Source organism: Myripristis murdjan, chromosome 13 (genome assembly GCF_902150065.1).
Source record: "Myripristis murdjan chromosome 13, fMyrMur1.1, whole genome shotgun sequence".
In the NCBI taxonomy this organism is placed as follows: Eukaryota; Metazoa; Chordata; class Actinopteri; order Holocentriformes; family Holocentridae; genus Myripristis; species Myripristis murdjan.
The window spans coordinates 30,064,110-30,203,591 of record NC_043992.1 but is presented as its reverse complement, the minus strand read 5'-3'; the positions used below and the strand labels follow the sequence as shown (position 1 = coordinate 30,203,591).

General features: G+C 40.5%; 18 protein-coding genes and 1 pseudogene across 26 annotated transcripts; 17 read left to right on the top strand and 2 right to left on the bottom strand.

Moving 5' to 3' along the window:
* The first annotated feature begins 1,473 nt into the window (after positions 1–1,473).
* otol1b (otolin 1b) lies at positions 1,474–4,356 on the top strand. The gene is given in 6 exon segments (XM_030066384.1): positions 1,474–1,502; positions 2,329–2,713; positions 2,715–2,742; positions 2,885–2,974; positions 3,285–3,356; positions 3,458–4,356. Coding segments are annotated over 6 exon segments (1,503 nt in total).
* An 841-nt stretch (positions 4,357–5,197) lies between these two features.
* On the bottom strand, positions 5,198–8,005 carry LOC115370171 (high affinity immunoglobulin gamma Fc receptor I-like). 2 transcript variants are annotated; one of them, XM_030067068.1, is made up of 6 exons: positions 7,691–8,005; positions 7,544–7,579; positions 6,910–7,197; positions 6,411–6,683; positions 5,943–6,218; positions 5,198–5,763 (listed from the first exon to the last, which is right to left on the bottom strand). In XM_030067068.1, exons 1-6 carry the CDS (start codon positions 7,713–7,715, stop codon positions 5,459–5,461), a joined length of 1,203 nt encoding a protein of 400 aa, XP_029922928.1. In that variant the 5' UTR covers positions 7,716–8,005; the 3' UTR covers positions 5,198–5,458. The 2 variants fall into 2 exon arrangements, with proteins under 2 accessions (XP_029922928.1, XP_029922930.1); XM_030067070.1 differs by having other exon boundaries at positions 5,621–5,843.
* A 1,240-nt stretch (positions 8,006–9,245) lies between these two features.
* On the bottom strand, positions 9,246–18,566 carry rabgef1l (RAB guanine nucleotide exchange factor (GEF) 1, like). 3 transcript variants are annotated; one of them, XR_003929222.1, is made up of 10 exons: positions 18,432–18,566; positions 17,477–17,679; positions 17,138–17,310; positions 16,377–16,558; positions 16,070–16,151; positions 15,305–15,437; positions 15,094–15,185; positions 14,689–14,945; positions 10,842–12,491; positions 9,246–10,374 (listed from the first exon to the last, which is right to left on the bottom strand). XR_003929222.1 is itself a non-coding variant. In XM_030066940.1 (9 exons), exons 2-9 carry the CDS (start codon positions 17,653–17,655, stop codon positions 12,063–12,065), a joined length of 1,527 nt encoding a protein of 508 aa, XP_029922800.1. In that variant the 5' UTR covers positions 17,656–17,679; positions 18,432–18,566; the 3' UTR covers positions 9,246–12,062. The 3 variants fall into 3 exon arrangements, 2 of the variants coding, with proteins under 2 accessions (XP_029922800.1, XP_029922801.1); XM_030066940.1 differs by having other exon boundaries at positions 9,246–12,491; XM_030066941.1 differs by having other exon boundaries at positions 9,246–12,491; positions 17,477–17,682; positions 18,432–18,564.
* Positions 17,538–22,947, top strand: LOC115370109 (caspase-1-A-like). The gene is made up of 4 exons (XM_030066958.1): positions 17,538–17,670; positions 19,640–19,725; positions 21,337–21,615; positions 21,769–22,947. Exons 1-4 carry the CDS (start codon positions 17,627–17,629, stop codon positions 21,801–21,803), a joined length of 444 nt encoding a protein of 147 aa, XP_029922818.1. The 5' UTR covers positions 17,538–17,626; the 3' UTR covers positions 21,804–22,947.
* A 3,351-nt stretch (positions 22,948–26,298) lies between these two features.
* Positions 26,299–28,851, top strand: LOC115369715 (caspase-1-like). The gene is made up of 7 exons (XM_030066383.1): positions 26,299–26,413; positions 26,559–26,644; positions 27,000–27,191; positions 27,287–27,524; positions 27,713–27,871; positions 28,008–28,117; positions 28,309–28,851. The coding sequence occupies exons 1-7, from the start codon at positions 26,299–26,301 to the stop codon at positions 28,411–28,413; spliced, it is 1,005 nt and encodes a 334-aa protein (XP_029922243.1). The 3' UTR covers positions 28,414–28,851.
* Positions 28,852–43,997: 15,146 nt separating this feature from the next.
* Positions 43,998–51,058, top strand: LOC115370100 (caspase-1-like). 2 transcript variants are annotated; one of them, XM_030066942.1, is made up of 12 exons: positions 43,998–44,054; positions 46,699–46,823; positions 46,931–47,040; positions 47,190–47,317; positions 47,607–47,810; positions 48,320–48,598; positions 48,744–48,829; positions 49,186–49,377; positions 49,473–49,719; positions 49,908–50,066; positions 50,203–50,312; positions 50,504–51,058. In XM_030066942.1, the coding sequence occupies exons 5-12, from the start codon at positions 47,804–47,806 to the stop codon at positions 50,606–50,608; spliced, it is 1,185 nt and encodes a 394-aa protein (XP_029922802.1). In that variant the 5' UTR covers positions 43,998–44,054; positions 46,699–46,823; positions 46,931–47,040; positions 47,190–47,317; positions 47,607–47,803; the 3' UTR covers positions 50,609–51,058. The 2 variants fall into 2 exon arrangements, with proteins under 2 accessions (XP_029922802.1, XP_029922803.1); XM_030066943.1 differs by lacking the exon at positions 47,190–47,317.
* A 6,002-nt stretch (positions 51,059–57,060) lies between these two features.
* On the top strand, positions 57,061–59,648 carry LOC115370114 (caspase-1-A-like). The gene is made up of 3 exons (XM_030066963.1): positions 57,061–57,206; positions 58,625–58,903; positions 59,057–59,648. The coding sequence occupies exons 1-3, from the start codon at positions 57,200–57,202 to the stop codon at positions 59,089–59,091; spliced, it is 321 nt and encodes a 106-aa protein (XP_029922823.1). The 5' UTR covers positions 57,061–57,199; the 3' UTR covers positions 59,092–59,648.
* A 1,351-nt stretch (positions 59,649–60,999) lies between these two features.
* On the top strand, positions 61,000–65,503 carry LOC115370105 (caspase-1-like). 2 transcript variants are annotated; one of them, XM_030066953.1, is made up of 8 exons: positions 61,000–61,091; positions 62,796–63,080; positions 63,226–63,311; positions 63,666–63,857; positions 63,965–64,199; positions 64,382–64,534; positions 64,671–64,780; positions 64,972–65,503. In XM_030066953.1, the coding sequence occupies exons 1-8, from the start codon at positions 61,085–61,087 to the stop codon at positions 65,074–65,076; spliced, it is 1,173 nt and encodes a 390-aa protein (XP_029922813.1). In that variant the 5' UTR covers positions 61,000–61,084; the 3' UTR covers positions 65,077–65,503. The 2 variants fall into 2 exon arrangements, with proteins under 2 accessions (XP_029922813.1, XP_029922812.1); XM_030066952.1 differs by having other exon boundaries at positions 63,953–64,199.
* A 3,228-nt stretch (positions 65,504–68,731) lies between these two features.
* Positions 68,732–70,353, top strand: LOC115370110 (caspase-1-like). The gene is made up of 3 exons (XM_030066959.1): positions 68,732–68,809; positions 69,323–69,601; positions 69,755–70,353. The coding sequence occupies exons 1-3, from the start codon at positions 68,803–68,805 to the stop codon at positions 69,787–69,789; spliced, it is 321 nt and encodes a 106-aa protein (XP_029922819.1). The 5' UTR covers positions 68,732–68,802; the 3' UTR covers positions 69,790–70,353.
* Positions 70,354–72,306: 1,953 nt separating this feature from the next.
* On the top strand, positions 72,307–76,823 carry LOC115370102 (caspase-1-like). The gene is made up of 8 exons (XM_030066949.1): positions 72,307–72,410; positions 74,117–74,401; positions 74,547–74,632; positions 74,988–75,179; positions 75,275–75,521; positions 75,704–75,856; positions 75,993–76,102; positions 76,294–76,823. Exons 1-8 carry the CDS (start codon positions 72,404–72,406, stop codon positions 76,396–76,398), a joined length of 1,185 nt encoding a protein of 394 aa, XP_029922809.1. The 5' UTR covers positions 72,307–72,403; the 3' UTR covers positions 76,399–76,823.
* A 3,199-nt stretch (positions 76,824–80,022) lies between these two features.
* Positions 80,023–81,256, top strand: LOC115370112 (caspase-1-like). Its single transcript, XM_030066961.1, has 3 exons — positions 80,023–80,100; positions 80,613–80,891; positions 81,045–81,256. The coding sequence occupies exons 1-3, from the start codon at positions 80,094–80,096 to the stop codon at positions 81,077–81,079; spliced, it is 321 nt and encodes a 106-aa protein (XP_029922821.1). The 5' UTR covers positions 80,023–80,093; the 3' UTR covers positions 81,080–81,256.
* Positions 81,257–83,596: 2,340 nt separating this feature from the next.
* On the top strand, positions 83,597–87,061 carry LOC115369713 (caspase-1-like; annotated as a pseudogene).
* Positions 87,062–91,285: 4,224 nt separating this feature from the next.
* On the top strand, positions 91,286–96,749 carry LOC115369712 (caspase-1-A-like). The gene is made up of 3 exons (XM_030066382.1): positions 91,286–91,363; positions 91,873–92,150; positions 96,663–96,749. The coding sequence occupies exons 1-3, from the start codon at positions 91,357–91,359 to the stop codon at positions 96,747–96,749; spliced, it is 372 nt and encodes a 123-aa protein (XP_029922242.1). The 5' UTR covers positions 91,286–91,356.
* Positions 96,726–99,368, top strand: LOC115370107 (caspase-1-like). Its single transcript, XM_030066954.1, has 7 exons — positions 96,726–96,946; positions 97,092–97,177; positions 97,532–97,723; positions 97,819–98,065; positions 98,247–98,399; positions 98,536–98,645; positions 98,837–99,368. The coding sequence occupies exons 1-7, from the start codon at positions 96,832–96,834 to the stop codon at positions 98,939–98,941; spliced, it is 1,008 nt and encodes a 335-aa protein (XP_029922814.1). The 5' UTR covers positions 96,726–96,831; the 3' UTR covers positions 98,942–99,368.
* Positions 99,369–102,537: 3,169 nt separating this feature from the next.
* LOC115370111 (caspase-1-like) lies at positions 102,538–104,798 on the top strand. The gene is made up of 3 exons (XM_030066960.1): positions 102,538–102,625; positions 103,138–103,416; positions 103,570–104,798. Exons 1-3 carry the CDS (start codon positions 102,619–102,621, stop codon positions 103,602–103,604), a joined length of 321 nt encoding a protein of 106 aa, XP_029922820.1. The 5' UTR covers positions 102,538–102,618; the 3' UTR covers positions 103,605–104,798.
* Positions 104,799–106,121: 1,323 nt separating this feature from the next.
* On the top strand, positions 106,122–110,639 carry LOC115370103 (caspase-1-like). Its single transcript, XM_030066950.1, has 8 exons — positions 106,122–106,225; positions 107,931–108,215; positions 108,361–108,446; positions 108,802–108,993; positions 109,089–109,335; positions 109,518–109,670; positions 109,807–109,916; positions 110,108–110,639. The coding sequence occupies exons 1-8, from the start codon at positions 106,219–106,221 to the stop codon at positions 110,210–110,212; spliced, it is 1,185 nt and encodes a 394-aa protein (XP_029922810.1). The 5' UTR covers positions 106,122–106,218; the 3' UTR covers positions 110,213–110,639.
* A 3,218-nt stretch (positions 110,640–113,857) lies between these two features.
* On the top strand, positions 113,858–116,108 carry LOC115370113 (caspase-1-like). The gene is made up of 3 exons (XM_030066962.1): positions 113,858–113,935; positions 114,449–114,727; positions 114,881–116,108. The coding sequence occupies exons 1-3, from the start codon at positions 113,929–113,931 to the stop codon at positions 114,913–114,915; spliced, it is 321 nt and encodes a 106-aa protein (XP_029922822.1). The 5' UTR covers positions 113,858–113,928; the 3' UTR covers positions 114,916–116,108.
* Positions 116,109–117,507: 1,399 nt separating this feature from the next.
* Positions 117,508–121,946, top strand: LOC115370104 (caspase-1-like). The gene is made up of 8 exons (XM_030066951.1): positions 117,508–117,533; positions 119,238–119,522; positions 119,668–119,753; positions 120,109–120,300; positions 120,396–120,642; positions 120,825–120,977; positions 121,114–121,223; positions 121,415–121,946. Exons 1-8 carry the CDS (start codon positions 117,527–117,529, stop codon positions 121,517–121,519), a joined length of 1,185 nt encoding a protein of 394 aa, XP_029922811.1. The 5' UTR covers positions 117,508–117,526; the 3' UTR covers positions 121,520–121,946.
* A 7,489-nt stretch (positions 121,947–129,435) lies between these two features.
* Positions 129,436–137,065, top strand: LOC115370101 (caspase-1-like). Of its 4 annotated transcripts, XM_030066946.1 has the most exons (12): positions 129,436–129,492; positions 132,611–132,735; positions 132,843–132,952; positions 133,102–133,229; positions 133,518–133,721; positions 134,232–134,516; positions 134,662–134,747; positions 135,104–135,295; positions 135,391–135,637; positions 135,826–135,978; positions 136,115–136,224; positions 136,416–137,065. In XM_030066946.1, the coding sequence occupies exons 5-12, from the start codon at positions 133,715–133,717 to the stop codon at positions 136,518–136,520; spliced, it is 1,185 nt and encodes a 394-aa protein (XP_029922806.1). In that variant the 5' UTR covers positions 129,436–129,492; positions 132,611–132,735; positions 132,843–132,952; positions 133,102–133,229; positions 133,518–133,714; the 3' UTR covers positions 136,521–137,065. The 4 variants fall into 4 exon arrangements, with proteins under 4 accessions (XP_029922806.1, XP_029922807.1, XP_029922804.1 ...); XM_030066947.1 differs by lacking the exon at positions 133,102–133,229; XM_030066944.1 differs by having other exon boundaries at positions 132,843–133,229.
* Positions 137,066–139,482: the final 2,417 nt, after the last annotated feature.

The following is a 139,482-nucleotide window of genomic DNA, read 5'->3' as shown; positions in this document are numbered from 1 at the left end:
AGGTCAGGCACAGGGAACCCCAGAGGAACTCCACTCTCTCTCTCTCAGGACTTAGCGGGATATCTTAGCTCTCTATCTCTATTTGTCCTTCATGGAAGCTGTGTGCAAGGGGCAAGTCAGGGACACTTCAACTTGAGCTGCAGGGAAGGAGGGAGAAGGTAAGTGAAGGCGAGGAGATAACGTGGAAGGAAAGGTTATGGAAAAGTGTGGATGGTTCAAATAAGGAAAATGGAAAAAATGAGCATGAATAATGCTGTCATTATCTTGTATATCTGTCATATTTCTAAATATCAACACACTGTTCTCCCTTGTTTCGTAACCAACCCCAGCTGTCTCCTCATCCCTCCATCCCACCCTCACCTCTCTCTGTTTCCCCTTTTCATTTCCCAGCTTCCTGCTCATTCATAGCTGGTCACAGATCCCTCTGAGGACCTGAGGTCTTTGACAACTGAGGCATGTCGTCTGGTGAAAGCACTGCTGAAAACATGCTTTCCTCACTGGCAAGCCACAGTTTTGACTTGACAACCACCAGACAGTCACTCTTCTATCAAAGCCTGCTGCTTATCCCTGCTGAATGAATCATTGTCCTGCCACACATGCAGCTTGAATCATAGTTCGAAAATGTAACTTTGCCTGCTGTCTCTCATGTGGCTCATGTGTAGAAGGTTGGTCACAGTGGTCAGGCAAGCGTTTCAGCTGCACTGAAGTGAAGATAGATAAGCTGGTTTCTTCGACAACCAGCTCAGGTTAGCAATTGTTGAGTGAGAGATTATCAGTGCTCTTTAGGCTAAAGCTTTCTCCTGGATGTTCACCAAGTAGCTTGTAATGATAGAGCTCCTTGCTGCGCTCCAGTTTACAGTTCCAGTTAAAATGAAGAAGTTTCAAATGAACTCTTTGATAAGTTCACAAGAGCGTGTTTCCGGTGAGTTGCAGATTTCAGCCCCTATAGTCTTTATCATGTAATCTTCCATACTGCACTCCATTAAAAAAATCTGCAAAGTGCATAACTACAGCTCCGTCCACTTGTAGTTATGCACAGAATTAAAATTACAATAGAAAAATGGCTGTTGTTGTGCCCTTGCCTCTACAACCCTCTTAGCTTGGCTTCAGTCCCACCGTAAGAGCAGGGTAGGGTAGCAGGTTGGATTTTGGAGGAATGCCTCCCATATCGGGTGACCCGTTGCCCCACAGCCTTTGCTCCTCGCCCAGTCCATACTGAGGGAGTCCTCCCTGGCGGGCACTGTATCCCGTGTCCACAAAAAGCACCTTTCTACACAACAGGGGTACAGAGAACGGGCCACAGCACAGTGGTTCTGCTTGGGTCGGCTCCAGCCTGCCTTAGTTGGATTTCAGACCTCCCCCTGCGCTTCCAGCAAACACCCTCATTGGTGGGGATGCTCTTTTGCCCAAACCTCCCTATGAGATATCAGGGGAGACCTGGAGCTCCCGATGCTGTTTCCAAGGCACTGCGTGATGGAGAGGAGGATGAATGACAAGACCACGTATGCATAACAAGGTAATGCCTAAAGGTTGTTGACAGTCTATTTATGCTCAGAAGGTGTTATGATAGCGTGAACAGGTAAAGACACTCACACTGCAAGTTTATGTGTAATGACTGGCATAGACTAATATGAAGAGGAAATAGCGGCTCAGTGGTACTCAGTCATGTGCCAGTGTGACCCAAGAGTCTCCAGGTTTTGCAATCAGGCAAATAAGCTTGCAGGCTGTATTTGGTTGAATGAAAACTTGCAGACTGGCAACAACTAATGTGGTTCAAAAAAGATTTACAAGATAGGGAAAAGACAGAGAAAAATCAGAGGGAAGAGATGAAAGACAGTGTGGACAGAAGAAATGTTTATTCAGTACCAATATCATGTGAGCGGGGGTAAATTACTGAAGTAGACTGATCTGTTACCTAGTATAATAATAATATAAATACATATATATATAGAATATGATTTATTTGGACTGGCCAGTGTTAATAGTCACATTAGTATCAATTTTGTACAACTTAGTATCAACTTCACCCTAACTGACACTAAGTTGACACCAAGTTAAAGTCCAACTGACAGTTTATTGCTCTTAAGTTTAGTATTTACACAAGTATCTACACTGACTCACTTTGAAACTCGTCTGATACAAAAGTTTATACTAAGTTGAATATTAGCGTACACAGTCCAAATAGTGTGACTAACAGCTGAGCAGCTAATCATACATGCTGTTTCTCTCAGTCAGACCCTAAAGAGTCTAAAGTATGAAGGAAAATGACATTAGTACATAGATGACATGCATAAATGTGTGTTGTGTAAAACTCTTCCGTTCTGTCAGATCCCAGTCAGCCATGAGGATTACCTCCTGTCAAGTCGACTCTTTTTGCTGTTGTAGCTGTGGTAGCCCTCACTGTGGTGTCACTACTCTGAAGCGAAAACCACACCGAAAACCCAAGTACCAGTACAGCAAGAAGCCGGTCCCTCAGGTCACCGCTCACAGCCCTCTGACCACCAAGGCTCTGAAGGCAGCGGACAGCGGCAGCCCTGTGGAGCCCTACCCACTGGCCACCACAGAGAGGACCACCTACCCAAGTCACATCTTCCCCGAGTACAACACCGAGAGCACCGGGCCTCCTGGTGCTGGCCATGAGAACTACACCCTGGATTATAACGAGTGTTACTTCAACTTCTGTGAGTGCTGTCCACCTGAGAGAGGCCCCCGGGGGCCCAAAGGGAGACAGAGGACTGCCAGGTATAAAAATTACTAAATAATAATTAATATAGAGTGAAAGAAAAAAAAAAAAAAAAACAGGTTCAGTTCTATTGATCAATTTAAGTGGTTAAATTGTTTGTTGTTTTTTGGACATTTTAAACCAATCTTTGTTCTCATCTAGGAGCACCAGGTGAAAAAGGCGAGCCAGGACCCAGCGGTTTTCCTGGACTGCATGGTCTGAGGGGTGCTATGGGGTTTAAAGGAGACAAAGGTAAATGCAATATGATGACATTCATTTTAAACACTGATGATTATAATGATAGCTTTCAAGACACAGATTGCTGAAAGCCAAACTTTACTAATATTCATCTATTAGAGGACTTGTGCAATGTAAATTTGCACAACATTATTCCATATTATTATTGTTGTTGTTATTATTATTATTACTGTTATTATTTTTATTATTATCATTAGTCATAATACTAGTAGCAGTACCTCTAGTGTCAGAATTACTATCAGCAGTCATGGTAGTATTAGTGGCTTTCTTGATTCTCAGTTGTCGTTTTATCAAATATGATTAGGAGAAAAAGGTGACCGAGGAAATATTGGCTTGGCTGGGACAACAGGAATTCCAGGGAAACCAGGAGAGAAAGGTACAGAGACGCTGTCATGTGTTCAGGTGATTGTTTTATTCTTCTTTGCCATACTGCAGCCAGACTTCAGCTATCCTGACACAAGGTGCCTCACTCTGCAGGTGACACTGGCTCCAAAGGTGAGAAAGGTGAAATAGGACCACGTGGTGCCAAAGGTCATTGTGGGGAGAAAGGTGAACGTGGCCAGAATGGGAGCATTGGTGGGAAAGGAGAACCAGGAAAGGAGGGGCCAGCTGGACCACCGGGACTGGCTGGAGCACAGGGTCTAAAAGGAGACAAGGGGGATAAAGGGGAGTGTGGCACATTGGGAGAGAGAGGACAAAAAGGTGAGCGAGGGGACATTGGGCCTCCTGGTGTACCAGGAGGAATGGGCCCTCCTGGATTGAATGGCAAGAATGGTCTCCCAGGTCCTACAGGCCCTCCAGGAGATCCAGGGCATCCGGGAGCACAAGGTGAGCCAGGGGTCAGAGGGCCACAGGGACCACAGGGGATAAGGGGGATGTCCGGGCCAAAAGGGGACAGAGGTTATCCTGGGATGAGAGGGGAGAGGGGTATTCGCGGGATCAAAGGGGCCAGGGGAGCAGGGGTCCCACAGAAACGCTCTGCCTTCAGTGTAGGCATCTCTCCCAGCAAATCGTTCCCTCCCTCTGGCTTCCCCATCCGCTTCGACAAGGTCTTCTACAACGAGGAGAACCACTTCAACATCTCTGCCAACTGCTTCACATGCGTTCATGCTGGGGTTTATGTCTTCTCCTTCCACATCACTGTGCGCAATCGGCCACTGCGTGCCACCCTGGTGGTGAACGGGTCGCGGCGTGTAAGGACGCGGGACTCCCTTTACGGCCAAGACATCGACCAGGCATCCTCTCTGGTGGTGCTGCGGCTGGCGGTGGGCGACCAGGTGTGGCTGGAGACTCTGAGAGACTGGAATGGAGCTTATGCCAGCAGTGAGGATGACAGCATCTTTTCTGGATTCTTGCTGTACTCGGACAAAGTCTGACATTCAGCTATATTGTCGAGGTCATCTTCATCCATCGTACTGTCCCAGCTTGACCATGTCAACGATAAGGCCGAACACTGATGGTGCCAAACTGTTCTCACTACTCCTGAACTTTCCCTCAACTTCTGTGCTCTGCATTTCATTGTAACTAGTCCGAGAATTCACGGACTGGCAATGCCTAGATCAGAGGAACCGTGTTTATTGTAGGTTCACTTTACTATATTCTTATTTTACCTATCACTTCCTTTAGACCTGTCGTTAGCCTACAGCACAACCTTCTTACCCAAGGACTACTGAATGTATACTTCTTCCAACCGTTAACACTGAAGTATTGATTGATACAGTCGAAACTCACTTTAGTACTCACTCCATTAATGCAGTAGTCTTTCTGTTGTAATTTTGACTCTAAGCCATTCCTTCCCTTTCTCATTGCACATTGTTCCTGTTTATCTTCTAACCACACTGCTGTATGTTGTTCTCCCATTTCTCTCCCACACTGACCACTGTTTCTTCCTTTCCAAATATACTATCACTGATGCCATATCTGTATTTATCTGAAGAAGTAGTAGAAATACAGAGATAGGCTATATGATATATACATGTCTTACAACATATGTAGAGAATATCACTGTGAGCAATTTCTGTACAAATATTCTTACAGTAAATCTGGCAGGACGTGTATTAAGACCTTGCCCTTCTGCAATGTTAAATGATGCAAAGCACTGGAGTAATGTAATATCCATTGTGTCATATTAACCTCAATAATTTTAATTTGTAAGCAGTATTGCTGTGTTATAGGGTTGTTAGGAGAGACACAAATAAAACTGAGTAGTACATATAATAAGTCATGAAATACTTTATTTGCTTTAAACAAAACTGTATTAGGCATGATTTCAAATACTACTAAATGCATTAATATTCTACAATAAAGTACATAAAGTTGACACTTGGTAAGCTGTAAAATATGAATACTGCAGATCACACAAGTTATGATTCTCTGTCATAAAGCCTGTAATGGTAGCACAATGGCTTGAACAATTAAAAACCAAGTATGTTAAGATATGGAATTTGCTCATTATTATCTTAAATGTACAATAACTGGTCACTGGATGACATCAAAATCATCCAGGGAATCAGGAAAGTCCCCAGACATATCAATAAGCTTTGGTAGGGCAGTTTGGTTCTTGGGCTGAACTGTCGTGTGAGATTCTGCCACTGGTTGCACAGACGTCCGTGGGGCATGTGTGGTCGGAGGGTAGGTAGGAGCTTTGACAGGCTGCTGGGAAGTGGCCCAGGCTGTTGTGGACCCAATTGCAGGCGGTGGTGTGAGGGAAGGGGGTGTGGCTGCAGGACCTAAAGGCCTTGGGGCTCGGGGCTGAGGAATTGGGTGAAGTATCCTCTTTGTTTCTACCAGATCAGAGACAACTTGACATCAGATCTTTGCATGACTCCTGTACCACCATTTCTTTAATTATTACGACCCAGTCCTAAACACAGATTCAAAGTCAAAAATAATCAAAGATTAGGATTCAAATTTAAAGCAGGACATTTTCTGAAAAACTTCAGCAGGTCATTGTGTTAAGTACCTTTCACTTGTCCAAAGTCTTTGCTCTCACTCCACTTCACCAGGCCCAACACGGACACCTTGGCCTTACAACGATACCGGCCTGGGTTTGGAGGGACCACTACATATTTCTCAGAGGATGCCATGGTGAGCCGCTCGTCATCCTTGTAGAAGTAGACGTCTACTGGAGGAGCAGGAACATGGGCGTTGTACTGGAAATGGCAGATGAGCCTCATCAAATTGGCCGGAACCAGAGGATCCCTTGGCACCACCTCCAAAACTGGCTGTGTTAGAACCTCTGTGATGAGGCCACAGAAGAGGAAACATTACTGGAATAATGATAGAATAACAATACAACAGAGAGAATAATAGTGCAAACCCAATGTCCCGCACTGCATACTGAAAATTTGTTAGGATGACAGAGAAAAATCTGATGTGTACTCAGGCACACAACTTTTTAGTGACAATCAAAGCCAGCACACGAGCTCACCTAAGACAATGACATCAGCGGGCACCGAGATTACAGAGTGCGAACGTCTTCGTACATCCCAGGTCGCCCTGCAAGAATACGTTCCCCAATCCTTGACGGTGATGTTGGTCAGGTGGAAATGTGGGCTGGGGCCTTTCTGTCTCATAACTTCAACACCATCTCTGTACAGCAGCAATTCTCGAAGTTTAGGGTTGTCACGGACACGGCAAGTCAGACTCATGGTCTCTCCAACCAGGACAGGATGAGATGGGACCTGAAGGATAGCCCATCCCCCTGGGCAAATGGAGATGAAAGAAGAGACCTACGTCAAAATGTCATTCTGTGGTCATTGTCATATTGACAGTGATAAAATAGAGCAATGCTACTATACAGCTCAGGCTTACAATCAGGAGCAGCACAGGCAGAAACTCAGAGAATGAAGAGCAGGAATGCCTGATAGGGCAACCAAAGGAGGTCAGTACAGACGTTAAAGATGTTAAAATGTTAAGTCAGAGCTTACCATCCACATCTATCTCCATGGGGATGCTTTGGAGGGTATGAATGAGTCCTATGAGCGTGTCCCTCACCCCCTGGCAGTAATACTTCCCACTGTGTTTCACCTTCATGTTCCACAGGACGAGCTCGTCCCCCTGGAAGATCTTCTCACGTCCCCTGAACCACAGGTGCGTCCAGGTGGACCTGTCGTCCTCAGGCACGCTGCATCTCAGACGGACCGTTTCCCCGGAGAATATCCTGGAAGCCCCCTGCACCTGCTCTATCACAGCTTGGTACGGGGCCACAGAGGGAACTGCAGGAACATAATGTATGTCTGTTCTGTTTTGGGTTTTTTCCAGAGAGGGCTGTCCCAGAAAAATGTCCAAACCACTTAATATGCAACAATTTTAAATACTGATTCTGTCAGACTGCTTACATTACAACATCATTCATTGCTTATGTAAACTCACTCAAATCAACTTCCCACTTTTTTTTTTTTTTTTAAGCACACAACGCTTAAATGCCATCTGTTCATTAGCAACATGAATTAATGTAACAATATTAATGTCATATATGTAAAAAGCTTAACGCTATGTCATATGAGATTGTCTTTTAAATACTTTATATTTACAGTATGATTAAGAATAGTTGTTACATACCCGCTGATATAACAAGATGCGGTATTGTTGAAACAACTGAAAGAGGAAATATTAAAAAGATAAAATGAAATCATGGCGGTCAAGACTATTATAACAAACAGAAAGTGAAATTTGTGAAATAATGACAGTGAGCGGAGAGAGACTCACCAAGGAGGAAAAGGAGTGTGTCCATTTTGATCGTTCTGTTTTTGTGGACTGGGGTGTGAGTTTTATATTCCTGATAAGAAGGGAAGTGAAAATGACGGTTTCTCACAGTTCTTACAGGATATCCCCTTATCCTTAAATAACTAGCTTTGTTTCATTTCTGGGATAGTCCTAATGTGAACTACATCCGTTTTGTTTTGTTTTGTTTTTAATTAAGGCTGTTATTCATTGTGAATAAATGCAGTTTTATAGAATTTGATGATGAAGACAAAAGACTAGGGAGTGCTACTATACAGGGGAGCAGCTTGATTTGTCTTCCTGTTTGATGTTTATTCTTTTAATAAATCATTTTACTCTGCTCTTGATTTGTTTGGATTTCATCTTAATAAATTGACTGTGTTTGATTCAAGCTAATACTGATAATACCCAGCCCTGGCCGGCTTGGAGGGGGCTTTCCTCTCTGTGATCCCTCCCAAGATTTCTTGCATTTTTTCCCCTTTTTTTCCAGCTTCTTCAATTGTTTGGGACTTTTTTTGTTCTTGACCGTGGTGAGAGTTCAGATCAGGGGGTGTCATTTTTGATCACAAATAATTTTCTTGTTTTTTTTTTTTTACAAAGCAAATCTTTTCTCTATCTTAAATATGTTTTATGATAAAAAAAAAAAAATCGGGAAAAAATTGCGATAAGTAAGGCTAAGTAATATCATATCATAAATGTGACATAAGAAAATATATAACAAAACAGCCTGCTCACATTTTTTTTTTTTAATGTTAAATATTTCATTTCCACAGGCCCATTTCAGCTATACCTCTAGATTGCAATTCTGGATGACCATTTTATAACCACTGAAAATGTAAAAGGAAGTAAGATTATCAGGAAGTTAATGTTATTCTGAGAAATGAGGGGAAAATGCTGGTTACCACATCCTACTTAGAAGTTAGTCAGAGAAAGAAATACATTCACACACACCCACCAAAATACATGCTCGGGCAAAAGGTTGGAGCAAATTCCAAAACAGAGAAACAACTGACATGATATAGAGAAAATAAACAGGGCAGATGTATGAGCCTCTATAGTGAAGCATGGACTGGAGTCGAGGGCATTTTGGTATTGCTCAAGTAAGAACTGTGACTTCTTCAGTGTGACTTGATGAGCAAGTTTCATTTGCTCCAGCTGCCTCAGTAATCCTTACTCACGACATTTTAACATATCAGCAAAATTTAGAAACATGTTTCATTTCTTCATGAAACCACAAGTGGCAAAGTATTGGCTGAGCTGTAGTGACTCATTTATTTTAAGAGCCCAGAGACTGTGTTCAAAATGTAACAATGTGGGCACATTACCACTGGAAAGATACCGAAAGAAAATGCTGTTTTATAATATTAATAATAATATTATCCTGTCTTAATATGTCTCTATCATCTTTTATGGCAACTGTACAGTCTGAAACAAATATGATCTGTTGTTCACACGTTCTGTTTTCATCTTACTTTGTAAAACTTACTCTACAGTCACGTTAAAGCATGCGATGAAGAGAAACTACAGGGAAAAAAACCCATGTGTTTTGAGTTTTTAATTATTTATCAACACAAGCCCATGGATGCTAATAAAACAACACTGCCCCAATAAGTTACATTTAAATAAAAGACAGCATTGAGTTACTTACTCCCTTGTGATACAATAACCAACCTATAAGGTTACAAAGATGTTTCTTTTACTTCCAAGATACCTGATAAATGTATTCTGCATACAATGAAATATGCAGTTATTCAATCTATTATTGTTCAAACTTGTAATCAAAAGCCTTTTGAAAAACAAAAACAGCAGATGTATACCGACTCAAATGTTGCAAATGTAAATGAAAAAGATCAACGTCTAGTGTTTAGCAACAACAAAACTTTAGTTCAAAAGTATGGAGGAAAAAAAAAAAAACACAAGACATGTGCCCATCACCCATTTCTCAGAAATACCAAACTTCCAAACGTGTCACTTCCAAACATGTTTACAAGAGGATTGCCCAAGACACAGACACAGCTGAAAACGGTCTCTATTGGTGACAATCCACAACACTGTTTTCACCAAAGATTTCCATAGTTTGCAACCTACTCAACATTATCACTGCTTTAGTGACGGCACATTTTTCCTTCATTAAATACACATCTGCATTAAGATCACTTAAATCAAGCTAAAGAAAAGTGCTGCACTTAAATTAGTTTAAATCAAACGGGTAATACTGATTCTTTTGCACTGATTCAGCAGTAGACTTTAGGAATGATTTCATATCCAGAGATTAAGGAGAACAGCATTATCTTTGTCTTCTAACCCACTCACCCAACACACCTGACAAAGCAAAAAGCAAAATGATAATTCTTCTGTAAATAGATTATGTGGTGGACCTATGACATGCTCCTGATAAATAAAAACACCGAAAATGAGATTTCAACCAATTATTATCGAATCGTCTGAATTAATGTAACGTGTCTTTAAGACATCTATGTTCTGCATACAATGTTCTTTGACATAAACAGTACTGTAAATATTACAGAATAATGTCTCCTACTGCATCCAGAAGAATTCATACCTGACACTCCATAGAAAAATAAAATCACCTCTGTACATACAGCTTATGACTGGAGTGACAAGTCTGGCAGGAAGAGAGGCTACAGTATTTACACACAAGTGCAGGGCTGTACCCAACTTAAATATTTCCAGAGTCGGCCTTTCGATATGAACTGACTTCGACGAATCTTTGCCCCCCTCCCACATCACCCTCTGATGGAGTGTGCCATGAGGCTGCTTTCACCAGCACTGGACAGAGGTCCTCATTTGCCCTCCACCAGCTCAGTGGGCTTTTGTTTGGTACTGTAGGTACTGTCTCGATTTTACGCACTTGCATGTAAAATATTGTCATGTTGATTATGGGCAGAGTTGCTTCGGTACTGTCCTCTGCCTTTCTCCATTTTATTCAATTAATGGTGCATCTACCAGTTCTAAAGGATATAAAACCTAATAATTTTCCGTTTCCAATTGCAGTACATTTCCAGTGCATTTTTAAGGGAATGCGTCTTGTTTTACCGTCAGTGCTCCATAACTACCTAAAAAACAAAACAAGACTCTTCGGGTTTATGACTGGTGATTCAGGGGGCAGCCCTACTCTCTGCTGTAATAAAATTAACAAATGGACATGTCCATGCAAGTTATCCCACATGCACATACAAACGCAATTATCATGACCTGCACCCAAAACAACCAAACACACACACACACACGCACACAAACACACACACATTCTGTTGCACTACTGAAATTTCCCACACTATGTAGGACAGTGGAATAGTTACTAGAGTTCAAATCACTAGCATGAACTGTAGGGTTATTTCCTCAAGGTTTACAAGAATTCAGGTTGCTTCATCTCCTTCACCCAAAATGTATCTTACGTTGCTGAAAAGTCCTAGAATAGAAAAAAAATGGACAAGTTGCTAAACTCTTCTCCTTCATTTTTTTTTTTTTTTTTTTTTTTTTTAAATCAGTCGATACCAAGCATTTTTCACTACTGCCCTAAACAGGGTTGACTCACATTTCCTCAAAAATGTAGGGTTATTAGACTTCTTGGAGGAGATGCTTCTTAAAAGTAGGGCATTTTGCAATTCACATTTAGCCCTGTGACATTTGAAATAATGTTTTTAGTGAGTATTTTGAGATTTTTTGCGATCTTTTTCTTCATTAAAAATGAAACTGTGTGTTTATATTAAACCAAATGGGAAGATGTGTATGGAAACTGTATTTTTAAAACAGCATTTTATATGATTTTTAAACTGTGGTGCTTTGAATTATATAATATCTTATATCTATTTTGTAGATTTTGTAGAGAACCAAGCCAAATCACTGAACACTGTCTGTGTAAATCATATGACTAATTAACCTGTGTATTTAAGGAAAGGTGAATCAATCAACCCTGTGCAGCACCCTGCTGGAGACAGCAGTCGGAAACATTTGGTGTTGACTAATTAAAAAAATGGAGGGCTGAGTGAGTTGCCCATTTGTTCTTTCATGAACTTTGCTCTGCAAGTCTGCCCCTCACGTGTGCGCAATTTTCTATATTAAATACTTGATAAGTCCTAAATGACACAAATATGTTTAAAATTGCATCCTGACATTTATACCAACAGTATAAATGAGAGAGCAACGACAAAGGAGAATAAGGACTGAGGTACTCAAGATGCCACACTGTGTGACCAACACAAATGTCTGGAGTGGAACTGAGACCCATGTCAGAGGGCTGCTGTATGTGCATATGGACAGGAAGCTTGAACAACAGGGGAAAGGGAGAGGAGGAGTAAAGCATCCAGAGGGTTTTAGGTCTAAGATCTTCATATCACCCAGCAAACACCTGTGGTTGGAGTGGCGGTGGCAGAAGGTCATTTTCAACATTATCAGAGTCAATTGCTGACGCTGCTGCAGGCGTCCCAGTAGCCGCGGCCGTGGAGGAGGTTTGTGTCTCCAGTGGAAATCTCTGCAGAACATCCTGCACCTTGTGTTCCACTCCGTCCGTCCAGTCGATCAGGTCGCTCTCCAGCTGGCGAGCTTCCTCCATGACCCGCTCCTGCCGCACCCCCAGGCCTGTGAGCAGGTCCAGCCGTTTGTGGACCTGGTTGAGGGCTGCACTGCCCGAGGAGGACGAGGAAGCTCCGGAGGCCTGGGACCTCTGGGGGGACGCCTGGCCGGACATGTAGAGCTCAAAGTCTTCGGAGCTCAGGTTCAGAGACTGGGCATCAAGCTTCTCTATGAAGGCCACCGCGCAGCACTGCAGAGAGGAAGTGAGGGGGCTCATTAAAGGAAACTTACACCCTAAGATGACAATACACTGGAACACATCATCAGTCTGTTATTTTGTGATGACATGTTGTGATTTACCTCCTGAAGGATATACTGATCTCCTTTAAACTTTTAAAGACACTTAATTTTAAAACACCCTCCTTCTGTTCTCCTCCAACTGTTTTGATTAACTATGTCATTTAGTATGTATCCAGGTTTTACTGTTCCTGCCTGACTTTAAATCTCCCTGTTTTTGTCTGTAAATTTTTTGTGTCTGTGCCTGTTTCTCTGACATTTTTGTCTATTGTACTTGGCTCTACTGTATTCTGTGATCTCTACATCTTTTGTAAACTAGAAGAGCCAGGCCTGTGTTCGCCAGACCCCGTCCCTAGAGATTTCTATAAAGATCGAATTAACAACTAATTAAAACTACCAAATTTTCATACAAGGTCTATGCATGTGCCAAATGACAAGACCTTAAACATGATTTAGAACTTATTTTGTCTAAATCAATTAATAAATTGAATAGGGCTGTAACAGTGCGCAAAATTCACAGTTTGGTTCGATATGATACAGAGGTGTCACGGTTCAGTTCATTTTTGATACAGCAAAAAAGTATAAATTCCAGATAAATTCCTTTGATTTTTTAAAAATGTACTTGGCTCTACTGTGTTCTGTGATCTCTACATCATTTGTAAACTATAATCATTTTGTAAACTATCCATCATTGTTCAAACTAAATATAGTTTGAACAATGATGGAGGTATACCTGTCCCATATTGTGAGGTGTCTTCTTAGCAGTATGTAAAACAAAAACACTAACAGCTCCTTATTAAAACTAACATCATAAAGTATGATCTACTTGATGATGATGATGATAACTGTGGCAGTGACTTCCCATTCAATGGTAAGGTAACAGTTAGTTAGCTTTGTGGAGCCCTTGACATCCAGTTGTCTGCAGTCAGAGCAACAGCAGCCACTTCAGACAACTCATTCTCTATTTGGGCTTTCGTTTGTTTTGTTTTTTGGTACAAAACAAGAATTATGGTCTGGCTGAAATGGGCTGGTGAAGGAACAGTGTACTGAGGCTCAATGACACTAAGCATGATGTGACAGCCTGCGTTTTCCACTACAGAGTAGGCTCTCAAATCCACAGCTATAAATGTACGTTGCACTATAAATGTGCCCTGTTTGAGTCAGTCGGGAATGGCTGCGCCTGCAGGAATGCTGCGGTGATAGTTTGCAGCATGTGTGTTGGTCCATGTTTTTGTTTCGTTCCACCTGTTGACACACTGGGCTGATGTCAGTGTAAATGAGCTGTCCCGTTTGGAGGATTTTCTGTCTCTGCTATGGTAATGGAATTACTGACCATATTATAACAAGTTAGCTTAGCTTAGTGTGCCTCTCAGCGTGCCTCACTGGAGTTGCACTGTGGTGTTTTTCTCTGGGGATGGGAGGGGCAAAAAGCACGCTGCCTGTTACGTCGTGTTGGCTGCCATGTTGAGCACAATGGCTGAGTTCTCTGTGTACATCCATGTACTGACAACATTATTTTGGTTGGTGATGTGTACCAAACCAAAAGCCTCATACCAAATGGTTCAATATGAATACGTGTATTGTTACACCCCTGATATTGAATCATCTGCAGACGTCCTAGCAGGGTTTTCAGTGACAGGCCGGTAAGGTAACCATGTACACTTCATTGTTCAGTCACAACAATTACAGAATAGATTCAAGAGTTACTGTGCAGCATTTCCCCTGTATTCATTTAGCAGTGGTGCAGCACAACAGCAGGGAAATTACCACCACTGCAAGAGTAACTGTGAAATCAAAATAAACACTGCAATTGTGTCTTACTATTACATAAAACTAAAAAAGTACAATCCTGTGTTTTACAAGTAATGATTACATTATGATAACATTTTTAGTACTTGAACCTCAACTTGAATTGTAACTTAGTTGGCAGATATGGGACAAATGTAGAATTAGTACACAGGCAGATTGTGAACTCTGACTGAAATCAAATTATGAGAAAAAATCAAGAGTAATGAAACTTGGAGAGAACAGTGGGTGAGGGGTTTAAAAATTTGGAGCTTCCCAGGAAAATTAGGAGGGTTGGCAAAACGGCACGTACACACACTCAAGTTATGACACATTTGCATGTGTGTACACACTCACTGCCTCACCAGGTTAGTGAAGTAGTATCCATCCTCTCCAGTCATGAGCCTGCTGGGGTTGCAGAAGCGAGTGATGTACTGGATATTGGACTGCAGTCGTGGAGGGTTTGCCTTCAGCACAATGTAGATGAGTGTGGGGAGGAAGTCGTCCGCAGATGCCGCCTCTCTCTTGGTGGCCTTGATGGCATTGAAGATGTGTTTGCTGCAGCGTGTGATGCATGCCAACTTGTCTTTGGGCACACGCTTTGAGTCCATCTCAATCACATCTGGGATGCAGAGATTTGAGCGGTTAGATACACTCTGACTTTGCAAATCATGTGTTGGATCTCTCTATGCTCAGGATAATTAGCACTAGGGGATGTTCTTTCTTTGATTTATTTATTTATTTTTTTAATTATTTAGTATGAAACCCACCTGTGATGGCTTTGACAACACTATCAGAAACCTCAGGGATCTCCTCATCCACAGGAACGCACAACATCTCAATGGTGACCCAGTGTAAGGCCCTGTAGGGGCACACAGTTAGGATTAGTTTAATGAACTTTCAGATGCAATCCATTTACTTGCAATAGATTTGAGTACTTGAAAATGCAGCCTGCAATATCATAAACTCTGATGTGTGTACCTGATTCTCTTTTGAATGGCCAGGTCTTTCTTCTCATCATCTGTGGTCTCGGGACAAAAGACTTCCTCATAGAGACGAGTCATCATGTATTTCTCTACTTCATCCATAACACACTCTACACGGTCCATCGAACCTACAGTCAACACATGCACACAAACACACATACATACAGGGGGCAAATGCATTACACACTGTATTTTACGGATGTCACAAGAATCAACAATTTAGTACAAAATAAATACCACAACAACTGGTGTCTGGTGCATGCACATGGTTAGATGTATTAGAAATAGCTGGAGGAGATTAGAGAACTTTATTAATCCCCAAAGGGGGAAACTCATGTGCCACCAAATCAGTGCGTACACATTTGGTGGCAAAACTGAGAGAGAGGTGGTGAAATTTTCCATAATAAAACTGGCAGTCATGCCCACTCTGCTTGTCTGCTCATCTGTCTGATTTGCAGTAAACACAGTGATGACATATCCCACTACAATTTAACTGGCCAGTGTGACAAACTGGCTTGCAGTACCCCCTCACACTTCAAGAGCAATGACAAATATTTAATCATTTCACTACTTATTGTCAAATAAACTACACTAAAACTTTAAATATGTCAGAAATTGGTCTGAACATCCCAGACTGCATCGAAACATCAAGATGTGCTGATCTTCTCAGACTATGTGAGCAATGACACACTGTTTACACTCCAATCTTAACTATTTGTCTGGGAATGTCTGGGACTCTTGCCTAAGAGGAAAGCAGTACCTTTGAATTGGGTCTGGAGGCGCTCTGAGAGGCTCTGGTAAAAGTCCTGGGCACATTCTGACAGCTCATCAGGACCTTGGTCCTGGAGAGAAGGGATAAAAATCAAGTCCAATTTAGTTAAACCCCTCCAGCTAAAAGTATTGTTATGATAAATGTGTTAATTAGCGGAAAATACGCCAGTCTTCTATCTCATATACAACACTTTACTGTCTATCAATATACAAGAATAAATAAGAACACTTGTATCCTACAAAAGCAGCTGACCCACAAACACATCAGGTATTATGGGTAAACCTCTGTAGCTCACCTTCTTGTAGGCCATGCTCTCCGTGAAGGCGCGGCACTGTTTGAAGATCTCCCTGCCATGCTTCAGAGGTTTGAGAAAGTCAATGAACTCTCGTGTGGCACGGTCGGTGTCCACAGTGGGCCGGTTCGCTGAGGAGCTGGAGCTAGGACTGGGAGTGGACTGACTCTCAAAGGGACCAGAATCTGGAAGAAGACAGTTGATGATACTGTGTTAATTATAAGTTAACACATCCAGAATTTTCTCTAGCCATGTCCCTGTCAAATAAGTACGGGTAGCTATTATCTGCACTGGTATCTATCACTTCGGTTAGACAGAAATTTGTGTGGGTTGTCAAGTCACAAAAGTAAAAATGTGGATGAAATGAAAGCACATCATAAAGGCAAAGGACAAAGTAAATCACTGGGACTATTTCATATTAAAGCTGTGGTGAAGTTTTTTTCTCTTAATAATAAAGTGGACCCTCATAACTACTTCTGCAAAAACAAACACCAAGAAAATCTTCCAGACAATATTTCAATAATATGCATTAAGCCAAAAGACGAAAAAAAAAAAAAAAAAAAAAAAAGAGCAGGAAATGGCAGTTGATAGTAACACATTTACCTCTAAATCCAAGGTTAGTAACACCCTAAATTAACTGTGCCACCACAATATGCATTATCAGATCTTGGGGTGGGGGCAAACAAATCCAATTTCATAAAACGATGTCAATACTGGATCACTGCTAGTAATTCTTTCACCTCTGACACCCAAATAGTATGTACCTCTTTTGGGTGGTGTCTTTGTGGAAGGAGAAAAAAACTTTGTGACTGTATTGACTTTGCTGGACTTCTCCTTGTTTTTTCTGTCCTCAAACTTGCTCAAGGGTGTAGCGGTGGGTTGTGGCTGTGCCTTCTGGTGTCTGCTTGCATACGCTTCTTCTTCCTCTCTCTGCAGCCTGGGAGAGAATGACCGTAAGACTATTATGACATACCCTTACCGCATGACCAATGGAGGGACAGACAATGACAAGCAATATAGAGAGAACAAAAGAAACAGTACGGACCATAGTCATACAAAGATCAGCACAGAAGATTATGATAGAGACACCGACAGGGACAAACCTCTCTGCAAGTGCCCAGTCTTCTTGTATCTGTTTCTGTCGGTCTCGCTGATTTTCCTCTCGCCAGCATTTTGAGCACAAGCCCTTCCAGGCTGTGTTGCCATAAAAACCACAGCCTTTCTTGCACAGCAGTTCAGACTGGTCCAGATGGATGCCACGGCGCTCCAACCGGTGGCTCATCGTCCCTCTCTCAAGGTAGGAATACTGCTGAGAAAATCACAAGACCAGGGTTGGAAAAGTAAAAATGACAAATGCCAGAAACACGTTGATTAAAGGGAGATCAATCGGCGTTTTCATATGCACCAATAAACACATTTCTGCAGTGAACCCACGTCTAGATGCTATTTAATATTAAATCTACCAGACTTTCTTAACGTTATCATCAGTCAACAGAGGTGCGGCAGTTTGGCTGGGCTACATGTCCTTCGGGACCTAATTTAGCTTACTACTTGAAGGTTACAACGTGTTTACATAAACCAAACAGCAAATCTAACGCCAGTGTCAGCTCCTTCAGTGTGTGGCTATTCCCAATGATGTGTTGGGGCTGACACATTTGGTCAAAGTCCACGATTTCTGGGCAGCTCAAGCGCAGTCTCCAGCTCTGACCTAACGATTTAGCAGACGTTAGCTAACACTGGCTAACAGCTGCCGCTAGCTAACCGTGATGGACAGACAGTGCAACGACTTCATAAATAACTCTCTCATGTAAAAAGCTGGCGTCTGCTTTACTCCCCACCATATCGACATTATGGTGGCTAATGTTGTTATGGGTATGCCAGGCTGGAGTTGCTGGTCCATCCCGAACAACCCCAGCGGACCAGTTAGCATAGCGTTAGCTCCCAGCGGCTCGGTTTAGCTACGTTAGCTAGCTGCGTGACGCTACCTAGCCAACCTAAGTAGATGGTCGTGTTGGTGAGAAGTGTCTGTGTTAGCTATTTCAATTCTACTTCACATACAATCTCATTCGCAACGTCAACGGGCCGTCGGGTAATGTTATCTTCGCTCCAGCTTCAGTGTCCGTGCTTGATGTTTATGTTAGCTTCGTTTCACAGCCATTTTGTTTTTCCTGTGTTGTTCTTCTTCCAGTACATTGGGGGCGCCTCGCAAATCAAATGAAGGGCTTTGTCGCCACCTGGCGGTCGAAATATCACCAGTCATAAAGTGTGGCGTTTCTTTTGTGTGTGTGTGTGTGTGTGTGTGTGTGTGTGTGTGTGTGTGTTCAAGATTCAAGATTCGAGATACTTTATTGTCAATTCTGCAGTAATGTGCCAGACATATAGAGAATCATAAAAAAAAGTTTCACTCTGACCTTATCCACGGTGCAAACAGTACAAAAAGTTAAGTATAAAAAACACAATTAAATAGTGCAAAATGAAAAAAAAATGCTTTAAAGAGCAATACAAAAAGCAATATAGAAACAATATTAAATAATAGGATGCAACAAAGCCTGCAGATGAAGTATAGGCGTTGCTGGGCTTTCCTTGCCAGTGATGTTGTGTTGGTCTTCCAGGAGAGATCCTCACAGATGTGCACCCCCAAGAATCTGGTGCTGCTCACCCTTTCTGCTGCAACACCGTTGATGGTCAGTGGGGGAGATTGTGTGTGACCTCTCCTGAAATCAAGAATAATCTCCTTGGTCTTACTCACATTCAGGAGGAGATTGTTCTCTCTGCACCAGATGGCAAGCTGGCTGACCTCCATCCTGTAGTTGGTCTCATCGTAATTTGAGATGAGACCCATCACAGTTGTGTCGTCCGCAAACTTCACTATGTGGTTGGTCCTGAATGCTGGTTTGCAGTCATGGGTCAGCAAGGTGAAGAGCAGGGGGCTCAGCACGCATCCCTGTGGGGCCCCTGTGCTGAGTGTGATGGTGCTTGAGGTGTTGTTGCCGACTCGTGCTGCTTGTGGCCTCTAACTGAGAAAGTCCAGCAACCAATTACACAGGGAGGTGTTGAGCCCCAGCCGGTCTAGTTTGATGATGAGCATTGTGGGATGATGGTGTTGAATGCTGAACAAATCGTGCAAAGAAGTTGTTTAAGTTGCTCAGCAAAGAGATGTCACTGGCACAGGTCTGTGGCAGAGATTTGTAGTCTGTGATGAGTGCGGTGTGTGTGTGTGTGTGTGTGTGTATTGCAGTTGTCTGACCCAACTGCTCTGTGCTCAGGGAGCGAGAGCGACATGAGAAAGAGCGGGATGAATGGGAACGACAGTATGGACGGCAGAGCCACTCACCCTCCTCATCCAAATATGGTAAGAGTCGAGAGTTGAGCAGAGAGATGTCACTGGCACAGGTCTGTGGCAGAGATTTGTAGTCTGTGATGAGTGTGGTGTGTGTGTTTGTGTGTGTGTGTGTGTGTTTTGCAGCCCAGTCTTCTATGTCAGGGTAATATAATAGCAGTCCTGTAATGTTTATATATACATAGCCAAGATAAACCTATAAATTGCTATGGTTTTTGTATTTCGTCCTTCTAAAACAAAGCTTGGTACGGTGTCCATCAGTAAACACTGGCACGTTTGGAAAAGATGAGCCATGAAGCTGAAGACAGAAGTCTGCAAATGAAATGACATAATAAAATAAAATAAAATAACATAACATAAAATAAAATGAAATAAAATAAAATGAAATAAAATAAAATAAAATAAAATAAAATAAAGCCACGTTGTGCTAATGCGATGGGTTTCATTGGGCTTAGCTTTGTGGACTGAGCTGTCCAGTAATCAGCAGCAGTGGTGACTCATGAAAGAAAGCTTATCACGTTAGACTGCGGGTTTTTCAAGAAGTTTAGTCATTTCCTCTGGAGGATACATGGAGTCAAGATCACACTGTGATCATTTAGCATTTGTGTACAGTAGCTTTGCGGTGCACACGTTATCTTATGAATAATTTTTAGGACAAGTTGAACGGCGATGATGAAACCTTGGGTCATGTTCTGTGTATGGCAGGCCACCCCCAGGCCCGGTTTAACAGATACGGACTGACCGTGACGTCGACATACTTGTGTGCGTGTCAGCATTATTTATTTATTTATTTACTTGCAATAAGGTAAACACAATATACACTCGCGACCTGTCTTATATGTATCAGTAACACCATGTGTCGCTAATGTGTAACAAATCAAGTTATCAAATTTCATATCAAGTTTTCTCCACAGAGTAACTCTTAATTTTGCACTCGCTCGGTTTAACTGCATATTTCCGGAAAACGGGTTTACTCCCGCCCATTTAAGTGTAACGTATGCCATGTACTTACACACACACACACACACACACACACACACACACACACACAGGAAAGTAGCCTAGTGATCGTGCGACAATCTGCGATACACTTGTGAAGAATGGCAGGTAAGACCTAAATTATTTAATTACATATGCAGCAATTTAAGTTCTTTTTACAGCAAACTCCGAGGCAAACACTTTGATAACTAAACGCTTAAAACAAAAACACACACACGCGCACGCACACATACACATACACACAACTGCAAGGCGTGTTGGTTTCATTTTGTCAGTGTTGGGTCGTTTCCATAAACCAAAGGCAAATCAAATCACAATTATTCACAAAAAATTGATAGTTTCTTCTTCTTTTTATGTGAAGCCAACTTAGTCACCTCACAGAAGTGAACACTTGAGATTAAATGACCAACTTTGAAATGCTATAGCCTACATTGTCCAGTTCAGTGAACATAATACATCATAAAATGAAGACACTGTATTTTTTAATGTCTTATTCACCTGTTATGCTTTTCAAGAGCTGTAGTGGAGGGAAGGCCTTTGAGATGTGATCATTACAAGCACTGAAGAGTGATCTCATTATAGTCGTCTCATTTGTATTTATGCCTCATCTTTTTCTCTCTGTAGCTCAGCGGCTTTTCAATGTCAGGCGTCAGTTTGTGGATGGTGTGACAGCCCCAGTTATAAAGGATCTCCTGAATGACCTTTTAGCCGATGGAGTCTTGAATGAAAGAGAGCGAGACTCTGTGTTGGAGGAGAGGCGTGCCAGAGCAGACCAGGCAGAATGTCTGATAGACATGGTGAGGAAGAAAGGAGACGAAGCCAGTCAAAAGCTGATCGATCACCTGAAGACCAGAGACTCTAAACTTCACCCTGTTCTGTTTCCATCCGCTGACCAAGAGGCTGGTGAGTTCACATCCTCCAGTAAAGCTGGTCAGGCCTTTATTGTTTGTTAGTGCATAACTTTGACGTGCTAATACTCACAGAGTGCTGCACAAATGGCCATGTGTACACTGACCTGCCGTCAGCAGCACTGACCCTCTGCTTTACTTTCTCCAGCTGCTGCAGAGCTCCAGTTCCCGAACCTCAAATGAGCAGAATCGTCTTCATTAAATTACATGGAAATAGAGAACCTGAAGAAGTATGGAGGTCCCCCCTAATCAAACGATTCTAAAAGTCAAAATACATAACAGATTCCTGATATCTGAATTAATCGGGAGGTCTCCTTACCTCCTAACCCAATCCCTGGAAGAAGAGATTAAATTGAAATATATCTGCTGGTTTGTACATAAAAAAAAAAAAATTTGACTTGGCCTGTGAGACAACCTTAATGAAATAAGAGACACAATGGCAACATGTACAATTGTATAAGAGACACACTGACAATATGTATAATTGTGTAATACTTTATCAGCATTTTGATGATTCTTGTGAACACTGCCTGGAAGCTAGATACAGTGCCCATCGGTAATCACTGGCCCCGTGGAAAAGATGAGCCATGAAGCTGCAGAGAAGTTTTCAAATTAAATGACCTTTTTATAATTTGTATTATTATTATTATTTGCACAATTTCACCACTATTCCTAGCCTTATTAATTGGGGTCCAGTGCATGAAAGTCTATCCCATGGCTCAGACAAGCTCTGAATGTCATGTGATGTAACTATGATCGCAGAATTATCCTGGTATAGCTGTACACCATACTGAAGCTCACTGAACTGCTAACTCAGATTGATAAAATAAGCTATCCTTGTGTCTTATGTTTATTGATGTGATTTGTTTTCTGAACGTCTGAGCCAGAGCTGACAGCCTTCCCATTTGCCTGCTGTTGCTCAGATCGCTGTTATTTGTTATTTGGTAATGTTCCACTTATTGCGCCTTTTGGCAAAATGCAGGCTTCAGGTACCATCAAACAGTTTACAGATTTATTTGTTGAAGGGTCACTCTGAACTGTGATGTTTTGTACTGTACATTCAAACAATTAACATATTTTGTCAAAAATGTTTACAGCTGTTGGTGTCCTTATCAAAAACTAATTCACTTACAGAATTGTACATTTTAAGTTCCTGTATGTAACTTGTGTATCTGCCAATGTCAAATAAGGTTGAACTAGCATTGAAGGCCAAAATTTAAAGTCAAAATGAACGTGATATCTTTGACAGAATTTCCCAGATAAACATGATACCAAGGTAATGTTAACAATGTTTAAAAAAAAAACAAACAAAAAAAAACAAAAAAAACAAACATGAAGTACTTGGCAAGCTATTTTAATGAAATTCATTGTCATTTTCCCCTGAAATAATATTCCAAATTAAATTTGTGATGTACTTCAAATAAACTTCTTCAATAGAATTTGCATGCCCTCTTGAAATTTGTTGATTTCCCTAAGTATTACACTACCATGATTACATAGCACAGCTGAACTAATGCTCCAAACTCTACAAACGCTGGCACCAACTATAGACTGTATAAAACATGCAGTCTGTGGTTGGAACTAGGTGCCCGCTTCGCTGCTAAAATAACACAAGGGACGATTCCTTATATTCTGGTAAAAGTCACCTTACATTTGCTAATGTTACTCTAACACTACCTAGCACTTTACTGCATCAACAGGTTTCAAAGCACTCTGAACCACTTAGTTACAGGGGCATTTTATTACACTTTGACAAGTTAACAAGCTACAATAGCTGTTTGTGGCATTGGAGATACTGGCTATATACTGTACATCCCCGCAAAGGTTACAACGGTTTTTATCAGGGATTGCCATCATATTCTCACCCAGCAGCTGTTCATTCATTTCCACGTGATAAGCAAACTGACTATTAACATATCACATTCATAAAGGCTCACACAAGGTTTCATGCTGCATTCCCTTCCTTTTCCTGATAGCTATGACGATTATGTTTGAGTTCATATAACGTCTACGTCTATGGGCCGTAACAGTCTAGAATAGTAGGGTGGAGTCATTTAAAAGAGACACTATGCTGCCATCTGGTATCACTTCCCTTTATTTATCAACCCATCCCAGGAATGTCTGGTGGTGCACAGATCCGTATGTTTACAAATGATGCTGATGTACTTATTCTCAAATGATCACATATTATGTATTTAGGGCTATGAGCCATAATACTGGCTAAAATGAAAATGAATACCCTAATGTGTCTCTCCATACACTGGACGACTCTAGGGAGCGGATGAATTCTTCACCAGAAAGCACTTCACCAGAGAATTGCTGATAAAAAACAAAACAAAACAAATAAACAAACAAACAACAACAACAAAAAAAGGGTGTAACATGTAGTGCTATCAAATGTCAGCATGTGGATCCAAAGTTTGAGACCACTCAGTTATGAATGGAAAGGGAGGCAGATTTTTTTTTGTTTTTTTTTGAATGAGTTCACCCCAAACACGACTAATACACAATTAGACAAGTAAATATTGACGAAAACAACAACAACAACAGCAACAACAACAAAATGGTCTGCTATTAGTTTACAGTCATATGAATGTTGAGTGGACGTGGTTATGGTTGAAAAGAGAAAAGTGAACAAGTAGGTGGGGCTCTGAACCCAACCGGACTTCTGGGCGAGCCGCGACCACAAGTTCCTCTTCCTATAAACGCAACTGCACTCACCGGGGACACTGTTCGCAGCGCTCATCACGCTTCAGAGTTTTTAAGAGACAATCCATTGCAAGGTTCAGTAAAAAAATGGCCGGTAAGTGCCTCTTTACAGTTGATATCTCTATATTTGACAATGTAACGCGAAGAAACCCGCTAGTAATATCTGTTTCCCAGTTGCGGTTCTAGACCAATTTTACTGGAGGGGCCTGGCTGGGTCCAGGGGTTTTGTCAGAGGGGCACATTCAACCTGGGGCAAAAAAGACAAAGATTCAAAATTATATCTGTTTTTTTCCCCCATAAAACTAATGATTACCCATTGTAACCAAACTGAATGGTTCAAAATATCACATTTGAGACACAAGTGTTAGAGACAGAAACAATGGAAACATCCTGTTTTTCAGTGTAACCTTAGTACAGACAAACTCCTCACTTAGTACAAACTCATCAACATCATCATCACATCTTCATTACACCACTGTCTTTTTATCATCTTCATCAATAAGTCATCATCATATTTTCACTCTAAAAGCTTATTGTTACCTTGTAACAATAAAATACTGTTCGTCGTAGTCGCTTCTTGCTTCTGACTGCCTCTCGTCGGGTGGTCGGTAACTTTTCGAGCTCGCTGTTTTCACCGTAGATCAACAAAACTGACCGTTTCCAGGTGCAACGCTCTGAAGCGGCTTTCACAGAGTGCGCGTACGGCGCAGACCTCGGCTGGCTCAGCCATTCATTGTGTAGCCTATGTGATTGCGGAGCTCAAGAGCGCACTGGTCTGCATTTATTTTTAGAAATCTAGATGATTGACATCATGAGATATGCACTATTGCAAAGACAATGCAGTATAGTCATACATTTATTATAAAATTCCTTGTGAAGTCACACACACAACAGGTAACAGGTGAAATCATATGAAATGAGAAAAAAATACAGCCTTCATTCATGTAACATAATTTATTTAGAAGCATTAGTTCAGCTAATCCATAAATTAAAAAATGTATTTGCCTGTTTACATGGTGCATCCGAAGCTGCTGTATTGTCCGCCAAAGAAAAATTGCACCAGAACGGAAAACTACTTCCTAACGTCTGTTTCAGTCACGTCACAATCAGCGCCACATACGTGCACGCTGTGCATGCGTGCGCCCTACTCTACACGCGTGTGCACGCTGCTCTGCGCCGTCATAGATGTATGTGCGCCATACCCAGAGCAGAGCGCGGCCCAAACCGCGCGCTGTGTGAAAGCCGCATCACAGTGTATAATCTTTGTTCGGAGGGGGGGGGCCACAGCGGGGTCCAGACTCAGAGTTACGGGGGCACTGGCCCCTGCTGGCCCCTCCCCAGAACCGCCAGTGCTGTTTCCGCTTTTCTTGCCCCATGGTCAAGTTCAGCTGTGGGACGAGCTTGTCTTCAGGGCTTTCTACCACAAAGCGTCTGCATATCCTCTCTTTTTCTGCCAGGAGGATTTGGATTTGAGGGTTAGGGTTAGAGAGCCTTTCTGGCAGAAAGCCCCGAAGGCAAACTTTGTAACAGGCGGTCATGTAAGTGTCAGTGTCTGTCAGAGAAAAGCAAAGAGCACAATGTCATGTGATCGACCATATACAAAATGAATATTTGGGGTTAAAAACGAAGTGTGCCTTTTTTAATAGATAATATTCTGTTCAGTTTAATGGGTATTATTTTCTTGTGGTGTTGGCTTAGTTGCCAAGTCTGCATTGGTCTGTCAAGGTGATTTAGAGAGGGTCCTGGAAGAGTAATCTAACTGGAGTCTTCTCATTTTTCTGTCTCATCTTTCTCTCCAGATCAGCAGCTTTTCAGGGCTCGCCGCATGCTTGTGGACAGGATCTCAACCCCTGTTATGGCGAATCTCTTGGATCACCTTTTGGATGATAGAATCTTAAATGAAAGAGAGAGAGACTGTGTATTTGAGGAGCACCTGGCCAGAGCAGACAGAGCATCATGCCTCATAGACATGGTGAGGAGGAAAGGGGCCAGGGCCAGTCAAGAGCTGATCACTAACCTGAAGAACTTCGACCCTTTTCTCTGCAATGACCTGTTTCCACCTGTTGGACAAGCTGAAGAGGCAGGTGGGTCGAGATCTTTCAGTGTCAAATGCCTTTACTGTGTGTTGGGAAAACGTGGTAACTTAAACACAGTCATTCCTGCTCAAATGGCCATATAGATACACTGACCTGAAATCACAGCAGTCACTTTCTGCTTTGTTTTTTCCAGCTGAAGAGCAGGATCCACCGATATCCCCTGTCCTCATCCTCTGTGATGAAAACTTCAAGACACACATCCAAAGAACTGATAAACTTGTAGGTCAACTGGAGACATCTGATATGGTTATAATCAAGTGCAAGATTTTCTGTCTTACTTTTACCTGTGGTATGGATAGTGTAATTAAGATAAAATACTCAGTTTTAGTACAAAAAGAAGCACTATGAAATTGGCTGTTCTCTTAGATCAAGCTCCATGTAACATCTTAAATGATATGTCTGTTATGTAATGCTTCCTGTGACGGGATATTTATGTTGGTTCACACACATGGGTCAAGGAAATACTGACAATTCGAATTTTTGAGTTTGAAACACATTTATTATAATGCAATGCTAGTTTTCATCCATGTTAATGCATGCTAAATTTCTGCCATTAAATAATTTGTTCTTTTAGGCTTACCCTGTGATGCCCAAGTCCAATAGGACGCGTGTGGCCCTGCTAATCAATGTTCGGAATTTTGTCAACAAGAAGTGGATAAGGGAAGGATCTGAGAAAGACGACGCTGCAATGGCGGCTCTGCTCACTGCTCTGGGATACAGAGTGGTGAGACCTGAAACTGGTGAACCCATGAAATACACTGGAGAGGTACTGTTTCAGAAACGAAACCAAAAAACAAACTAAAATATTAGTTGATAGAGTGAAACAGGCCCTGCTGTTTGACTGACTTTATGTTGTCACAGGACATTGACAAGGCTGTGAAGGACTTCGCTCAGCTTCCTGACCTGTCCCAGACAGACAGTGTCTTTGTGGTCATCATGTCTCATGGGGAAAAGGGGGCCGTCTATGGCAGCCGCGGGAAGGCAGTGAATCCCGACGACTTGTTCCCCATTGACAATATCTTTGAGTACTTGAATGCAAAGAACTGTCCTGCCCTGGAGGACAAACCAAAGGTCATCATCATCAACGCCTGCAGAGGAGGTGATTCTCTCATCTTTGTCATAGAGACCAACCCAGGAAAATGTCTGTCAAGATCTATGAAACTCATAGTCGTGTTCTTGTGTCAAATACATTCTACCAGTTGTTTTGTATAATTGAAGTTGGGCTTGTTGGTTTCAAGTGAGCAAGGCTGTCATGCACTATATTCAGGTTATGCCCTTTTGTTTCAGGAAATGACGGATCTACGGCTGCTGATAAAAGAGGTGGTGCCTCTGCTCCTGCACCCACACCAGGCTCACACAGGCCTGCTGATACAGATGCCTTGGAGGAAGATGACATCAAAGTACACATAGAGAAAGACTTCATCGCTTTTCTTTCCTGCACCCCAGGTCAGTTTATATGCAAAGAGGGTAAATGACATCTCAACAGTCAAGTTTTAAATATATAGAAGTTGCTAGATAACAGCCAAGACTTGTTACCTTGAACAATGAATATTTTTTCTCATTTCTGTCGTGTATCCTGCAGGAAATGTTTCCTGGAGGGATCCACTCTTTGGGTCTCCTTTCATCCGGTACCTTGTTGAGGTATTCAACACCTTTTCCCACAAGGATCACCTTGAGGAACTGTTCATAAAGGTAAGTTTTGTGACTGGAAGCTGTTCTGTTATTACGAGATTTTCCAGGGCGATATGATTTTGTGAAAAAATGCGACCACTTGAGTCATTGTTGAACAGTTGACAGCAGTACAACAGAACCAGCCATGACGGATGCTTTTCTTTGATTTCTAAGTCAAACTTAACCTTCATACACTCTCTTAATCCACACAGGTCATTAACCGCTTTGACCAAGGTCCCACTCCAGCCATAACACAGATGGCAGTCAAAGACAGATGCAGTTTATCAAAGCACTTCTACCTCTTCCCAGGCCTTTGAGACACCATGCACTAAGTAATATGGATTTCCTTTCCACAGTCCGCTCTATGCTCCTCTAACTCACTAATCCAGCAAACATTGCTAAAATGTGCTCCTTTTTGTCTTCCCGTGATATTGAATGAATAACGCTCAGTTTGCCTCAGCCGAGCTGCTGTAGACTGTTCATAGCAATTCCAAAATGCAAAAGCTGTGAGGTTATTTACTAAGCCTTCTCACCTTTCTTTAGTCACATCTGAAATCCAGAGGAGACTGTGCCCTTTTCATTTTAATGTTAATTTTTATATTGTCATATCTGCCCAGGGACTACAGGTGGAAATTAGCAACTGTTGCTATAGCCTGGCCCAAGACATCTTCTCATGTCCTACAATATTAATGTTTATTTGTGAATTGTCCCTGTTTCAAATAAATAAATTCCTATCCTATCCTATCCTTTCCTATCCTGTTAAACCCCCTACTACCTGAATTTATTTACAATTATCTAAAAAAAAAAATAATAATAAATTGTTTGTGTTTTTGCTTTCAAGCAGATGCTAAATTATTGGTGGTAGAGTGTTTCCAATACAGTTCTTGGTAAGTGTGAAATATGCATCAACAGGCATCAGTGGGATACATACACCACCTCGGCTGAGTCAATATCAGTATAGAGTGCCATTGAGACTTCCCAATGTCACACAAAAAAAGATGAGATTTTCCACTGAACTCCATATCCACTGTATAAAGTAGACCTTAAGCTGTTAGAAATGCATGTTGGTCAAGCTCCTGCACCTTTTATAAATTGACTGCAAGCATAGAAAGTACAAGCGAATTGCAAAATGTGTCCACCCTGTCATGGGACAATTTCTAAATAGAGTAAATATGTTCTAATCATATATTGATTACAAAATGTACATTTTCAGAAAGGTATTTGGTCCCTTGTTCAGGAATATATTTTAGTTTCTGGAAAACATCTCTCAAAAATACAGAAATTATGGAAAAATATGTTTGTATATGTAAAATCTGTGAAAGTTGTACTTTCTTTTCTGAATAAACTCTATAAATAAAGGTATCTGGTCAAACTTTGAAATAATACTGTTTGGCCCTAATCTCTTCAGAGCAAAATCACACAAAAGGTTTTGATAACTTGTGAAAATAATTATTTATTCACATAAAACATGAACATGACGGGGTGGACCTTGGCATGACAGGGTGGACAATAGTGAAGTGCCTCATATATATTTAAAGGAAATGGTTTTGTCAACAAATGTTTTTTGTCAAAACATGACTTTTTTCACCTACTGTATTTTGAATTGTGAACAGGTAGGCTACATTTGGAAATGACACTCAACAACAGCAAAAATAAATAAATAAAACCTTCAACTAGACGAAAAAACAAGATTGATATAAACAAAACAAAAACCCTTGGTCCCTAAATGTAGGCCTACCACAAAAAGTATAAACATAGGTATCCTTTCAAATGGTTTCTTTCTCTGCATATGTTTTGTCCTCCACTTGACTTCTGGAACACTGAAAAACTTATAAAACTGTTATAAAACTAGACTTGATGACGGGGTGGACAATGACAGGGAGGACGTTTCTGGCTGAAGTTTGCATTTAATGAGCACATGTTGGGCCATTAGCTAGCAACATGTATCAGTTAGGAAGGTGACTGTGTATACTTTAATAAACATATTTTGAATTTCTGAAAAGCATTTATATAGATTCATATTTTGCAATGACAGGGTGGACACATTAAGATTGAACACATTCAAGTTCAATCATAAAATGATGAAAATGTCAAAATATAAATGTTGATATGTACTCTCTCTGCAGGAGCTATTCTTCACTCCACTTGTAAAAGACAGAGCAGTGGTAGTGATGTCACTGATTACAGCAGGTGGTTTCTTATAGTGGCAGTAACCACCTAATGACGGGGTGGACAGCAAATCCAGGGACACATGCAAAACGTTTATAATTATTATGACATTAGACCATAAATGATCCAATTGACTCATCTTATTCAAGTACTTGATGAGAGCAACAAGAGCATGTAAAAGATTTGTACATTGTATATCATTTATCTACTTATTTCACTCAGTGAAGTTAGTAGAGAGGAGTTTGGGACATGGCAAAATCACATGCATCTAATCATAGAACTTTTTTTTTAATATGAAAAACACCCTTTTAAAGATGTATCTCTGTACCAATGTGTGTTTAAATGTTTGGCCATTTATAATAAACCCTCAGAGTTTTGTTATTTTGCAAATTTTTCATGAAAAGTGAGTGATTTCTGCCCGGGACACCAAATGGTACCCTATATTGATATTGACTCGGCTACATTAAGACTGGAAGTGGTTTGAGGCGAATTCGCGACAATAGTCTACAAGGGGTTAAGAGCCCCCAAAGTCCGGAACAGTCTTCTCTGACTGGTAGCATGGCAGCCTCAGTTTAAAGTTTCAGGCAGCATCTTACAACCTGTCTTTTTATCCCGGCTTTCCCTCCCATTTTATTGTTTTTTAACTCTCCATTGATATTATTGTTTTTACTTTAACTGATCTCTCTGTGTACTTTGACAAGTATCTGCCTCAAATGGTCTTAATGCTACTTGCCACCTGTTTTTCAACAAGGAAATGAGTAATGTTAACATAAATATGGCTATCATTTTGGTTTGTATTACGCCTGCTTGTGAGAGCTATATCCAATCCTTAGAGCAAAGGATTGAAATCTATCCAATGTATAGTGCCGCTCTGACTTGTGCTGTCAGACACATTTGAATGAACCAACCGCATAAGAGACAGCAACAACATATATAAGTGTGTAATGATTAATCATGCATTGTATATCATATTGTGTAGCTGTGATAGCAGAAGTGTGTAACTGCTGGAGCTGTTTTATCTGCAGTTTCAGGTTAAGACAAGCCATTCCTTACGATTGTTGGTGCTGATTGTTTTTGAGCTGATGAATAGTCTGTATGTATGTATTGTCATTCCTCATATCAATAAAACAGTTTTGCACTTTTTGGTAGTATTCACCAGGTCCGCTTTTTTTTTTTTTTTTTTTTTTGGCTAAAGACAATAGTGCATTGCGAGCCATAAAGGTAAAATACATAGACTTTGGCTTTGGTTAGTTTATAAGATTTAGATTTATACGGACGGAACCATTCTGTGTCAGAGCCATGAATTTATGGAGAGAAAAGCACCCAACTCTGTTGACTTTCAGACAAACTTTACTTGGAAAAAAAAACAAAAACAAAACAAAACAAACAAACACTCAAAGAAATCAAACATAATCATGTCATCACAATACAACACAAAGGCAACAAGTTGAGTAGGCAACATGGTAACATGGTTGTAGTTGGTGCATGTTTCATGTGTCGCCAGATACAGAAAAGTGATATGAGAGTCTTTTACAGGGCTACTTTGAGTCCATGCTGATGTTCTCCAGTGACTGATCAAGTGTATTGCTGAACAAACCAAACAATAGAATAGCATGATGGAGAGGATACATGTTTTTTAAAGCTTACCATTGAGTTTAAAGAAAACAAAATAAGAGTTTGTCACTTACAGACCAGCATCATCAAACCAACCAGTAAGAGTGACTACTCAAAGAAAAAGATACTACAAAAGATTATGTAAATAAACACATGTTCCAACAGATGTCTACAGATAACCGTGGCTTTGAAAACACTGCAGATTAGCGGCTGGTCACTTATACAACACAAAGTTGACATTACAACTGAATAAATGGCATATTTGGAAGTTGGAATGTGTTAGTATAGCGTTACATATCATTTAGTAACTGTCATTCAAGAATTCACTTTTGGAAACATCATATCTTTTGACAACACTCAACACTCAAACATTTTGCAGCACCACACATTTACAAAAAAGGAACTCATGCGAAAACACCTCTGGCCCTGTGCACTGTGTGTACATTGGCGCGCAGTGGGCATTCAGGCCAACGTCCCCCCAACAACAGAAGCAATAACAATTCCCAGCACCACGCAGCATATAATAATCATGATTTTCTTCTGCATGGCAAGAACAGAAAATAGTCATCCAAGGCAGCAGTTGTGCTACAGTGCTTACGACAAAGCAGCGTAAAAACAAAATGCAGTTTGGAGGAAGACGGTCCACAATTCCAGATTATTAAAATCCAGAATAAGAACCAGAATCTCTTCATCTCTGCATTTTGTTCATGTCATCCTAAAAACAAAGATACTGGAAACTGGTATACATTTTAACAATGGAACAGGGAAAGAGGAGGTCAGTGTGGAAGTCACATCCTCTGGAAAGCTGGCCCGCAGACAACCTTGACCAAACCGGTGAAGCCACTTAAGGCCTTGAACTGCGGGCTAAGAGGGACATGCAGCCTCTGGCTCTGTCTGGGGCTCTAAGCTATGTGGCCTGCGGGGATTTCCGAGGGTTCTAACTGAGTCCAGCTGCGAGGGAAATAATGAGGATGATCAAACATACTGCAATACAAACTCCTATCAGGATCATCTTCTGTACGGGGGACATGGGCAGGGAAAGAAAGAGAGCGTAGAGTTAGATAATGACTCTGAATGATGGAGTGAATGAATGGAAATGATATGAATGATTAGGAAAGAAAGAAAGAAAGAAAGAAAGAAAGAAAGAAAGAAAGAAAGAAAGAAGTCAAAAGGAAAGAAAAAGGTTACACAACTTATGATTATGAGATTGAGTTTGCTCAAGGTCAGCGGGGAAATACTGTGGCAGATGATATCCTTTCCATTCTAGTAAATTTGGATCAAGCAATGAGTGAAACTCTCACACCTTTGAGTGACAATATGAATATCAACCAAGAGGTGGCACACTTGGTTGTTGAATAAAGAGGGAAACGATCAAATGTTCAAAAAGGAGAACAGTCTCTAGAAAAGTCAGAGAAAAGTCTTTGGCCGCCTACTTCATCTGCGTAACCCTGTGAGTGGATTCTTCTTTATCAGCTCCAGTGTGTAGAGTGAAATAAGCTCACAAGAAACATGCTACACATGCACAATATAACGACAAGGAAGCATGCAGATGCAATAATGACAGTCACCATGTAGCTACCATATACGCATGCCATGCCACTCAATTTGTCTGTCACTTTCAAGCTGCATGCATTGGTTTGCACAGTCTGGATGTGTGACTCACCCTCCGGCTCTGGTATTTAACCGCCTTCTTAGTGTCTGATACTGCCCTCTCCACATAGTCTACTGAGTGCTCCACATTGTACTCTATGCGGTCTATCATTTCCCCCTAGAACAGGTTTGTTTACAGAGGATCGAGGCGGGGTACAGACAGAGGCAGGAAGAGGAAAGAACTATTTTGCTTGGGAAATTCAAAGGCCACGTTATTAATCATTTTGCAGATACAAATGGGAGATGGATAACTCTTGTAACGGAACTTGACCACTTTCAGTTCATTCTTGTAAATACCTATGCTTTCAACAATAAGCAATTGAATATAACTTTATTATCAACACTAGAAAACAAGATTGCCCAACTGTTATCAACTTTTCCTTCAGCTAAAGTTTTGTGGGGTGCGGACTTTAACAAAGTGATGGATGAAAGCATGTATAGATGGCCTCCCAGAGAGAAACAAATAAATCAATTAGAAAATGTATGCAACAGGATAAGTTTAATTGATATTTGGAGACACAGGAACTCAGTTAAAAAGGCATATACTTTGAGCAATAAAGATGGGTCTCTTCAATCACTGATAGATTAATTTCATCTGATATTGAAAACAAAGTGGATTCAGTCACAATAGAACCTACAGTTCTTACAGATCACAAAAGTGTAACCATCAGAATTAATATGGGGACAAGGAGACACATCTCTAATTCTTACAATTGGCTTGATAGTTCAATGTCTCTTGTATTATCCAATGTATTATATAGTTGAAGACAGCTTGATCGCTAAGCAGAGGACAGATAAAGCAGGAGCCAGATGTACTTTCTCTATCTTGTTAGCTAGGTCTACTGCATTAGATACACGCCCAGTCAACATTCACACACATAGCATCACACATTCCAGGAACAAGGCATGGACAGTGGTTGGCCTGTCCATGTCCGGGTAACTGGACAATTATACTCGGTTGCGTGTAAGTCCAACCTCTGTACGGGGCAGGCCCAGCCCAAGAAGATAAATGTGCATCATTTCCTAATATCAGGGCTCTTTTTTGACAGAGATCCTGCGAGAGCTCTGTCACTAGTCTATTTCCAATTAAAAAATGTGATCTACTAGAACTTGATAACATTCCTGTGAAAAACTCACTTACTTATTTAGGTGTTGTGATTGATAAAAATGTAAACAATCGTTGTAATCTTAATTATAATGCAATAATTCAACAAGTAAGCAAAAGGTTTAATATGTGGCTGATGAGGGACCTCTCACTGAATGGGAGAGTTCTTCTCTCTAAGGCTGAGGGTATATCAAGGTTGGTTTATGTATCCTTATCATTAGCAATGCCTCCTGCAATTTGCAAAAACTTAGATAAAATCCTGTTTAATTTTATTTGGAGAAATAAATGTCACTACTTAAAGAAAGGAATTCTATGTAACCCCAAGAGTAAAGGAGGAATGGAGGTACTGAGTTTTGAAACGCTGAATAATACTTTTAAAGTGAAATGGTTATCAAATGTGATCAAAGAGAATGACAACATCTGGAACACCTTCCCTAAACATGTATTTAATGGTGTTGGTGGGATTAAATTCTTACTGAAATGTAATTCTAAAATTGAAAAGTTGCCTATCAAACTATCCAACTCCCACAAACAAGCTCTACTCGCTTGTAAACTAATCTATAAACATAACTTTTCACCAACTGAGAGTATTCTGTACAAAAATAAGTCACTGTTTTATCAAAAATGGTTTGACCACAGTATTGTTTTAGTAAATCAACTTCTCAATAATGAAGGACAACTGCTGTGCTATGAAGAATTTCTCTCTAAGTTTCACCTACCAGTTTCACCAAAAGAGTAGGCTATTGTTTTTGATGCTGTACCAAGGGGCATACTGCACCTCCTTAGAGGCTCAGGAGTCTCCAACAAGGGCTCATTTACAGTTTTTTTAAATTGCTAAAACACATTTCACAAAACTTTCCTCCATTTTCCCAAAACTCTAAACACAACACACTTTTCTAAAGCTAAATACACAAAACCACACCTTCTCTTTTCAAAACTCAAACTTTCACACCAAAACAGCTGCTTAAAGCCTGCAAAAATTTAAACACTATACGCATCATTACACTCTATAACAAAACAACTGAAAACACAATGTTCAGTGTGTGAGAATGTTCTTTTTACGTTTTTTCACAACTGCCAAAGCACATTTTTAGAAACCTTACAGTATCTGTTCTCAAAATATATTACTGTAGGGTATCGGGCATTCATAGATGTGTGTGTTTCATATGGAACTATACCACACACACACACACCACAATCATCGTGCGGCATCATCAGCACTGTAAAGCAGTTTTCTATTACCGTATTCATCTGAATATAGGACGATATTTTTTCCATTGAAAATGCCCTGAAAAAACGCCCTTGTCTAATATTGGGGGTCTAAGCAAATACACATGTATTGTAGCCTACTTGCATAATTATGTAAACCAGTAGCTCGCCTGATGCCGCGATTACCGGCAAAAGGCCGCATTGCGCAGTCAATAATCAACCATGTTGTCTGTGTCATTGTCCGTTGTGCTGCTGCAGCCGCTTATGAACAAAAGTTGATTTATAATGAAAGGTATGGCAGTATGTATGTGCCGCTCACCCGTCAGATCCGGCAGACCTGACCAGGTGAGCGCAGCACCGGTCGGCATTGGGGCGGTGCCGTGCCCGTCCCGCCTGATGCCTACTGGTGCCGCTCCCGGCCCGCCTGATGCCGACCGGCTCACCTGATGCCAACTGGTGCCGCGGCCAGCTTTTTTATGCAAACAAGATTTTGTCCATATAAATAGTATTTTTCCAAAAAAGGTATTTGTGCAGCCATCGAGTCCAACCGGAATATCCTCTGTGAAAATGTTACAGTTTTTTTAAAATGCTAAAACACAAAACCCAATTCTCTAAACCAAATGACCAGTTCTCTAAACACATTTTATAAAACTAGCCTCCATTTGCCAAAACCATAAACACATTTCACATGAAGACACAATTCACAAAATGCAATCCTCTTTTTCTCATAAATCTAAACACATTTTGTCTTGCTAAAACACAAGTTGCAAAAAACTCTGCTCACATTCTCAAATTAAAGCTCATGTGATGCAAAATGCTTGCCACAGTCAGCAAAATTTGAACACAATGAACACACCTGGCTTCATTCATTAAACATAACAACTCAAAATTGAAGACACTTGTTGCAAATGATGTGACCACACCTATAAAAGCCAGTTCAGCGTGCACAGTTTGCTGAAGGTTCCAAACGTACACATGTACATGTACATGTACACAGTTCACAGTACAGTGGGTGCACATATTGTGTTGCTCAGTGGCCTACAGTGCTACTGTACAATACTGTGCTAGTGTATTGACTGTTGTTCTGAACACCTGAAAACACTTTCACATTTTCACAGAGGATATTCCGGTTGGACTCGATGGCTGCACAAATACCTTTTTTGGAAAAATACTATTTATATGGACAAAATCTTGTTTGCATAAAAAAGCCACCGGCCGCCATCAGGCGTGCTGGCCGCGGCACTGGTTGGCATCAGGCGGGCCGGGCACGGCACCGGCCTGATGCCGACCGGTGCCGCACTCACCCGGTCAGGTCTGCCGGATCTGACGGGTGAGCGGCGCACACATACTGCCATATATACCTTTCATTATAAATCAACTTTTGTTTGTAAGCAGCTGCAGCAGCACAACAGACAATGACACAGACAACATGATTGATTAGGTACTGCGCAATGCGGCCATTCGCCGGTAATCGCGGCATCAGGCGAGCCTACCCACTGGTTTACATAATTATGCAAGTAGGCTAACAATACATGTGTATTTGCTTAGACCCCCAATATTAGACAAGGGCGTTTTTTCAGGGCATTTTCAATGGAAAAAATATCGTCCTATATTCAGATGAATACGGTAATAGAAAACTGCTTTGCAGCGCTGATGATGCCGCACAATGATTGTGGTGTGTGTGTGTGGTATAGTTCCATAAATAATAATAATAATAAAAAAAAAAACATCACACCCTGAACATTGTGTTTTCAATGAGTATTGTTGTGTGTAATGGATTCTCTGTAGTGTTTGCATTGAGTTGTGATACAGTACAGTAGTGTACATACTGTATTTTCTGTAGATTTACATACTGTTCATATGAAACACACAAATCTATGAATGGCCAATACTCTACAGTAATATATTTTGAGAACAGATACTGTAAGGTTTCTAAAAATGTGCTTTGGCAGTTGTGAAAAAACGTAAAAAGAACATTCTCACCCACTGAACATTGTGTTTTCAGTTGTTTTGTTGTAGTGTGTAATGATGCGTATAGTGTTTAAATTTTTGCAGGCTTTAAGCAGCTGTTTTGGTGTGAAAGTTTGAGTTTTGAAAAGAGAAGGTGTGGTTTTGTGTATGTAGCTTTAGAAAAGTGTGCTGTGTTTAGACTTTTGGGAAAATGGAGGAAAGTTTTGTGAAATGTGTTTTAGCAATTTAAAAAAACTGTAAAGTGTTTTCAGGTGTTCAGAACAACAGTCAATACACTAGCGCAGTATTGCACAGTAGTACTGTAGGCCACTGAGCAACACAGTATGTGCACCCACTGTACTGTGAACTGTGTACATTTGGAACCTTCAGCAAACTGTGCACTCTGAACTGGCTTATATAGGTGTGGTCACATCATTTGCAACAAGTGTCTTCAATTTTGAGTTGTTATGTTTAATGAATGAAGCCAGGTGTGTTCGTTGTGTTCAAATTTTGCTGACTGTGGCAAGCATTTTGCATCACATGAGCTTTAATTTGAGAATTTGAGCAGAGTTTTTTGCAACTTGTGTTTTAGCAAGACAAAATGTGTTTAGATTTATGAGAAAAAGAGGATTGCATTTTGTGAATTGTGTCTTCATGTGAAATGTGTTTATGGTTTTGGCAAATGGAGGCTAGTTTTATAAAATGTGTTTAGAGAACTGGTCATTTGGTTTAGAGAATTGGGTTTTGTGTTTTAGCATTTTAAAAAAACTGTAACAGTTCCGTCTTCATTGATGGGGTAGATATCACAAAGAAACAATGCTCCAATAAATACATCAGGAACTGCCTACAAATGACAACTCTGCCACTCGGTCAATCCTTCTGGAACTCTTTATGTGGTGACATCAACTGGAGCAAAGTGTGGTTAGTTGGTGAAAGGTTTTGTATTGGTAACAAAATAAAAGAAGTGTCTTTCAAAATAATGCACATCATGAACATTTATCCAGCTAAAAAGACTCTGGAAAGACTTAAAATTGATATGGACTTTCTTTGTGTTTTTTGTGGACGAGAAAATGAAACAATACAGCACCTTTTCTATAAATGTATGTACTCTAAAATATTCTGGACTGACATTCAATACTTCATAAGAAGAACAACCGGACAAACGATCACGCTACAGGAAAAGGACTTTTTTTTTTTTTTAGCAGCTATACAAGTTGAAATGGGGGAACAGCCGTTATCGATCAGAAGACTGAAACTTATGCTAGCGTACTGGGTCAACCTTCAGGGGCATAGTACCTCACACCCTGCTAAAGCCATCCTGGAAGACTGTTGGGAACATAATGACACTAATTATATGAGTTTTGGATGGATAGGGAATATAAAAGGAGAACAAGCAGGTTTAGGTTGTATCCAATTCAGTCCAACAGTCCCATACTCACATACTCCCCCCTGGATATTTGTAAAGGCATCAGTAAACTTTGACACACAGCAACAACTGAAGAAAGGGAGCAAGCAGGTATCGGCTGGGAGGGTAGTTCAGAGATATCTGGAACAGCACTTCCCAGACAAAATAATGGCTTTCACTGATGGGTCAAAAGACCCTGATACTTGAGCTGCAGTCTTCATCCCCCACAAAATACATATCAAGAAAAGAACCACAGACCATTTATCATACAGTTGAGCTTACAGCTATTATATTGGCATTGGAATGGGTTGAAAGAAATAACCATAACAACATACTAATAGCATTAGATAGCTGGGCAGCACTTACAAGTATCAATACCCTGAAATCATGTAGGCAAGATCTCATACACAGTGTAAATACACAATACACAATGTACTTTACAGAATGCACAGGAGGGGTCTGAAGGTCTGTGTTAATTATGTTAGCTGGTTAAGAACAGACTGGGTGACTGTCTCTATGGGGTGTCGGTCAGGACACGGGAGGCAGGTCAGGTTTTCTTTTCCTTTCTTTATTAAACAACCTGGTGCATCCTTGGTAGGTGTGGTCTATAAGCGAATAAAGATATATGTCTTAATAATAACAGAAAATGATAATACAAAATAAGATAATAAAAATATTACTACTCATAATAATGACATCTGTAAAAGGATATAAATGTCCTACAGACAGGAAAACAAGGCTACAGGTCAACAGTCAGGCAAAGGAAACAGTGCAGTACACCTCAGAGCCTACAGGCGCACACAGGCACGATCACTTAGGTCACAGTGCCCCCTTGTGGCGACACACGTAGTATAAGTTCTACTCAATTAGGCAAGGTATTGCAACTACAAACAATTAAACTGTTATAATGCAGGGTGTATACACAGAATAACATATACATATGCTAGCAAGGTGAAAGGGTATTAGTCACTTGGCCACAACCAACTTAAAGCATTTACACTGCTCCGCCGACGGCATGACGCCATGGTGCGCTCTCAATAATTGAAGTGCGTGCGCAGTCACACAGCATTTCACAAAACAGTCTAATTGCATTCAAACAGATGTCGGTTATTATAGAATTCAGTAAACAATTACAAATAACTTAGAACGGCAGGGACTCACACCAAAGGAAATATGATGCAGAGTAGGCTACTAGGCTCCGTGTAGAAGCTTCTTAATCGGGTCCCCACTCGGGCGCTGTGCCACTCACCCTCTCTGAATAACACGTGTATGCATTTAATAATGTTGCAAAGTTATTGATAGATGGAAGGAAACATTGACTGAGGTTCGGACTGACTTAGGAATCTCTTGTACTGACACTGACCCTGTGACCCGGACTGGGACACACTTAGACACGGAGAGCGCTGACAATGACCACACTAGAGTTGAAACCGTACCAGAGACTGGACAGACACTTGACGACGAAGATGTCGAGGAAGACTCCGCTATGGAGACTAGGCTGTAGAACCAGGGTGGCGGTAACCATATTGGTGACACTAACATTGATTATCGTAGGGCCTATTCTGTGGTGGGAAATTCACACTTTCAAGTCCCACGCAACTAAGAAAAACTACACTGACCCTCAATTGGCCTTTCCTCCCACCACACCACGTCACCTAACAAAAAAGATCCAAAGAACATAAAAATCTAAAATATGGAGGAAAAAGTTTGAATTTAATGCAAACTAGCACCAGGAACCTGTTCAAAATTTGTGAAAGACATAGAAAAGGTTGGGCAGGGGAAAAGAAAGCTAAATGATAAATATGGCCTGCCCCAGGCTAGAGAATGGTTAACAGAAGCTAATAAAAAAAAGGGGGGGCCTGAAAGAAGAAGAAAACAGAAATCCTAGTTTTAGAAGACCAAATAAAGACCGACAGTGGTTAGTTACAGAGTCATAAAACTCTAAATTTATTTATGGATTTATGGATTTATTATTTTTGGTTTATTATATTTATTATTCAGCTTCAGCTTTGGAAAAAAGAGACAACAGCATCACTGACAAATAGATGAAGCATTAAAACAATGAAACATTAAAGCTGCAAGCAGCGTTGGACGGGCCCTCGCACCCGTGCCACCTCGTGCCCACTTGTGCCCAGTGGCTGTGGCAATAAGCACACACACACATACACACACACACACACACACACACACACATACACACACACACACACACACACACACACACACACACACACACACACAAACATACGCACATGCACGCACAGACACACACAGACACACACACACACATGCCCGCTCAGGCACACACACACACACACACACACACACACACAGAGAGTTCTGGCCATGTTGCTAGCGGTGCTCCTCCAGCAGATGGCGCCGTTAGCATGTCCTAGTGTGTGCTTGACATGACCTGTCATGACCTTTTGCACCGGGGGGTTCCGATTTTTGATTTTATCGAATTTTTCGCCACACCTGCTGTGTGTGTCGAATTTGGTGAGTTTTTGAGCATGTTTAGGGGGTCAAATTAAGCCTCAAAGAGACGTAATAATAATAAGTAAAAAAAAAAAAAAAAAAAAAAAAAATTTACAAAAACAATAGGGCTTCGCACTGGGACAGTGCTCGGGCCCTAATAAAGTAGGCTAGTGCAAAAGAGAAAAGCACAGCAAAATCACAAACCTACTGATTAAAATTGGCATTTATCAGCCCGAGAACCGGGGGTGAAAATCCCATTTCAATATTGGAGGGTGAGTTATTTTTAACACTTAAAAACACTGTTTTACATTCATAATTAGCATTGCTTACATTGTGGGTTCATTGAATCTTACTGTATTATAACACCCCAGAGAGATGATTCCTGTGGTCTCCCTCCCTGAGCCCGGGGAGGACGAGACTGAAGTGGACCAGGACGAAGACGACTACTACGACCAAGAAGAGCGTTTTTGTATCCCTGAACCCCATATAGACACATGATATACGCTAATGCTAATACATAACCATATACTCGCATACACATAGGGGCGTGAGACTTATAGGCTTTCATAGAAATGTTTACTGTTTTCCATAAACTGTGCAAGAAGAATTGCTGCTGATAGTTGCTAATAACACTTACACATAGCCAGCTTACACACATCCGCTGACATATAGGTTGCTAGGAAGGTAGGAACATATGCTTCTGCTTAAGATTTAAATTATGGGTTTTTGCTGTTGATAAAATAAGAGTATACCAAAAGGGGGCATTAAAACCTGATGTTTGATTGTGTTGCTTATTTAGGCTGGGAATCACTGGCAGTTTGGGGGGGCTGACCAGCTGGTTTTCCGCCTAAAGCGGTACCGCAATACAGAATAACATTCTGACCTAGTTTTGTTGACATAATAAAATTATGTCAAAAGGGGGATTGTTACAATTGGCCGTATAGTTCGATGTTTCTTGCATTATCCAATGTATTACATAGTTCAGGGCAGCTTGGCTGCTAAGCAGAGGATAGACACAGCAGGAGCCAGATGTACTTTCTCTATCTTGTTAGTTAGGTCTGTTGCATTAGATACACGCCCAGTCAACATCCACACACATAGCATAGCACATTCCAGAAACAAGGCATGGACAGTGGTTGGCCTGTCCATGTCCGGGTAACTGGCCAATTATTCTCGGTTGCGTTTAAGTCCAACCTATGTACGGGGCAGGCCCAGCCCAAGAACATAAATGCGTATCATTTCCTGATATCGGGGCTCATTCTGACTGAGATCCTGCGGGAGCTCTGTCACACTGAGACCAGCGCTGCCTTGCTTTATATGTGACCATAATAAATATTGCATCAGAAAATGGAAGACTGACTCCGGTCTGTTCTTGGGCTTTCAACAAAAGAATCGGGAGCTAACACGTCCACTCCCGACTGTGTAGGCAACTAACTGAGGAATTTTACCGACACAGGGAGGGCCTTGTGCTCTGTTTACTGCGATTGGTCTACAGTTGTGATGGAGTGCTCCCTGGCCAATAGGGCCAAACTACCAATTAACCATTAAATTAAGTGAAACATAGCCTATATTATATTCTGAGCACTATTTTGTACAGTCTGTTTTATTTGGGTTCCTGCTCATGTAGGACTAGAAGGAAATGAAGATGTGGATATTCTGGCCAAGCAGTCACTCAAATCACAAACAGTAAATATGGAAATTCCTTTAAGTAGGGCAGTGGGGAAAGTAATAATTAAGAAACATGTGGAAAAGGTGTGGCAGGAATATTGGGACATCCAAGACACAGGAAGACACCTCTATAATATACAGAAACAGGTTGGGTTGGGAAGAAGGATGGGCAGGAGCCGGAGGGAAGAGGCAATCATCACATGACTTAAGATAGGTCACACAGGACTAAATGACACACTTCACAGAATAGGTAAACACCCCGATGGTAAATGTGGTCACTGTGGTGTATTTGAATCGGTCCAGCATGTACTGTTGGAGTGTAGAGAAAAGGAGGAAAGGAGGGCACTGATAACAGCAGCAAAAAAGCCAACATATGCCTGAATATAGGGAATCTACTTGGGATAGAATCAAAGATATTCAGTCATCTCATTACATATTTAAAAGTTACAAGACTAATGGAGAGGATCTAGATCTAGTTTCCTTTTTTTTTTTTTTTTTTTTTTTTTTTTTTTGGTCTGTTAATCTACTGTAGCCTACCACTCTCCAGTCCAGTAGGTGGCGGTAATGCACCTTCAAGTCGGTTGCCAACCGCCAATAAAACCCATTGAAGAAGAAGAAGAAGAAGAAGAAGAAGAAGAAGAAGAAGAAGAAGAAAAAGAAAGTTGATGAGCGGCATTGATGGCGGTTGATGGGACGTCAGTCAAAATTCTGAAGTAAGTTTTACGGTGGTTTCTTAATGAGTCGCTGTTTAAAATCACTTTTGTGTTCAGACAGGAGATTGTTTTGTTGTTAAATTTTGCTACAAGCCACGAGTATCAAGCTTACTTTTAAAGGGGAACTAATCAAGTCCGGTCACTTTCCCGCTGTTTTGCTAACGTTAACCCTCCTCCGGTCAAGTGCATTCGTTTTCAACCCAGCCGTTGAGCCGTTGGTCGATAACGTTATGTTATACGAGTGTTATTACAATGTGTGTGTGGTTTTCAGCCGAGAGACGCAACAGGGAAGTAGTCCAGTCATTTTATGAAAAAACCTAGGACAAATTGCAAGAGAAGCAAACTCCACTGATTTTGTATCCTCAGTTTGTCCTGAGTGAGGAAAAAAAAGTCCCAAAAAATCCCATTGGTGGAAAGTTTTGAAAATCACCTATTTATGACCACACATTACCAAAAAACACTGTTTTTAACACACGAGGGAAAGGGATCAAAATTTTACTTTCAGATATCACTATAAAAATTCACAAGTTGATTACACACACAAAGACAAGAAAAAAAGTCAGTTACCAGTTCTTTGAATTATTCTGTTTACACATGCATATCACACATTATCTGATTTGATATGCGCTAATAAGGAATATGAGGACTAAATGCCAGAACAGATATTTAAACAGTGAATTAAAAGGTTACTATATTTAGAGTAACCTTTTAATTCACTGTTATATAGTAACCTTTTAATTCAAGGTTATTATATATATAGTAACCTTTTAATTTACTGTTTAAATGTCTCTTCTGGCATTTATTCCTTATATTCCTTATTAGCACATATCAAATCAGATAATGTGTGATATGCATGTGAAAACAGAATAATTCAAAGAACTTGTAATAGACTTTTTTTCTTGTCTTTGTATGTGTAATCATCTTGTGAATTTTTATAGTGATATCTGAAAGTAAAATTTTGAACCCCTTTCCCTGTGTGTTAAAAACAGTGTTTTTTGGTAATGTGTGGTCATAAATAGGTGATTTTCAAAACTTTCCACCAATGGGATTTCTTGGGACTTTTTTTTCCCTCACTCAGGACAAACTGAGGATACAAAATCAGTTGAGTTTGCTTCTCTTGCAATTTGTCCTAGGTCGACCCCAATTTTGGCCTAAAATTACTGGACTAAAGGCAGAGAGCGGAGCCTGCACTGGGCAAATTTTGTCGAGCTCTGACTCCCTTGCCAGTGCCACCAGTCTTGTATAAAGTATTTGAAAGCGATACTTGAGTAAAAGTACAAGTATCTTACCAGAAAATGACTTTGGTAGAAGTTAGAGTCACCTTTTAGAATATTACTTGAGTAAAAGTCTTAAAGTGCCTGACATTTACTGTACTTAAGTATCAAAAGTAATGTTCTGATATTTTCTGTACTTAAGTATTAGAAGTAAAAGTATTTAAACAAAGTGAACGGTTAGAATTTTGATAATTTATTGTGGCTTCCTTACAGTAAAAGCAACCTGGCTACAGGAGAAAAAAGCTTCAACTTTTTAACATAACCGTTAAACTAACCCTAACCCTAACCCGAAAATAATTCTTGCAAATACGGCCACGGGTATGTAACGTTATCTTCGTCACCACCACAGACTTCATCATCTTCGTCATGTGTTACCGGAGTGGTAACGTTAGCAGCAGAGTGTGCTGCTGCAGGTGCTCATAGATATAGATATCTATGCAGGTGCTTCCATCATAGCTTGTGTCGTGTGTGACATGCCAGGGCAAGCGGATGAAATGATAACAAACAGGAATTAAGTCACCAACTCAACTTTTATTTTGTAGTAACGAGTAACGAAGATGGTTAAGAGAAATTATATCTGTATCTGTATTATATATGTATCGGAGTAAAAGTACACATTTTATTTTGGAAATGTAGTGGAGTAAAAGTTGTCAGAAATATAAATAACTAAGTAAAGTACAGATATGTGAAAAGTTCTACTTACCATAAGTACAGTAACAAAGTATTTGTACTTCGTTACATTACAACACTGCTTGCCACATAATATTTCTTCGTTTCTACAATGATTTTAAATGAATGAAACAGACTCTCAGCCAGCTAGATGCTTCATGCTCTGTTGGCTTAAATTAAATGTAACGTCAAAATATTAGCCTGTCAACTAGCTGAAAAGTTTGAACATTAAACTTGCATTTAAAGTGGTCTATTTGCCCTGACTTTTTTAGGCTTGAATTGGGAATTTAATAACATTGTGCGATTGTAACTGATACTACATGTAACAAGACTGGCTTGTTTTTGTTTTTTTTTAACAGGAGCAGTTCAGAATGAAAAGACAGGGGGATATATGTGACTTCTTTGTTAAAAGAAGCAAATCAGGGAAAGATCAGGCAGAGACAGACAGCCCTGGTATCAGCAGTCCTGGCAGCTCCCATCCTGGGACTAGTCAGGAGAGCCAATGTCAAGGCTCAACCCAGCCCTCCATCACCAGGTCAGAGCATCTACAGAAGCAGTTAGCTCAGCAGCAGTCCCAGTTCAGTAATTAAGTTTAGTTGGAGATAATTTTGAAATGTTGGTTCCTGAGAACGTGTTGTTGTTTTATTTAAATGATGGTTGCATTTTTATTTTGAATACACTAATATTTTTTTGTAATGCAGTCCCATCAAGGGAGGACACAGAGACCTCTGCTTCTGAGGATGAGCCAGAAGAGCCAGAGCCAGGAGGTTCTACAGACCGTCTCCCAGCTGTGGCCAGTACCATGCCCTTCCAAAAGTACCCAGTGGTAGGTCTACTTACTTAGAGTGAAACCTGCTAGTTAGCTGCAGTTAGTGTCTAATAAGTTTCTGGATCCCTTACCTGTGTTTCTAAGACCATTTATTTGTATTCCAGACATATCAAGATCCAAAGATGAGGGTCCTGTTCAGCCATGTCTGGCCAAATTCCCATTTTGCTACTTCTCACCATAACCGAAGAATTATGCTGTTCTGAACCTGCATAAGGTACTTCATGTCAACATGATGTTACTGTGGAAAAATTGGTGCCAAATTGTTTTGTTTATAGTGTGTGCTTAATAAACCACAGATTGCATACACAAATCTTATCTCCTGTGTGCTTAAGATGTATTTGTACAATATTTAAACATTTACAGACTCCGATTGAAATTGATTGTTTGAGAAACACATTCACTGGCATAGTCTGTGGGCCCCCTGAAATAGCCTTGGCCACCCTCTGGCCACCCCAAGGTTAAAAGTCTAGCTCCGCCACTGCACACTGCAGGTATGTGTACAGGTGTTTGGTTTCCTTTGCTGTGTTCAGAGATTGTATGATTTGACTTCAGGGGTACTGTCAAGTGATGTGGACGTGTCTGTGTGAGAAATACCTTTTCTTTGGTGTACAATGTATTTTGTTTTCATATCAAATATTATTTCTTTTTGCTAATTGAATTATATAATTTTCATACTATTTATGTTAAAGTACAGTTGTAACATTTGTTATTGATTTATATTTTATTTATTATTCATTTTTTATTTATTTTTATTTTCCATGACATTTTAAAATGCTTTAGGTCAATCTGCTTTGATTCTGACTGCGAGAGGAATAAATTCCAGCCTAAAAGCCAGTCTATTGTCGTGTACCAGAACACAACGCAGTGTAGTCGGAGCCTGCAGACCATTCTGGCTACATACTCACCGGAGAAACTGTGCGCAGCGCAACCACGCTTCAGAATTTTTAGAGATATTCTGTTGCAAGATTCAGTAAAAAATGGCCGGTAAGTGCCTCTTTACAGCTGATATCTTTACATTTGACAAAGTAACGCGAAGAAACCCGCTAGTAATATCTGTTTCCGTTTTTCTTGCCCCATGGTCAAGTTCAGCTGTGGGACGAGCTTGTCTTCAGGGCTTTCTACCACAAAGTGTCTGCATATCCTCTCTATTTCTGCCAGGAGGATTTGGATTTGAGGGTTAGGGTTAGAGAGCCTTTCTGGCAGAAAGCCCCGAAGGCAAACTTTGTAACAGGCGGTCATGTAAGTGTCAGTGTCTGTCAGAGAAAAGCAAAGAGCACAATGTCATGTGATCGACCATATACAAAATGAATATTTGGGGTCAAAGTGTGCCTTTTTTAATAGATAATATTCTGTTCAGTTTAATTGGTATTATTTTCTTGTGGTGTTGGCTTAGTTGCCAAGTCTGCATTGGTTGTCAAGGTGATTGAGAGAGGGTCCTGGAAGAGTAATCTAACTGGAGTCTTCTCATTTTTCTGTCTCATCTTTCTCTCCAGATCAGCAGCTTTTCAGGGCTCGCCGCATGTTTGTGGCCAAGATCTCAACCCCTGTTATGGCGGATCTCTTGAATGACCTTTTGGCTGATAGAATCTTAAATGAAAGAGAGAGAGAGTGGGTATTTGAGGAGCACCTGGCCAGAGCAGACAGAGCATCATGCCTCATAGACATGGTGAGGAGGAAAGGGGCCAGTCAGGAGCTGATCACTAACCTGAAGAACATAGACCTTCTACTCCACAATGTCCTGTTTCCGCCTGTTGGACAAGCTGATGAGGCAGGTGGGTCGAGATCTTTCAATGTCACCTGCCTTTACTGTTTTTTGGGAAAACGTGGTAACTTAAGCACAGTCATTCCTGCTCAAATGGCCATATAGATACACTGACCTGAAATCACAGCAGTGACTTTCTGCTTTGTTTTTTCCAGCTGAAGAGCAGGATCCACCGATATCCCCTGTCCTCATCCTCTGTGATGAAAACTTCAAGACACACATCCAAAGAACTGATAAACTTGTAGGTCAACTGGAGACATCTGATATGGTTATAATCAAGTGCAAGATTTTCTGTCTTCCTTTTACCTGTGGTATGGATAGTGTAATTAAGATAAAATACTCAGTTTTAGTACAAAAAGAAGCACTATGAAAGTGTCTGTTCTCTTAGATCAAGCTCCATGTAACATCTTAAAATGATACGTCTGTTATGTAATGCTTCCTGTGACGGGATATTTATGTTGGTTCACAGACATGGGTCAAGGAAATACTGACATTTTGAATTTTTGAGTTTGAGACACATTTATTATAATGCAATGCTAGTTTTCATCCATGTTAATGCATGATTAATTTCTGCCATTATATAACTTGTTCTTTTAGGCTTACCCTGTGATGCCCAAGTCCAATAGGACGCGTGTGGCCCTGCTAATCAATGTTCGGAATTTTGTCAACAAGAAGTGGATAAGGGAAGGATCTGAGAAAGATGATGCTGCAATGGCGACTCTGCTCACTGCTCTGGGATACAGAGTGGTGAGACCTGAAACTGGTGAACCCAGGAAATACACTGGAGAGGTACTGTTTCAGAAACGAAACCAAAAAACAAACTAAAATATGAGTTGATAGAGTGAAACAGACCCTGCTGTTTGACTGACTTTGTGTTGTCACAGGACATTGACAAGGCTGTGAAGGACTTCGCTCAGCTTCCTGACCTGTCCCAGACAGACAGTGTCATCGTGGTCATCATGTCTCATGGGAAAAAGGGGGCTGTCTATGGCAGCCGCGGGAAGGCACTGAATCCCAATGAAAAAGATGACTTGTTCCCCACTGACAATATCTTTGAGTACTTGAATGCAAAGAACTGTCCTGCACTACGGGACAAACCAAAGGTCATCATCATCAACGCCTGCAGAGGAGGTGATTCTCTCATCTTTGTCATAGAGACCAACCCAGGAAAATGTCTGTCAAGATCTATGAAACTCATAGTCGTGTTCTTGTGTCAAATACATTCTACCAGTTGTTTTGTAAAATTGAATTTGGGCTTGTTGGTTTCAAGTGAACAAGGCTGTCATGCACTATATTCAGGTTATGCCCTTTTGTTTCAGGAAATGACGGATCTACGGCTGCTAATAAAAGAGATGGTGCCTCTGCTCCTGCACCCACACCAGGCTCACACAGGCCTGCTGATACAGATGCCTTGGAGGAAGATGACATCAAAGTACACATAGAGAAAGACTTCATCGCTTTTCTTTCCTGCACTGCTGGTCAGTTTATATGCAATGAGGGTAAATGACATCTCAGCAGTCAAGTTTTAAATATATAGAAGTTGATAGATAACAGCCAAGACTTGTTACCTTGAACTTTGAATATTTTTTCTCATTTCTGTCGTGTATCCTGCAGGAAATGTTTCCTGGAGGCATCCATTCTTTGGGTCTCCTTTCATCCAGTACCTTGTTGAGGTATTCAACACCTTTTCCCACAAGGATCACCTTGAGGAACTGTTCACCAAGGTAAGTTTTGTGACTGGAAGCTGTTCTGTTGTTACAAGATTTTCCAGGGCGATGTGATTTTGTGAAAAAATGCGACCACTTGAGTCATTGTTGAACAGTTGACAGCAGTACAACATAACCAGCCATGACGGATGCTTTTCTTTGATTTCTAAGTCAAACTTAACCTTCATACACTCTCTTAATCCACACAGGTCATTAACCGCTTTGACCAAGGTCCCCCTCCAGCCATAATGCAGGTGCCAGTCAAAGACAGATGCAGTTTATCAAAGCACTTCTACCTCTTCCCAGGCCTTTGAGACACCATGCACTAAGTAATACGGATTTCCTTTCCACAGTCCGCTCTATGGCCCTCTAACTCACTAACTCTAACAAACATTGCTAAAATGTGCTCCTTTTTGTCTTTCCATGATATTGAATGAATAGCGCTCGGTTTGCCTCAGCCGAGCTGCTGTAGACTGTTCATAGCAATTCCAAAATGCAAAAGCTGTGAGGTTATTTACTAAGCCTTCTCACCTTTCTTTAGTCACATCTGAAATCCAGAGGAGACTGCGCCTTTTTCATTTTATTGTTAATTTTTATATTGTCATACCTGCCCAGGGACTACAGGTGGAAATTAGCAACTGTTGCTATAACCTGGCCCAAGACATCTTCTCTTGTCCTACAAGATTAATTTGTGCATTGTCCCTGTTTCAAATAAATAAATTCCTGTCCTATCCCATTAAACCCCTTACTGCCTGAATTTATTTACAATTATCTAAAAAAATAAATTGTTTGTGTTTTTGCCTTCAAGCAGATGCTAAATTATTGGTGGTAGAGTGCTTCCAATACAATTCTTGGTATGTGTGAAATATGCATCAACAGACATCAGTGGGATACATACACCACCTCGGCTACATTAAGACTGGAAGTGGTCTGAGGCGAATTCGCGACAATAGTCTACAAGGGGTTAAGAGCCCCCAAAGTCCGGAACAGTCTTCTCTGACTGGTAGCACGGCAGCCTCAGTTTAAAGTTTCAGGCAGCATCTTACAACCTGTCTTTTTATCCCGGCTTTCCCTCCCATTTAATTGTTTTTAAACTCTCCATTGATATTATTGTTTTTACTTTAACTGATCCCTCTGTGTACTTTGACAAGTATCTGCCTCAAATGGTCTTAATGCTACTTGCCACCTGTTATTCAATAAGGAAATGAGTAATGTTAACATAAATATGGCTATAATTTTGGTTTGTATTACGCCTGCTTGTGAGAACTATATCCAATCCTTAGAGCAAAGGATTGAAATCTATCCAATGTATTGTGCCGCTCTGACTTGTGCTGTCAGACACATTTGAATGAACCAACCGAATAAGAGACAGCAACAACATATATAACTGTGTAATGATTAATCATGCATTGTATATCATATTGTGTAGCTGTGATAGCAGAAGTGTGTAACTGCTGGAGCTGTTTTATCTGCAGTTTCAGGTTAAGACAAGCCATTCCTTACAATTGTTGGTGCTGATTGTTTTTGAGCTGATGAATAGTCTGTATGTATGTATTGTCATTCCTCATATCAATAAAACAGTTTTGCACTTTTTGGTAGTATTCACCAGGTTGTTGTTTTTTTTTTTTTTTTTTGGCTAAAGACAATAGTGCATTGCGAGCCATAAAGGTAAAATACATGTACTTTGGCTTTGGTTAGTTCATAAGATTTAGGTTTATAAGGACAGAAACATTCAGTGTCAGAGCCATGAATTTATGGAGAGAAAAGCACCCAACTCTCTGTTGACTTTCAGACAAACTTTACTTGGAAAAAAACAAAAACAAAAACAAACAAACACTCAAACATAATCAGAAATCAAACATAATCATGTCATCACAATACAACACAAAGGCAACAAGTTGAGTAGGCAACATGGTCACATGGTTGTAGTTGGTGCATGTTTCATGTGTCGCCAGATACAGAAAAGTGATATGAGAGTCTTTTACAGGGCTACTTTGAGTTCATGCTGATGTTCTCCAATGACTGATCAAGTGTATTGATAAACAAACCAAACAATAGAATAGCATGATGGAAGGGATACATGTTTTTTAAAGCTTACCATTGAGTTTAAAGAAAAGAAAATAAGAGTTTGTCACTTACAGATCAGCATCATCAAACCAACCAGACGTGACTCCATTCTAACAGCTTATTAGATTTGAACATATTGGCAGTGTTATAGAGCTTTATATCCGTGAAGGAATGTACACTTTATACAGAACAAAGACACAGGTGGCTAGTAACAAACAGTCAGTTGATCATCCCATGACTCACTCAGCACATCCCAACACGCATATACAAATAAACACACATACACGCTTTCACAAATATGCATGCACTCACACAACGTTCAGAGATGCTGTACAGCTGGTAAGGCCAGATCAAATACAGTAGCATTGCTTCCATGGGCAACACGGTGGGACTTCATCACTTAGGCAGAAAAGTTTGGCAGTGTGATGATTCCACAAGCAAATAATCCCACATTGGTACAGTTGTCTTCTTTCTTGTTTGCTATAGAATACAAAACACCACTTTGCCATGAACTAAACCATGCAGGGCTTTTGAAGGGAGGTAGAGAAAAGAGCGAGAAAGGTAAGAGTGACTACTCAAAGAAAAAGATACTACAAAAGGTGACGTAAATAAACACATGTTCCAACAGATGTCTACAGATAACCGTGGCTTTGAAAACACTGCAGATTAGCGGCCGGTCACTTATACAACACAAAGTTGACATTACAACTGAATAAATGGCATATTTGGAAGTTGGAATGTGTTAGTATAGCGTTACATATCATTTAGTAACTTTGTCATTCAAGAATTCACTTTTGGAAACATCATATCTTTTGACAACACTCAACACTCAAATAAACATTTTGCAGCACCACACGTTTACAAAATAGGAACTCATGCGAAAACACCTCTGGCCCTGTGCACTGTGTGTACATTGTATCTTACAGTATGTAACGCACGTTGTGCTAGACATGTTAGAGATTGCATTCATTAAAACTTGATTTTGAAAATCCTGTGTGCCTTCTGTTTTTGCTCTTTTTTTTTTTTAAGATTGGAGGTGTGTTGTATCAAGGTGTTTGTGTGTGTGTGTGTGTGTGTGTGTGTGTGTGTAGGGCAGTTGGAGAGTGGCAGTGGGGCGTTCAGGCCAACGTCCCCCCAACAACAGAAGCAATAACAATTCCCAGCACCACACAGCATATAATAATCATGATTTTCTTCTGCATGGCAAGAGCAGTCATCCAAGGCAGCGAATGGGAAGTAGAAGAAAATATGTTAGAAATATCACTTGTATTTTGTCTAGTTTGTGCTACAGTGCTTACAACAAAGCGACGTAAAAACAAAATGCAGTTTGGAGGAAGAACAATTCCAGATTATTAGGATCCAGAATTAGAACCAGAATCTCTTCATGTCTGCATTTCGTTCATGCCATCCTAAAAACAAAGATATTCACACAGGCCACACAACACAATAAGCTGCCTCATCAAACACAGGCCTCATATCACCTCGACGAACATGTTCCTGCATGAGTCCATAAACAGTCAACCTCCAGTTTTTCTTTCCCTTAGAGTCACTATTTGTTACTGATAACTGAAAACAGGTAAACTTAAAATTAAGAAAACTGTGGCTGAGAAGGCATCATCAGTCCCATTACCTTCAGATTCATCTACTAGAAGTGGGTGGTTGATTGTTCATAAACACATTGTATGTTGAGGCATGCATGCTGAAAAATGAAAATGTCCTTTGAAATCCAGATTTAAAACACCGTTCACCCCTATTACCGATAGCTTTTGCGTATGCGGTAAACATGCGAAGCCGCCCAGCCGACTGCACAACATGCACATGACCAAGCTACGTTAATTATGACAACCATCACGAACACAGGGAACAAATCTCCATAAACACAGAAAGCAGAGAAGTTCCACCTTGCAGATCAGAATAAAATAAAAATGCATATAAAAGTTAATGAATTACAGCAAACATAAATACAAAACATTACTTGTGACCTTATTTGGGCAAATATTTCAGTGCAGAGAGACTAATCAGTTCAGTCAGTTTTCCAGCTCAAGGAAACACATCACTGCTCCAGACTCCATCCCTGCTCACCAGCACTTATTGGCTGCATATTAGGGAAACTGGTATACATTTTAACAATGGAACAGGCAAGAGGAGGTCAGTGTGGAAGTCACATCCTCTGGGAAGCTGGCCCGCAGACAACCTTGACCAAACCGGTGAAGCCACTTAAGGCCTTGAACTGCGGGCTAAGAGGGGCATGCTGTCTCTGGCTCTGTCTGGGGCTCTAAGCTATGTGGCCTGCGGGGATTTCCGAGGGCTCTAACTGAGTCCAGCTGCGAGGGAAATAATGAGGATGATCAAACATACTGCAATACAAACTCCTATCAGGATCATCTTCTGTACGGGGGACATGGGCAGGGAAAGAAAGAGAGCGTTGAGTTAGATAATGACTCTGAATGATGGAGTGAATGAATGGAAATGATATGAATGAGTAGGAAAGAAAGAAAGAAAGAAAGAAGAAAAGAAAATAAGTAAAAAGGAAATAAAGAGGTTAGACAACTTATGATTATGAGATTGAGTTTGCTCAAGGTCAGCGGGGAAATACTGTAGCAGATGATATCCTTTCCATTCTAGTAAATTTGGATCAAGCAATGAGTGAAACTCTCACACCTTTGAGTGACAATATGAATATCAACCAAGAGGTGGCACACTTGCTCCTCCAATCACAGAATCTTAACTGTGGCGTACAGGAGGTTGTTGAACGAAGAGGGAAACGATCAAATGTTCAAAAAGGAGAACAGTCTCGAGAAAAGTCAGAGAAAAGTCTTTGGCCGCCTACTTCATCTGTGAAACCCTGTGAGTGGATTCTTCTTTATCAGCTCCAGGGTGTAGAGTGAAATAAGCTCACAAGAAACATGCTACACATGCACAATATAACGACAGGGAAGCATGCAGACGCAATAACGTCAGTCACCATGTAGCTACCATATACGCATGCCATGCCGCTCAATTTGTCTGTCACTTTCAAGTTTGTGCACATGCATTGGTTTGCACAGTCTGGATGTGTGACTAACCCTCCGGGCTTTACTCTGGTATTTAACCGCCTTCTTAGTGTCTGATACTGCCCTCTCCACAGAGTCTACTGAGTGCTCCACATTGTACTCTATGCGGTTTATCATCTATCTGGAGAAAGCAAAGCTTTCTCTAGATGAGCAGAATCGTCTACACTAAAGTAGGTACAGTGCCCATCGATAATCATTGACTGTATAAAACATGCAGTCTGTGGTTTGAACTAGGTGCCCGCTTTGCTGATTAAACAACACAAGGGATAGTTCCTTATGTTCTGGTAAAAGTCACCTTACATTTGCTAATATTCCTCTAACACTACCTAGCACTTTACTGCATCAACAGGTTTCAAAGCACTCTGAACCACTTAGTTACAGGGGCATTTTATTACACTTTGACAAGTTAACAAGCTACAATAGCTGTTTGTGGCATTGGAGATACTGGCTATATACTGTGCATCCCAGCAAAGGTTACAACGGTTTTTATCAAGGATTGCCAGCATGTTCAAAACCCAGCAGCTGTTGTTTTTTTTCCACTTCATTTCCACGTGATAACCAAACTGACTATTAACATATCACACAAGGTTTCATGCTGCATTCCCTTCCTTTTCCTGATAGCTATAACGATTATGTCTGAGTTCATATAACTTCTAGAAGAGCAGGATGGAGTCATTTAAAAGAGACACTATGCTGCCATCTGATATCACTTCCCTTTATTTATCAACCCATCCCAGGAATGTCTGGTGGTGCACAGATCCGTATGTTTACAAATGATGCTGATGTACTTATTCTCAAATGATCACACATTATGTATTTAGGGCTATTAGCCATACTACTGGCTAAAATTAAAATGAATACTCGAATGTGTCTCACCATACACTGGGCTACTCTCGGGAGTGGATGAATTCTTCACCAGAAGGCACTTCACCAGAGAAGTGCTGATAAAAACAAAACAAAACAACAACAACAACAACAACAACAACAACAAAAAACAAAAAACAAACAGGGTGTAACATGTAGTGCTATCAAATGTCAACATGTGGATCCACAGTTTGAGACTACTCTGCAGATTTTTTTTAATGACTTCACCCCAAGCACGACTGATACACAATTAGACAAGTAAATATTGACGAAAATAATAACAACAACAACAACAATAATAATAATAATAATAATAATAATAAAATGGTCTGCTATTAGTTTACAGTCATATCCTCCTGAGACCCAGCCTATTCAATTATGTGCTCTGTAGTGGACATCAATAGATTGTCTATATCCTTTTACTCATTTGAGCTACCCTATCAAGTCCTGGTGTACTGTACAGAGGGCATCCAGGCCTTTCCAATGATATCTCATGTGATAGGGTAGGATGAGGGAAACACCCACTTTCTATAGAGCCAAAATGGCAGCTGCAGAAAAACGCACATGATTTTTTTTTTTTTAATTTAAATTTAAAATGATCTGTTTTTTACAGTAAAATCCACTACAATGGACGTACTGTAAAATCTAAAATAAAAATATTTTTGTGAAATTCTAAATTGTGAGTTGTTGTTTTAACTCTAAATAGACAAGAAATCACAAAAAGGTTAAATTGGAAGACACTTTTTTCCCTCGGGTCTCAGGAGGATATGAATGTTTAGTGGTTATGGGTGAAAAGAGGCAGTGAAGACGACTGGTACAGGCTGCCGCGCACAGCTTCATCTTCCTTCCTGAGAGACTTTGCGCAGCACACCCACGCTTCAGAGTTTTTAAGAGATATTCCGTTGCAAGATTCAGTAAAAAATGGCCGGTAAGTGTCTCTTTACAGCTGATATCTTTACATTTGACAATGTAACGTGAAGAAACCCGCTAGTAATATCTGTTTCCATTTTTCTTGCCCCATGGTCAAGTTCGGCCTTGGGACGAGCTTGTGTTCAGGGCTTTCTACCACAAAGCGTCTGCATATCCTCTCTATTTCTGCCAGGAGGATTTGGATTTGTTTGGATGAAAATAAAATAAAATAAAGCCACGTTGTGCTGATGCGATGGGTTTCATTGGGCTTAGCTTTGTGGACTGAGCTGTCCAGTAATCAGCAGCAGTGGTGACTCATGAAAGAAAGCTTATCACGTTAGACTGCGGGTTTTTCAAGAAGTTTAGTCATTTCCTCTGGAGGATACATGGGGTCAAGGTCACACTGTGATCAATGAGCATTTGTGTACAATAGCTTTGCGGTGCACACGTTATCTTATGAATAATTTTTAGGACAAGCTGAACGGCGACGATGAAACCTTGGGTCATGTTCTGTGTATGGCAGGGCACCCCCAGGCCGGGTTTAACAGATACGGACTGACCGTGACGTCGACATACATGTGTGTCAGCTTTATTTATTTATTTATTTACTTGCAATAAGGTAAACACAATATACACTCGCGACCTGTCTTATCTGTATCAGTAACACCACGTGTCGCTAATGTGTAACAAATCAAGTTATCAAGTTTCATATCAAGTTTTCTCCACATAGTAACTCTTAATTTTGCACTCGCTCGGTGTAACTGCATACTTCTGGAAAACGGGTTTACTCCCGCCCATTTAAGTGTAATGTATGCCGTGTACTTACACACACACACACACACACACACACACACACACACACACACACACACAGGAAAGTAGTGATCGTGCGACAATCTGCGATACACTTGTGAAGAATGGCAGGTAAGACCTAAATTACTTAATTACATATGCAGCAATATAAGTTCTTTTTACAACAAACTCCGAGGCAAACACTTTGATAACTAAACGTTTAAAACAAACACACACACGCGCACGCACACATACACATACACACAACTTTAAGGCGTGTTGGTTTCACTTTGTCAGTGTTGAGTCGTTTCTGTTATCCAAAGGCAAATCAAATCACAATTATTCACAAAAAATTGATAGTTTCTTTTCTTTTTATGTGAAGCCAACTTAGTCACCTCACAGAAGTGAACACTTGAGATTAAATGACCAACTTTGAAATGCTATAGCCTAAATCGTCCAGTTCAATGAACATAATACATCATAAAATGAAGACACTGTATTTTTTAATGTCTTATTCATCTGTTATGCTTTTCAAGAGCTGTAGTGGAGGGAAGGCCTTTGAGATGTGATCATCACAAGCACTGAAGAGTAATCTCATTACAGTCGTCTCATTTGTATTTATGCCTCATCTTTTTCTCTCTCTAGCTCAGCAGCTTTTCAGTGTCAGGCATCAGTTTGTGGATGGTGTGACAGCCCCAGTTATAAAGGATCTCCTGAATGACCTTTTAGCCGATGAAGTCTTGACTGAAAGAGAGCGAGACTCTGTGTTGGAGGAGAGGCGTGCCAGAGCAGACCAGGCAGAATGTCTGATTGACATGGTGAGGAAGAAAGGAGACGAAGCCAGTCAAAAGCTGATTGATCACCTGAAGACCAAAGACCCTAAACTTCACTCTGTTCTGTTTCCATCCGCTGACCAAGAGGCTGGTGAGTTCACATCCTCCAGTAAAGCTGGTCAGGCCTTTATTGTTTGTTAGTGCATAACTTTGACGTGCTAATACTCACAGAGTGCTGCACAAATGGCCATGTGTACACTGACCTGCCGTCAGCAGCACTGACCCTCTGCTTTACTTTCTCCAGCTGCTGCAGAGCTCCAGTTCCCGAACCTCAAATGAGCAGAATCGTCTTCATTAAATTACATGGAGATAGAGAACCTGAAGAAGTATGGAGGTCCCCCCTAATCAAACGATTCTAAAAGTCAAAATACATAACAGATTCCTGATATCTGAATTAAGCAGGAGGTCTACTTACCACTGTATCCAATCCCTGGAAGAAGAGATTAAATTGAAATATATTTGCTGGTTTGTACATAAAAAAAATTATTTTGGCTGTGAGACAACCTTAATGAAATAGAGACTCAATGGCAACATGTACAATTGTATAAGAGACACATTGACAATATGTATAATTGTGTAATACTTTATCAGCATTTTGATGATTCTTGTGAACGCTGCCTGGAAGCTAGATACAGTGCCCATCAGTAATCACTGGCCCCGTGGAAAAGATGAGCCATGAAGCTGCAGAGAAGTTTTCAAATTAAATGACCTTTTTATAATTTGTATTATTATTATTATTTGCACAATTTCACCACTATTCCTAGCCTTATTAATTGGGGTCCAGTGCATAAAAGTCTTTTTTTTAAACATGAAGTACTTGGCAAGCTATTTTAATGAAATTCATTGTCATTTTCTCCTGAAATAATATTCCAAATTAAATTTGTGATGTACTTCAAATAAACTTCTTCAATAGAATTTGCATGCCCTCTTGAAATTTGTTGATTTCCCTAAGTATTACACTACCATGATTACATAGCACAGCTGAACTAATGCTCCAAACTCTACAAACGCTGGCACCAACTATAGACTGTATAAAACATGCAGTCTGTGGTTGGAACTAGGTGCCCGCTTCGCTGCTAAAATAACACAAGGGACGATTCCTTATATTCTGGTAAAAGTCACCTTACATTTGCTAATGTTACTCTAACACTACCTAGCACTTTACTGCATCAACAGGTTTCAAAGCACTCTGAACCACTTAGTTACAGGGGCATTTTATTACACTTTGACAAGTTAACAAGCTACAATAGCTGTTTGTGGCATTGGAGATACTGGCTATATACTGTACATCCCCGCAAAGGTTACAACGGTTTTTATCAGGGATTGCCATCATATTCTCACCCAGCAGCTGTTCATTCATTTCCACGTGATAAGCAAACTGACTATTAACATATCACATTCATAAAGGCTCACACAAGGTTTCATGCTGCATTCCCTTCCTTTTCCTGATAGCTATGACGATTATGTTTGAGTTCATATAACGTCTACGTCTATGGGCCGTAACAGTCTAGAATAGTAGGGTGGAGTCATTTAAAAGAGACACTATGCTGCCATCTGGTATCACTTCCCTTTATTTATCAACCCATCCCAGGAATGTCTGGTGGTGCACAGATCCGTATGTTTACAAATGATGCTGATGTACTTATTCTCAAATGATCACATATTATGTATTTAGGGCTATGAGCCATAATACTGGCTAAAATGAAAATGAATACCCTAATGTGTCTCTCCATACACTGGACGACTCTAGGGAGCGGATGAATTCTTCACCAGAAAGCACTTCACCAGAGAATTGCTGATAAAAAACAAAACAAAACAAATAAACAAACAAACAACAACAACAAAAAAAGGGTGTAACATGTAATGCTATCAAATGTCAGCATGTGGATCCAAAGTTTGAGACCACTCAGTTATGAATGGAAAGGGAGGCAGATTTTTTTTTGTTTTTTTTTGAATGAGTTCACCCCAAACACGACTAATACACAATTAGACAAGTAAATATTGACGAAAACAACAACAACAACAGCAACAACAACAAAATGGTCTGCTATTAGTTTACAGTCATATGAATGTTGAGTGGACGTGGTTATGGTTGAAAAGAGAAAAGTGAACAAGTAGGTGGGGCTCTGAACCCAACCGGACTTCTGGGCGAGCCGCGACCACAAGTTCCTCTTCCTATAAACGCAACTGCACTCACCGGAGACACTGTTCGCAGCGCTCATCACGCTTCAGAGTTTTTAAGAGACAATCCATTGCAAGGTTCAGTAAAAAAATGGCCGGTAAGTGCCTCTTTACAGTTGATATCTCTATATTTGACAATGTAACGCGAAGAAACCCGCTAGTAATATCTGTTTCCCAGTTGCGGTTCTAGACCAGTTTTACTGGAGGGGCCTGGCTGGGTCCAGGGGTTTTGTCAGAGGGGCACATTCAACCTGGGGCAAAAAAGACAAAGATTCAAAATTATATCTGTTTTTTTCCCCCATAAAACTAATGATTACCCATTGTAACCAAACTGAATGGTTCAAAATATCACATTTGAGACACAAGTGTTAGAGACAGAAACAATGGAAACATCCTGTTTTTCAGTGTAACCTTAGTACAGACAAACTCCTCACTTAGTACAAACTCATCAACATCATCATCACATCTTCATTACACCACTGTCTTTTTATCATCTTCATCAATAAGTCATCATCATATTTTCACTCTAAAAGCTTATTGTTACCTTGTAACAATAAAATACTGTTCGTCGTAGTCGCTTCTTGCTTCTGACTGCCTCTCGTCGGGTGGTTGGTAACTTTTCGAGCTCGCTGTTTTCACCGTAGATCAACAAAACTGACCGTTTCCAGGTGCAACGCTCTGAAGCGGCTTTCACAGAGTGCGCGTACGGCGCAGACCTCGGCTGGCTCAGCCATTCATTGTGTAGCCTATGTGATTGCGGAGCTCAAGAGCGCACTGGTCTGCATTTATTTTTAGAAATCTAGATGATTGACATCATGAGATATGCACTATTGCAAAGACAATGCAGTATAGTCATACATTTATTATAAAATTCCTTGTGAAGTCACACACACAACAGGTAACAGGTGAAATCATATGAAATGAGAAAAAAATACAGCCTTCATTCATGTAACATAATTTATTTAGAAGCATTAGTTCAGCTAATCCATAAATTAAAAAATGTATTTGCCTGTTTACATGGTGCATCCGAAGCTGCTGCATTGTCCGCCAAAGAAAAATTGCACCAGAACGGAAAACTACTTCCTAACGTCTGTTTCAGTCACGTCACAATCAGCGCCACATACGTGCACGCTGTGCATGCGTGCGCCCTACTCTACACGCGTGTGCACGCTGCTCTGCGCCGTAATAGATGTATGTGCGCCGTACCCAGAGCAGAGCGCGGCCCAAACCGCGCGCTGTGTGAAAGCCGCATCACAGTGTATAATCTTTGTTCGGAGGGGGGGGCCACAGCGGGGTCCAGACTCAGAGTTACGGGGGCACTGGCCCCTGCTGGCCCCTCCCCAGAACCGCCAGTGCTGTTTCCGCTTTTCTTGCCCCATGGTCAAGTTCAGCTGTGGGACCAGCTTGTCTTCAGGGCTTTCTACCACAAAGCGTCTGCATATCCTCTCTTTTTCTGCCAGGAGGATTTGGATTTGAGGGTTAGGGTTAGAGAGCCTTTCTGGCAGAAAGCCCCGAAGGCAAACTTTGTAACAGGCGGTCATGTAAGTGTCAGTGTCTGTCAGAGAAAAGCAAAGAGCACAATGTCATGTGATCGACCATATACAAAATGAATATTTGGGGTTAAAAACGAAGTGTGCCTTTTTTAATAGATAATATTCTGTTCAGTTTAATGGGTATTATTTTCTTGTGGTGTTGGCTTAGTTGCCAAGTCTGCATTGGTCTGTCAAGGTGATTTAGAGAGGGTCCTGGAAGAGTAATCTAACTGGAGTCTTCTCATTTTTCTGTCTCATCTTTCTCTCCAGATCAGCAGCTTTTCAGGGCTCGCCGCATGCTTGTGGACAGGATCTCAACCCCTGTTATGGCGAATCTCTTGGATCACCTTTTGGAAGATAGAATCTTAAATGAAAGAGAGAGAGACTGTGTATTTGAGGAGCACCTGGCCAGAGCAGACAGAGCATCATGCCTCATAGACATGGTGAGGAGGAAAGGGGCCAGGGCCAGTCAAGAGCTGATCACTAACCTGAAGAACTTCGACCCTTTTCTCTGCAATGACCTGTTTCCACCTGTTGGACAAGCTGAAGAGGCAGGTGGGTCGAGATCTTTCAGTGTCAAATGCCTTTACTGTGTGTTGGGAAAACGTGGTAACTTAAACACAGTCATTCCTGCTCAAATGGCCATATAGATACACTGACCTGAAATCACAGCAGTCACTTTCTGCTTTGTTTTTTCCAGCTGAAGAGCAGGATCCACCGATATCCCCTGTCCTCATCCTCTGTGATGAAAACTTCAAGACACACATCCAAAGAACTGATAAACTTGTAGGTCAACTGGAGACATCTGATATGGTTATAATCAAGTGCAAGATTTTCTGTCTTACTTTTACCTGTGGTATGGATAGTGTAATTAAGATAAAATACTCAGTTTTAGTACAAAAGAAGCACTATGAAATTGGCTGTTCTCTTAGATCAAGCTCCATGTAACATCTTAAATGATATGTCTGTTATGTAATGCTTCCTGTGACGGGATATTTATGTTGGTTCACACACATGGGTCAAGGAAATACTGACAATTCGAATTTTTGAGTTTGAAACACATTTATTATAATGCAATGCTAGTTTTCATCCATGTTAATGCATGCTAAATTTCTGCCATTAAATAATTTGTTCTTTTAGGCTTACCCTGTGATGCCCAAGTCCAATAGGACGCGTGTGGCCCTGCTAATCAATGTTCGGAATTTTGTCAACAAGAAGTGGATAAGGGAAGGATCTGAGAAAGACGATGCTGCAATGGCGACTCTGCTCACTGCTCTGGGATACAGAGTGGTGAGACCTGAAACTGGTGAACCCATGAAATACACTGGAGAGGTACTGTTTCAGAAACGAAACCAAAAAACAAACTAAAATATTAGTTGATAGAGTGAAACAGGCCCTGCTCTTTGACTGACTTTATGTTGTCACAGGACATTGACAAGGCTGTGAAGGACTTCGCTCAGCTTCCTGACCTGTCCCAGACAGACAGTGTCATCGTGGTCATCATGTCTCATGGGATAATGGGGGCCGTCTATGGCAGCCGTGGGAAGGCAGTGAATCCCAATGAAAAAGACGACTTGTTCCCCATTGACAATATCTTTGAGTACTTGAATGCAAAGAACTGTCCTGCACTTCGGGACAAACCAAAGGTCATCATCATCCAGGCCTGCAGAGGAGGTGATTCTCTCATCTTTGTCATAGAGACCAACCCAGGAAAATGTCTGTCAAGATCTATGAAACTCATAGTCGTGTTCTTGTGTCAAATACATTCTACCAGTTGTTTTGTATAATTGAAGTTGGGCTTGTTGGTTTCAAATGAGCAAGGCTGTCATGCTTCAGGTTATGCCCTTTTGTTTCAGGAAATGACGGATCTACGGCTGCTAATAAAAGAGATGGTGCTCCTGCACCCACACCAGGCTCACACAGGCCTGCTGATACAGATGCCTTGGAGGAAGATGACATCAAAGTACACATAGAGAAAGACTTCATCACTTTTCTTTCCTACACCCCTGGTCAGTTTATATGCAGAGAGGATAAATGACATCTCAACAGTCAAGTTTTAAATATATAGAAGTTGCTAGATAACAGCCAAGACTTGTTACCTTGAACAATGAATATTTTTTCTCATTTCTGTCGTGTATCCTGCAGGAAATGTTTCCTGGAGGGATCCAGACTTTGGGTCTCCTTTCATCCAGTACCTTGTTGAGGTATTCAACACCTTTTCCCACAAGGATCACCTTGAGAAACTGTTCACCAAGGTAAGTTTTGTGACTGGAAGCTGTTCTGTTGTTACGAGATTTTCCAGGGCGATGTGATTTTGTGAAAAAATGCGACCACTTGAGTCATTGTTGAACAGTTGACAGCAGTACAACAGAACCAGCCATGACGGATGTTTTTCTTTGATTTCTAAGTCAAACTTAACCTTCATACACTCTCTTAATCCACACAGGTCATGAACCGCTTTAAGCAAGGTCCCACTCCAACCAAAAGACAGATGCCAGTCAAAGACAGATGCAGTTTATCAACGCACTTCTACCTCTTCCCAGGCCTTTGAGACACCATGCACTAAGTAATATGGATTTCCTTTCCACAGTCCGCTCTATGGCCCTCTAACTCACTAACTCCAGCAAACATTGCTAAAATGTGCTCCTTTTTGTCTTTCCATGATATTGAATGAATAACGCTCCGTTTGCCTCAGCCAAGCTGCTCTAGACTGTTCATAGCAATTCCAAAATGTAAAAGCTGTGAGGTTATTTACTAAGCCTTCTCACCTTTCTTTAGTCATATCTGAAATCCAGAGGAGACTGTGCCTTTTTCATTTTATTGTTAATTTTTATATTGTCATATCTGCCCAGGGACTACAGGTGGAAATTAGCAACTGTTGCTATAGCCTGGCCCAAGACATCTTCTCATGTCCTACAAGATTAATGTTTATTTGTGCATTGTCCCTGTTTCAAATAAATAAATTCCTATCCTATCCTATTAAACCCCCTACTGCCTGAATTTATTTACAATTATCTAAAAAATAATAATAATAATAATAATAAAATAAATTGCTTGTGTTTTTGCCTTCAAGCAGATGCTAAATTATTGGTGGTAGAGTGTTGCCAATACAGTTCTTGGTAAGTGTGAAATATGCATCAACAGGCATCAGTGGGATACATACACCACCTCGGCTACATTAAGACTGGAAGTGGTTTGAGGCGAATTCGCAACAATAGTCTACAAGGGGTTAAGAGCCCCCAAAGTCCGGAACAGTCTTCTCTGACTGGTAGCACGGCAGCCTCAGTTTAAAGTTTCAAGCAGCATCTTACAACCTGTCTTTTTATCCCGGCTTTCCCTCCCATTTTATTATTATTATTATTTTAAACTCTCCATTGATATTATTGTTTTTACTTTAACTGATCTCTCTGTGTACTTTGACAAGTATCTGCCTCAAATGGTCTTAATGCTACTTGCCACCTGTTATTCAACAAGGAAATGAGTAATGTTAACATAAATATGGCTATCATTTTGGTTTGTATTACGCCTGCTTGTGAGAACTATATCCAATCCTTAGAGCAAAGGATTGAAATCTATCCAATGTATAGTGCCGCTCTGACTTGTGCTGTCAGACACATTTGAATGAACCAACCGAATAAGAGACAGCAACAACATATATAACTGTGTATGATTAATCATGCATTGTATATCATATTGTGTAGCTGTGATAGCAGAAGTGTGTAACTGCTGGAGCTGTTTTATCTGCAGTTTCAGGTTAAGACAAGCCATTCCTTACAATTGTTGGTGCTGATTGTTTTTGAGCTGATGAATAGTCTGTATGTATGTATTGTCATTCCTCATATCAATAAAACAGTTTTGCACTTTTTTGGTAGTATTCACCAGGTCCGCTTTTTTTTTTTTTTTTTTTTGGCTAAAGACAATAGTGCATTGCGAGCCATAAAGGTAAAATACATAGACTTTGGCTTTGGTTAGTTTATAAGATTTAGATTTATACGGACGGAACCATTCTGTGTCAGAGCCATGAATTTATGGAGAGAAAAGCACCCAACTCTGTTGACTTTCAGACAAACTTTACTTGGAAAACAAAACAAAAACAAAACAAAACAAAACAAAACAAACAAACACTCAAAGAAATCAAACATAATCATGTCATCACAATACAACACAAAGGCAACAAGTTGAGTAGGCAACATGGTAACATGGTTGTAGTTGGTGCATGTTTCATGTGTCGCCAGATACAGAAAAGTGATATGAGAGTCTTTTACAGGGCTACTTTGAGTTCATGCTGATGTTCTCCAGTGACTGATCAAGTGTATTGCTGAACAAACCAAACAATAGAATAGCATGATGGAGAGGATACATGTTTTTTAAAGCTTACCATTGAGTTTAAAGAAAACAAAATAAGAGTTTGTCACTTACAGACCAGCATCATCAAACCAACCAGTAAGAGTGACTACTCAAAGAAAAAGATACTACAAAAGATTATGTAAATAAACACATGTTCCAACAGATGTCTACAGATAACCGTGGCTTTGAAAACACTGCAGATTAGCGGCTGGTCACTTATACAACACAAAGTTGACATTACAACTGAATAAATGGCATATTTGGAAGTTGGAATGTGTTAGTATAGCGTTACATATCATTTGGTAAGTGTCTCTTTACAGCTGATATCTTTACATTTGACAATGTAACATGAAGAAACCCGCTAGTAATATCTGTTTCCATTTTTCTTGCCCCATGGTCAAGTTCGGCCTTGGGACGAGCTTGTCTTCAGGGCTTTCTACCACAAAGCGTCTGCATATCCTCTCTTTTTCTGCCAGGAGGATTTGGATTTGAGGGTTAGGGTTAGAGAGCCTTTCTGGCAGAAAGCCCCGAAGGCAAACTTTGTAACAGGCGGTCATGTAAGTGTCAGTGTCTGTCAGAGAAAAGCAAAGAGCACAATGTCATGTGATGGACCATATACAAAATGAATATTTGGGGTTAAAAACGAAGTGTGCCTTTTTTAATAGATAATATTCTGTTCAGTTTAATGGGTATTATTTTCTTGCTGGTTTGCAGTCATGGGTCAGCAAGGTGAAGAGCAGGGGGCTCAGCACGCATCCCTGGGGGGCCCGTGCTGAGTGTGATGGTGCTTGAGGTGTTGCTGCTGACTCGTGCTGCTTGTGGCCTTGTGAGCATTGTGGGATGATGGTGTTGAATGCTGAACAATTGTGCAAAGAAGTTGTTTAACTTGTTCAGCAGAGAGATGTCACTGGCACAGGTCTGTGGTGGAGATTTGTAGTCTGTGATGAGTGTGGTGTGTGTGTGTGTGTGTGTGTGTGTGTGCGTGTGTGTGTTTTGCAGCCCAGTCTTCTATGTCAGGGTAATATAATCGCAGTCCTGTAATGTTTATATATGCATAGCCAAGATAAACCTATAAATTGCTATGGTTTTTGTATTTCGTCCTTCTAAAACAAAGCTAGATACGGTGTCCATCAGTAAACACTGGCACGTTTGGAAAAGATGAACCATGAAGCTGAAGATAGAAGTCTGCAAATGAAATGACCTAATAAAATAAAATAAAATAAAATAAAATAAAGCCACGTTGTGCTGATGCGATGGGTTTCATTGGGCTTAGCTTTGTGGACTGAGCTGTCCAGTAATCAGCAGCAGTGGTGACTCATGAAAGAAAGCTCATCACGTTAGACTGCGGGTTTTTCAAGAAGTTTAGTCATTTCCTCTGGAGGATACATGGGGTCAAGATCACACTGTGATCAATGAGCATTTGTGTACAATAGCTTTGCGGTGCACACGTTATCTTATGAATAATTTTTAGGACAAGCTGAACGGCGATGATGAAACCTTGGGTCATGTTCTGTGTATGGCAGGGCACCCCCAGGCCGGGTTTAACAGATACGGACTGACCGTGACGTCGACATACATGTGTGTCAGCTTTATTTATTTATTTATTTACTTGCAATAAGGTAAACACAATATTCACTCGCGACCTGTCTTATCTGTATCAGTAACACCATGTGTCGCTAATGTGTAACAAATCAAGTTATCAAGTCCACAGAGTAACTCTTAATTTTGCACTCGCTCGGTGTAACTGCATACTTCTGGAAAACGGGTTTACTCCCGCCCATTTAAGTGTAATGTATGCCGTGTACTTACACACACACACACACACACACACACACACACACACACACACACACACACACACACACACACACACACACACACACACAGGAAAGTAGTGATCGTGCGACAATCTGCGATACACTTGTGAAGAATGGCAGGTAAGACCTAAATTACTTAATTACATATGCAGCAATATAAGTTCTTTTTACAACAAACTCCGAGGCAAACACTTTGATAACTAAACGTTTAAAACAAAAACACACACGCGCACGCACACATACACATACACACAACTTTAAGGCGTGTTGGTTTCACTTTGTCAGTGTTGAGTCGTTTCCGTTATCCAAAGGCAAATCAAATCACAATTATTCACAAAAAATTGATAGTTTCTTTTCTTTTTATGTGAAGCCAACTTAGTCACCTCACAGAAGTGAACACTTGAGATTAAATGACCAACTTTGAAATGCTATAGCCTACATTGTCCAGTTCAGTGAACATAATACATCATAAAATGAAGACACTGTATTTTTTAATGTCTTATTCACCTGTTATGCTTTTCAAGAGCTGTAGTGGAGGGAAGGCCTTTGAGATGTGATCATTACAAGCACTGAAGAGTGATCTCATTATAGTCGTCTCATTTGTATTTATGCCTCATCTTTTTCTCTCTGTAGCTCAGCGGCTTTTCAATGTCAGGCGTCAGTTTGTGGATGGTGTGACAGCCCCAGTTATAAAGGATCTCCTGAATGACCTTTTAGCCGATGGAGTCTTGAATGAAAGAGAGCGAGACTCTGTGTTGGAGGAGAGGCGTGCCAGAGCAGACCAGGCAGAATGTCTGATAGACATGGTGAGGAAGAAAGGAAACGAAGCCAGTCAAAAGCTGATCGATCACCTGAAGACCAGAGACTCTAAACTTCACCCTGTTCTGTTTCCATCCGCTGACCAAGAGGCTGGTGAGTTCACATCCTCCAGTAAAGCTGGTCAGGCCTTTATTGTTTGTTAGTGCATAACTTTGACGTGCTAATACTCACAGAGTGCTGCACAAATGGCCATGTGTACACTGACCTGCCGTCAGCAGCACTGACCCTCTGCTTTACTTTCTCCAGCTGCTGCAGAGCTCCAGTTCCCGAACCTCAAATGAGCAGAATCGTCTTCATTAAATTACATGGAAATAGAGAACCTGAAGAAGTATGGAGGTCCCCCCTAATCAAACGATTCTAAAAGTCAAAATACATAACAGATTCCTGATATCTGAATTAATCGGGAGGTCTCCTTACCTCCTAACCCAATCCCTGGAAGAAGAGATTAAATTGAAATATATCTGCTGGTTTGTACATAAAAAAAAAAAAAATTTGACTTGGCCTGTGAGACAACCTTAATGAAATAAGAGACACAATGGCAACATGTACAATTGTATAAGAGACACACTGACAATATGTATAATTGTGTAATACTTTATCAGCATTTTGATGATTCTTGTGAACACTGCCTGGAAGCTAGATACAGTGCCCATCGGTAATCACTGGCCCCGTGGAAAAGATGAGCCATGAAGCTGCAGAGAAGTTTTCAAATTAAATGACCTTTTTATAATTTGTATTATTATTATTATTTGCACAATTTCACCACTATTCCTAGCCTTATTAATTGGGGTCCAGTGCATGAAAGTCTATCCCATGGCTCAGACAAGCTCTGAATGTCATGTGATGTAACTATGATCGCAGAATTATCCTGGTATAGCTGTACACCATACTGAAGCTCACTGAACTGCTAACTCAGATTGATAAAATAAGCTATCCTTGTGTCTTATGTTTATTGATGTGATTTGTTTTCTGAACGTCTGAGCCAGAGCTGACAGCCTTCCCATTTGCCTGCTGTTGCTCAGATCGCTGTTATTTGTTATTTGGTAATGTTCCACTTATTGCGCCTTTTGGCAAAATGCAGGCTTCAGGTACCATCAAACAGTTTACAGATTTATTTGTTGAAGGGTCACTCTGAACTGTGATGTTTTGTACTGTACATTCAAACAATTAACATATTTTGTCAAAAATGTTTACAGCTGTTGGTGTCCTTATCAAAAACTAATTCACTTACAGAATTGTACATTTTAAGTTCCTGTATGTAACTTGTGTATCTGCCAATGTCAAATAAGGTTGAACTAGCATTGAAGGCCAAAATTTAAAGTCAAAATGAACGTGATATCTTTGACAGAATTTCCCAGATAAACATGATACCAAGGTAATGTTAACAATGTTTAAAAAAAAACAAACAAAAAAAAACAAAAAAACAAACATGAAGTACTTGGCAAGCTATTTTAATGAAATTCATTGTCATTTTCCCCTGAAATAATATTCCAAATTAAATTTGTGATGTACTTCAAATAAACTTCTTCAATAGAATTTGCATGCCCTCTTGAAATTTGTTGATTTCCCTAAGTATTACACTACCATGATTACATAGCACAGCTGAACTAATGCTCCAAACTCTACAAACGCTGGCACCAACTATAGACTGTATAAAACATGCAGTCTGTGGTTGGAACTAGGTGCCCGCTTCGCTGCTAAAATAACACAAGGGACGATTCCTTATATTCTGGTAAAAGTCACCTTACATTTGCTAATATTCCTCTAACACTACCTAGCACTTTACTGCATCAACAGGTTTCAAAGCACTCTGACCCACTTGGTTACAGGGGCATTTTATTACACTTTGACAAGTTAACAAGCTACAATAGCTGTTTGTGGCATTGGAGATACTGGCTATATACTGTACATCCCAGCAAAGGTTACAGCGTTTTTTTTAATCAGGGATTGCCATCATGTTCACATCCAGCTTTTTTTCCACTTCATTTCCACGTGATAAGCAAACTGACTATTAACATATCACATTCATAAAGGCTCACACAAGGTTTCATGCTGCATTCCCTTCCTTTTCCTGATAGCTATGACGATTATGTTTGAGTTCATATAACGTCTACGTCTATGGGCCGTAACAGTCTAGAATAGTAGGGTGGAGTCATTTAAAAGAGACACTATGCTGCCATCTGGTATCACTTCCCTTTATTTATCAACCCATCCCAGGAATGTCTGGTGGTGCACAGATCCGTATGTTTACAAATGATGCTGATGTACTTATTCTCAAATGATCACATATTATGTATTTAGGGCTATGAGCCATAATACTGGCTAAAATGAAAATGAATACCCTAATGTGTCTCTCCATACACTGGACGACTCTAGGGAGCGGATGAATTCTTCACCAGAAAGCACTTCACCAGAGAATTGCTGATAAAAAACAAAACAAAACAAATAAACAAACAAACAACAACAACAAAAAAAGGGTGTAACATGTAGTGCTATCAAATGTCAGCATGTGGATCCAAAGTTTGAGACCACTCAGTTATGAATGGAAAGGGAGGCAGATTTTTTTTTGTTTTTTTTTGAATGAGTTCACCCCAAACACGACTAATACACAATTAGACAAGTAAATATTGACGAAAACAACAACAACAGCAACAACAACAAAATGGTCTGCTATTAGTTTACAGTCATATGAATGTTGAGTGGACGTGGTTATGGTTGAAAAGAGAAAAGTGAACAAGTAGGTGGGGCTCTGAACCCAACCGGACTTCTGGGCGAGCCGCGACCACAAGTTCCTCTTCCTATAAACGCAACTGCACTCACCGGGGACACTGTTCGCAGCGCTCATCACGCTTCAGAGTTTTTAAGAGACAATCCATTGCAAGGTTCAGTAAAAAAATGGCCGGTAAGTGCCTCTTTACAGTTGATATCTCTATATTTGACAATGTAACGCGAAGAAACCCGCTAGTAATATCTGTTTCCCAGTTGCGGTTCTAGACCAATTTTACTGGAGGGGCCTGGTTGGGTCCAGGGGTTTTGTCAGAGGGGCACATTCAACCTGGGGCAAAAAAGACAAAGATTCAAAATTATATCTGTTTTTTTCCCCCATAAAACTAATGATTACCCATTGTAACCAAACTGAATGGTTCAAAATATCACATTTGAGACACAAGTGTTAGAGACAGAAACAATGGAAACATCCTGTTTTTCAGTGTAACCTTAGTACAGACAAACTCCTCACTTAGTACAAACTCATCAACATCATCATCACATCTTCATTACACCACTGTCTTTTTATCATCTTCATCAATAAGTCATCATCATATTTTCACTCTAAAAGCTTATTGTTACCTTGTAACAATAAAATACTGTTCGTCGTAGTCGCTTCTTGCTTCTGACTGCCTCTCGTCGGGTGGTCGGTAACTTTTCGAGCTCGCTGTTTTCACCGTAGATCAACAAAACTGACCGTTTCCAGGTGCAACGCTCTGAAGCGGCTTTCACAGAGTGCGCGTACGGCGCAGACCTCGGCTGGCTCAGCCATTCATTGTGTAGCCTATGTGATTGCGGAGCTCAAGAGCGCACTGGTCTGCATTTATTTTTAGAAATCTAGATGATTGACATCATGAGATATGCACTATTGCAAAGACAATGCAGTATAGTCATACATTTATTATAAAATTCCTTGTGAAGTCACACACACAACAGGTAACAGGTGAAATCATATGAAATGAGAAAAAAATACAGCCTTCATTCATGTAACATAATTTATTTAGAAGCATTAGTTCAGCTAATCCATAAATTAAAAAATGTATTTGCCTGTTTACATGGTGCATCCGAAGCTGCTGCATTGTCCGCCAAAGAAAAATTGCACCAGAACGGAAAACTACTTCCTAACGTCTGTTTCAGTCACGTCACAATCAGCGCCACATACGTGCACGCTGTGCATGCGTGCGCCCTACTCTACACGCGTGTGCACGCTGCTCTGCGCCGTCATAGATGTATGTGCGCCGTACCCAGAGCAGAGCGCGGCCCAAACCGCGCGCTGTGTGAAAGCCGCATCACAGTGTATAATCTTTGTTCGGAGGGGGGGGCCACAGCGGGGTCCAGACTCAGAGTTACGGGGGCACTGGCCCCTGCTGGCCCCTCCCCAGAACCGCCAGTGCTGTTTCCGCTTTTCTTGCCCCATGGTCAAGTTCAGCTGTGGGACGAGCTTGTCTTCAGGGCTTTCTACCACAAAGCGTCTGCATATCCTCTCTTTTTCTGCCAGGAGGATTTGGATTTGAGGGTTAGGGTTAGAGAGCCTTTCTGGCAGAAAGCCCCGAAGGCAAACTTTGTAACAGGCGGTCATGTAAGTGTCAGTGTCTGTCAGAAAAAAAAGCAAAGAGCACAATGTCATGTGATCGACCATATACAAAATGAATATTTGGGGTTAAAAACGAAGTGTGCCTTTTTTAATAGATAATATTCTGTTCAGTTTAATGGGTATTATTTTCTTGTGGTGTTGGCTTAGTTGCCAAGTCTGCATTGGTCTGTCAAGGTGATTTAGAGAGGGTCCTGGAAGAGTAATCTAACTGGAGTCTTCTCATTTTTCTGTCTCATCTTTCTCTCCAGATCAGCAGCTTTTCAGGGCTCGCCGCATGCTTGTGGACAGGATCTCAACCCCTGTTATGGCGAATCTCTTGGATCACCTTTTGGATGATAGAATCTTAAATGAAAGAGAGAGAGACTGTGTATTTGAGGAGCACCTGGCCAGAGCAGACAGAGCATCATGCCTCATAGACATGGTGAGGAGGAAAGGGGCCAGGGCCAGTCAAGAGCTGATCACTAACCTGAAGAACTTCGACCCTTTTCTCTGCAATGACCTGTTTCCACCTGTTGGACAAGCTGAAGAGGCAGGTGGGTCGAGATCTTTCAGTGTCAAATGCCTTTACTGTGTGTTGGGAAAACGTGGTAACTTAAACACAGTCATTCCTGCTCAAATGGCCATATAGATACACTGACCTGAAATCACAGCAGTCACTTTCTGCTTTGTTTTTTCCAGCTGAAGAGCAGGATCCACCGATATCCCCTGTCCTCATCCTCTGTGATGAAAACTTCAAGACACACATCCAAAGAACTGATAAACTTGTAGGTCAACTGGAGACATCTGATATGGTTATAATCAAGTGCAAGATTTTCTGTCTTACTTTTACCTGTGGTATGGATAGTGTAATTAAGATAAAATACTCAGTTTTAGTACAAAAAGAAGCACTATGAAATTGGCTGTTCTCTTAGATCAAGCTCCATGTAACATCTTAAATGATATGTCTGTTATGTAATGCTTCCTGTGACGGGATATTTATGTTGGTTCACACACATGGGTCAAGGAAATACTGACAATTCGAATTTTTGAGTTTGAAACACATTTATTATAATGCAATGCTAGTTTTCATCCATGTTAATGCATGCTAAATTTCTGCCATTAAATAATTTGTTCTTTTAGGCTTACCCTGTGATGCCCAAGTCCAATAGGACGCGTGTGGCCCTGCTAATCAATGTTCGGAATTTTGTCAACAAGAAGTGGATAAGGGAAGGATCTGAGAAAGACGACGCTGCAATGGCGACTCTGCTCACTGCTCTGGGATACAGAGTGGTGAGACCTGAAACTGGTGAACCCATGAAATACACTGGAGAGGTACTGTTTCAGAAACGAAACCAAAAAACAAACTAAAATATTAGTTGATAGAGTGAAACAGGCCCTGCTGTTTGACTGACTTTGTGTTGTCACAGGACATTGACAAGGCTGTGAAGGACTTCGCTCAGCTTCCTGACCTGTCCCAGACAGACAGTGTCTTTGTGGTCATCATGTCTCATGGGATAATGGGGGCCGTCTATGGCAGCCGTGGGAAGGCAGTGAATCCCAATGAAAAAGACGACTTGTTCCCCATTGACAATATCTTTGAGTACTTGAATGCAAAGAACTGTCCTGCACTTCGGGACAAACCAAAGGTCATCATCATCCAGGCCTGCAGAGGAGGTGATTCTCTCATCTTTGTCATAGAGACCAACCCAGGAAAATGTCTGTCAAGATCTATGAAACTCATAGTCGTGTTCTTGTGTCAAATACATTCTACCAGTTGTTTTGTATAATTGAAGTTGGGCTTGTTGGTTTCAAGTGAGCAAGGCTGTCATGCTTCAGGTTATGCCCTTTTGTTTCAGGAAATGACGGATCTACGGCTGCTAATAAAAGAGATGGTGCTCCTGCACCCACACCAGGCTCACACAGGCCTGCTGATACAGATGCCTTGGAGGAAGATGACATCAAAGTACACATAGAGAAAGACTTCATCACTTTTCTTTCCTACACCCCTGGTCAGTTTATATGCAGAGAGGATAAATGACATCTCAACAGTCAAGTTTTAAATATATAGAAGTTGCTAGATAACAGCCAAGACTTGTTACCTTGAACAATGAATATTTTTTCTCATTTCTGTCGTGTATCCTGCAGGAAATGTTTCCTGGAGGGATCCAGACTTTGGGTCTCCTTTCATCCAGTACCTTGTTGAGGTATTCAACACCTTTTCCCACAAGGATCACCTTGAGAAACTGTTCACCCAGGTAAGTTTTGTGACTGGAAGCTGTTCTGTTGTTACGAGATTTTCCAGGGCGATGTGATTTTGTGAAAAAATGCGACCACTTGAGTCATTGTTGAACAGTTGACAGCAGTACAACAGAACCAGCCATGACGGATGTTTTTCTTTGATTTCTAAGTCAAACTTAACCTTCATACACTCTCTTAATCCACACAGGTCATGAACCGCTTTAAGCAAGGTCCCACTCCAACCAAAAGACAGATGCCAGTCAAAGACAGATGCAGTTTATCAACGCACTTCTACCTCTTCCCAGGCCTTTGAGACACCATGCACTAAGTAATATGGATTTCCTTTCCACAGTCCGCTCTATGGCCCTCTAACTCACTAACTCCAGCAAACATTGCTAAAATGTGCTCCTTTTTGTCTTTCCATGATATTGAATGAATAACGCTCCGTTTGCCTCAGCCAAGCTGCTCTAGACTGTTCATAGCAATTCCAAAATGTAAAAGCTGTGAGGTTATTTACTAAGCCTTCTCACCTTTCTTTAGTCATATCTGAAATCCAGAGGAGACTGTGCCTTTTTCATTTTATTGTTAATTTTTATATTGTCATATCTGCCCAGGGACTACAGGTGGAAATTAGCAACTGTTGCTATAGCCTGGCCCAAGACATCTTCTCATGTCCTACAAGATTAATGTTTATTTGTGCATTGTCCCTGTTTCAAATAAATAAATTCCTATCCTATCCTATTAAACCCCCTACTGCCTGAATTTATTTACAATTATCTAAAAAAAAAAAATAATAATAATAATAAAATAAATTGCTTGTGTTTTTGCCTTCAAGCAGATGCTAAATTATTGGTGGTAGAGTGTTGCCAATACAGTTCTTGGTAAGTGTGAAATATGCATCAACAGGCATCAGTGGGATACATACACCACCTCGGCTACATTAAGACTGGAAGTGGTTTGAGGCGAATTCGCAACAATAGTCTACAAGGGGTTAAGAGCCCCCAAAGTCCGGAACAGTCTTCTCTGACTGGTAGCACGGCAGCCTCAGTTTAAAGTTTCAAGCAGCATCTTACAACCTGTCTTTTTATCCCGGCTTTCCCTCCCATTTTATTATTATTATTATTTTAAACTCTCCATTGATATTATTGTTTTTACTTTAACTGATCTCTCTGTGTACTTTGACAAGTATCTGCCTCAAATGGTCTTAATGCTACTTGCCACCTGTTATTCAACAAGGAAATGAGTAATGTTAACATAAATATGGCTATCATTTTGGTTTGTATTACGCCTGCTTGTGAGAACTATATCCAATCCTTAGAGCAAAGGATTGAAATCTATCCAATGTATAGTGCCGCTCTGACTTGTGCTGTCAGACACATTTGAATGAACCAACCGAATAAGAGACAGCAACAACATATATAACTGTGTATGATTAATCATGCATTGTATATCATATTGTGTAGCTGTGATAGCAGAAGTGTGTAACTGCTGGAGCTGTTTTATCTGCAGTTTCAGGTTAAGACAAGCCATTCCTTACAATTGTTGGTGCTGATTGTTTTTGAGCTGATGAATAGTCTGTATGTATGTATTGTCATTCCTCATATCAATAAAACAGTTTTGCACTTTTTGGTAGTATTCACCAGGTCCGCTTTTTTTTTTTTTTTTTTTTTTGGCTAAAGACAATAGTGCATTGCGAGCCATAAAGGTAAAATACATAGACTTTGGCTTTGGTTAGTTTATAAGATTTAGATTTATACGGACGGAACCATTCTGTGTCAGAGCCATGAATTTATGGAGAGAAAAGCACCCAACTCTGTTGACTTTCAGACAAACTTTACTTGGAAAACAAAACAAAAACAAAACAAAACAAAACAAAACAAACAAACACTCAAAGAAATCAACATAATCATGTCATCACAATACAACACAAAGGCAACAAGTTGAGTAGGCAACATGGTAACATGGTTGTAGTTGGTGCATGTTTCATGTGTCGCCAGATACAGAAAAGTGATATGAGAGTCTTTTACAGGGCTACTTTGAGTTCATGCTGATGTTCTCCAGTGACTGATCAAGTGTATTGCTGAACAAACCAAACAATAGAATAGCATGATGGAGAGGATACATGTTTTTTAAAGCTTACCATTGAGTTTAAAGAAAACAAAATAAGAGTTTGTCACTTACAGACCAGCATCATCAAACCAACCAGTAAGAGTGACTACTCAAAGAAAAAGATACTACAAAAGATTATGTAATAAACACATGTTCCAACAGATGTCTACAGATAACCGTGGCTTTGAAAACACTGCAGATTAGCGGCTGGTCACTTATACAACACAAAGTTGACATTACAACTGAATAAATGGCATATTTGGAAGTTGGAATGTGTTAGTATAGCGTTACATATCATTTGGTAAGTGTCTCTTTACAGCTGATATCTTTACATTTGACAATGTAACATGAAGAAACCCGCTAGTAATATCTGTTTCCATTTTTCTTGCCCCATGGTCAAGTTCGGCCTTGGGACGAGCTTGTCTTCAGGGCTTTCTACCACAAAGCGTCTGCATATCCTCTCTTTTTCTGCCAGGAGGATTTGGATTTGAGGGTTAGGGTTAGAGAGCCTTTCTGGCAGAAAGCCCCGAAGGCAAACTTTGTAACAGGCGGTCATGTAAGTGTCAGTGTCTGTCAGAGAAAAGCAAGAGCACAATGTCATGTGATGGACCATATACAAAATGAATATTTGGGGTTAAAAACGAAGTGTGCCTTTTTTAATAGATAATATTCTGTTCAGTTTAATGGGTATTATTTTCTTGCTGGTTTGCAGTCATGGGTCAGCAAGGTGAAGAGCAGGGGGCTCAGCACGCATCCCTGGGGGGCCCGTGCTGAGTGTGATGGTGCTTGAGGTGTTGCTGCTGACTCGTGCTGCTTGTGGCCTTGTGAGCATTGTGGGATGATGGTGTTGAATGCTGAACAAATTGTGCAAAGAAGTTGTTTAACTTGTTCAGCAGAGAGATGTCACTGGCACAGGTCTGTGGTGGAGATTTGTAGTCTGTGATGAGTGTGGTGTGTGTGTGTGTGTGTGTGTGTGTGTGCGTGTGTGTGTTTTGCAGCCCAGTCTTCTATGTCAGGGTAATATAATCGCAGTCCTGTAATGTTTATATATGCATAGCCAAGATAAACCTATAAATTGCTATGGTTTTTGTATTTCGTCCTTCTAAAACAAAGCTAGATACGGTGTCCATCAGTAAACACTGGCACGTTTGGAAAAGATGAACCATGAAGCTGAAGATAGAAGTCTGCAAATGAAATGACCTAATAAAATAAAATAAAATAAAATAAAATAAAGCCACGTTGTGCTGATGCGATGGGTTTCATTGGGCTTAGCTTTGTGGACTGAGCTGTCCAGTAATCAGCAGCAGTGGTGACTCATGAAAGAAAGCTCATCACGTTAGACTGCGGGTTTTTCAAGAAGTTTAGTCATTTCCTCTGGAGGATACATGGGGTCAAGATCACACTGTGATCAATGAGCATTTGTGTACAATAGCTTTGGCGGTGCACACGTTATCTTATGATAATTTTTAGGACAAGCTGAACGGCGATGATGAAACCTTGGGTCATGTTCTGTGTATGGCAGGGCACCCCCAGGCCGGGTTTAACAGATACGGACTGACCGTGACGTCGACATACATGTGTGTCAGCTTTATTTATTTATTTATTTACTTGCAATAAGGTAAACACAATATTCACTCGCGACCTGTCTTATCTGTATCAGTAACACCATGTGTCGCTAATGTGTAACAAATCAAGTTATCAAGTCCACAGAGTAACTCTTAATTTTGCACTCGCTCGGTGTAACTGCATACTTCTGGAAAACGGGTTTACTCCCGCCCATTTAAGTGTAATGTATGCCGTGTACTTACACACACACACACACACACACACACACACACACACACACACACACACAGGAAAGTAGTGATCGTGCGACAATCTGCGATACACTTGTGAAGAATGGCAGGTAAGACCTAAATTACTTAATTACATATGCAGCAATATAAGTTCTTTTACAACAAACTCCGAGGCAAACACTTTGATAACTAAACGTTTAAAACAAAAACACACACGCGCACGCACACATACACATACACACAACTTTAAGGCGTGTTGGTTTCACTTTGTCAGTGTTGAGTCGTTTCCGTTATCCAAAGGCAAATCAAATCACAATTATTCACAAAAAATTGATAGTTTCTTTTCTTTTTATGTGAAGCCAACTTAGTCACCTCACAGAAGTGAACACTTGAGATTAAATGACCAACTTTGAAATGCTATAGCCTACATTGTCCAGTTCAGTGAACATAATACATCATAAAATGAAGACACTGTATTTTTTAATGTCTTATTCACCTGTTATGCTTTTCAAGAGCTGTAGTGGAGGGAAGGCCTTTGAGATGTGATCATTACAAGCACTGAAGAGTGATCTCATTATAGTCGTCTCATTTGTATTTATGCCTCATCTTTTTCTCTCTGTAGCTCAGCGGCTTTTCAATGTCAGGCGTCAGTTTGTGGATGGTGTGACAGCCCCAGTTATAAAGGATCTCCTGAATGACCTTTTAGCCGATGGAGTCTTGAATGAAAGAGAGCGAGACTCTGTGTTGGAGGAGAGGCGTGCCAGAGCAGACCAGGCAGAATGTCTGATAGACATGGTGAGGAAGAAAGGAAACGAAGCCAGTCAAAAGCTGATCGATCACCTGAAGACCAGAGACTCTAAACTTCACCCTGTTCTGTTTCCATCCGCTGACCAAGAGGCTGGTGAGTTCACATCCTCCAGTAAAGCTGGTCAGGCCTTTATTGTTTGTTAGTGCATAACTTTGACGTGCTAATACTCACAGAGTGCTGCACAAATGGCCATGTGTACACTGACCTGCCGTCAGCAGCACTGACCCTCTGCTTTACTTTCTCCAGCTGCTGCAGAGCTCCAGTTCCCGAACCTCAAATGAGCAGAATCGTCTTCATTAAATTACATGGAAATAGAGAACCTGAAGAAGTATGGAGGTCCCCCCTAATCAAACGATTCTAAAAGTCAAAATACATAACAGATTCCTGATATCTGAATTAATCGGGAGGTCTCCTTACCTCCTAACCCAATCCCTGGAAGAAGAGATTAAATTGAAATATATCTGCTGGTTTGTACATAAAAAAAAAAAAAAAATTTGACTTGGCCTGTGAGACAACCTTAATGAAATAAGAGACACAATGGCAACATGTACAATTGTATAAGAGACACACTGACAATATGTATAATTGTGTAATACTTTATCAGCATTTTGATGATTCTTGTGACACTGCCTGGAAGCTAGATACAGTGCCCATCGGTAATCACTGGCCCCGTGGAAAAGATGAGCCATGAAGCTGCAGAGAAGTTTTCAAATTAAATGACCTTTTTATAATTTGTATTATTATTATTATTGCACAATTTCACCACTATTCCTAGCCTTATTAATTGGGGTCCAGTGCATGAAAGTCTATCCCATGGCTCAGACAAGCTCTGAATGTCATGTGATGTAACTATGATCGCAGAATTATCCTGGTATAGCTGTACACCATACTGAAGCTCACTGAACTGCTAACTCAGATTGATAAAATAAGCTATCCTTGTGTCTTATGTTTATTGATGTGATTTGTTTTCTGAACGTCTGAGCCAGAGCTGACAGCCTTCCCATTTGCCTGCTGTTGCTCAGATCGCTGTTATTTGTTATTTGGTAATGTTCCACTTATTGCGCCTTTTGGCAAAATGCAGGCTTCAGGTACCATCAAACAGTTTACAGATTTATTTGTTGAAGGGTCACTCTGAACTGTGATGTTTTGTACTGTACATTCAAACAATTAACATATTTTGTCAAAAATGTTTACAGCTGTTGGTGTCCTTATCAAAAACTAATTCACTTACAGAATTGTACATTTTAAGTTCCTGTATGTAACTTGTGTATCTGCCAATGTCAAATAAGGTTGAACTAGCATTGAAGGCCAAAATTTAAAGTCAAAATGAACGTGATATCTTTGACAGAATTTCCCAGATAAACATGATACCAAGGTAATGTTAACAATGTTAAAAAAAAAAACAAACAAAAAAAAAACAAAAAAACAAACATGAAGTACTTGGCAAGCTATTTTAATGAAATTCATTGTCATTTTCCCCTGAAATAATATTCCAAATTAAATTTGTGATGTACTTCAAATAAACTTCTTCAATAGAATTTGCATGCCCTCTTGAAATTTGTTGATTTCCCTAAGTATTACACTACCATGATTACATAGCACAGCTGAACTAATGCTCCAAACTCTACAAACGCTGGCACCAACTATAGACTGTATAAAAACATGCAGTCTGTGGTTGGAACTAGGTGCCCGCTTCGCTGCTAAAATAACACAAGGGACGATTCCTTATATTCTGGTAAAAGTCACCTTACATTTGCTAATATTCCTCTAACACTACCTAGCACTTTACTGCATCAACAGGTTTCAAAGCACTCTGACCCACTTGGTTACAGGGGCATTTTATTACACTTTGACAAGTAACAAGCTACAATAGCTGTTTGTGGCATTGGAGATACTGGCTATATACTGTACATCCCAGCAAAGGTTACAGCGTTTTTTTTAATCAGGGATTGCCATCATGTTCACATCCAGCTTTTTTTCCACTTCATTTCCACGTGATAAGCAAACTGACTATTAACATATCACATTCATAAAGGCTCACACAAGGTTTCATGCTGCATTCCCTTCCTTTTTCCTGATAGCTATGACGATTATGTTTGAGTTCATATAACGTCTACGGCTATGGGCCGTAACAGTCTAGAATAGTAGGGTGGAGTCATTTAAAAGAGACACTATGCTGCCATCTGGTATCACTTCCCTTTATTTATCAACCCATCCCAGGAATGTCTGGTGGTGCACAGATCCGTATGTTTACAAATGATGCTGATGTACTTATTCTCAAATGATCACATATTATGTATTTAGGGCTATGAGCCATAATACTGGCTAAAATGAAAATGAATACCCTAATGTGTCTCTCCATACACTGGACGACTCTAGGGAGCGGATGAATTCTTCACCAGAAAGCACTTCACCAGAGAATTGCTGATAAAAAACAAAACAAAACAATAAACAAACAAACAACAACAACAAAAAAAGGGTGTAACATGTAGTGCTATCAAATGTCAGCATGTGGATCCAAAGTTTGAGACCACTCAGTTATGAATGGAAAGGGAGGCAGATTTTTTTTGTTTTTTTTGAATGAGTTCACCCCAAACACGACTAATACACAATTAGACAAGTAAATATTGACGAAAACAACAACAACAGCAACAACAACAAAATGGTCTGCTATTAGTTTACAGTCATATGAATGTTGAGTGGACGTGGTTATGGTTGAAAAGAGAAAAGTGAACAAGTAGGTGGGGCTCTGAACCCAACCGGACTTCTGGGCGAGCCGCGACCACAAGTTCCTCTTCCTATAAACGCAACTGCACTCACCGGGGACACTGTTCGCAGCGCTCATCACGCTTCAGAGTTTTTAAGAGACAATCCATTGCAAGGTTCAGTAAAAAAATGGCCGGTAAGTGCCTCTTTACAGTTGATATCTCTATATTTGACAATGTAACGCGAAGAAACCCGCTAGTAATATCTGTTTCCCAGTTGCGGTTCTAGACCAATTTTACTGGAGGGGCCTGGTTGGGTCCAGGGGTTTTGTCAGAGGGGCACATTCAACCTGGGGCAAAAAAGACAAAGATTCAAAATTATATCTGTTTTTTTCCCCCATAAAACTAATGATTACCCATTGTAACCAAACTGAATGGTTCAAAATATCACATTTGAGACACAAGTGTTAGAGACAGAAACAATGGAAACATCCTGTTTTTCAGTGTAACCTTAGTACAGACAAACTCCTCACTTAGTACAAACTCATCAACATCATCATCACATCTTCATTACACCACTGTCTTTTTATCATCTTCATCAATAAGTCATCATCATATTTTCACTCTAAAAGCTTATTGTTACCTTGTAACAATAAAATACTGTTCGTCGTAGTCGCTTCTTGCTTCTGACTGCCTCTCGTCGGGTGGTCGGTAACTTTTCGAGCTCGCTGTTTTCACCGTAGATCAACAAAACTGACCGTTTCCAGGTGCAACGCTCTGAAGCGGCTTTCACAGAGTGCGCGTACGGCGCAGACCTCGGCTGGCTCAGCCCATTCATTGTGTAGCCTATGTGATTGCGGAGCTCAAGAGCGCACTGGTCTGCATTTATTTTAGAAATCTAGATGATTGACATCATGAGATATGCACTATTGCAAAGACAATGCAGTATAGTCTACATTTATTATAAATTCCTTGTGAAGTCACACACACAACAGGTAACAGGTGAAATCATATGAAATGAGAAAAAAAATACAGCCTTCATTCATGTAACATAATTTATTTAGAAGCATTAGTTCAGCTAATCCATAAATTAAAAAATGTATTTGCCTGTTTACATGGTGCATCCGAAGCTGCTGCATTGTCCGCCAAAGAAAAATTGCACCAGAACGGAAAACTACTTCCTAACGTCTGTTTCAGTCACGTCACAATCAGCGCCACATACGTGCACGCTGTGCATGCGTGCGCCCTACTCTACACGCGTGTGCACGCTGCTCTGCGCCGTCATAGATGTATGTGCGCCGTACCCAGAGCAGAGCGCGGCCCAAACCGCGCGCTGTGTGAAAGCCGCATCACAGTGTATAATCTTGTTCGGAGGGGGGGGCCACAGCGGGGTCCAGACTCAGAGTTACGGGGGCACTGGCCCCTGCTGGCCCCTCCCCAGAACCGCCAGTGCTGTTTCCGCTTTCTTGCCCCATGGTCAAGTTCAGCTGTGGGACGAGCTTGTCTTCAGGGCTTTCTACCACAAAGCGTCTGCATATCCTCTCTTTTTCTGCCAGGAGGATTGGATTTGAGGGTTAGGGTTAGAGAGCCTTTCTGGCAGAAAGCCCCGAAGGCAAACTTTGTAACAGGCGGTCATGTAAGTGTCAGTGTCTGTCAGAAAAAAAAGCAAAGAGCACAATGTCATGTGATCGACCATATACAAAATGAATATTTGGGGTTAAAAACGAAGTGTGCCTTTTTTAATAGATAATATTCTGTTCAGTTTAATGGGTATTATTTTCTTGTGGTGTTGGCTTAGTTGCCAAGTCTGCATTGGTCTGTCAAGGTGATTTAGAGAGGGTCCTGGAAGAGTAATCTAACTGGAGTCTTCTCATTTTCTGTCTCATCTTTCTCTCCAGATCAGCAGCTTTTCAGGGCTCGCCGCATGCTTGTGGACAGGATCTCAACCCCTGTTATGGCGAATCTCTTGGATCACCTTTTGGATGATAGAATCTTAAATGAAAGAGAGAGAGACTGTGTATTTGAGGAGCACCTGGCCAGAGCAGACAGAGCATCATGCCTCATAGACATGGTGAGGAGGAAAGGGGCCAGGGCCAGTCAAGAGCTGATCACTAACCTGAAGAACTTCGACCCTTTTCTCTGCAATGACCTGTTTCCACCTGTTGGACAAGCTGAAGAGGCAGGTGGGTCGAGATCTTTCAGTGTCAAATGCCTTTACTGTGTGTTGGGAAAACGTGGTAACTTAAACACAGTCATTCCTGCTCAAATGGCCATATAGATACACTGACCTGAAATCACAGCAGTCACTTTCTGCTTTGTTTTTTTCCAGCTGAAGAGCAGGATCCACCGATATCCCCTGTCCTCATCCTCTGTGATGAAAACTTCAAGACACACATCCAAAGAACTGATAAACTTGTAGGTCAACTGGAGACATCTGATATGGTTATAATCAAGTGCAAGATTTTCTGTCTTACTTTACCTGTGGTATGGATAGTGTAATTAAGATAAAATACTCAGTTTTAGTACAAAAAGAAGCACTATGAAATTGGCTGTTCTCTTAGATCAAGCTCCATGTAACATCTTAAATGATATGTCTGTTATGTAATGCTTCCTGTGACGGGATATTTATGTTGGTTCACACACATGGGTCAAGGAAATACTGACAATTCGAATTTTTGAGTTTGAAACACAGTTATTATAATGCAATGCTAGTTTTCATCCATGTTAATGCATGCTAAATTTCTGCCATTAAATAATTTGTTCTTTTAAGGCTTACCCTGTGATGCCCAAGTCCAATAGGACGCGTGTGGCCCTGCTAATCAATGTTCGGAATTTTGTCAACAAGAAGTGGATAAGGGAAGGATCTGAGAAAGACGACGCTGCAATGGCGACTCTGCTCACTGCTCTGGGATACAGAGTGGTGAGACCTGAAACTGGTGAACCCATGAAATACACTGGAGAGGTACTGTTTCAGAAACGAAACCAAAAAACAAACTAAAATATTAGTTGATAGAGTGAAACAGGCCCTGCTGTTTGACTGACTTTGTGTTGCACAGGACATTGACAAGGCTGTGAAGGACTTCGCTCAGCTTCCTGACCTGTCCCAGACAGACAGTGTCTTTGTGGTCATCATGTCTCATGGGATAATGGGGGCCGTCTATGGCAGCCGTGGGAAGGCAGTGAATCCCAATGAAAAAGACGACTTGTTCCCATTGACAATATCTTTGAGTACTTGAATGCAAAGAACTGTCCTGCACTTCGGGACAAACCAAAGGTCATCATCATCCAGGCCTGCAGAGGAGGTGATTCTCTCATCTTTGTCATAGAGACCAACCCAGGAAAATGTCTGTCAAGATCTATGAAACTCATAGTCGTGTTCTTGTGTCAAATACATTCTACCAGTTGTTTTGTATAATTGAAGCTGGGCTTGTTGGTTTCAAGTGAGCAAGGCTGTCATGCTTCAGGTTATGCCCTTTTGTTTCAGGAAATGACGGATCTACGGCTGCTAATAAAAGAGATGGTGCTCCTGCACCACACCAGCTCACACAGGCCTGCTGATACAGATGCCTTGGAGGAAGATGACATCAAAGTACACATAGAGAAAGACTTCATCACTTTTCTTTCCTACACCCCTGGTCAGTTTATATGCAGAGAGGATAAATGACATCTCAACAGTCAAGTTTAAATATATAGAAGTTGCTAGATAACAGCCAAGACTTGTTACCTTGAACAATGAATATTTTTTCTCATTTCTGTCGTGTATCCTGCAGGAAATGTTTCCTGGAGGGATCCAGACTTGGGTCTCCTTTCATCCAGTACCTTGTTGAGGTATTCACACCTTTTCCCACAAGGATGCACCTTGAGAAACTGTTCACCCAGGTAAGTTTTGTGACTGGAAGCTGTTCTGTTGTTACGAGATTTTCCAGGGCGATGTGATTTGTGAAAAAATGCGACCACTTGAGTCATTGTTGAACAGTTGACAGCAGTACAACAGAACCAGCCATGACGGATGTTTTTCTTTGATTTCTAAGTCAAACTTAACCTTCATACACTCTCTTATCCACACAGGTCATGAACCGCTTTAAGCAAGGTCCCACTCCAACCAAAAGACAGATGCCAGTCAAAGACAGATGCAGTTTATCAACGCACTTCTACCTCTTCCCAGGCCTTTGAGACCCATGCACTAAGTAATATGGATTTCCTTTCCACAGTCCCGCTCTATGGCCCTCTAACTCACTAACTCCAGCAAACATTGCTAAAATGTGCTCCTTTTTGTCTTTCCATGATATTGAATGAATAACGCTCCGTTTGCCTCAGCCAAGCTGCTCTAGACTGTTCATAGCAATTCCAAAATGTAAAAGCTGTGAGGTTATTTACTAAGCCTCTCACCTTTCTTTAGTCATATCTGAAATCCAGAGGAGACTGTGCCTTTTCATTTTATTGTTAATTTTTATATTGTCATATCTGCCCAGGGACTACAGGTGGAAATTAGCAACTGTTGCTATAGCCTGGCCCAAGACATCTTCTCATGTCCTACAAGATTAATGTTTATTTGTGCATTGTCCCTGTTTCAAATAAATAAATTCCTATCCTATCCTATTAAACCCCCTACTGCCTGAATTTATTTACAATTATCTAAAAAATAATAATAATAATAATATAAAATAAATTGCTTGTGTTTTTGCCTTCAAGCAGATGCTAAATTATTGGTGGTAGAGTGTTGCCAATACAGTTCTTGGTAAGTGTGAAATATGCATCAACAGGCATCAGTGGGATACATACACCACCTCGGCTACATTAAGACTGGAAGTGGTTTGGAGGCGAATTCGCAACAATAGTCTACAAGGGGTTAGAGCCCCCAAAGTCCGGAACAGTCTTCTCTGACTGGTAGCACGGCAGCCTCAGTTTAAAGTTTCAAGCAGCATCTTACAACCTGTCTTTTTATCCCGGCTTTCCCTCCCATTTTATTATTATTATTATTTTAAACTCTCCATTGATATTATTGTTTTTACTTTAACTGATCTCTCTGTGTACTTGACAGTATCTGCCTCAAATGGTCTTAATGCTACTTGCCACCTGTTATTCAACAAGGAAATGAGTAATGTTAACATAAATATGGCTATCATTTTGGTTTGTATTACGCCTGCTTGTGAGAACTATATCCAATCCTTAGAGCAAAGGATTGAAATCTATCCAATGTATAGTGCCGCTCTGACTTGTGCTGTCAGACACATTTGAATGAACCAACCGAATAAGAGACAGCAACAACATATATAACTGTGTATGATTAATCATGCATTGTATATCATATTGTGTAGCTGTGATAGCAGAAGTGTGTAACTTCTGGAGCTGTTTTATCTGCAGTTTCAGGTTAAGACAAGCCATTCCTTACAATTGTTGGTGCTGATTGTTTTTGAGCTGATGAATAGTCTGTATGTATGTATTGTCATTCCTCATATCAATAAAACAGTTTTGCACTTTTTGGTAGTATTCACCAGGTCCGCTTTTTTTTTTTTTTTTTTTGGCTAAAGACAATAGTGCATTGCGAGCCATAAAGGTAAAATACATAGACTTTGGCTTTGGTTAGTTTATAAGATTTAGATTTATACGGACGGAACCATTCTGTGTCAGAGCCATGAATTTATGGAGAGAAAAGCACCCAACTCTGTTGACTTCAGACAAACTTTACTTGGAAAACAAAACAAAAACAAACAAAACAAAACAAAAACAAACAAACACTCAAAGAAATCAAACATAATCATGTCATCACAATACAACACAAAGGCAACAAGTTGAGTAGGCAACATGGTAACATGGTTGTAGTTGGTGCATGTTTCATGTGTCGCCAGATACAGAAAAGTGATATGAGAGTCTTTTACAGGGCTACTTTGAGTTCATGCTGATGTTCTCCAGTGACTGATCAAGTGTATTGCTGAACAAACCAAACAATAGAATAGCATGATGGAGAGGATACATGTTTTTAAAGCTTACCATTGAGTTTAAGAAACAAAATAAGAGTTTGTCACTTACAGACCAGCATCATCAAACCAACCAGTAAGAGTGACTACTCAAAGAAAAAGATACTACAAAAGATTATGTAAATAAACACATGTTCCAACAGATGTCTACAGATAACCGTGGCTTTGAAAACACTGCAGATTAGCGGCTGGTCACTTATACAACACAAAGTTGACATTACAACTGAATAAATGGCATATTTGGAAGTTGGAATGTGTTAGTATAGCGTTACATATCATTTGGTAAGTGTCTCTTTACAGCTGATATCTTTACATTTGACAATGTACATGAAGAAACCCGCTAGTAATATCTGTTTCCATTTTTCTTGCCCCATGGTCAAGTTCGGCCTTGGGACGAGCTTGTCTTCAGGGCTTTCTACCACAAAGCGTCTGCATATCCTCTCTTTTTCTGCCAGGAGGATTTGGATTTGAGGGTTAGGGTTAGAGAGCCTTTCTGGCAGAAAGCCCCGAAGGCAAACTTTGTAACAGGCGGTCATGTAAGTGTCAGTGTCTGTCAGAGAAAAGCAAAGAGCACAATGTCATGTGATGGACCATATACAAAATGAATATTTGGGGTTAAAAACGAAGTGTGCCTTTTTTAATAGATAATATTCTGTTCAGTTTAATGGGTATTATTTTCTTGCTGGTTTGCAGTCATGGGTCAGCAAGGTGAAGAGCAGGGGGCTCAGCACGCATCCCTGGGGGGCCCGTGCTGAGTGTGATGGTGCTTGAGGTGTTGCTGCTGACTCGTGCTGCTTGTGGCCTTGTGAGCATTGTGGGATGATGGTGTTGAATGCTGAACAAATTGTGCAAAGAAGTTGTTTAACTTGTTCAGCAGAGAGATGTCACTGGCACAGGTCTGTGGTGGAGATTTGTAGTCTGTGATGAGTGTGGTGTGTGTGTGTGTGTGTGTGTGTGTGTGCGTGTGTGTGTTTTGCAGCCCAGTCTTCTATGTCAGGGTAATATAATCGCAGTCCTGTAATGTTTATATATGCATAGCCAAGATAAACCTATAAATTGCTATGGTTTTTGTATTTCGTCCTTCTAAAACAAAGCTAGATACGGTGTCCATCAGTAAACACTGGCACGTTTGGAAAAGATGAACCATGAAGCTGAAGATAGAAGTCTGCAAATGAAATGACCTAATAAAATAAAATAAAATAAATAAAATAAAGCCACGTTGTGCTGATGCGATGGGTTTCATTGGGCTTAGCTTTGTGGACTGAGCTGTCCAGTAATCAGCAGCAGTGGTGACTCATGAAAGAAAGCTCATCACGTTAGACTGCGGTTTTCAAGAAGTTTAGTCATTTCCTCTGGAGGATACATGGGGTCAAGATCACACTGTGATCAATGAGCATTTGTGTACAATAGCTTTGCGGTGCACACGTTATCTTATGAATAATTTTTAGGACAAGCTGAACGGCGATGATGAAACCTTGGGTCATGTTCTGTGTATGGCAGGGCACCCCCAGGCCGGGTTTAACAGATACGGACTGACCGTGACGTCGACATACATGTGTGTCAGCTTTATTTATTTATTTATTTACTTGCAATAAGGTAAACACAATATTCACTCGCGACCTGTCTTATCTGTATCAGTAACACCATGTGTCGCTAATGTGTAACAAATCAAGTTATCAAGTCCACAGAGTAACTCTTAATTTTGCACTCGCTCGGTGTAACTGCATACTTCTGGAAAACGGGTTTACTCCCGCCCATTTAAGTGTAATGTATGCCGTGTACTTACACACACACACACACACACACACACACACACACACACACACACACAGGAAAGTAGTGATCGTGCGACAATCTGCGATACACTTGTGAAGAATGGCAGGTAAGACCTAAATTACTTAATTACATATGCAGCAATATAAGTTCTTTTTACAACAAACTCCGAGGCAAACACTTTGATAACTAAACGTTTAAAAACAAAAACACACACGCGCACGCACACATACACATACACACAACTTTAAGGCGTGTTGGTTTCACTTTGTCAGTGTTGAGTCGTTTCCGTTATCCAAGGCAAATCAAATCACAATTATTCACAAAAAATTGATAGTTTCTTTGCTTTTATGTGAAGCCAACTTAGTCACCTCACAGAAGTGAACACTTGAGATTAAATGACCAACTTGAAATGCTATAGCCTACATTGTCCAGTCAGTGAACATAATACATCATAAATGAAGACACTGTATTTTTTAATGTCTTATTCACCTGTTATGCTTTTCAAGAGCTGTAGTGGAGGGAAGGCCTTTGAGATGTGATCATTACAAGCACTGAAGAGTGATCTCATTATAGTCGTCTCATTTGTATTTATGCCTCATCTTTTTCTCTCTGTAGCTCAGCGGCTTTTCAATGTCAGGCGTCAGTTTGTGGATGGTGTGACAGCCCCAGTTATAAAGGATCTCCTGAATGACCTTTTAGCCGATGGAGTCTTGAATGAAAGAGAGCGAGACTCTGTGTTGGAGGAGAGGCGTGCCAGAGCAGACCAGGCAGAATGTCTGATAGACATGGTGAGGAAGAAAGGAAACGAAGCCAGTCAAAAGCTGATCGATCACCTGAAGACCAGAGACTCTAAACTTCACCCTGTTCTGTTTCCATCCGCTGACCAAGAGGCGGTGAGTTCACATCCTCCAGTAAAGCTGGTCAGAGGCCTTTATTGTTTGTTAGTGCATAACTTTGACGTGCTAATACTCACAGAGTGCTGCACAAATGGCCATGTGTACACTGACCTGCCGTCAGCAGCACTGACCCTCTGCTTTACTTTCTCCAGCTGCTGCAGAGCTCCAGTTCCCGAACCTCAAATGAGCAGAATCGTCTTCATTAAATTACATGGAAATAGAGAACCTGAAGAAGTATGGAGGTCCCCCCTAATCAAAACGATTCTAAAAGTCAAAATACATAACAGATTCCTGATATCTGAATTAATCGGGAGGTCTCCTTACCTCCTAACCCAATCCCTGGAAGAAGAGATTAAATTGAAATATATCTGCTGGTTTGTACATAAAAAAAAAAAAAATTTGACTTGGCCTGTGAGACAACCTTAATGAAATAAGAGACACAATGGCAACATGTACAATTGTATAGAGACACACTGACAATATGTATAATTGTGTAATACTTTATCAGCATTTGATGATTCTTGTGAACACTGGCCTGGAAGCTAGATACAGTGCCCATCGGTAATCACTGGCCCCGTGGAAAAGATGAGCCATGAAGCTGCAGAGAAGTTTTCAAATTAAATGACCTTTTTATAATTTGTATTATTATTATTATTTGCACAATTTCAACCACTATTCCTAGCCTTATTAATTGGGGTCCAGTGCATGAAAGTCTATCCCATGGCTCAGACAAGCTCTGAATGTCATGTGATGTAACTATGATCGCAGAATTATCCTGGTATAGCTGTACACCATACTGAAGCTCACTGAACTGCTAACTCAGATTGATAAAATAAGCTATCCTTGTGTCTTATGTTTATTGATGTGATTTGTTTTCTGAACGTCTGAGCCAGAGCTGACAGCCTTCCCATTTGCCTGCTGTTGCTCAGATCGCTGTTATTTGTTATTGGTAATGTTCCACTTATTGCGCCTTTTGGCAAAATGCAGGCTTCAGGTACCATCAAACAGTTTACAGATTTATTTGTTGAAGGGTCACCTCTGAACTGTGATGTTTTGTACTGTACATTCAAACAATTAACATATTTTGTCAAAAATGGTTACAGCTGTTGGTGTCCTTATCAAAAACTAATTCACTTACAGAATTGTACATTTTAAGTTCCTGTATGTAACTTGTGTATCTGCCAATGTCAAATAAGGTTGAACTAGCATTGAAGGCCAAAATTTAAAGTCAAAATGAACGTGATATCTTTGACAGAATTTCCCAGATAAACATGATACCAAGGTAATGTTAACAATGTTTAAAAAAAAAAACAAACAAAAAAAAACAAAAAAACAACATGAAGTACTTGGCAAGCTATTTTATGAAATTCATTGTCATTTTCCCCTGAAATAATATTCCAAATTAAATTTGTGATGTACTTCAAATAAACTTCTTCAATAGAATTTGCATGCCCTCTTGAAATTTGTTGATTTCCCTAAGTATTACACTACCATGATTACATAGCACAGCTGAACTAATGCTCCAAACTCTACAAACGCTGGCACCAACTATAGACTGTATAAAACATGCAGTCTGTGGTTGGAACTAGGTGCCCGCTTCGCTGCTAAAATAACACAAGGACGATTCCTTATATTCTGGTAAAAGTCACCTTACATTTGCTAATATTCCTCTAACACTACCTAGCACTTTACTGCATCAACAGGTTTCAAAGCACTCTGACCCACTTGGTTACAGGGGCATTTTATTACACTTTGACAAGTTAACAAGCTACAATAGCTGTTTGTGGCATTGGAGATACTGGCTATATACTGTACATCCCAGCAAAGGTTACAGCGTTTTTTTAATCAGGGATTGCCATCATGTTCACATCCAGCTTTTTTTCCACTTCATTTCCACGTGATAAGCAAACTGACTATTAACATATCACATTCATAAAGGCTCACACAAGGTTCATGCTGCATTCCCTTCCTTTTCCTGATAGCTATGACGATTATGTTTGAGTTCATATAACGTCTACGTCTATGGGCCGTAACAGTCTAGAATAGTAGGGTGGAGTCATTTAAAAGAGACACTATGCTGCCATCTGGTATCACTTCCCTTTATTTATCAACCCATCCCAGGAATGTCTGGTGGTGCACAGATCCGTATGTTTACAAATGATGCTGATGTACTTATTCTCAAATGATCACATATTATGTATTTAGGGCTATGAGCCATAATACTGGCTAAAATGAAAATGAATACCCTAATGTGTCCTCTCCATACACTGGACGACTCTAGGGAGCGGATGAATTCTTCACCAGAAAGCACTTCACCAGAGAATTGCTGATAAAAAACAAAACAAAACAAATAAACAACAAACAACAACAACAAAAAAAGGGTGTAACATGTAGTGCTATCAAATGTCAGCATGTGGATCCAAAGTTTGAGACCACTCAGTTATGAATGGAAAGGGAGGCAGATTTTTTTTTGTTTTTTTTTGAATGAGTTCACCCCAAACACGACTAATACACAATTAGACAAGTAAATATTGACGAAAACAACAACAACAGCAACAACAACAAAATGGTCTGCTATTAGTTTACAGTCATATGAATGGTTGAGTGGACGTGGTTATGGTTGAAAAGAGAAAAAGTGAACAAGTAGGTGGGGCTCTGACCCAACCGGACTTCTGGCGAGCCGCGACCACAAGTTCCTCTTCCTATAAACGCAACTGCACTCACCGGGGACACTGTTCGCAGCGCTCATCACGCTTCAGAGTTTTTAAGAGACAATCCATTGCAAGGTTCAGTAAAAAAATGGCCGGTAAGTGCCTCTTTACAGTTGATATCTCTATATTTGACAATGTAACGCGAAGAAACCCGCTAGTAATATCTGTTTCCCAGTTGCGGTTCTAGACCAATTTTACTGGAGGGGCCTGGTTGGGTCCAGGGGTTTTGTCAGAGGGGCACATTCAACCTGGGGCAAAAAAGACAAAGATTCAAAATTATATCTGTTTTTTTCCCCCATAAAACTAATGATTACCCATTGTAACCAAACTGAATGGTTCAAATATCACATTTGAGACACAAAGTGTTAGAGACAGAAACAATGGAAACATCCTGTTTTTCAGTGTAACCTTAGTACAGACAAACTCCTCACTTAGTACAAACTCATCAACATCATCATCACATCTTCATACACCACTGTCTTTTTATCATCTTCATCAATAAGTCATCATCATATTTCACTCTAAAGCTTATTGTTACCTTGTAACAATAAAATACTGTTCGTCGTAGTCGCTTCTTGCTTCTGACTGCCTCTCGTCGGGTGGTCGGTAACTTTTCGAGCTCGCTGTTTTCACCGTAGATCAACAAAACTGACCGTTTCCAGGTGCAACGCTCTGAAGCGGCTTTCACAGAGTGCGCGTACGGCGCAGACCTCGGCTGGCTCAGCCATTCATTGTGTAGCCTATGTGATTGCGGAGCTCAAGAGCGCACTGGGTCTGCATTTATTTTTAGAAATCTAGATGATTGACATCATGAGATATGCACTATTGCAAAGACAATGCAGTATAGTCATACATTTATTATAAAATTCCTTGTGAAGTCACACACACAACAGGTAACAGGTGAAATCATATGAAATGAGAAAAAAATACAGCCTTCATTCATGTAACATAATTTATTTAGAAGCATTAGTTCAGCTAATCCATAAATTAAAAAATGTATTTGCCTGTTTACATGGTGCATCCGAAGCTGCTGCATTGTCCGCCAAAGAAAATTGCACCAGAACGGAAAACTACTTCCTAACGTCTGTTTCAGTCACGTCACAATCAGCGCCACATACGTGCACGCTGTGCATGCGTGCGCCCTACTCTACACGCGTGTGCACGCTGCTCTGCGCCGTCATAGATGTATGTGCGCCGTACCCAGAGCAGAGCGCGGCCCAAACCGCGCGCTGTGTGAAAGCCGCATCACAGTGTATAATCTTTGTTCGGAGGGGGGGGCCACAGCGGGGTCCAGACTCAGAGTTACGGGGGCACTGGCCCCTGCTGGCCCCTCCCCAGAACCGCCAGTGCTGTTTCCGCTTTTCTTGCCCCATGGTCAAGTTCAGCTGTGGGACGAGCTTGTCTTCAGGGCTTTCTACCACAAAGCGTCTGCATATCCTCTCTTTTTCTGCCAGGAGGATTTGGATTTGAGGGTTAGGGTTAGAGAGCCTTTCTGGCAGAAAGCCCCGAAGGCAAACTTTGTAACAGGCGGTCATGTAAGTGTCAGTGTCTGTCAGAAAAAAAAGCAAAGAGCACAATGTCATGTGATCGACCATATACAAAATGAATATTTGGGGTTAAAAACGAAGTGTGCCTTTTTTAATAGATAATATTCTGTTCAGTTTAATGGGTATTATTTTCTTGTGGTGTTGGCTTAGTTGCCAAGTCTGCATTGGTCTGTCAAGGTGATTTAGAGAGGGTCCTGGAAGAGTAATCTAACTGGAGTCTTCTCATTTTTCTGTCTCATCTTTCTCTCCAGATCAGCAGCTTTCAGGGCTCGCCGCATGCTTGTGGACAGGATCTCAACCCCTGTTATGGCGAATCTCTTGGATCACCTTTTGGATGATAGAATCTTAAATGAAAGAGAGAGAGACTGTGTATTTGAGGAGCACCTGGCCAGAGCAGACAGAGCATCATGCCTCATAGACATGGTGAGGAGGAAAGGGGCCAGGGCCAGTCAAGAGCTGATCACTAACCTGAAGAACTTCGACCCTTTTCTCTGCAATGACCTGTTTCCACCTGTTGGACAAGCTGAAGAGGCAGGTGGGTCGAGATCTTTCAGTGTCAAATGCCTTTACTGTGTGTTGGGAAAACGTGGTAACTTAAACACAGTCATTCCTGCTCAAATGGCCATATAGATACACTGACCTGAAATCACAGCAGTCACTTTCTGCTTTGTTTTTTCCAGCTGAAGAGCAGGATCCACCGATATCCCCTGTCCTCATCCTCTGTGATGAAAACTTCAAGACACACATCCAAAGAACTGATAAACTTGTAGGTCAACTGGAGACATCTGATATGGTTATAATCAAGTGCAAGATTTTCTGTCTTACTTTTACCTGTGGTATGGATAGTGTAATTAAGATAAAATACTCAGTTTTAGTACAAAAAGAAGCACTATGAAATTGGCTGTTCTCTTAGATCAAGCTCCATGTAACATCTTAAATGATATGTCTGTTATGTAATGCTTCCTGTGACGGGATATTTATGTTGGTTCACACACATGGTCAAGGAAATACTGACAATTCGAATTTTGAGTTTGAAACACATTTATTATAATGCAATGCTAGTTTTTCATCCATGTTAATGCATGCTAAATTTCTGCCATTAAATAATTTGTTCTTTTAGGCTTACCCTGTGATGCCCAAGTCCAATAGGACGCGTGTGGCCCTGCTAATCAATGTTCGGAATTTTGTCAACAAGAAGTGGATAAGGGAAGGATCTGAGAAAGACGACGCTGCAATGGTGACTCTGCTCACTGCTCTGGGATACAGAGTGGTGAGACCTGAAACTGGTGAACCCATGAAATACACTGGAGAGGTACTGTTTCAGAAACGAAACCAAAAAACAAACTAAAATATTAGTTGATAGAGTGAAACAGGCCCTGCTGTTTGACTGACTTTGTGTTGTCACAGGACATTGACAAGGCTGTGAAGGACTTCGCTCAGCTTCCTGACCTGTCCCAGACAGACAGTGTCTTTGTGGTCATCATGTCTCATGGGATAATGGGGGCCGTCTATGGCAGCCGTGGGAAGGCAGTGAATCCCAATGAAAAAGACGACTTGTTCCCCATTGACAATATCTTTGAGTACTTGAATGCAAAGAACTGTCCTGCACTTCGGGACAAACCAAAGGTCATCATCATCCAGGCCTGCAGAGGAGGTGATTCTCTCATCTTTGTCATAGAGACCAACCCAGGAAAATGTCTGTCAAGATCTATGAAACTCATAGTCGTGTTCTTGTGTCAAATACATTCTACCAGTTGTTTGTATAATTGAAGTTGGGCTTGTTGGTTTCAAGTGAGCAAGGCTGTCATGCTTCAGGTTATGCCCTTTTGTTTCAGGAAATGACGGATCTACGGCTGCTAATAAAAGAGATGGTGCTCCTGCACCCACACCAGGCTCACACAGGCCTGCTGATACAGATGCCTTGGAGGAAGATGACATCAAAGTACACATAGAGAAAGACTTCATCACTTTTCTTTCCTACACCCCTGGTCAGTTTATATGCAGAGAGGATAAATGACATCTCAACAGTCAAGTTTTAAATATATAGAAGTTGCTAGATAACAGCCAAGACTTGTTACCTTGAACAATGAATATTTTTTCTCATTTCTGTCGTGTATCCTGCAGGAAATGTTTCCTGGAGGGATCCAGACTTTGGGTCTCCTTTCATCCAGTACCTTGTTGAGGTATTCAACACCTTTTCCCACAAGGATCACCTTGAGAAACTGTTCACCCAGGTAAGTTTTGTGACTGGAAGCTGTTCTGTTGTTACGAGATTTTCCAGGGCGATGTGATTTTGTGAAAAAATGCGACCACTTGAGTCATTGTTGAACAGTTGACAGCAGTACAACAGAACCAGCCATGACGGATGTTTTTCTTTGATTTCTAAGTCAAACTTAACCTTCATACACTCTCTTAATCCACACAGGTCATGAACCGCTTTAAGCAAGGTCCCACTCCAACCAAAAGACAGATGCCAGTCAAAGACAGATGCAGTTTATCAACGCACTTCTACCTCTTCCCAGGCCTTTGAGACACCATGCACTAAGTAATATGGATTTCCTTTCCACAGTCCGCTCTATGGCCCTCTAACTCACTAACTCCAGCAAACATTGCTAAAATGTGCTCCTTTTTGTCTTTCCATGATATTGAATGAATAACGCTCCGTTTGCCTCAGCCAAGCTGCTCTAGACTGTTCATAGCAATTCCAAAATGTAAAAGCTGTGAGGTTATTTACTAAGCCTTCTCACCTTTCTTTAGTCATATCTGAAATCCAGAGGAGACTGTGCCTTTTTCATTTTATTGTTAATTTTTATATTGTCATATCTGCCCAGGGACTACAGGTGGAAATTAGCAACTGTTGCTATAGCCTGGCCCAAGACATCTTCTCATGTCCTACAAGATTAATGTTTATTTGTGCATTGTCCCTGTTTCAAATAAATAAATTCCTATCCTATCCTATTAAACCCCCTACTGCCTGAATTTATTTACAATTATCTAAAAAATAATAATAATAATAATAATAAAATAAATTGCTTGTGTTTTTGCCTTCAAGCAGATGCTAAATTATTGGTGGTAGAGTGTTGCCAATACAGTTCTTGGTAAGTGTGAAATATGCATCAACAGGCATCAGTGGGATACATACACCACCTCGGCTACATTAAGACTGGAAGTGGTTTGAGGCGAATTCGCAACAATAGTCTACAAGGGGTTAAGAGCCCCCAAAGTCCGGAACAGTCTTCTCTGACTGGTAGCACGGCAGCCTCAGTTAAAGTTTCAAGCAGCATCTTACAACCTGTCTTTTTATCCCGGCTTTCCCTCCCATTTTATTATTATTATTATTTAAACTCTCCATTGATATTATTGTTTTTACTTTAACTGATCTCTCTGTGTACTTTGACAAGTATCTGCCTCAAATGGTCTTAATGCTACTTGCCACCTGTTATTCAACAAGGAAATGAGTAATGTTAACATAAATATGGCTATCATTTTGGTTGTATTACGCCTGCTTGTGAGAACTATATCCAATCCTTAGAGCAAAGGATTGAAATCTATCCAATGTATAGTGCCGCTCTGACTTGTGCTGTCAGACACATTTGAATGAACCAACCGAATAAGAGACAGCAACAACATATATAACTGTGTATGATTAATCATGCATTGTATATCATATTGTGTAGCTGTGATAGCAGAAGTGTGTAACTGCTGGAGCTGTTTTATCTGCAGTTTCAGGTTAAGACAAGCCATTCCTTACAATTGTTGGTGCTGATTGTTTTTGAGCTGATGAATAGTCTGTATGTATGTATTGTCATTCCTCATATCAATAAAACAGTTTTGCACTTTTGGTAGTATTCACCAGGTCCGCTTTTTTTTTTTTTTTTTTTTGGCTAAAGACAATAGTGCATTGCGAGCCATAAAGGTAAAATACATAGACTTTGGCTTTGGTTAGTTTATAAGATTTAGATTTATACGGACGGAACCATTCTGTGTCAGAGCCATGAATTTATGGAGAGAAAAGCACCCAACTCTGTTGACTTTCAGACAAACTTTACTTGGAAAACAAAACAAAAACAAAACAAAACAAAACAAAACAAACAAACACTCAAAGAAATCAAACATAATCATGTCATCACAATACAACACAAAGGCAACAAGTTGAGTAGGCAACATGGTAACATGGTTGTAGTTGGTGCATGTTTCATGTGTCGCCAGATACAGAAAAGTGATATGAGAGTCTTTTACAGGGCTACTTTGAGTTCATGCTGATGTTCTCCAGTGACTGATCAAGTGTATTGCTGAACAAACCAAACAATAGAATAGCATGATGGAGAGGATACATGTTTTTTAAAGCTTACCATTGAGTTTAAAGAAAACAAAATAAGAGTTTGTCACTTACAGACCAGCATCATCAAACCAACCAGTAAGAGTGACTACTCAAAGAAAAAGATACTACAAAAGATTATGTAAATAAACACATGTTCCAACAGATGTCTACAGATAACCGTGGCTTTGAAAACACTGCAGATTAGCGGCTGGTCACTTATACAACACAAAGTTGACATTACAACTGAATAAATGGCATATTTGGAAGTTGGAATGTGTTAGTATAGCGTTACATATCATTTGGTAAGTGTCTCTTTACAGCTGATATCTTTACATTTGACAATGTAACATGAAGAAACCCGCTAGTAATATCTGTTTCCATTTTTCTTGCCCATGGTCAAGTTCGGCCTTGGGACGAGCTTGTCTTCAGGGCTTTCTACCACAAAGCGTCTGCATATCCTCTCTTTTTCTGCCAGGAGGATTTGGATTTGAGGGTTAGGGTTAGAGAGCCTTTCTGGCAGAAAGCCCCGAAGGCAAACTTTGTAACAGGCGGTCATGTAAGTGTCAGTGTCTGTCAGAGAAAAGCAAAGAGCACAATGTCATGTGATGGACCATATACAAAATGAATATTTGGGGTTAAAAACGAAGTGTGCCTTTTTTAATAGATAATATTCTGTTCAGTTTAATGGGTATTATTTTCTTGCTGGTTTGCAGTCATGGGTCAGCAAGGTGAAGAGCAGGGGGCTCAGCACGCATCCCTGGGGGGGCCCGTGCTGAGTGTGATGGTGCTTGAGGTGTTGCTGCTGACTCGTGCTGCTTGTGGCCTTGTGAGCATTGTGGGATGATGGTGTTGAATGCTGAACAAATTGTGCAAAGAAGTTGTTTAACTTGTTCAGCAGAGAGATGTCACTGGCACAGGTCTGTGGTGGAGATTTGTAGTCTGTGATGAGTGTGGTGTGTGTGTGTGTGTGTGTGTGTGTGTGCGTGTGTGTGTTTGCAGCCCAGTCTTCTATGTCAGGGTAATATAATCGCAGTCCTGTAATGTTTATATATGCATAGCCAAGATAAACCTATAAATTGCTATGGTTTTTGTATTTCGTCCTTCTAAAACAAAGCTAGATACGGTGTCCATCAGTAAACACTGGCACGTTTGGAAAAGATGAACCATGAAGCTGAAGATAGAAGTCTGCAAATGAAATGACCTAATAAAATAAAATAAAATAAATAAATAAAGCCACGTTGTGCTGATGCGATGGGTTTCATTGGGCTTAGCTTTGTAGACTGAGCTGTCCAGTAATCAGCAGCAGTGGTGACTCATGAAAGAAAGCTCATCACGTTAGACTGCGGGTTTTTCAAGAAGTTTAGTCATTTCCTCTGGAGGATACATGGGGTCAAGATCACACTGTGATCAATGAGCATTTGTGTACAATAGCTTTGCGGTGCACACGTTATCTTATGAATAATTTTTAGGACAAGCTGAACGGCGATGATGAAACCTTGGGTCATGTTCTGTGTATGGCAGGGCACCCCCAGGCCGGGTTTAACAGATACGGACTGACCGTGACGTCGACATACATGTGTGTCAGCTTTATTTATTTATTTATTTACTTGCAATAAGGTAAACACAATATTCACTCGCGACCTGTCTTATCTGTATCAGTAACACCATGTGTCGCTAATGTGTAACAAATCAAGTTATCAAGTCCACAGAGTAACTCTTAATTTTGCACTCGCTCGGTGTAACTGCATACTTCTGGAAAACGGGTTTACTCCCGCCCATTTAAGTGTAATGTATGCCGTGTACTTACACACACACACACACACACACACACACACACACACAGGAAAGTAGTGATCGTGCGACAATCTGCGATACACTTGTGAAGAATGGCAGGTAAGACCTAAATTACTTAATTACATATGCAGCAATATAAGTTCTTTTTACAACAAACTCCGAGGCAAACACTTTGATAACTAAACGTTTAAAACAAAAACACACACGCGCACGCACACATACACATACACACAACTTTAAGGCGTGTTGGTTTCACTTTGTCAGTGTTGAGTCGTTTCCGTTATCCAAAGGCAAATCAAATCACAATTATTCACAAAAAATTGATAGTTTCTTTTCTTTTTATGTGAAGCCAACTTAGTCACCTCACAGAAGTGAACACTTGAGATTAAATGACCAACTTTGAAATGCTATAGCCTACATTGTCCAGTTCAGTGAACATAATACATCATAAAATGAAGACACTGTATTTTTAATGTCTTATTCACCTGTTATGCTTTTCAAGAGCTGTAGTGGAGGGAAGGCCTTTGAGATGTGATCATTACAAGCACTGAAGAGTGATCTCATTATAGTCGTCTCATTTGTATTTATGCCTCATCTTTTTCTCTCTGTAGCTCAGCGGCTTTTCAATGTCAGGCGTCAGTTTGTGGATGGTGTGACAGCCCCAGTTATAAAGGATCTCCTGAATGACCTTTTAGCCGATGGAGTCTTGAATGAAAGAGAGCGAGACTCTGTGTTGGAGGAGAGGCGTGCCAGAGCAGACCAGGCAGAATGTCTGATAGACATGGTGAGGAAGAAAGGAAACGAAGCCAGTCAAAAGCTGATCGATCACCTGAAGACCAGAGACTCTAAACTTCACCCTGTTCTGTTTCCATCCGCTGACCAAGAGGCTGGTGAGTTCACATCCTCCAGTAAAGCTGGTCAGGCCTTTATTGTTTGTTAGTGCATAACTTTGACGTGCTAATACTCACAGAGTGCTGCACAAATGGCCATGTGTACACTGACCTGCCGTCAGCAGCACTGACCCTCTGCTTTACTTTCTCCAGCTGCTGCAGAGCTCCAGTTCCCGAACCTCAAATGAGCAGAATCGTCTTCATTAAATTACATGGAAATAGAGAACCTGAAGAAGTATGGAGGTCCCCCCTAATCAAACGATTCTAAAAGTCAAAATACATAACAGATTCCTGATATCTGAATTAATCGGGAGGTCTCCTTACCTCCTAACCCAATCCCTGGAAGAAGAGATTAAATTGAAATATATCTGCTGGTTTGTACATAAAAAAAAAAAAAAATTTGACTTGGCCTGTGAGACAACCTTAATGAAATAAGAGACACAATGGCAACATGTACAATTGTATAAGAGACACACTGACAATATGTATAATTGTGTAATACTTTATCAGCATTTTGATGATTCTTGTGAACACTGCCTGGAAGCTAGATACAGTGCCCATCGGTAATCACTGGCCCCGTGGAAAAGATGAGCCATGAAGCTGCAGAGAAGTTTTCAAATTAAATGACCTTTTTATAATTTGTATTATTATTATTATTTGCACAATTTCACCACTATTCCTAGCCTTATTAATTGGGGTCCAGTGCATGAAAGTCTATCCCATGGCTCAGACAAGCTCTGAATGTCATGTGATGTAACTATGATCGCAGAATTATCCTGGTATAGCTGTACACCATACTGAAGCTCACTGAACTGCTAACTCAGATTGATAAAATAAGCTATCCTTGTGTCTTATGTTTATTGATGTGATTTGTTTTCTGAACGTCTGAGCCAGAGCTGACAGCCTTCCCATTTGCCTGCTGTTGCTCAGATCGCTGTTATTTGTTATTTGGTAATGTTCCACTTATTGCGCCTTTTGGCAAAATGCAGGCTTCAGGTACCATCAAACAGTTTACAGATTTATTTGTTGAAGGGTCACTCTGAACTGTGATGTTTTGTACTGTACATTCAAACAATTAACATATTTTGTCAAAAATGTTTACAGCTGTTGGTGTCCTTATCAAAAACTAATTCACTTACAGAATTGTACATTTTAAGTTCCTGTATGTAACTTGTGTATCTGCCAATGTCAAATAAGGTTGAACTAGCATTGAAGGCCAAAATTTAAAGTCAAAATGAACGTGATATCTTTGACAGAATTTCCCAGATAAACATGATACCAAGGTAATGTTAACAATGTTTAAAAAAAAAACAAACAAAAAAAACAAAAAAACAAACATGAAGTACTTGGCAAGCTATTTTAATGAAATTCATTGTCATTTTCCCCTGAAATAATATTCCAAATTAAATTTGTGATGTACTTCAAATAAACTTCTTCAATAGAATTTGCATGCCCTCTTGAAATTTGTTGATTTCCCTAAGTATTACACTACCATGATTACATAGCACAGCTGAACTAATGCTCCAAACTCTACAAACGCTGGCACCAACTATAGACTGTATAAAACATGCAGTCTGTGGTTGGAACTAGGTGCCCGCTTCGCTGCTAAAATAACACAAGGGACGATTCCTTATATTCTGGTAAAAGTCACCTTACATTTGCTAATATTCCTCTAACACTACCTAGCACTTTACTGCATCAACAGGTTTCAAAGCACTCTGACCCACTTGGTTACAGGGGCATTTTATTACACTTTGACAAGTTAACAAGCTACAATAGCTGTTTGTGGCATTGGAGATACTGGCTATATACTGTACATCCCAGCAAAGGTTACAGCGTTTTTTTTAATCAGGGATTGCCATCATGTTCACATCCAGCTTTTTTTCCACTTCATTTCCACGTGATAAGCAAACTGACTATTAACATATCACATTCATAAAGGCTCACACAAGGTTTCATGCTGCATTCCCTTCCTTTTCCTGATAGCTATGACGATTATGTTTGAGTTCATATAACGTCTACGTCTATGGGCCGTAACAGTCTAGAATAGTAGGGTGGAGTCATTTAAAAGAGACACTATGCTGCCATCTGGTATCACTTCCCTTTATTTATCAACCCATCCCAGGAATGTCTGGTGGTGCACAGATCCGTATGTTTACAAATGATGCTGATGTACTTATTCTCAAATGATCACATATTATGTATTTAGGGCTATGAGCCATAATACTGGCTAAAATGAAAATGAATACCCTAATGTGTCTCTCCATACACTGGACGACTCTAGGGAGCGGATGAATTCTTCACCAGAAAGCACTTCACCAGAGAATTGCTGATAAAAAACAAAACAAAACAAATAAACAAACAAACAACAACAACAAAAAAAGGGTGTAACATGTAGTGCTATCAAATGTCAGCATGTGGATCCAAAGTTTGAGACCACTCAGTTATGAATGGAAAGGGAGGCAGATTTTTTTTTGTTTTTTTTGAATGAGTTCACCCCAAACACGACTAATACACAATTAGACAAGTAAATATTGACGAAAACAACAACAACAGCAACAACAACAAAATGGTCTGCTATTAGTTTACAGTCATATGAATGTTGAGTGGACGTGGTTATGGTTGAAAAGAGAAAAGTGAACAAGTAGGTGGGGCTCTGAACCCAACCGGACTTCTGGGCGAGCCGCGACCACAAGTTCCTCTTCCTATAAACGCAACTGCACTCACCGGGGACACTGTTCGCAGCGCTCATCACGCTTCAGAGTTTTTAAGAGACAATCCATTGCAAGGTTCAGTAAAAAAATGGCCGGTAAGTGCCTCTTTACAGTTGATATCTCTATATTTGACAATGTAACGCGAAGAAACCCGCTAGTAATATCTGTTTCCCAGTTGCGGTTCTAGACCAATTTTACTGGAGGGGCCTGGTTGGGTCCAGGGGTTTTGTCAGAGGGGCACATTCAACCTGGGGCAAAAAAGACAAAGATTCAAAATTATATCTGTTTTTTTCCCCCATAAAACTAATGATTACCCATTGTAACCAAACTGAATGGTTCAAAATATCACATTTGAGACACAAGTGTTAGAGACAGAAACAATGGAAACATCCTGTTTTTCAGTGTAACCTTAGTACAGACAAACTCCTCACTTAGTACAAACTCATCAACATCATCATCACATCTTCATTACACCACTGTCTTTTTATCATCTTCATCAATAAGTCATCATCATATTTTCACTCTAAAAGCTTATTGTTACCTTGTAACAATAAAATACTGTTCGTCGTAGTCGCTTCTTGCTTCTGACTGCCTCTCGTCGGGTGGTCGGTAACTTTTCGAGCTCGCTGTTTTCACCGTAGATCAACAAAACTGACCGTTTCCAGGTGCAACGCTCTGAAGCGGCTTTCACAGAGTGCGCGTACGGCGCAGACCTCGGCTGGCTCAGCCATTCATTGTGTAGCCTATGTGATTGCGGAGCTCAAGAGCGCACTGGTCTGCATTTATTTTTAGAAATCTAGATGATTGACATCATGAGATATGCACTATTGCAAAGACAATGCAGTATAGTCATACATTTATTATAAAATTCCTTGTGAAGTCACACACACAACAGGTAACAGGTGAAATCATATGAAATGAGAAAAAAATACAGCCTTCATTCATGTAACATAATTTATTTAGAAGCATTAGTTCAGCTAATCCATAAATTAAAAAATGTATTTGCCTGTTTACATGGTGCATCCGAAGCTGCTGCATTGTCCGCCAAAGAAAAATTGCACCAGAACGGAAAACTACTTCCTAACGTCTGTTTCAGTCACGTCACAATCAGCGCCACATACGTGCACGCTGTGCATGCGTGCGCCCTACTCTACACGCGTGTGCACGCTGCTCTGCGCCGTCATAGATGTATGTGCGCCGTACCCAGAGCAGAGCGCGGCCCAAACCGCGCGCTGTGTGAAAGCCGCATCACAGTGTATAATCTTTGTTCGGAGGGGGGGGCCACAGCGGGGTCCAGACTCAGAGTTACGGGGGCACTGGCCCCTGCTGGCCCCTCCCCAGAACCGCCAGTGCTGTTTCCGCTTTTCTTGCCCCATGGTCAAGTTCAGCTGTGGGACGAGCTTGTCTTCAGGGCTTTCTACCACAAAGCGTCTGCATATCCTCTCTTTTTCTGCCAGGAGGATTTGGATTTGAGGGTTAGGGTTAGAGAGCCTTTCTGGCAGAAAGCCCCGAAGGCAAACTTTGTAACAGGCGGTCATGTAAGTGTCAGTGTCTGTCAGAAAAAAAAGCAAAGAGCACAATGTCATGTGATCGACCATATACAAAATGAATATTTGGGGTTAAAAACGAAGTGTGCCTTTTTAATAGATAATATTCTGTTCAGTTTAATGGGTATTATTTTCTTGTGGTGTTGGCTTAGTTGCCAAGTCTGCATTGGTCTGTCAAGGTGATTTAGAGAGGGTCCTGGAAGAGTAATCTAACTGGAGTCTTCTCATTTTTCTGTCTCATCTTTCTCTCCAGATCAGCAGCTTTTCAGGGCTCGCCGCATGCTTGTGGACAGGATCTCAACCCCTGTTATGGCGAATCTCTTGGATCACCTTTTGGATGATAGAATCTTAAATGAAAGAGAGAGAGACTGTGTATTTGAGGAGCACCTGGCCAGAGCAGACAGAGCATCATGCCTCATAGACATGGTGAGGAGGAAAGGGGCCAGGGCCAGTCAAGAGCTGATCACTAACCTGAAGAACTTCGACCCTTTTCTCTGCAATGACCTGTTTCCACCTGTTGGACAAGCTGAAGAGGCAGGTGGGTCGAGATCTTTCAGTGTCAAATGCCTTTACTGTGTGTTGGGAAAACGTGGTAACTTAAACACAGTCATTCCTGCTCAAATGGCCATATAGATACACTGACCTGAAATCACAGCAGTCACTTTCTGCTTTGTTTTTTCCAGCTGAAGAGCAGGATCCACCGATATCCCCTGTCCTCATCCTCTGTGATGAAAACTTCAAGACACACATCCAAAGAACTGATAAACTTGTAGGTCAACTGGAGACATCTGATATGGTTATAATCAAGTGCAAGATTTTCTGTCTTACTTTTACCTGTGGTATGGATAGTGTAATTAAGATAAAATACTCAGTTTTAGTACAAAAAGAAGCACTATGAAATTGGCTGTTCTCTTAGATCAAGCTCCATGTAACATCTTAAATGATATGTCTGTTATGTAATGCTTCCTGTGACGGGATATTTATGTTGGTTCACACACATGGGTCAAGGAAATACTGACAATTCGAATTTTTGAGTTTGAAACACATTTATTATAATGCAATGCTAGTTTTCATCCATGTTAATGCATGCTAAATTTCTGCCATTAAATAATTTGTTCTTTTAGGCTTACCCTGTGATGCCCAAGTCCAATAGGACGCGTGTGGCCCTGCTAATCAATGTTCGGAATTTTGTCAACAAGAAGTGGATAAGGGAAGGATCTGAGAAAGACGACGCTGCAATGGCGGCTCTGCTCACTGCTCTGGGATACAGAGTGGTGAGACCTGAAACTGGTGAACCCATGAAATACACTGGAGAGGTACTGTTTCAGAAACGAAACCAAAAAACAAACTAAAATATGAGTTGATAGAGTGAAACAGGCCCTGCTGTTTGACTGACTTTGTGTTGTCACAGGACATTGACAAGGCTGTGAAGGACTTCGCTCAGCTTCCTGACCTGTCCCAGACAGACAGTGTCTTTGTGGTCATCATGTCTCATGGGATAATGGGGGCCGTCTATGGCAGCCGTGGGAAGGCAGTGAATCCCAATGAAAAAGACGACTTGTTCCCCATTGACAATATCTTTGAGTACTTGAATGCAAAGAACTGTCCTGCACTTCGGGACAAACCAAAGGTCATCATCATCCAGGCCTGCAGAGGAGGTGATTCTCTCATCTTTGTCATAGAGACCAACCCAGGAAAATGTCTGTCAAGATCTATGAAACTCATAGTCGTGTTCTTGTGTCAAATACATTCTACCAGTTGTTTTGTATAATTGAAGTTGGGCTTGTTGGTTTCAAGTGAGCAAGGCTGTCATGCTTCAGGTTATGCCCTTTTGTTTCAGGAAATGACGGATCTACGGCTGCTAATAAAAGAGATGGTGCTCCTGCACCCACACCAGGCTCACACAGGCCTGCTGATACAGATGCCTTGGAGGAAGATGACATCAAAGTACACATAGAGAAAGACTTCATCACTTTTCTTTCCTACACCCCTGGTCAGTTTATATGCAGAGAGGATAAATGACATCTCAACAGTCAAGTTTTAAATATATAGAAGTTGCTAGATAACAGCCAAGACTTGTTACCTTGAACAATGAATATTTTTTCTCATTTCTGTCGTGTATCCTGCAGGAAATGTTTCCTGGAGGGATCCAGACTTTGGGTCTCCTTTCATCCAGTACCTTGTTGAGGTATTCAACACCTTTTCCCACAAGGATCACCTTGAGAAACTGTTCACCCAGGTAAGTTTTGTGACTGGAAGCTGTTCTGTTGTTACGAGATTTTCCAGGGCGATGTGATTTTGTGAAAAAATGCGACCACTTGAGTCATTGTTGAACAGTTGACAGCAGTACAACAGAACCAGCCATGACGGATGTTTTTCTTTGATTTCTAAGTCAAACTTAACCTTCATACACTCTCTTAATCCACACAGGTCATGAACCGCTTTAAGCAAGGTCCCACTCCAACCAAAAGACAGATGCCAGTCAAAGACAGATGCAGTTTATCAACGCACTTCTACCTCTTCCCAGGCCTTTGAGACACCATGCACTAAGTAATATGGATTTCCTTTCCACAGTCCGCTCTATGGCCCTCTAACTCACTAACTCCAGCAAACATTGCTAAAATGTGCTCCTTTTTGTCTTTCCATGATATTGAATGAATAACGCTCCGTTTGCCTCAGCCAAGCTGCTCTAGACTGTTCATAGCAATTCCAAAATGTAAAAGCTGTGAGGTTATTTACTAAGCCTTCTCACCTTTCTTTAGTCATATCTGAAATCCAGAGGAGACTGTGCCTTTTTCATTTTATTGTTAATTTTTATATTGTCATATCTGCCCAGGGACTACAGGTGGAAATTAGCAACTGTTGCTATAGCCTGGCCCAAGACATCTTCTCATGTCCTACAAGATTAATGTTTATTTGTGCATTGTCCCTGTTTCAAATAAATAAATTCCTATCCTATCCTATTAAACCCCCTACTGCCTGAATTTATTTACAATTATCTAAAAAATAATAATAATAATAATAATAAAATAAATTGCTTGTGTTTTTGCCTTCAAGCAGATGCTAAATTATTGGTGGTAGAGTGTTGCCAATACAGTTCTTGGTAAGTGTGAAATATGCATCAACAGGCATCAGTGGGATACATACACCACCTCGGCTACATTAAGACTGGAAGTGGTTTGAGGCGAATTCGCAACAATAGTCTACAAGGGGTTAAGAGCCCCCAAAGTCCGGAACAGTCTTCTCTGACTGGTAGCACGGCAGCCTCAGTTTAAAGTTTCAAGCAGCATCTTACAACCTGTCTTTTTATCCCGGCTTTCCCTCCCATTTTATTATTATTATTATTTTAAACTTTCCATTGATATTATTGTTTTTACTTTAACTGATCTCTCTGTGTACTTTGACAAGTATCTGCCTCAAATGGTCTTAATGCTACTTGCCACCTGTTATTCAACAAGGAAATGAGTAATGTTAACATAAATATGGCTATCATTTTGGTTTGTATTACGCCTGCTTGTGAGAACTATATCCAATCCTTAGAGCAAAGGATTGAAATCTATCCAATGTATAGTGCCGCTCTGACTTGTGCTGTCAGACACATTTGAATGAACCAACCGAATAAGAGACAGCAACAACATATATAACTGTGTATGATTAATCATGCATTGTATATCATATTGTGTAGCTGTGATAGCAGAAGTGTGTAACTTCTGGAGCTGTTTATCTGCAGTTTCAGGTTAAGACAAGCCATTCCTTACAATTGTTGGTGCTGATTGTTTTTGAGCTGATGAATAGTCTGTATGTATGTATTGTCATTCCTCATATCAATAAAACAGTTTTGCACTTTTTGGTAGTATTCACCAGGTCCGCTTTTTTTTTTTTTTTTTTTTTGGCTAAAGACAATAGTGCATTGCGAGCCATAAAGGTAAAATACATAGACTTTGGCTTTGGTTAGTTTATAAGATTTAGATTTATACGGACGGAACCATTCTGTGTCAGAGCCATGAATTTATGGAGAGAAAAGCACCCAACTCTGTTGACTTTCAGACAAACTTTACTTGGAAAACAAAACAAAAACAAAACAAAACAAAACAAAACAAACAAACACTCAAAGAAATCAAACATAATCATGTCATCACAATACAACACAAAGGCAACAAGTTGAGTAGGCAACATGGTAACATGGTTGTAGTTGGTGCATGTTTCATGTGTCGCCAGATACAGAAAAGTGATATGAGAGTCTTTTACAGGGCTACTTTGAGTTCATGCTGATGTTCTCCAGTGACTGATCAAGTGTATTGCTGAACAAACCAAACAATAGAATAGCATGATGGAGAGGATACATGTTTTTTAAAGCTTACCATTGAGTTTAAAGAAAACAAAATAAGAGTTTGTCACTTACAGACCAGCATCATCAAACCAACCAGTAAGAGTGACTACTCAAGGAAAAAGATACTACAAAAGATTATGTAAATAAACACATGTTCCAACAGATGTCTACAGATAACCGTGGCTTTGAAAACACTGCAGATTAGCGGCTGGTCACTTATACAACACAAAGTTGACATTACAACTGAATAAATGGCATATTTGGAAGTTGGAATGTGTTAGTATAGCGTTACATATCATTTGGTAAGTGTCTCTTTACAGCTGATATCTTTACATTTGACAATGTAACATGAAGAAACCCGCTAGTAATATCTGTTTCCATTTTTCTTGCCCCATGGTCAAGTTCGGCCTTGGGACGAGCTTGTCTTCAGGGCTTTCTACCACAAAGCGTCTGCATATCCTCTCTTTTTCTGCCAGGAGGATTTGGATTTGAGGGTTAGGGTTAGAGAGCCTTTCTGGCAGAAAGCCCCGAAGGCAAACTTTGTAACAGGCGGTCATGTAAGTGTCAGTGTCTGTCAGAGAAAAGCAAAGAGCACAATGTCATGTGATGGACCATATACAAAATGAATATTTGGGGTTAAAAACGAAGTGTGCCTTTTTTAATAGATAATATTCTGTTCAGTTTAATGGGTATTATTTTCTTGCTGGTTTGCAGTCATGGGTCAGCAAGGTGAAGAGCAGGGGGCTCAGCACGCATCCCTGGGGGGCCCGTGCTGAGTGTGATGGTGCTTGAGGTGTTGCTGCTGACTCGTGCTGCTTGTGGCCTTGTGAGCATTGTGGGATGATGGTGTTGAATGCTGAACAAATTGTGCAAAGAAGTTGTTTAACTTGTTCAGCAGAGAGATGTCACTGGCACAGGTCTGTGGTGGAGATTTGTAGTCTGTGATGAGTGTGGTGTGTGTGTGTGTGTGTGTGTGTGTGTGCGTGTGTGTGTTTTGCAGCCCAGTCTTCTATGTCAGGGTAATATAATCGCAGTCCTGTAATGTTTATATATGCATAGCCAAGATAAACCTATAAATTGCTATGGTTTTTGTATTTCGTCCTTCTAAAACAAAGCTAGATACGGTGTCCATCAGTAAACACTGGCACGTTTGGAAAAGATGAACCATGAAGCTGAAGATAGAAGTCTGCAAATGAAATGACCTAATAAAATAAAATAAAATAAAATAAAATAAAGCCACATTGTGCTGATGCGATGGGTTTCATTGGGCTTAGCTTTGTGGACTGAGCTGTCCAGTAATCAGCAGCAGTGGTGACTCATGAAAGAAAGCTCATCACGTTAGACTGCGGGTTTTTCAAGAAGTTTAGTCATTTCCTCTGGAGGATACATGGGGTCAAGATCACACTGTGATCAATGAGCATTTGTGTACAATAGCTTTGCGGTGCACACGTTATCTTATGAATAATTTTTAGGACAAGCTGAACGGCGATGATGAAACCTTGGGTCATGTTCTGTGTATGGCAGGGCACCCCCAGGCCGGGTTTAACAGATACGGACTGACCGTGACGTCGACATACATGTGTGTCAGCTTTATTTATTTATTTATTTACTTGCAATAAGGTAAACACAATATTCACTCGCGACCTGTCTTATCTGTATCAGTAACACCATGTGTCGCTAATGTGTAACAAATCAAGTTATCAAGTCCACAGAGTAACTCTTAATTTTGCACTCGCTCGGTGTAACTGCATACTTCTGGAAAACGGGTTTACTCCCGCCCATTTAAGTGTAATGTATGCCGTGTACTTACACACACACACACACACACACACACACACACACACACACACACACACACACACACACACACACACACAGGAAAGTAGTGATCGTGCGACAATCTGCGATACACTTGTGAAGAATGGCAGGTAAGACCTAAATTACTTAATTACATATGCAGCAATATAAGTTCTTTTTACAACAAACTCCGAGGCAAACACTTTGATAACTAAACGTTTAAAACAAAAACACACACGCGCACGCACACATACACATACACACAACTTTAAGGCGTGTTGGTTTCACTTTGTCAGTGTTGAGTCGTTTCCGTTATCCAAAGGCAAATCAAATCACAATTATTCACAAAAAATTGATAGTTTCTTTTCTTTTTATGTGAAGCCAACTTAGTCACCTCACAGAAGTGAACACTTGAGATTAAATGACCAACTTTGAAATGCTATAGCCTACATTGTCCAGTTCAGTGAACATAATACATCATAAAATGAAGACACTGTATTTTTTAATGTCTTATTCACCTGTTATGCTTTTCAAGAGCTGTAGTGGAGGGAAGGCCTTTGAGATGTGATCATTACAAGCACTGAAGAGTGATCTCATTATAGTCGTCTCATTTGTATTTATGCCTCATCTTTTTCTCTCTGTAGCTCAGCGGCTTTTCAATGTCAGGCGTCAGTTTGTGGATGGTGTGACAGCCCCAGTTATAAAGGATCTCCTGAATGACCTTTTAGCCGATGGAGTCTTGAATGAAAGAGAGCGAGACTCTGTGTTGGAGGAGAGGCGTGCCAGAGCAGACCAGGCAGAATGTCTGATAGACATGGTGAGGAAGAAAGGAAACGAAGCCAGTCAAAAGCTGATCGATCACCTGAAGACCAGAGACTCTAAACTTCACCCTGTTCTGTTTCCATCCGCTGACCAAGAGGCTGGTGAGTTCACATCCTCCAGTAAAGCTGGTCAGGCCTTTATTGTTTGTTAGTGCATAACTTTGACGTGCTAATACTCACAGAGTGCTGCACAAATGGCCATGTGTACACTGACCTGCCGTCAGCAGCACTGACCCTCTGCTTTACTTTCTCCAGCTGCTGCAGAGCTCCAGTTCCCGAACCTCAAATGAGCAGAATCGTCTTCATTAAATTACATGGAAATAGAGAACCTGAAGAAGTATGGAGGTCCCCCCTAATCAAACGATTCTAAAAGTCAAAATACATAACAGATTCCTGATATCTGAATTAATCGGGAGGTCTCCTTACCTCCTAACCCAATCCCTGGAAGAAGAGATTAAATTGAAATATATCTGCTGGTTTGTACATAAAAAAAAAAAAAATTTGACTTGGCCTGTGAGACAACCTTAATGAAATAAGAGACACAATGGCAACATGTACAATTGTATAAGAGACACACTGACAATATGTATAATTGTGTAATACTTTATCAGCATTTTGATGATTCTTGTGAACACTGCCTGGAAGCTAGATACAGTGCCCATCGGTAATCACTGGCCCCGTGGAAAAGATGAGCCATGAAGCTGCAGAGAAGTTTTCAAATTAAATGACCTTTTTATAATTTGTATTATTATTATTATTTGCACAATTTCACCACTATTCCTAGCCTTATTAATTGGGGTCCAGTGCATGAAAGTCTATCCCATGGCTCAGACAAGCTCTGAATGTCATGTGATGTAACTATGATCGCAGAATTATCCTGGTATAGCTGTACACCATACTGAAGCTCACTGAACTGCTAACTCAGATTGATAAAATAAGCTATCCTTGTGTCTTATGTTTATTGATGTGATTTGTTTTCTGAACGTCTGAGCCAGAGCTGACAGCCTTCCCATTTGCCTGCTGTTGCTCAGATCGCTGTTATTTGTTATTTGGTAATGTTCCACTTATTGCGCCTTTTGGCAAAATGCAGGCTTCAGGTACCATCAAACAGTTTACAGATTTATTTGTTGAAGGGTCACTCTGAACTGTGATGTTTTGTACTGTACATTCAAACAATTAACATATTTTGTCAAAAATGTTTACAGCTGTTGGTGTCCTTATCAAAAACTAATTCACTTACAGAATTGTACATTTTAAGTTCCTGTATGTAACTTGTGTATCTGCCAATGTCAAATAAGGTTGAACTAGCATTGAAGGCCAAAATTTAAAGTCAAAATGAACGTGATATCTTTGACAGAATTTCCCAGATAAACATGATACCAAGGTAATGTTAACAATGTTTAAAAAAAAAACAAACAAAAAAAACAAAAAAACAAACATGAAGTACTTGGCAAGCTATTTTAATGAAATTCATTGTCATTTTCCCCTGAAATAATATTCCAAATTAAATTTGTGATGTACTTCAAATAAACTTCTTCAATAGAATTTGCATGCCCTCTTGAAATTTGTTGATTTCCCTAAGTATTACACTACCATGATTACATAGCACAGCTGAACTAATGCTCCAAACTCTACAAACGCTGGCACCAACTATAGACTGTATAAAACATGCAGTCTGTGGTTGGAACTAGGTGCCCGCTTCGCTGCTAAAATAACACAAGGGACGATTCCTTATATTCTGGTAAAAGTCACCTTACATTTGCTAATATTCCTCTAACACTACCTAGCACTTTACTGCATCAACAGGTTTCAAAGCACTCTGACCCACTTGGTTACAGGGGCATTTTATTACACTTTGACAAGTTAACAAGCTACAATAGCTGTTTGTGGCATTGGAGATACTGGCTATATACTGTACATCCCAGCAAAGGTTACAGCGTTTTTTTTTTATCAGGGATTGCCATCATGTTCACATCCAGCTTTTTTTCCACTTCATTTCCACGTGATAAGCAAACTGACTATTAACATATCACATTCATAAAGGCTCACACAAGGTTTCATGCTGCATTCCCTTCCTTTTCCTGATAGCTATGACGATTATGTTTGAGTTCATATAACGTCTACGTCTATGGGCCGTAACAGTCTAGAATAGTAGGGTGGAGTCATTTAAAAGAGACACTATGCTGCCATCTGGTATCACTTCCCTTTATTTATCAACCCATCCCAGGAATGTCTGGTGGTGCACAGATCCGTATGTTTACAAATGATGCTGATGTACTTATTCTCAAATGATCACATATTATGTATTTAGGGCTATGAGCCATAATACTGGCTAAAATGAAAATGAATACCCTAATGTGTCTCTCCATACACTGGACGACTCTAGGGAGCGGATGAATTCTTCACCAGAAAGCACTTCACCAGAGAATTGCTGATAAAAAACAAAACAAATAAACAAACAAACAACAACAACAAAAAAAGGGTGTAACATGTAGTGCTATCAAATGTCAGCATGTGGATCCAAAGTTTGAGACCACTCAGTTATGAATGGAAAGGGAGGCAGATTTTTTTTTGTTTTTTTTTTGAATGAGTTCACCCCAAACACGACTAATACACAATTAGACAAGTAAATATTGACGAAAACAACAACAACAGCAACAACAACAAAATGGTCTGCTATTAGTTTACAGTCATATGAATGTTGAGTGGACGTGGTTATGGTTGAAAAGAGAAAAGTGAACAAGTAGGTGGGGCTCTGAACCCAACCGGACTTCTGGGCGAGCCGCGACCACAAGTTCCTCTTCCTATAAACGCAACTGCACTCACCGGGGACACTGTTCGCAGCGCTCATCACGCTTCAGAGTTTTTAAGAGACAATCCATTGCAAGGTTCAGTAAAAAAATGGCCGGTAAGTGCCTCTTTACAGTTGATATCTCTATATTTGACAATGTAACGCGAAGAAACCCGCTAGTAATATCTGTTTCCCAGTTGCGGTTCTAGACCAATTTTACTGGAGGGGCCTGGTTGGGTCCAGGGGTTTTGTCAGAGGGGCACATTCAACCTGGGGCAAAAAAGACAAAGATTCAAAATTATATCTGTTTTTTTCCCCCATAAAACTAATGATTACCCATTGTAACCAAACTGAATGGTTCAAAATATCACATTTGAGACACAAGTGTTAGAGACAGAAACAATGGAAACATCCTGTTTTTCAGTGTAACCTTAGTACAGACAAACTCCTCACTTAGTACAAACTCATCAACATCATCATCACATCTTCATTACACCACTGTCTTTTTATCATCTTCATCAATAAGTCATCATCATATTTTCACTCTAAAAGCTTATTGTTACCTTGTAACAATAAAATACTGTTCGTCGTAGTCGCTTCTTGCTTCTGACTGCCTCTCGTCGGGTGGTCGGTAACTTTTCGAGCTCGCTGTTTTCACCGTAGATCAACAAAACTGACCGTTTCCAGGTGCAACGCTCTGAAGCGGCTTTCACAGAGTGCGCGTACGGCGCAGACCTCGGCTGGCTCAGCCATTCATTGTGTAGCCTATGTGATTGCGGAGCTCAAGAGCGCACTGGTCTGCATTTATTTTTAGAAATCTAGATGATTGACATCATGAGATATGCACTATTGCAAAGACAATGCAGTATAGTCATACATTTATTATAAAATTCCTTGTGAAGTCACACACACAACAGGTAACAGGTGAAATCATATGAAATGAGAAAAAAATACAGCCTTCATTCATGTAACATAATTTATTTAGAAGCATTAGTTCAGCTAATCCATAAATTAAAAAATGTATTTGCCTGTTTACATGGTGCATCCGAAGCTGCTGCATTGTCCGCCAAAGAAAAATTGCACCAGAACGGAAAACTACTTCCTAACGTCTGTTTCAGTCACGTCACAATCAGCGCCACATACGTGCACGCTGTGCATGCGTGCGCCCTACTCTACACGCGTGTGCACGCTGCTCTGCGCCGTCATAGATGTATGTGCGCCGTACCCAGAGCAGAGCGCGGCCCAAACCGCGCGCTGTGTGAAAGCCGCATCACAGTGTATAATCTTTGTTCGGAGGGGGGGGCCACAGCGGGGTCCAGACTCAGAGTTACGGGGGCACTGGCCCCTGCTGGCCCCTCCCCAGAACCGCCAGTGCTGTTTCCGCTTTTCTTGCCCCATGGTCAAGTTCAGCTGTGGGACCAGCTTGTCTTCAGGGCTTTCTACCACAAAGCGTCTGCATATCCTCTCTTTTTCTGCCAGGAGGATTTGGATTTGAGGGTTAGGGTTAGAGAGCCTTTCTGGCAGAAAGCCCCGAAGGCAAACTTTGTAACAGGCGGCCATGTAAGTGTCAGTGTCTGTCAGAGAAAAGCAAAGAGCACAATGTCATGTGATCGACCATATACAAAATGAATATTTGGGGTTAAAAACGAAGTGTGCCTTTTTTAATAGATAATATTCTGTTCAGTTTAATGGGTATTATTTTCTTGTGGTGTTGGCTTAGTTGCCAAGTCTGCATTGGTCTGTCAAGGTGATTTAGAGAGGGTCCTGGAAGAGTAATCTAACTGGAGTCTTCTCATTTTTCTGTCTCATCTTTCTCTCCAGATCAGCAGCTTTCCAGGGCTCGCCTCATGTTTGTGGACAGGATCTCAACCCCTGTTATGGCGAATCTCTTGGATCACCTTTTGGCTGATAGAATCTTAAATGAAAGAGAGAGAGAGTGGGTATTTGAGGAGCACCTGGCCAGAGCAGACAGAGCATCATGCCTCATAGACATGGTGAGGAGGAAAGGGGCCAGGGCCAGTCAAGAGCTGATCACTAACCTGAAGAACTTCGACCCTTTTCTCTGCAATGACCTGTTTCCACCTGTTGGACAAGCTGAAGAGGCAGGTGGGTCGAGATCTTTCAGTGTCAAATGCCTTTACTGTGTGTTGGGAAAACGTGGTAACTTAAACACAGTCATTCCTGCTCAAATGGCCATATAGATACACTGACCTGAAATCACAGCAGTCACTTTCTGCTTTGTTTTTTCCAGCTGAAGAGCAGGATCCACCGATATCCCCTGTCCTCATCCTCTGTGATGAAAACTTCAAGACACACATCCAAAGAACTGATAAACTTGTAGGTCAACTGGAGACATCTGATATGGTTATAATCAAGTGCAAGATTTTCTGTCTTACTTTTACCTGTGGTATGGATAGTGTAATTAAGATAAAATACTCAGTTTTAGTACAAAAAGAAGCACTATGAAATTGGCTGTTCTCTTAGATCAAGCTCCATGTAACATCTTAAATGATATGTCTGTTATGTAATGCTTCCTGTGACGGGATATTTATGTTGGTTCACACACATGGGTCAAGGAAATACTGACAATTCGAATTTTTGAGTTTGAAACACATTTATTATAATGCAATGCTAGTTTTCATCCATGTTAATGCATGCTAAATTTCTGCCATTAAATAATTTGTTCTTTTAGGCTTACCCTGTGATGCCCAAGTCCAATAGGACGCGTGTGGCCCTGCTAATCAATGTTCGGAATTTTGTCAACAAGAAGTGGATAAGGGAAGGATCTGAGAAAGACGACGCTGCAATGGCGGCTCTGCTCACTGCTCTGGGATACAGAGTGGTGAGACCTGAAACTGGTGAACCCATGAAATACACTGGAGAGGTACTGTTTCAGAAACGAAACCAAAAAACAAACTAAAATATGAGTTGATAGAGTGAAACAGGCCCTGCTGTTTGACTGACTTTGTGTTGTCACAGGACATTGACAAGGCTGTGAAGGACTTCGCTCAGCTTCCTGACCTGTCCCAGACAGACAGTGTCTTTGTGGTCATCATGTCTCATGGGATAATGGGGGCCGTCTATGGCAGCCGTGGGAAGGCAGTGAATCCCAATGAAAAAGACGACTTGTTCCCCATTGACAATATCTTTGAGTACTTGAATGCAAAGAACTGTCCTGCACTTCGGGACAAACCAAAGGTCATCATCATCCAGGCCTGCAGAGGAGGTGATTCTCTCATCTTTGTCATAGAGACCAACCCAGGAAAATGTCTGTCAAGATCTATGAAACTCATAGTCGTGTTCTTGTGTCAAATACATTCTACCAGTTGTTTTGTATAATTGAAGTTGGGCTTGTTGGTTTCAAGTGAGCAAGGCTGTCATGCTTCAGGTTATGCCCTTTTGTTTCAGGAAATGACGGATCTACGGCTGCTAATAAAAGAGATGGTGCTCCTGCACCCACACCAGGCTCACACAGGCCTGCTGATACAGATGCCTTGGAGGAAGATGACATCAAAGTACACATAGAGAACGAGTTCATCGCTTTTCTTTCCTGCACCCCTGGTCAGTTTATATGCAGAGAGGATAAATGACATCTCAACAGTCAAGTTTTAAATATATAGAAGTTGCTAGATAACAGCCAAGACTTGTTACCTTGAACAATGAATATTTTTTCTCATTTCTGTCGTGTATCCTGCAGGAAATGTTTCCTGGAGGGATCCAGACTTTGGGTCTCCTTTCATCCAGTACCTTGTTGAGGTATTCAACACCTTTTCCCACAAGGATCACCTTGAGAAACTGTTCACCCAGGTAAGTTTTGTGACTGGAAGCTGTTCTGTTGTTACGAGATTTTCCAGGGCGATGTGATTTTGTGAAAAAATGCGACCACTTGAGTCATTGTTGAACAGTTGACAGCAGTACAACAGAACCAGCCATGACGGATGTTTTTCTTTGATTTCTAAGTCAAACTTAACCTTCATACACTCTCTTAATCCACACAGGTCATGAACCGCTTTAAGCAAGGTCCCACTCCAACCAAAAGACAGATGCCAGTCAAAGACAGATGCAGTTTATCAACGCACTTCTACCTCTTCCCAGGCCTTTGAGACACCATGCACTAAGTAATATGGATTTCCTTTCCACAGTCCGCTCTATGGCCCTCTAACTCACTAACTCCAGCAAACATTGCTAAAATGTGCTCCTTTTTGTCTTTCCATGATATTGAATGAATAACGCTCCGTTTGCCTCAGCCAAGCTGCTCTAGACTGTTCATAGCAATTCCAAAATGTAAAAGCTGTGAGGTTATTTACTAAGCCTTCTCACCTTTCTTTAGTCATATCTGAAATCCAGAGGAGACTGTGCCTTTTTCATTTTATTGTTAATTTTTATATTGTCATATCTGCCCAGGGACTACAGGTGGAAATTAGCAACTGTTGCTATAGCCTGGCCCAAGACATCTTCTCATGTCCTACAAGATTAATGTTTATTTGTGCATTGTCCCTGTTTCAAATAAATAAATTCCTATCCTATCCTATTAAACCCCCTACTGCCTGAATTTATTTACAATTATCTAAAAAATAATAATAATAATAATAATAATAATAATAAAATAAATTGCTTGTGTTTTTGCCTTCAAGCAGATGCTAAATTATTGGTGGTAGAGTGTTGCCAATACAGTTCTTGGTAAGTGTGAAATATGCATCAACAGGCATCAGTGGGATACATACACCACCTCGGCTACATTAAGACTGGAAGTGGTTTGAGGCGAATTCGCAACAATAGTCTACAAGGGGTTAAGAGCCCCCAAAGTCCGGAACAGTCTTCTCTGACTGGTAGCACGGCAGCCTCAGTTTAAAGTTTCAAGCAGCATCTTACAACCTGTCTTTTTATCCCGGCTTTCCCTCCCATTTTATTATTATTATTATTTTAAACTCTCCATTGATATTATTGTTTTTACTTTAACTGATCTCTGTGTACTTTGACAAGTATCTGCCTCAAATGGTCTTAATGCTACTTGCCACCTGTTATTCAACAAGGAAATGAGTAATGTTAACATAAATATGGCTATCATTTTGGTTTGTATTACGCCTGCTTGTGAGAACTATATCCAATCCTTAGAGCAAAGGATTGAAATCTATCCAATGTATAGTGCCGCTCTGACTTGTGCTGTCAGACACATTTGAATGAACCAACCGAATAAGAGACAGCAACAACATATATAACTGTGTATGATTAATCATGCATTGTATATCATATTGTGTAGCTGTGATAGCAGAAGTGTGTAACTGCTGGAGCTGTTTTATCTGCAGTTTCAGGTTAAGACAAGCCATTCCTTACGATTGTTGGTGCTGATTGTTTTTGAGCTGATGAATAGTCTGTATGTATGTATTGTCATTCCTCATATCAATAAAACAGTTTTGCACTTTTTGGTAGTATTCACCAGGTCCGCTTTTTTTTTTTTTTTTTTTTTGGCTAAAGACAATAGTGCATTGCGAGCCATAAAGGTAAAATACATAGACTTTGGCTTTGGTTAGTTTATAAGATTTAGATTTATACGGACGGAACCATTCTGTGTCAGAGCCATGAATTTATGGAGAGAAAAGCACCCAACTCTGTTGACTTTCAGACAAACTTTACTTGGAAAACAAAACAAAAACAAAACAAAACAAAACAAAACAAACAAACACTCAAAGAAATCAAACAATCATGTCATCACAATACAACACAAAGGCAACAAGTTGAGTAGGCAACATGGTAACATGGTTGTAGTTGGTGCATGTTTCATGTGTCGCCAGATACAGAAAAGTGATATGAGAGTCTTTTACAGGGCTACTTTGAGTTCATGCTGATGTTCTCCAGTGACTGATCAAGTGTATTGCTGAACAAACCAAACAATAGAATAGCATGATGGAGAGGATACATGTTTTTTAAAGCTTACCATTGAGTTTAAAGAAAACAAAATAAGAGTTTGTCACTTACAGACCAGCATCATCAAACCAACCAGTAAGAGTGACTACTCAAAGAAAAGATACTACAAAAGATTATGTAAATAAACACATGTTCCAACAGATGTCTACAGATAACCGTGGCTTTGAAAACACTGCAGATTAGCGGCTGGTCACTTATACAACACAAAGTTGACATTACAACTGAATAAATGGCATATTTGGAAGTTGGAATGTGTTAGTATAGCGTTACATATCATTTAGTAACTTTGTCATTCAAGAATTCACTTTTGGAAACATCATATCTTTTGACAACACTCAACACTCAAACATTTTGCAGCACCACACGTTTACAAAAAAGGAACTCATGCGAAAACACCTCTGGCCCTGTGCACTGTGTGTACATTGGCACGCAGTGGGCATTCAGGCCAACGTCCCCCCAACAACAGAAGCAATAACAATTCCCAGCACCACGCAGCATATAATAATCATGATTTTCTTCTGCATGGCAAGAACAGAAAATAGTCATCCAAGGCAGCAGTTGTGCTACAGTGCTTACGACAAAGCAGCGTAAAAACAAAATGCAGTTTGGAGGAAGACGGTCCACAATTCCAGATTATTAAAATCCAGAATAAGAACCAGAATCTCTTCATCTCTGCATTTTGTTCATGTCATCCTAAAAACAAAGATACTGGAAACTGGTATACATTTTAACAATGAAACAGGGAAAGAGGAGGTCAGTGTGGAAGTCACATCCTCTGGAAAGCTGGCCCGCAGACAACCTTGACCAAACCGGTGAAGCCACTTAAGGCCTTGAACTGCGGGCTAAGAGGGACATGCAGCCTCTGGCTCTGTCTGGGGCTCTAAGCTATGTGGCCTGTGGGGATTTCCGAGAGTTCTAACTGAGTCCAGCTGCGAGGGAAATAATGAGGATGATCAAACATACTGCAATACAAATTCCTATCAGGATCATCTTCTGTACGGGGGACATGGGCAGGGAAAGAAAGAGAGCGTAGAGTTAGATAATGACTCTGAATGATGGAGTGAATGAATGGAAATGATATGAATGAGTAGGAAAGAAAGAAAGAAAGAAAGAAAGAAAGAAAGAAAGAAAGAAAGAAGTAAAAAGGAAAGAAAAAGGTTACACAACTTATGATTATGAGATTGAGTTTGCTCAAGGTCAGCGGGGAAATACTGTAGCAGATGATATCCTTTCCATTCTAGTAAATTTGGATCAAGCAATGAGTGAAACTCTCACACCTTTGAGTGACAATATGAATATCAACCAAGAGGTGGCACACTTGGTTGTTGAATAAAGAGGGAAACGATCAAATGTTCAAAAAGGAGAACAGTCTCTAGAAAAGTCAGAGAAAAGTCTTTGGCCGCCTACTTCATCTGCGTAACCCTGTGAGTGGATTCTTCTTTATCAGCTCCAGTGTGTCGAGTGAAATAAGCTCACAAGAAACATGCTACACATGCACAATATAATGACAAGGAAGCATGCAGATGCAATAATGACAGTCACCATGTAGCTACCATATACGCATGCCATGCCACTCAATTTGTCTGTCACTTTCAAGCTGCATGCATTGGTTTGCACAGTCTGGATGTGTGACTCACCCTCCGGCTCTGGTATTTAACCGCCTTCTTAGTGTCTGATACTGCCCTCTCCACATAGTCTACTGAGTGCTCCACATTGTACTCTATGCGGTCTATCATTTCCCCCTAGAACAGGTTTGTTTACAGAGGATCGAGGCGGGGTACAGACAGAGGCAGGAAGAGGAGAGAACTATTTTGCTTGGGAAATTCAAAGGCCACATTATTAATCATTTTGCAGATACAAATGGGAGATGGATAACTCTTGTAACGGAACTTGACCACTTTCAGTTCATTCTTGTAAATACCTATGCTTTCAACAATAAGCAATTGAATATAACTTTATTATCAACACTAGAAAACAAGATTGCCCAACTGTTATCAACTTTTCCTTCAGCTAAAGTTTTGTGGGGTGCGGACTTTAACAAAGTGATGGATGAAAGCATGTATAGATGGCCTCCCAGAGAGAAACAAATAAATCAATTAGAAAATGTATGCAACAGGATAAGTTTAATTGATATTTGGAGACACAGGAACTCAGTTAAAAAGGCATATACTTTGAGCAATAAAGATGGGTCTCTTCAATCACTGATAGATTAATTTCATCTGATATTGAAAACAAAGTGGATTCAGTCACAATAGAACCTACAGTTCTTACAGATCACAAAAGTGTAACCATCAGAATTAATATGGGGACAAGGAGACACATCTCTAATTCTTACAATTGGCTTGATAGTTCAATGTCTCTTGTATTATCCAATGTATTATATAGTTGAAGACAGCTTGATCGCTAAGCAGAGGACAGATAAAGCAGGAGCCAGATGTACTTTCTCTATCTTGTTAGCTAGGTCTACTGCATTAGATACACGCCCAGTCAACATTCACACACATAGCATCACACATTCCAGGAACAAGGCATGGACAGTGGTTGGCCTGTCCATGTCCGGGTAACTGGCCAATTATACTCGGTTGCGTGTAAGTCCAACCTCTGTACGGGGCAGGCCCAGCCCAAGAAGATAAATGTGCATCATTTCCTAATATCAGGGCTCTTTTTTGACAGAGATCCTGCGAGAGGTCTGTCACTAGTCTATTTCCAATTAAAAAATGTGATCTACTAGAACTTGATAACATTCCTGTGAAAAACTCACTTACTTATTTAGGTGTTGTGATTGATAAAAATGTAAACAATCGTTGTAATCTTAATTATAATGCAATAATTCAACAAGTAAGCAAAAAGTTTAATATGTGGCTGATGAGGGACCTCTCACTGAATGGGAGAGTTCTTCTCTCTAAGGCTGAGGGTATATCAAGGTCGGTTTATGTATCATTATCATTAGCAATGCCTCCTGCAATTTGCAAAAACTTAGATAAAATCCTGTTTAATTTTATTTGGAGAAATAAATGTCACTACTTAAAGAAAGGAATTCTATGTAACCCCAAGAGTAAAGGAGGAATGGAGGTACTGAGTTTTGAAACGCTGAATAATACTTTTAAAGTGAAATGGTTATCAAATGTGATCAAAGAGAATGACAACATCTGGAACACCTTCCCTAAACATGTATTTAATGGTGTTGGTGGGATTAAATTCTTACTGAAATGTAATTCTAAAATTGAAAAGTTGCCTATCAAACTATCCAACTCCCACAAACAAGCTCTACTCGCTTGTAAACTAATCTATAAACATAACTTTTCACCAACTGAGAGTATTCTGTACAAAAATAAGTCACTGTTTTATCAAAAATGGTTTGACCACAGTATTGTTTTAGTAAATCAACTTCTCAATAATGAAGGACAACTGCTGTGCTATGAAGAATTTCTCTCTAAGTTTCACCTACCAGTTTCACCAAAAGAGTAGGCTATTGTTTTTGATGCTGTACCAAGGGGCATACTGCACCTCCTTAGAGGCTCAGGAGTCTCCAACAAGGGCTCATTTAACAGTTCCGTCTTCATTGATGGGGTAGATATCACAAAGAAACAATGCTCCAATAAATACATCAGGAACTGCCAACAAACGACAACTCTGCCACTCGGTCAATCCTTCTGGAACTCTTTATATGGTGACATCAACTGGAGCAAAGCGTGGTTAGTTGGTGAAAGGTTTTGTATTGGTAACAAAATAAAAGAAGTGTCTTTCAAAATAATGCACATAATGAACATTTATCCAGCTAAAAAGACTCTGGAAAGACTGAAAATTGATATGGACTTTCTTTGTGTTTTTTGTGGACGAGAAAATGAAACAATACAGCACCTTTTCTATAAATGTATGTACTAAAATATTCTGGACTGACATTCAACACACACTTCATAAGAAGAACAACCGGACAAATGATCACGCTACAGGAAAAGGACTTTTTTTTTTTATTTTATTTTTTTTAGCAGCTATACAAGTTGAAATGGGAGAACAGCCATTATCGATCAGAAGACTGAAACTTATGCTAGCGTACTGGGTCAACCTTCAGGGGCATAGTACCTCACACCCTGCTAAAGCCATCCTGGAAGACTGTTGGGAACATAATGACACTAATTATATGAGTTTTGGATGGATAGGGAATATAAAAGGAGAACAAGCAGGTTTAGGTTGTATCCAATTCAGTCCAACAGTCCCATACTCACATACTCCCCCCTGGATATTTGTAAAGGCATCAGTAAACTTTGACACACAGCAACAACTGAAGAAAGGGAGCAAGCAGGTATCGGCTGGGAGGGTAGTTCAGAGATATCTGGAACAGCACTTCCCAGACAAAATAATGGCTTTCACTGATGGGTCAAAAGACCCTGATACTTGAGCTGCAGTCTTCATCCCACACTACAAAATACATATCAAGAAAAGAACCACAGACCATTTATCATTATATACAGTTGAGCTTACAGCTATTATATTGGCATTGGAATGGGTTGAAAGAAATAACCATAACAACATACTAATAGCATTAGATAGCTGGGCAGCACTTACAAGAATCAATACCCTGAAATCATGTAGGCAAGATCTCATTTTTGAAATACACAATGTACTTTACAGAATGCACAGGAGGGGTCTGAAGGTCTGTGTTAATTATGTTAGCTGGTTAAGAACAGACTGGGTGACTGTCTCTATGGGGTGTCGGTCAGGACACGGGAGGCAGGTCAGGTTTTCTTTTCCTTTCTTTATTAAACAACCTGGTGCATCCTTGGTAGGTGTGGTCTATAAGCGAATAAAGATATATGTCTTAATAATAACAGAAAATGATAATACAAAATAAGATAATAAAAATATTACTACTCATAATAATGACATCTGTAAAAGGATATAAATGTCCTACAGACAGGAAAACAAGGCTACAGGTCAACAGTCAGGCAAAGGAAACAGTGCAGTACACCTCAGAGTCTACAGGCGCAAACAGGCAAGATCACTTAGGTCACAGTGCCCCCTTGTGGCGACACACGTAGTATAAGTTCTACTCAATTAGGCAAGGTATTGCAACTACAAACAATTAAACTGTTATAATGCAGGGTGTATACACAGAATAACATATACATATGCTAGCAAGGTGAAAGGGTATTTAGTCACTTGGCCACAATCAACTTACTCCCGACTGCGTAGGCAACTAACTGAGGAATTGTACCAACAGAGGGAGGGCCTTGTGCTCTGTTTACTGCGATTGGTCTACAGTTGTGATGGAGTGCTCCCTGGCCAATAGGGCCAAACTACCAATTAACCATTAAATTAAGTGAAACATACCTTATATTATATTCTGAGCACTATTTTGTACAGTCTGTTTTATTTGGGTTCCTGCTCATGTAGGACTAGAAGGAAATGAAGATGTGGATATTCTGGCCAAGCAGTCACTCAAATCACAAACAGTAAATATGGAAATTCCTTTAAGTAGGGCAGTGGGGAAAGCAATAATTAAGAAACATGTGGAAAAGGTGTGGCAGGAATATTGGGACATCCAAGACACAGGAAGACGCCTCTATAATATACAGAAACAGGTTGGGTTGGGAAGAAGGATGGGCAGGAGCCGGAGGGAAGAGGCAATCATCACACGACTTAAGATAGATCACACAGGACTAAATGACACACTTCACAGAATAGGTAAACACCCCGATGGTAAATGTGGTCACTGTGGTGTATTTGAATCGATCCAGCATGTACTGTTGGAGTGTAGAGGACATGAGGAGGAAAGGAGGCCACTGATAACAGCAGCAAAAAAAAGACAACATATGCCTGAATATAAGGAATTTACTTGGGATAGAATCAAAGATATTCAGTCATCTCATTACATATTTAAAAGTTACAAGACTAATGGAGAGGATCTAGATCTAGTTTCCTTTTCCTTTTTTTTTTTTTTTTTGGTCTGTTAATCTACTGTAGCCTACCACTCTCCAGTCCAGTAGGTGGCGGTAATGCACCTTCAAGTCGGTTGCCAACCGCCAATAAAACCCATTGAAGAAGAAGAAGAAGAAGAAGAAGAAGAAGAAGAAGAAGAAGAAGAAGAAGAAAAAGAAAGTTGATGAGCGGCATTGATGGCGGTTGATGGGACGTCAGTCAAAATTCTGAAGTAAGTTTTACGGTGGTTTCTTAATGAGTCGCTGTTTAAAATCACTTTTTGTGTTCAGACAGGAGATTGTTTTGTTGTTAAATTTTGCTACAAGCCACGAGTATCAAGGTTACTTTTAAAGGGGAACTAATCAAGTCCGGTCACTTTCCCGCTGTTTTGCTAACGTTAACCCTCCTCCGGTCAAGTGCATTCGTTTTCAACCCAGCCGTTGAGCCGTTGGTGGATAACGATATGTTATACGAGTGTTATTACAATGTGTGTGTGGTTTTCAGCCGAGAGACGCAACAGGGAAGTAGTCCAGTCATTTTATGAAAAAACCTAGGACAAATTGCAAGAGAAGCAAACTCAACTGATTTTGTATCCTCAGTTTGTCCTGAGTGAGGGAAAAAACAGTCCCAAAAAATCCCATTGGTGGAAAGTTTTGAAAATCACCTATTTATGACCACACATTACCAAAAAACACTGTTCTTAACACACGAGGGAAAGGGATCAAAATTTTACTTTCAGATATCACTATAAAAATTCACAAGATGATTACACACACAAAGACAAGAAAAAAAGTCAGTTACCAGTTCTTTGAATTATTCTGTTTACACATGCATATCACACATTATCTGATTTGATATGCGCTAATAAGGAATATGAGGACTAAATGCCAGAACAGATATTTAAACAGTGAATTAAAAGGTTACTATATTTAGAGTAACCTTTTAATTCACTGTTATATAGTAACCTTTTAATTCAAGGTTATTATATATATAGTAACCTTTTAATTTACTGTTTAAATGTCTCTTCTGGCATTTATTCCTTATATTCCTTATTAGCACATATAAAATCAGATAATGTGTGATATGCATGTGAAAACAGAATAATTCAAAGAACTTGTAATAGACTTTTTTTCTTGTCTTTGTATGTGTAATCATCTTGTGAATTTTTATAGTGATATCTGAAAGTAAAATTTTGAACCCCTTTCCCTGTGTGTTAAAAACAGTGTTTTTTGGTAATGTGTGGTCATATATAGGTGATTTTCAAAACTTTCCACCAATGGGATTTCTTGGGACTTTTTTTTCCCTCACTCAGGACAAACTGAGGATACAAAATCAGTTGAGTTTGCTTCTCTTGCAATTTGTCCTAGGTTGACCCCAATTTTGGCCTAAAATTACTGGACTAAAGGCAGAGAGCGGAGCCTGCACTGGGCAAATTTTGTCGAGCTCTGACTCCCTTGCCAGTGCCACCAGTCTTGTATAAAGTATTTGAAAGCGATACTTGAGTAAAAGTACAAGTATCTTACCAGAAAATGACTTTGGTAGAAGTTAAAGTCACCTTTTAGAATATTACTTGTGCCTGACATTTACTGTACTTAAGTATCAAAAGTAATGTTCTGATATTTTCTGTACCTAAGTATTAGAAGTAAAAGTATTTAAACAAAGTGAACGGTTAGAATTTTGATAATTTATTGTGGCTTCCTTACAGTAAAAGCAACCTGGCTACAGGAGAAAAAAGCTTCAACTTTTTAACATTACCGTTAAACTAACCCTAACCCGAAAATAATTCTTGCAAATACGGCCACGGGTATGTTAGCTCCCGATTCTTTTGTTGAAAGCCCAAGTACAGACCGGAGTCAGTCTTCGATTTTCTGATGCAATATTTATTATGGTCACATATAAAGCAAGGCAGCGCTGGTCTCAGTGTGACAGAGCTCCCGCAGGATCTCAGTCAGAAAGCGCCTCGATATCAGGAAATGATACACATTTATGTTCTTGGGCTTGGGCCTGCCCCGTACATAGGTTGGACTTAAACGCGACCGAGAATAATTGGCCAGCTACCCGGACATGGACAGGCCAACCACTGTCCATGCCTTGTTTCTGGAATGTGCTATGTGTGTGAATGTTGACTGGGCGTGTAACTAATGCAACAGACCTAACTAACAAGATAGAGAAAGTACATCTGGCTCCTGCTGTGTCTATCCTCTGCTTAGCAGCCAAGCTGTCCTGAACTATGTAATACATTGGATAATGCAAAATACATTGGATAATGCGAGAAACATTGAACTATACGGCCAATTGTAACAGGTATGTAACGTTATCTTCGTCACCACCACAGACCTCATCAACTTCGTCATTTGTTACCGGAGTGGTAACGTTAGCAGCAGAGTCTGCTGCTGCAGGTGCTTCCATCATAGCTTGTGTCGTGTGTGACATGCCAGGGCAAGCGGAGCTTCGCACTTGGCGGCCGCGGTTGAAATGATAACAAACAGGAATTAAGTCACCAACTCAACTTTTATTTTGTAGTAACGAGTAACGAAGATGGTTAAGAGAAATTATATCTGTATCTGTATTATATATGTATCGGAGTAAAAGTACACATTTTATTTCGGAAATGTAGTGGAGTAAAAGTTGTCAGAAATATAAATAACTAAGTAAAGTACAGATATGTGAAAAGTTCTACTTACCGTAAGTACAGTAACAAAGTATTTGTACTTCGTTACATTACAACACTGCTTGCCACATAATATTTCTTCGTTTCTCCAATGATTTTAAATGAATGAAACAGACTCTCAGCCAGCTAGATGCTTCATGCTCTGTTGGCTTAAATTAAATGTAACGTCAAAATATTAGCCTGTCAACTAGCTGAAAAGTTTGAACATTAAACTTGCATTTAAAGTGGTCTATTTGCCCTGACTTTTTTAGGCTTGAATTGGGAATTTAATAACATTGTGCGATTGTAACTGATACTACATGTAACAAGACTGGCTTGTTTTTTTTTTTTTTAACAGGAGCAGTTCAGAATGAAAAGACAGGGGGATATATGTGACTTCTTTGTTAAAAGAAGCAAATCAGGGAAAGATCAGGCAGAGACAGACAGCCCTGGTATCAGCAGTCCTGGCAGCTCCCATCCTGGGACTAGTCAGGAGAGCCAATGTCAAGGCTCAACCCAGCCCTCCATCACCAGGTCAGAGCATCTACAGAAGCAGTTAGCTCAGCAGCAGTCCCAGTTCAGTAATTAAGTTTAGTTGGAGATAATTTTGAAATGTTGGTTCCTGAGAACGTGTTGTTGTTTTATTTAAATGATGGTTGCATTTTTATTTTGAATACACTAATATTTTTTTGTAATGCAGTCCCATCAAGGGAGGACACAGAGACCTCTGCTTCTGAGGATGAGCCAGAAGAGCCAGAGCCAGGAGGTTCTACAGACCGTCTCCCAGCTGTGGCCAGTACCATGCCCTTCCAAAAGTACCCAGTGGTAGGTCTACTTACTTAGAGTGAAACCTGCTAGTTAGCTGCAGTTAGTGTCTAATAAGTTTCTGGATCCCTTACCTGTGTTTCTAAGACCATTTATTTGTATTCCAGACATATCAAGATCTAAAGATGAGGGTCCTGTTCAGCCGTGTCTGGCCAAATTCCCATTTTGCTACTTCTCACCATAACCGAAGAATTATGCTGTTCTGAACCTGCATAAGGTACTTCATGTCAACATGATGTTACTGTGGAAAAATTGGTGCCAAATTGTTTTGTTTATAGTGTGTGCTTAATAAACCACAGATTGCATACACAAATCTTATCTCCTGTGTGCTTAAGATGTATTTGTATAATATTTAAACATTTACAGACTCTGATTGAAATTGATTGTTTGAGAAACACATTCACTGGCATAGTCTGTGGGCCCCCTGAAATAGCCTTGGCCACCCTCTGGCCACCCCAAGGTTAAAAGTCTAGCTCCGCCACTGCACACTGCAGGTATGTGTACAGGTGTTTGGTTTCCTTTGCTGTGTTCAGAGATTGTATAATTTGACTTCAGGGGTACTGTCAAGTGATGTGGAAGTGTCTGTGTGAGAAATACCTTTTCTTTGGTGTACAATGTATTTTGTTTTCATATCAAATATTATTTCTTTTTGCTAATTGAATTATATAATTTTCATACTATTTATGTTAAAGTACAGTTGTAACATTTGTTATTGATTTATATTTATTTATTATTCATTTTTTATTTATTTTTATTTTCCATGACATTTTAAAATGCTTTAGGTCAATCTGCTTTGATTCTGACTGCGAGAGGAATAAATTCCAGCCTAAAAGCCAGTCTATTGTCGTGCACCAGAACACAACGCAGTGTAGTCGGAGCCTGCAGACCATTCTGGCTACATACTCACCGGAGAAACTGTGCGCAGTGCAACCACGCTTCAGAATTTTTAGAGATATTCTGTTGCAAGATTCAGTAAAAAATGGCCGGTAAGTGCCTCTTTACAGCTGATATCTTTACATTTGACAATGTAACGCGAAGAAACCCGCTAGTAATATCTGTTTCCGTTTTTCTTGCCCCATGGTCAAGTTCAGCTGTGGGATGAGCTTGTCTTCAGGGCTTCCTACCACAAAGCGTCTGCATATCCTCTCTATTTCTGCCAGGAGGATTTGGATTTGAGGGTTAGGGTTAGAGAGCCTTTCTGGCAGAAAGCCCCGAAGGCAAACTTTGTAACAGGCGGTCATGTAAGTGTCAGTGTCTGTCAGAGAAAAGCAAAGAGCACGATGTCATGTGATCGACCATATACAAAATGAATATTTGGGGTCAAAGTGTGCCGTTTTTAATAGATAATATTCTGTTCAGTTTAATGGGTATTATTTTCTTGTGGTGTTGGCTTAGTTGCCAAGTTTGCATTGGTCTGTCAAGGTGATTTAGAGAGGGTCCTGGAAGAGTAATCTAACTGGAATCTTCTCATTTTTCTGTCTCATCTTTCTCTCCAGATCAGCAGCTTTTCAGGGCTCGCCGCATGTTTGTGGCCAAGATCTCAACCCCTGTTATGGCGGATCTCTTGAATGACCTTTTGGCTGATAGAATCTTAAATGAAAGAGAGAGAGAGTGGGTATTTGAGGAGCACCTGGCCAGAGCAGACAGAGCATCATGCCTCATAGACATGGTGAGGAGGAAAGGGGCCAGGGCCAGTCAAGAGATGATCACAAACCTGCAGAACATAGACCCTCTACTCCACAATGTCCTGTTTCCGCCTGTTGGACAAGCTGATGAGGCAGGTGGGTCGAGATCTTTCAATGTCAAATGCCTTTACTGTGTGCTGGCAAAATGTGGTAACTTAAGCACAGTCATTCCTGCTCAAATGGCCATATAGATACACTGACCTGAAATCACAGCAGTGACTTTCTGCTTTGTTTTTTCCAGCTGAAGAGCAGGATCCACCGATATCCCCTGTCCTCACCCTCTGTGATGAAAACTTCAAGACACACATCCAAAGAACTGATAAACTTGTAGGTCAACTGGAGACATCTGATATGGTTATAATCAAGTGCAAGATTTTCTGTCTTCCTTTTACCTGTGGTATGGATAGTGTAATTAAGATGAAATACTCCAGTTTTAGTACAAAAAGAAGCACTATGAAAGTGTCTGTTCTCTTAGATCAAGCTCCATGTAACATCTTAAATGATATGTCTGTTATGTAATGCTTCCTGTGACGGGATATTTATGTTGGTTCACACACATGGGTCAAGGAAATACTGACATTTTGAATTTTTGAGTTTGAGACACATTTATTATAATGCAATGCTAGTTTTCATCCATGTTAATGCATGATTAATTTCTGCCATTATATAACTTGTTCTTTTAGGCTTACCCTGTGATGCCCAAGTCCAATAGGACACGTGTGGCCCTGCTAATCAATGTTCGGAATTTTGTCAACAAGAAGTGGATAAGGAAAGGATCTGAGAAAGATGATGCTGCAATGGCGACTCTGCTCACTGCTCTGGGATACAGAGTGGTGAGACCTGAAACTGGTGAACCCAGGAAATACACTGGAGAGGTACTGTTTCAGAAACGAAACCAAAAAACAAACTAAAATATGAGTTGATAGAGTGAAACAGGCCCTGCTCTTTGACTGACTTTGTGTTGTCACAGGACATTGACAAGGCTGTGAAGGACTTCGCTCAGCTTCCTGACCTGTCCCAGACAGACAGTGTCATCGTGGTCATCATGTCTCATGGGAAAAAGGGGGCTGTCTATGGCAGCCGTGGGAAGGCGGTGAATCCCAATGAAAAAGATGACTTGTTCCCCATTGACAATATCTTTGAGTACTTGAATGCAAAGAACTGTCCTGCACTACGGGACAAACCAAAGGTCATCATCATCAACGCCTGCAGAGGAGGTGATTCTCTCATCTTTGTCATAGAGACCAACCCAGGAAAATGTCTGTCAAGATCTATGAAACTCATAGTCGTGTTCTTGTGTCAAATACATTCTACCAGTTGTTTTGTAAAATTGAATTTGGGCTTGTTGGTTTCAAGTGAACAAGGCTGTCATGCACTATATTCAGGTTATGCCCTTTTGTTTCAGGAAATGATGGATCTACGGCTGCTAATAAAAAAGATGGTGCTCCTGCACCCACACCAGGCTCACACAGGCCTGCTGATACAGATGCCTTGGAGGAAGATGACATCAAAGTACACATAGAGAAAGACTTCATCGCTTTTCTTTCCTGCACCCCTGGTCAGTTTATATGCAACGAGGGTAAATGACATCTCAGCAGTCAAGTTTTAAATATATAGAAGTTGCTAGATAACAGCCAAGACTTGTTACCTTGAACAATGAATATTTTTTCTCATATCTGCCGTGCATCCTGCAGGAAATGTTTCCTGGAGGCATCCATTCTTTGGGTCTCCTTTCATCCAGTACCTTGTTGAGGTATTCAACACCTTTTCCCACAAGGATCACCTGGAGGAACTGTTCACCAAGGTAAGTTTTGTGACTGGAAGCTGTTCTGTTGTTACGAGATTTTCCAGGGCGATGTGATTTTGTGAAAAAATGCGACCACTTGAGTCATTGTTGAACAGTTGACAGCAGTACAACATAACCAGCCATGACGGATGCTTTTCTTTGATTTCTAAGTCAAACTTAACCTTCATACACTCTCTTAATCCACACAGGTCATTAACCGCTTTGACCAAGGTCCCACTCCAGCCATAACACAGATGCCAGTCAAAGACAGATGCAGTTTATCAAAGCACTTCTACCTCTTCCCAGGCCTTTGAGACACCATGCACTAAGTAATATGGATTTCCTTTCCACAGGAAAGGAAATCCGCTCTATGGCCCTCTAACTCACTAACTCTAACAAACATTGCTAAAATGTGCTCCTTTTTGTCTTCCCATTTCGAATGAATAACGCTCCGTTTGCCTCAGCCGAGCTGCTCTAGACTGTTCATAGCAATTCCAAGATGCAAAAGCTGTGAGGTTATTTACTAAGCCTTCTCACCATTCTTTAGTCACATCTGAAATCCAGAGGAGACTGTGCCTTTTTCATTTTATTGTTAATTTTTTATATTGCCATACCTGCCCAGGGACTACAGGTGGAAATTAGCAACTGTTGCTATAGCCTGGCCCAAGACATCTTCTCATGTCCTACAAGATTAATTTGTGCATTGTCCCTGTTTCAAATAAATAAATTCCTGTCCTATCCTATTAAACCCCTTACTGCCTCAATTTATTTACAATTATCTAAAAAAAGAAATTGTTTGTGTTTTTGCCTTCAAGCAGATGCTAAATTGTTGGTGGTAGAGTGCTTCCAATACAATTCTTGGTATAGATAGATAGATAGATAGATAGATAGATAGATAGATAGATAGATAGATAGATAGATAGGTAGGTAGATAGATTTTTATTGTCATTGCACAATCATATACGTATAATAATGCAACGAAATTAGGGCTCAGTCCTTTCGGGGCAGGGGAGAATAGAAAGCATCATGCATCTTGATAGTTGAATAGCCAAGTCCAGTAATAGATGGCTGCAGCCATGTCTCTGATATCAGAAAAAATGCAACAGTCACAGAAACACTTGTTGGATGTGCAAGCACAGTTTGTCATCCCGTGTTCGCCATGGACCTGGCGCTGGAAAATGCTGGGAGGCGGCGGCCCAAAGGGCTGCCCTTTCAGCCGTGTCAACGCGCCGGCCCTGCAGTATGTGTGAAATATGCATCAACAGGCATCAGTGGGATACATACACCACCTCGGCTACATTAACACTGGAAGTGGTTTGAGGTGAATTCGCGACAATAGTCTACAAGGGGTTAAGAGCCCCCAAAGTCTGGAACAGTCTTCTCTGACTGGTAGCACGGCAGCCTCAGTTTAAAGTTTCAAGCAGCATCTTACGACCTGTAAGATGCTTTGTTACTTTATCAAAGCATCATTCAACCCATCCTCCTGTACTGTTCCACATGTTTCTTCGCTACGCTTTCTGTCACTAACCGGGCCAAACTCACATGCATCACAAACACAGCTGCCAAAATCATTGGTCTCCCCACACCCAACCTCACAGAACTAAACAATAAGTCCATCTCCCGTTTAGCAAACACCATAGCACAAGACACCACTCACCCACTGCACCAATTCATCACCCCACTACCCTCAGGGCGCAGGTACAGAACAATCAAGTTCAGGAGGGCTCGCCTCGGGAAAAGCTTAATCCCTGCAGCCATAGCTGCCCTAAACGGCAAGCCCCGCTGATCTGTCTGTCCACTGCTGTGTGTTGTTATTGCTGTGTGTTGTTACTATGTACTGTTACCGTCACTGCTGTTGTATGCCTGTGATGTGAAATTTTCTTGTCATGTACAGTCAGTGAAGACAAATCTCCCTTTGGGGAGCAATAAATCAAATCAAATCAAAGTCTTTTTATCCCGGCTTTCTCTCCCATTTTATTATTATTATTATTTTAAACTCTCCATTGATATTATTGTTTTTACTTTAACTGATCTCTCTGTGTACTTTGACAAGTATCTGCCTCAAATGGTCTTAATGCTACTTGCCACCTGTTATTCAACAAGGAAATGAGTAATGTTAACATAAATATGGATATCACTTTGGTTTGTATTACATCTGCTTGTGAGAACTATATCCAATCCTTAAAGCAAAGGATTGAAATCTATCCAATGTATAGTGCCGCTCTGACTTGTGCTGTCAGACACATTTGAATGAACCAACCGAATAAGAGACAGCAACAACATATACAAGTGTGTAATGATTAATCATGCATTGTATATCATATTGTGTAGCTGTGATAGCAGAAGTGTGTAACTGCTGGAGCTGTTTTATCTGCAGTTTCAGGTCAAGACAAGCCATTCCTTACGATTGTTGGTGCTGATTGTTTTTGAGCTGATGAATAGTCTGTATGTATGTATTGTCATTCCTCATATCAATAAAACAGTTTTGCACTTTTTGGTAGTATTCACCAGGTCCGCTTTTTTTTTTTTTTTTTTTGGCTAAAGACAATAGTGCATTGCGAGCCATAAAGGTAAAATACATGTACTTTGGCTTTGGTTAGTTCATAAGATTTAGGTTTATAAGGACAGAAACATTCAGTGTCAGAGCCATGAATTTATGGAGAGAAAAGCACCCAACTCTCTGTTGACTTTCAGACAAACTTTACTTCGAAAAAAAACAAAAACAAAAACAAACAAACACTCAAAGAAATCAAACATAATCATGTCATCACAATACAACACAAAGGCAACAAGTTGAGTAGGCAACATGGTAACATGGTTGTAGTTGGTGCATGTTTCATGTGTCGCCAGATACAGAAAAGTGATATGAGAGTCTTTTACAGGGCTACTTTGAGTTCATGCTGATGTTCTCCAATGACTGATCAAGTGTATTGATAAACAAACCAAACAATAGAATAGCATGATGGAAGGGATACATGTTTTTTAAAGCTTACCATTGAGTTTAAAGAAAAGAAAATAAGAGTTTGTCACTTACAGATCAGCATCATCAAACCAACCAGACGTGACTCCATTCTAACAGCTTATTAGATTTGAACATATTGGCAGTGTTATAGAGCTTTATATCCGTGAAGGAATGTACACTTTATACAGAACAAAGACACAGGTGGCTAGTAACAAACAGTCAGTTGATCATCCCATGACTCACTCAGCACATCCCAACACGCATATACAAATAAACACACATACACGCTTTCACAAATATGCATGCACTCACAC

Coding starts and splice junctions, on each gene's coding strand:
- LOC115370101 (XM_030066947.1), top strand. Junction 134,517..134,661: donor TGGACAAGCTGATGAGGCAG/GTGGGTCGAGAT, acceptor TGTTTTTTCCAG/CTGAAGAGCAGGATCCACCG. Junction 135,296..135,390: donor CCAGGAAATACACTGGAGAG/GTACTGTTTCAG, acceptor GTGTTGTCACAG/GACATTGACAAGGCTGTGAA.
- LOC115370171 (XM_030067068.1), bottom strand. CDS start 7,715: ATGGACACACTCCTTTTCCTCCTTG. Junction 7,198..7,543: donor GCATCTTGTTATATCAGCGG/GTATGTAACAAC, acceptor ATGTTCCTGCAG/TTCCCTCTGTGGCCCCGTAC. Junction 5,764..5,942: donor AGACTTTGGACAAGTGAAAG/GTACTTAACACA, acceptor CTGATCTGGTAG/AAACAAAGAGGATACTTCAC.
- LOC115370102 (XM_030066949.1), top strand. Junction 75,180..75,274: donor CCATGAAATACACTGGAGAG/GTACTGTTTCAG, acceptor GTGTTGTCACAG/GACATTGACAAGGCTGTGAA. Junction 75,857..75,992: donor TTTTCTTTCCTACACCCCTG/GTCAGTTTATAT, acceptor TGTATCCTGCAG/GAAATGTTTCCTGGAGGGAT.
- LOC115370105 (XM_030066952.1), top strand. Junction 63,081..63,225: donor TGGACAAGCTGAAGAGGCAG/GTGGGTCGAGAT, acceptor TGTTTTTTCCAG/CTGAAGAGCAGGATCCACCG. Junction 63,312..63,665: donor TCCAAAGAACTGATAAACTT/GTAGGTCAACTG, acceptor TTGTTCTTTTAG/GCTTACCCTGTGATGCCCAA.
- LOC115370110 (XM_030066959.1), top strand. Junction 69,602..69,754: donor ATCCGCTGACCAAGAGGCTG/GTGAGTTCACAT, acceptor TACTTTCTCCAG/CTGCTGCAGAGCTCCAGTTC.
- LOC115370100 (XM_030066943.1), top strand. Junction 48,830..49,185: donor TCCAAAGAACTGATAAACTT/GTAGGTCAACTG, acceptor TTGTTCTTTTAG/GCTTACCCTGTGATGCCCAA. Junction 49,378..49,472: donor CCAGGAAATACACTGGAGAG/GTACTGTTTCAG, acceptor GTGTTGTCACAG/GACATTGACAAGGCTGTGAA.
- rabgef1l (XM_030066940.1), bottom strand. CDS start 17,655: ATGAGCCACCGGTTGGAGCGCCGTGGCATCCATCTGGACCAGTCTGAA. Junction 16,152..16,376: donor AGAGCATGGCCTACAAGAAG/GTGAGCTACAGA, acceptor CCTTCTCTCCAG/GACCAAGGTCCTGATGAGCT. Junction 14,946..15,093: donor TGTTGTCAAAGCCATCACAG/GTGGGTTTCATA, acceptor TCTGCATCCCAG/ATGTGATTGAGATGGACTCA.
- LOC115370112 (XM_030066961.1), top strand. Junction 80,892..81,044: donor ATCCGCTGACCAAGAGGCTG/GTGAGTTCACAT, acceptor TACTTTCTCCAG/CTGCTGCAGAGCTCCAGTTC.
- LOC115369715 (XM_030066383.1), top strand. CDS start 26,299: ATGGTGAGGAGGAAAGGGGCCAGGGCCAGTCAAGAGCTGATCACTAAC. Junction 27,192..27,286: donor CCATGAAATACACTGGAGAG/GTACTGTTTCAG, acceptor ATGTTGTCACAG/GACATTGACAAGGCTGTGAA. Junction 27,872..28,007: donor TTTTCTTTCCTGCACCCCAG/GTCAGTTTATAT, acceptor TGTATCCTGCAG/GAAATGTTTCCTGGAGGGAT.
- LOC115370103 (XM_030066950.1), top strand. Junction 108,447..108,801: donor TCCAAAGAACTGATAAACTT/GTAGGTCAACTG, acceptor TTGTTCTTTTAG/GCTTACCCTGTGATGCCCAA. Junction 108,994..109,088: donor CCATGAAATACACTGGAGAG/GTACTGTTTCAG, acceptor GTGTTGTCACAG/GACATTGACAAGGCTGTGAA.
- LOC115370113 (XM_030066962.1), top strand. Junction 114,728..114,880: donor ATCCGCTGACCAAGAGGCTG/GTGAGTTCACAT, acceptor TACTTTCTCCAG/CTGCTGCAGAGCTCCAGTTC.
- LOC115370111 (XM_030066960.1), top strand. Junction 103,417..103,569: donor ATCCGCTGACCAAGAGGCTG/GTGAGTTCACAT, acceptor TACTTTCTCCAG/CTGCTGCAGAGCTCCAGTTC.
- LOC115369712 (XM_030066382.1), top strand. Junction 92,151..96,662: donor CATCCGCTGACCAAGAGGCG/GTGAGTTCACAT, acceptor CTTTCTCTCCAG/ATCAGCAGCTTTCAGGGCTC.
- LOC115370114 (XM_030066963.1), top strand. Junction 58,904..59,056: donor ATCCGCTGACCAAGAGGCTG/GTGAGTTCACAT, acceptor TACTTTCTCCAG/CTGCTGCAGAGCTCCAGTTC.
- LOC115370109 (XM_030066958.1), top strand. CDS start 17,627: ATGCCACGGCGCTCCAACCGGTGGCTCATCGTCCCTCTCTCAAG. Junction 19,726..21,336: donor ACCCTCCTCATCCAAATATG/GTAAGAGTCGAG, acceptor TTCTCTCTGTAG/CTCAGCGGCTTTTCAATGTC. Junction 21,616..21,768: donor ATCCGCTGACCAAGAGGCTG/GTGAGTTCACAT, acceptor TACTTTCTCCAG/CTGCTGCAGAGCTCCAGTTC.
- LOC115370107 (XM_030066954.1), top strand. CDS start 96,832: ATGGTGAGGAGGAAAGGGGCCAGGGCCAGTCAAGAGCTGATCACTAAC. Junction 97,178..97,531: donor TCCAAAGAACTGATAAACTT/GTAGGTCAACTG, acceptor TTGTTCTTTTAG/GCTTACCCTGTGATGCCCAA. Junction 98,400..98,535: donor TTTTCTTTCCTACACCCCTG/GTCAGTTTATAT, acceptor TGTATCCTGCAG/GAAATGTTTCCTGGAGGGAT.
- LOC115370104 (XM_030066951.1), top strand. Junction 120,301..120,395: donor CCATGAAATACACTGGAGAG/GTACTGTTTCAG, acceptor GTGTTGTCACAG/GACATTGACAAGGCTGTGAA. Junction 120,978..121,113: donor TTTTCTTTCCTGCACCCCTG/GTCAGTTTATAT, acceptor TGTATCCTGCAG/GAAATGTTTCCTGGAGGGAT.